This window comes from Pezoporus wallicus, unplaced genomic scaffold, assembly GCF_028554395.1.
Source record: "Pezoporus wallicus isolate ANWC-B61680 ecotype Strahan unplaced genomic scaffold, APGP_CSIRO_Pwel_v1 contig_642, whole genome shotgun sequence".
Classification (NCBI taxonomy): Eukaryota; Metazoa; Chordata; class Aves; order Psittaciformes; family Psittacidae; genus Pezoporus; species Pezoporus wallicus.
The window spans coordinates 499,142-608,392 of NW_026637470.1; the positions used below are offsets into that span (position 1 = coordinate 499,142).

Genomic DNA, 109,251 nt, shown 5'->3' on the forward strand with positions numbered 1-109,251 from the left:
ACCATCAATGCAGACAGGTCATTAGTTAACAGTATCTATCTTTACCTATGGATAGAATTCTGACACTTATTAAGTGATAGAGAGCAGCAAGAATTTTTGCATCTAGATATCTTAAATGGTTCTAGTCTAACTGGCAGTCTAACAAACACCACTTTGCTGATATCAGCTCAGCTGTGACGTAAGCAGAGTTCTATTGCGAACTTACAAATGACAGGTAAGTACAGTGAGCAGATTTCTATTTCAGACCCATTAAAATTCTGGAAGTTGTGTTGTTAAATAAAACCAGCAAAATGGATATGAAAAGCAATTCTTTACAACTTTAAATATTACAATGAACAAAGGGAAACTAAAACAAGCCTACTTGAAGTTTCCTTGAAAAAACAGCCATATCACCTTCTTAAAATTCTTTAATACATACAACATGGTCTAGCTCAATATTGCAAATACCCCAACATGCATAACTAAACAGCCTTCTATGGAGGAAAGTGCAGTATAAAAGACAAAGAAGAGATGATGACATAATATTAGTTCAAACTAAAGATTACCAGAGCCTTACAATTCTAGTTACCTCCATGGTCAAGTTAACAGGTTTTTACTGTACATAACCTTGTTTCTCTTAAAAGACAGTTGTGTGATCCGTGGCAATCACTAGCCACTTAACAGTCCATTTAGACAAGAGAACAGACAAACAGTCCTTTAGGAACACACTGCAAAAAAGCAAAGCTGTTGTCCAAGACACTGCTTTGAATAGGCAGCCTGAGCACAACTTGCAGGCAGGGTGAGGAGGAACTCCCCAAGACTTTAGTGCAAGTACAGTATCTGGAAAAATAAACGGGAGCTGTGAGATTCTGGCACAAGGAATGCTGGAAGCCCGAGAGAATGCTCATTAGCAGTAGTCTCAAAAGGTTTGAAATATGCAAACACAAAAACTGCTTCCTGTCCAGTAAAGCTAGACTTTCATACATCTTCATATGTGTCATATATGAACAGGACAGTGCCAGAGAAATGTTTTCCTCATCTCCACCCCCTTCTGAACAAGCCAATCATTTCAAAGAGCAAGAATGCTAAAGGTATAAGGTATATCCTGAGATGCTATAACAGCTATATATCTAGAGAAGACAAGAAGAATCAGGTGCAAAGCCACATTTAAGAGTATGTGTAAAATCTGTCCTATTGTCATAACATAAAAAATGTGTTTGACCAAGTGGACTTATTCTTTATGGTCTTCACGCTAGAAGTACAGGCTTCACGCTGTACCTCTCAACAAGCAGCTGAATGTTGTACCAATTCATACGTAGTATCCTGAGTCGCACCACTTGCAAATTACTTCGAAGGAAAAGAGTACTTAGGAATTTGTCAGAGACCTGATTAGATGGTGAAATGAATCAGTGTTCATTAGCGCAATAGACTTTGATCAGTTTAAAAATGGCTTGTTTGAACATTTGAAATCATTAGCAAAGTGCAAATGGGAGTGAAATAATACAGTGTTGAGAGCAGTTAGATCAGAGTTCATTTTGTAGTGTCTATTGTTTTTATCTGGTTTAGAAACATTGTAATACTTGCATAATACATGTGACACCCATCCTCCTTGAACATTATAATAGATGTATTCTCATATACATGAAAGAAGCAGTAAAAATAGTATTTGCTCATAACTTGATTCTTTCTCTGAGAGAAAGCTGAAGACTGTGGTGGATCAAACACTTATTCTGCTTTCCAAGCTCTTTAGACATTTTCCAAAGATCTACTAAAGCAATCAATGCGAATGGAAATGAAACTTTAAGACCTAGATCTGCAAGATAATTAGATTGAATTGGCTTAGAAAAAATCCAACTACAGATATCAAAGAGAATGCAACTTCCTTGCAAAATACCATTAACCTGGAAATTATGTATCTCCAGTTTGACCCAAGATTTACAGTGTTACTTTAAAAATAAAGTAAAATAAACATGCTCCAGAGAGAGTCTATTCAAAAAAATACAGTGATCAGAGTCCCAGAGTTCTCCATTATTTATCAAATTAATTTCATATTTTCCACGTGAAGATCTGATGGTTTCCTCCCTGCCTTTTTCCCAGCAGTCCTTCCTCCTTCTCCAATAACAAAAATTTAATGCTCCCTCATATCACTTTGCAGTAAAGCACAGTTGGGAAATATAGCTGTTTTAATGGTAGCCTGTAGAAAACTAAACACATTGACTGTAGTGGTCTGAAAACGAAGATACATAGGTCAAGAAGTGACCTACTGACAGACAACAGGGCTTTCAAATTTTCATTGTTTCACATGGTTTCATATCTTCTTTCATTAAAGTAGAACGTATTAAGGGCCTGATCTAAGCCATTTCAAACTCAACAGCAGTCTTTCCGTCACTATTAGTAAGCTTTGGATCAGACACCTAAGCAAGCAATTTTATACACATGAAATAAAAAGGGTCATTTAGAAACCGGTAGTAGGACTGCCTCCATGTGATTTATGTGTAGAAACAGAAAAACCCATATGGAAACAGAACAGTAAATGGGGAGGTGGTTTAGGTTTTTCCTAATGGCTGTGTTCACAATGAGTCATTTCTAATACACAACATTTACCATTAGATGGACTATTTCAGTATTTCAAGTAGTTTTCCTCACAGTACCTGCATGACTAATTTTGTCTTCATTATATACAAAAATCTGAAGCATTTAAATATGCTCATTAACAGAAATTCTGTAACAGAAAGTTACTAAGCCAAAGTTCATACAACTGACTTGTTCTCCCCACCTCTTAAGTCTCTTGCTTATTCAGGCACTGCTGTGATTTTTCTCTCTGTACCATTCCTAGTTTAAGAGCCATAGCTGCCTTCAAGGAAGCATCGGGAGTTCAGGCCAGTGACACCAGCATGTTCTACAGTGGCTCTGGATGCGGATTCAACCCAAATCTGAAAATAATTGCCTGTTACTCAAAGTCCTATTCCAGCTTGCACAAGCAGGTTTTGTTGTTTCTAGGGCAGCACTGACATGGGAATCTGCTTTGGCAAGTTAACCAGAGCATTTGTAGCAGCTCTGCTAACAGGTCAGAGGAAAGCAACATACACACAGTAACTCTTGCTATTTAATGTTGCAAAAGCTCGTCATCTGCAGATAATTTGTGCCTTTTACTGAAGCTAAATCCTTAGAACAAACATATTAGCTATATACAAAATCAGTTTCAAATAAATGATGACTTCTGCCCCAATGCCAGGTTTTCACTCAGGAGCTTAGATTTTTGTCAGGCAAATAAAAAACTGCTGTTCCCCTCATTAGCACTCTACAGCTATCATACTTCTTTATAACTTCTCATTCAGATCCTAAAAAAAAACTCAGTTTGCTTAAGCATGTGATTGTGCAGGACTAAATCCCTGAACTTTTACTAAGCTTTGTTCATTCTGCTTTTCCAAACAGATATCGTATGACCCACACAGCACAGTATTTGTCATATGTTTTGTAAAGCACAGAGTACACCAAAAATCAGTAAAAGTAGTAATAAAAGGCTAAGACAGAACCAAGCTAATCAGAAAAAAAAGAATTCTTCCTTCATCATCAGTATTTCCTTTTTTTTTCTTTATTAGTATTAATTTTTGTTATTGGTTTTCCCTCCTGGATGACATGGCAACATGGAGAGCAGAGCAAAGCAAGGCAATCAGCTCATGAGCTCTCCCTGGTACCTATGAGGCCAATGAGAAGAACAAGATTAAGTAGAATCACCCCAGAACATTTCAACCCTGTGCAAAATACAGAATTGTATAAATTTAAATTTTTCTGTAGAAAATTGACTACTTTCAAAAAGTAACAAGAATCTCATTTTTCTTCTGCAGATGGCCAGATGGAAAAGAAACCAACAAGCTTTCAAATGCAACTTGTCCATCCTAAATAGTTTCATTGTTTTGAGAAAGGCTTTTAAATGTTATTTTACTTTAAATGATCAGTTCTTCAAGAATGTCAAGCCACTTAGAACAGAACAGTAAAAGGAAAAAAAAAAAAAAAGAAAAAAGAAACTATTTTTGCCCTTGTTGGAATATGGGTAATAAATAAAAGCCAACAGCAGTGAAACCTAGATCTCAGAGAGAGTTAAATAGACAGAAGGTCTCAGAGAGCTTTACTAACAGATGTGGATAGTATATTATACCATTGTTATCAGGCAAAACTATTCTCTTGGATGTAAATTAATGTGTTAGTATCAATACTTAGGGATTTGAATAACAAAACAGATTCCAATTACCAGCACATTTTTATACCTGGCGAGGACTGAGTCTCTTGTATCAGGATACATTCTGCAGAATATTAGCTACTTAGGAGTGATTTTCCTGTTCATCAGCCTCAACAGCTTGCAGAACAGAGGGGCAGGAGAAGGAGAAGCTGGCAATGGTGTTTCTGATGGGCCCCTAACTGAGTCTTCATGTAGGCTTCCAACACTAGCCACCCACCAGAGGTAAAAGACATGCAAAATCAGGGCAGGCCTTACAACAGTCAATTCAAAATATCTCTAGGGCAGGTCTAAATATACAGTGCAGAGCTAAGGGCTATGACATGTACACAAGTTGCAAGAAGCCTCATCCAGTCAGAGAGAAGGAAACAAAATGCTTCCTCACCTCACCTGCTACAGCCTCCCAGCTTGTTTGTGTTCTCAAGTGTGAGCCTCCTGTGCACCTTGGCAATGATATCTTCTCACATTTGGGCAAGGACCCCTACCCTTTATATCCCAAGCTGCTCCACAAAGCTTCCTTGTGCTAGATCCTCCTGCAAACCAAGACAGGAGGCTCCTCAGTAGAACAAGGAGTTTTCCCTCCACATTTACAGCAAGAAACAGGAAACATGCATAATTGGTTAATTTATACGCTGCATTGAATGTTGGTTTATGTTCTGACATTAAAGGATATAAGAATAGTTTAAAACCTGGAAGGCAAATTCACTGTTGGTGCAAACAGCTGACTTCAGTGACATTCAGCTTGTTTATGCAAGCAGCAAATTTGGCCTGTGTGTACTTTTTGCTCAATGCTTCTGTCAGACAATGCAGAACAAACAATACTTGGCTTCATCTCACTCTGGGCAGATCGACTATTTGCACCCAGGACTTTTTTCTTTGCCTGTCAGTTTGAATTTTCCCTCAGCCCAGGCTTTGATGTACCTTTATAACAGCTGCAAAACACATTTCATGCCAAGGAGCAATTTGCAGGCACAGCACTAGACATTTCAGAGCATTGCTAGTTATTCATACAGCATTTTTTTGGCAGCTTCTCGAAATATAATACCATGAAACTGCCGTCTCTCACAGTAAAAAGTATTTTCATGCATTTGTCTTTTCTGTGAAAATAATTTATAATTTTTTGCCACAACAGAGAACTTATCCTAACAACAAAGAAATTTTGAAGCCAGTAGTTTGCTTTTAATAGTGTTAATTCTAACACAGGCTTAATGAAAGCTATCTTGACATGTGTACAAATCATGTCTTGCAGGTAACAGAAAGGAAATAACAAAATAAATATATAAATAAATGAAAACTTACATCCTCACTGCATGCTTCAGCTGACCTACCTTCCCCCAGGGAAAGAATGCAATGCCTGTACATCATATGTATGCTGTGAAAGCAAAGGATGTTCTTTCTGTTCCTGCTTTTTTTTCTACAAATTGTACAGATAACTGCTTTTAGTTTGGATAATTCTATGTAAGAAAAAGGTTACTGTTAAGCAGGTGTAGGTCATATGTACTTCATTTACTTGAAACTCCTAAAACCAGGCTAGGAAGGTTCTGAACTTTGTAATCTAAGCATGGTTTCACCATCAAGATATGGTAATTTCTTTTCTTTTTTTTTTTTTAAACATGCCTTGCGCTCATGCTTTAGTAACTGTGGCATTACCAGCAAAACCCAAAGCTGTTCGTAGTAGCTTTCCTCCATGAAAAAAGCTTCCATCACAGACTAGGTCATGGATTATGACAACTAAACTAAGATACAAATGTATGTCCTATAAAGCTGTGCACAGTTTCATCACAGAATTTAAATTCCACTGATATTCAGCTACTAGTAAACCATTTCTGCAGGCCAACAGCCACAGGGAACCATGTCTATCTTCCCTCAGTTCAGCAGGTACATCACTGCTTTCTTATTTCACATCACAGGCAATTTTAGCCATTCCCTGAGCTACCTCTTCAATGTAGAAATCAGACTCCCAAATCTCATGTTCTGGATGACATCCATCTCTATTCACCAAACACTCCTGATTTCATTCACCTTATCAAAACCTCATTTCATCAGACTTAGATGCATCTTGATATTCTGGCTTTTAGAAAAAACACTGGGGGCTGAGCTGGAGGTAATTCCAGGAGAAATTCTTGAGAAGAGTTATCTGCAGCAAGTTTCAGCTCACCAACACATGTCCCCTCTGTTCTGAAAGGCAGGTAAGCCCTGCCTGTCCAAAAACGGATGTCCTTCTCCCACCTGCTCCAGCCCCAGAATCTCTTTGGGAGGCAGGGAAAAGGATAACTGCTGCCAGTTCACCACTCTCTTCCTGCCTCCTCATGCACAATCCCCAGCTGCCAAGTAATTTGATATTCAGTTGGCAGCAAGCATCTTGTTCTCTCAGAGAAAGTAAACTAATTGCCTTCATTATTACTGCTGTTTCTCATCCCTTTTGTGCTTTGTGCCACTTGGCTCTTTTGATCATTCATCTTAAATATACACAGACTTCAATCCATTTAGATTTATCAGTGTTGTATTCTGCAGATTATTACTCTTTCAAGAAAGGAAGTTTTCTTATAGTTTAATAGTGTTTGGATAAGTAAGGAGTCAGTGCCTTCCTGTCGTGGTTTAAAACCAGTCAGGTAACTCGTTTACTCACTCCCCCTCTTCTTGCCCTTCCCCTACTCCCAGAGGGACAGAGAGAATTGAAAAGAACGCAACTCCCACGGGTTGAGATAAGAACAGTTTAGTAACTAAGGTATAACACAAATCACTGTTGCTACAACCAATAATAATAATGATAAAGGAAATAACAAGGGAAGAGAATACAACACCTCACCACCCGCCAACTGATAACTTGCCCCCCTCAGCCTGACCAAGCACCGACCCATACCTCCTCCAACCCTGCAGTCCCCAGCCCTTCTGGGTAACTCTCCGTTACACCCTGGGCATGACATGCTGTGGTATGGAATACCTCTTTGGTCAGTTTGGGTCAGGTGTCCTGTCTCTGCTTCCTCCCAGCTTCCCCACCTCCCTGGCAGAGCATGAGGCTCACAAAGTCCTTGGTCAGACTAAAACATCAGTGTTATCAGCTTTGTTCCCAGGCCAAAATCCAAAACACAGCACTGCACCAGCTACCAAGAAGGAGAAAAATGACTGCTACTGCTGAACCCAGGACACTTCCTTTGCACCTTATTTACTTTTCCCCCTCCTCCACACATCAGTTAATAAAAATATATGAATGCAAAGTGTATGGAAATCTTACAAGAACAACTGCAGAAACATACAGAGAAGTTAAACACCATCACCTAGAAAATCAATAGCCAAGTCAGAAAAACTTCCTATCTCTTGATCTAAATCACAGACAGTCTCAAAAAAGTACTTTATTTCTAACATCAGCGTGGTTTCACTTCTGACATATTACTCATTTCAGTTGCTTGTAATACTTTCAGCAGTGGGAAAGGGAAAAAAAAAATAAATGTGATAAGCTTTCCTTTGTTTTCCTGGTTTAAACTAAAAAGAACGATCCAGCATCATCCCTAAAAACTACATTTAAAAATTTAAGTTGATTAAAAAAGGACAGATCGAACAGAGAGCAGAAAGTGTGGATGTTTTTTGTTTGAAAAGCGACAATTTTTATTAAAAACAGAAAAAATATCTCTACAATTATTTCTCAACTAACTTGCTAAAGATAAATAAATATAAAATATGAATATAAGACTCCAATTTGGTGTATAGAATAATAACTACATAAGGACAATAGTCAAATCCTAAAGATTCAGTTTTCAGGATCTTCTAAAACTGAAAACTTTACTTAGAAATTCTTTTGCCTATTTGTTAAAAGATACATATATCCAAAATGATCAGAGCAGATAGAATAACTAGGTAGCCTTCGAGTTGTCATTTAAGAGACCCAGATAACAAAAAATACAGCCAGCAAGGCAGCTGGATACACAATTTATTTACAGTCTTTTTTCTCATATTAAAGACTATTTCTCTGTCACAGCAGCAGCATTCATTATATTTGGAGCAGTGAAACAATGAAAATATCATCATGCTGTGATTGACCTGGGGGATGCTGGCATTAGGGCATGAGGGTTCTTTCAGTCAGAGGAAGATTGCGGCTCATTCCTCCAGTGACCCCCACCCAGAAACAGCTCTGCAGCTGAGAGCTCCTGCACTTGTGTTATATGTATCAGTCTATCTTGTCAAGCTTAGATATCCTAAAATACGGTAAGCAAATTCAAAATGAGCAGTCAGTCATCCATATCGAATTCCATTCTGGTTTGTAAAAAAATGTGGCTTTTATAAAAAATTACAATTAAATCACTTTGTGTTGAAAATGTTATTCAGAGATGCCGTAGGAACAAAACCAGCAGCATAATTCAATTTGTTTTCTCACTACAGATACACTGTTGATCAGTATTTCTTAAATCAAGGTCTTTTACCCTTGTGTCTTGTAAAAGACAGAGGACATTTCTCTAACCTCATTAAGTCCATAACAAAGACCAGAAGGAATACTGTCTTCAGTTTTCAAAAGATGACATATGGTGTGTTCCACAGGATTGTCAGAACTAATCTCTGAAATCTTCACCTTAAATTGGCTGACAACTGTGTTAAGCTAAATTTAGTTTTGTATTAACCCTTAGGAACACAAGCACTTTCCAAATTGCCAGCAAATAGTAAAACTAGCAACCTTTGCAATTCCATTTTGCTGTTCAACTGAAATCCTGAAGGCAATACATGTGTGTCAACCTTCAGAATATCCAGTAGGAGAGATACTAAGACAGAAACACAGAGTAACATGTAGAAAAAATTAAAGGGCAAAATAAGATTGCAATTCAAGTACAAAGCTATAGAGCTAATTTCCCAAGCCCTAGTTCATGGCTGCAGTCTTACCATTGAAGGAAGTATTTCCTAAATGTTTGCTAGATCCCCTATAGTATTAGCATCACCCAGTTTGAAAAACTCTGAAAACTACCATTTTCACATTCACAGAAAACCATTCGCAAAGGCACTCCAGTTTTGTGGCTTGATGAAAGCTCTTTTGGTTAGAGCCCAGAAATATATTCATTCCAACACTTCATTCATGTATGTCAAGAAATTGATGAAACTCGGGAGACCTCTGCCTCATTAGAGGATCAAATAGCTATTGTCTTGAGCAAGGACCTTAAAGAGTGGTGCCTAAAGGCATTAAGAAACTTTTTTTTGATAGCCACCCCCACACACTAGATCTGTAAGTAGATAAAACATCATTTTGTGCTTCACAGATTTTATGAGGAAGGCTGATTAAATGCTAAGATACTCAGTTATTACAGCCAGCAATCATGTAGACAGAACAGGACTTCAGTAAAAGGAAAGCTTTTCCATGAAGTGGGGAGTCACCAGGTAAAACTTTTCCTTCCATCATTTCAGATGGTCACTTCCAACTTTGCTGAAGGTTGTTTCTAGCATTACTCTGTACAGCATGTAAGGCTATCCAGAAAGATCAATAAGATCAGTGAACACTAGCAAAATCATTTTAACAACACATCCAGACTTATATTTCTCAAAAACTAGACAATGTAGGCATTCTTTGGCTTAGCAGCAAAGAAAAGGAAAGCTTACATCTCTAGAAATCATTTCCCTTTGATCATTTCTTGATCAGACACAACAGCTTCCTTCAAAGTTATCTGAAGAAGCAGCCTTAACCCTTCCTAGATCTTCTTCATGCTAAGGCATGTAACACTGTTCTAAGGACAGGTATTTTTCTCATACAACATTTGACTAGAAGAAAAGCCCTTTTTGGAAGTGAGGAATATCTGTTGTTCCCAAGATATTTTTGTCCCCTCAGCGGTAAGTTAGAGATTCCTATACATGGGTAGGTGTCCTTGTCCATGGCAGGGGGGTTGGAACTAGATGATCTAAAGGTCCTTTCCAGCCCTAACTATTCTATGATTCTATGACTCTATCATCTCTAACCCTAGCTCCTCACAGCTTCTTCCTAGCTGTATTTCGATAAACAGCTACAACCCATACATATTTTTGATTTGCCTGTTATCGCGTTTGACTGTAGTGTTAAAAATCACAGCTCATCTGGATGTTGCTTTTTTCTTTATCTGACTACTGTTCGTAACAAGAATTTACTTCTGCATTCTCCCCAAGCTGTGAATGTGGTTATTCAGTCATGATATGTGAAGATAATTTCAGAGATCATCTCAGATCCAACAAAGCATAGGCAAGAATTACAGCCATTCTTTTCATGAACAAAAAAATAAAACCTCTTCAGCTGATGTTGTTCAGGCAATATCAGCTTACACAGTCTTTAGGAGACGTTGCTTGGATTCTCTGTGAATAAAGAATCTTCACAGCCAGAGACTCTCTGTCATGCACCAAAAATGAAGCTTGCAAGTGCTCTAGGCAAAGAGGAGAAAACAAAGAAATCATTCAAATCCCTTTTATATCACATACACATAACAAGCAAGTAAAGGAGCAAAATTAATACCAGTATAAACCCTTCATCTGGCAGCTCATCACCTCCATTGGAACTGCTAAAGAAAAGACTTTGTGTCAGATTCATATTGATCGCAGATGTACATCAGTTAACCATTTTCCCCTCACAAAGATTCTCGCCATGAAACTGCAAGCATCTTTGTGATATGAAAGTTATTGCTCAACAACAGTCCTGAAAATTAGGCCACTAACTCCATTGTGCTGCGGCTTATATTCAAAACTTGCTGCATTCAAAGGATTTAATAATGTCTGTCTACTGTTCAAAATTATACCCATTGGTTTTAGGGTGGTTTTTGCAGCTGTACAGTCATAAGAGGATAGGTACGTCTAGATCTTTGTATTTTAGTTATTCCCTGAAAATTAACAGTGACCTTTTGCAGTAAGCTAGTGTAAGTTCAGTATCTATAGACTTTCTTTTGGAGCTCTGCAGAGACATTCTCAAAAGAAATACAGACATTACTGCTGAAATTCACATCATCAGAATACATGAAGTGTTACACACGAGAATACTGTAAGGTTGCAAGATCAGACAGGCACAGTTGGCCTATAATTAATATCATCGCACTGACAAGCATATGCATGTGCACATAGTGAAAATTATATGCATGCTTTTATCTTGCATAATATTAATTTACAACTAAAGTAATATGTACTATAAATCTCTCCTGCAATAAATGGTTTCCAATCATACTTCATATACAGTAAAAGCTTATGCATGTGCCAAAGCATCTATAAGTACTCTTACACTAAGACAACACTACAAAACTGTAAGCAAAGCATTTGGGAGCCTGCAGGCGCTAGGCTCTCAAACATCTTTGAATCCAAGCTTGTTTTACACCATCTATATTGGCAAAAGCATTTTGCTTCAAACCAAAGTCTTGACCTTTCCAGTGCAACAAAACTTTCTACTGTAAATTGCCATTTCCAAATGTCCTTCCTGTAGCAGGTTGATAGAAAGATATTCCAGTTCATTTTCAAGTGAAATACAAACCTGTTTTCCTAGGCAAACATCAAGGGTAGGGGAAATGGTTGCTGCTGACCTCCAGTAATGTCTACTATGTCTATGATAATGTTTACTATGTGAAGCTACATAGCTGGCCAGGGTCTAGATGTCCCAAGGCATGTTCAGGACAGCCTCCAAAAAGTGCAAAGAACACTGTCCCAGCAGCATAAGTAGTCCATAGCTTCCATAATCTTTCCTGCTGGTTCCAGTGGTCCAATTGGCTTTACAGTACAAGTCTTCTGGTCACACTCTGGTAGGCTCACACTCCCAATATATATCCAGCTCTGTCCCTTTAGGAAGGGATGCAGTTCTCTAAAACAGCAGTACACTCTTTTACAAACATGTAACTGCTGGAAACAGAGGCAGGCCAGCTCAGGTACACTCTTGTCCCTTCCTCACCACATTTCCACACTTTGGTGTTTTAGCAAAAGGTTAATCCTCGTGACCATAACATACAGAATTCCTGATGACTGCAGAAGAACAGAACACCACAGGCACGTGCCACCTTCTCATGATTTTTGATTCAGGAAAAGTTTAACTAAATCCTATCATTTAAATAATCATGACATTAACATGAACACTTGCCACCACTATTTGGCTTACTCATTTTGTATACCCATCAGGTCCATTTAACTTACAGCATCTCTGAGATGAGGATTAATTATTGCTTTGTGTTTGCACTCCAACATGATTGAGCCCTGCTTACAAGCATTTAAGGTAATTGCATACTTGTATAAATTGACACAGAGACAATTCAGGCACAACTACTTCAGTGCATGTTACTCACTTTGTTGTTATTTGGAAAACAAATAGCATTGAGGACAATAGAAATTAGTAACATACTTTTTTTTTTTTTTTTAAAGTCCCTGTCTAAAAACTTCAGGACCCAGGATCAGATTTTCATGCCTAAGAAGTCTGTCTTTCTCTGAGCCAACTCTCTAGTGAAGGTACAAAACAATTAAATGAACTCATGAAGCAGCCATCCTTGAATCTCTGGTTGAAGACAAAATTCCATGTAATTTTTATTATTCATTTTCCATTATTTGGAGTTGAATTAATAACATTTGTAAGATGTAAGTATTATTGAGTCTAGACTAAAGCTACACCTTATTTGACCTCAAGCATCACAAACGCAATCAAGTCCCTAATGTTTTTCTTGGGAGCAGATTTTTGCATGGAGAATGAATGTGAGTAGTTCCAGTTTCACCCAGCACTCCATATAAATGACACAAGATTTCTAAAAAGTTTATGATAAAAATATTTCAGCTTTCATGCATCAGTGTTTCAAATCCATTTCTAGTAGCATCACAACTCATTATTTGTTGTGCTCTTCAGACTATGAAGAGATGCGCTTAGTTTTGGATTTTTCTAAAGCAAGAACCTTAGGAAAAGCGTATCTTTTGATCTATATAAATATAAAACTATGCAAAATGATGATGAGACAGTAAAGGTTATACAGATTATTAAATTAACCTGCCTCAACTGCCCATAAGGAAGGAAAATTCGGCTATCAAAATCAGCTGTAATTGTTTAATATGGAGGAAAACCAACAATTCAGAATTGATCATGTAACTCATTGTGTTAGTGTTAATGTGCAGTACCTACATGAGATATACCTATAGAGCCCATTTTGAAGATCTAAAAATCTACTTTTTGTAGCAACTGTTTAGAGAGATGGAATTTAAACTATACCTTAGCATCTTAGAAATGCCAGCTCAGAATTTGAACAGCTTAATATATTATTGTACTAAACACCCCAGTATTTTCAGAGAACAGGAGTTTGTTTACTTTTCTGAGATGTTATAGATTAAGACATTAAAATTCCAAGGGAAAGCATAACTTTGCCCCTCATGTGCATTACTAACATCATCATATGACAGGTCTTGAGCACATTACACGTTTTTCTGCCAGCTTAATTTCCAGGTTATGAATCTTTTCATAGAATTTAGTTAACTCTGGGAATAATTCTATAATGACTAGCACAAATGTGACAGATAAGAGGCAGCGAAGGGAGATGCACCATACGCCAGCCCTCTATCCCTACCACTCATGAGTGCTGTTTGCCCATGATACCCTCACAGGCAGAGGAAATACTGCTCACAGGCAGAGGAAATGAAAAAGTTGAATTTAAGCTGAAGGGAAGAACAAAGTACAATACGCCTGCAGCACACAACTCTTTTAATATCACTACCCCCAGGCCAGCAATGTTGGGGAACATTGCCACAGGCAGTGTTTAATGCCATCTTTAATATGGTTAGCATAAGCTTTTTCTTTGCCTTTTCTTCATCTTCTTTTTTTTTTATTATTATTTTTAATTGGCTATATGGAGTGAGGATTTTTATGTTTTTATTTTTTTTTTTTAAATTAACAGTAATGGAGCACAGTCTCCAGAATTCCAAAGAGTCTTTCCAAACAACAAGGAGTAGTTGCAGGGACAGCCTCTGAGCCTTTCTAACTCAGTGAAATCAGGTAACTTGGGTGTCTTTTCTGTGTAGATGACCTGTATAGTCTCTCCAAGGACATTCACCTCCCTTTGGGTATAAGTTGTCGCCCAGGCTGCACACACATCCCTGCGCTGTGTGACCGACCATGTGTGCTGCTTCAGGAGTTTCATTTGAGACACACAGACCCATAAAAAACAGTTAACTGTGCCACGTAGGCTGCTTTTGGGACTTACACAAAGCTGACTTCAATCCCCCCACTACTACCTTCCCCATTCCAGCAACCAGCAATGTAAAAGAAGAAAACCCCTGACCTACAAAACAAAAAAACAAAATAGCCAATCTGGGTCTACATAAAAACAAGCAGAGACTCATTACCAGAAATAGAGGAGTCCGAGACAAGTTCAGCCATCTTAAATATTAGGAAAGAGAGACTTCTTTGCTGACTAAAATCTTTCCATTTGAACTACTAGGAATAAGTATTGCGTTTTAAAAACCTGTTCAGACTAAGGGCATCAGAATTAGTTCTGTAATCAGATCTTGAAAAGTTTGAGGGAATTTTCTACATCGGTTCAAGGGCTAACATAAGCTTCTTCATGTAAAACATCAGGTGCTCACCTGTATTACTCAGTAGTCATTAGAAATACTAAAAAACTACTGAAGTACATGCAAACTACTGTTGAGCTGCACCAAGAGAAGCTTAAAAACCTATTTCAACATGTGATGGAGAGTTTTGGCATATTGAGCAAACTTTAAAAATCCCATTTTTATGCTGTTTAGAAGAAAAACCCACAAATTGCTCCCTGCAGCCAGAAAGTCTGCTCTGATTAAGTGGCCAAGCGTGATTTAAGACAGAATAGTCTTTTCTTCCATGTAACTTGCTGTTTTCTCTCCATTCTCCCTATACCCCAAAAGTTCATTTTTAACTGAATCAAGAGACATAGCTTTCCCTTGAACTGACTTTTGAACTCTCACTACAATTCTGTTAAATAAAACTGCGAGCACAAATGCCTCCCTCATGAGGAAAAATCTGTTCTGAGTAGTAAAACTTCAGAACTGTTTGGTTTTCAGGTAGTAGCTTCACTTGAATTGCCTGTTAAAAAAAAAAAAAAAAAAGAAAGAGAAACTTCCATACCTCCTGAAAATCTGGTTTCTAAACGGATCCCATCTGTTCAAAGATTTCCAATCCCCTATCGACACAATAATCCTCCTCTTATTTTTAACATGATCCTTCGTTTTCCAACATGTGCCACCTATCCCATCGCAACCTTGCTGGTTTTGATCATTAATAATGCCCTAGTGTTAATCATTCTCCAAAAACAGATTAATAATGCATCTGCATTGCTTTTGAAATAGAAAGTCGGAGCTTGATTAGCTATAATGTGATACTCCTCTCCCAAAATCCTGGTACCTTACTGGGTCTAGACTGAGTTAAATGATCCCTTACATCAGTCAAGGAATCACAGTTAGTTAGCACTTTTAAAGCAAATCTCTTGACGCTTCTCCTTAAAAGGATAAGAGTATACCAGCTACACCCTACGACTCTGTTCTTTATTCATCCCCCTCCCAAAAAATCTGGTTTTCTCAGCTTTACCTTCCTTTAAAGAGTTGTAAATTGATACTGTGTCCCTATAATATGGAACAAATCCTATTCTCATTCCACTTTAAAACTGTCCCTTAAAATGCAAGTAGCATGCAAAACACAGCCACCTGCTCTCTTTTCTGCAGATAGAGAAAAACACTTCAGGCCAAAAATACACTGCCAAATCAGACATTCAGGGTTTGGGCAATATCTCCTTTGTATGGGGGAAGGACAGGCAACATTAGCAGAACAAGTGATTCTCAGGAGTGCTTTAAATGAAGAAAAGGCTTGCCAGATTGCCAGTGGCTGCAGGAGCAAGACCAGACCCTCTCCTCCTTTGAAATATAAGGAGAGTTAATGTCACATAAACATCACATTTTGAAGGCAAGGCTATAAGGTAACTTTAGGTAGAGGCACATTTTAGGTAATCCAACAATGATGAAAAGTTGTAATTAATAACTAAGCAATATTCCAGCATGTAAACTCCCACTGAAACACCTTCAATTATAAAAGATTTATCTTTAGTAACCCCCATTAATACATGAAGGTTCTGCATTTACTTCATCTCCAGTATTTTCTGTATTGTAATACTCCCTTTTAATAACTGGATTTGAGATGCAGCATAGACTGCATAATATTTTGAGAACTACTCCACTTTATTTTTTCCACCTGCCAGCTGGTAATAGCACTTTTTTCAAAGGCTCTTTGTACGTCTAAACTCATCAGAACTACAAATCATTATATTTCATGTCCTCAAGTATTCTTATGCAATTACAGATTTCTCACACCTCTCCTCTGCAGGTCACAACCATTCCCTAAAATGGCCTGTGCTTCTGCTAAAATGTTTTTCATGGAAAAAAGGCTCAAATTGAGAATAAAAAACCTCTGAAAACTGACTTCTCTCTTTTGATTAAAAGGTAAAATATTTGAGCAAATACTTTTTACTGGACTTGAAGAGAGCAGACTTTGGCCTCTTCTGGAGCCTGGTCAGTAAGGTCCCATGGGATAAATCTCTAGAGGGCCGGGGGGGGGGGTGCCAAGAATGCTAGTTGATATTCAGAGATCACATGCCTCAAGCTCAGGAATTTTGTGTCCTGATATGAAAGAAATGGGGCAGGAAAGCCAGGAGGCCTCCATAGATGGATAAGGAGCTGATTAGAAAATTCAGAAGGAAAAAGGAAGCTTATAGAAGGTCGAAGTGAGGACAGGTGGCCTCAGAAGAATACAGGGATGTTGTTTGGGAAGCTAGTGATCAGACCTGGAAAGCTAAGGCTCAGATAGAACTGAGTCTGGCCAGGGATGTCAAGGGTAACAGGAAAAGCTTCTATAGGTATGTCACAAACAAAAAGCAGACTAGAGATAATGTGGGCCCTCTCTGGAAGGAAACAGGAGAACTGGCTACCCTGGATTTGGAGAAGGCTGAGGTTCTCAATGACTTATTTGCCTCAGTCTTCACCAGCAATTGCTCTGACCACACCACCCAAGTCTTGGAAGGTAGATGCAGGGACTGCGAGAATGAAGACATTAGACCCAAGCCAGAGAATCTGGCTTGAGACCATCTTAAGAACCTGAACTTGCAGAAGTCCACGGTACCTGACGAAATCCATCCACAGGTCCTGAAGGAGCTGGCAAATGAAGTTGCTAAGCCACTGTCCATCATATTCGAAAAATCATGGCAGTCAGGTGAAGTTCCCGATGACTGGAAAAAGGGAACTATAACCCCCATTTTCAGGAAGGGGAAAATGGAAGACCCAGGGAACTTGGTCTGACAGCCAACATGGCGTCATTAAAGGGAAATCTGGTAGGCTTCTATGACAGGGCTACAGAACTGATGCAGAACTGCAGAACTACAGCAGTTGACGTCATCTACCTAGACTTGTGTAAAGCATTCAACGCTGTCCCACACAACATCCTTGTCTCTAAATTGGAGATATATCAATTTGATAGGTGGACCACTCAGTGGATAAAGAACTGGCTGGGTGGCCACCCCTCTGCTCTGCTTTCGTAAGACCTCAGAGTACTGTGCACAGTTGTGATGTTCTCAACATGAAAAGGACATGAAACTGTTGGAACAAGTCCAGAGAAGGGCCACGAGGATGATCAGGGGGCTGGAGCACCTCTCGTATGAAGGCAGGCTGAGAAAGTTGGGGCTGTTCAGCCTGGAGAAGAGAAGGCTGCATGGAGACCTCGTAGCAGCCTTCCAGTATCTGAAGGCAGGCTATAGGGATCCCTGACTCTTCATCAGAGACTATAGAGATAGGATAAGGGGTAATGGTTCAAACTTCAACAGGGGAAGTTTAGATTGTATATAAGGAAGAAGTTCTTTACTGTGAGGGTGGTGAGGTGCTCAAATGGGTTGCCTGAAGAAGTGGTAAATGCTCCATCCCTGGCAGTGTTCAAGGCCAGGTTGGACACAGCCTTGAGCAACATGGTTTAGTGTGAGGTGTCCAGGCCCATGGCAGGGGGTTGGAACTAGATGATCTTTAAGTTCTTTTCTAACCCAAACCATTTTATGATTCTATGAAGTTGTCCACAGTTTTTCTCAGTGAAACTACAGCAGCCCCACCAGGCAGCTGGTGTTAGTACCAGGCTTTCCCTTGGTGGGCTCTACAGCAGCAAAGCAGCTCACCAGGCACAAGCACAAGCACAGTGCTTTCAAGAGGTAAAGAAATAGTTTCAATCACCATGTCTGAATAATAAAACACTGAGACAATATAGCTGAAAGAAAGCAAGTGGAAGATTGATACAGAGCAAGGTCAAAGCACATAAACTGATATTCCCAAGAGAAGCAAAGACAGTTTTTCTTAATGTCATGTTAATAAGGGTGGACCAGATATTGATAGTTTACAGCTCATATAAGTAAAATCGTGAGCAATACTTGGTAAAGTGGTGAGTGCAAGGATTTCACTTATGCTTTTTCTGGGATAAAACACAAAGTCAAAAACCTTTTGTAAGACAGCTTCATTAACATTAAAAAGATGTAAAAGTATGACATTCTTCTAGTACAGAGAACAGCTACAAAGGTAGTAACCCTCACCTCCTGAACATCACTTTATGTTCCTTGGTAGCAAAGCCCTGTGGAGAACACATTAAACAATATTATCATAGGCTTCCCACTTCACAGAGAACAGAATCTCCTCATAGTGACTAGCACAAGCTAGAAGAAAAATGATGTTGCAAAAGGTGACCTCTGAATAGTTTTACAGGCAAGTGATAATATAAACCTATTCTCCCAAAATAGAACAGCACAAGAATTGCAGTTACGAGCTAAAGAAGATTAGTTCAAGTCTCCTATAGCAAGGAGAAAGCATTTTGTTTAAATTTAAGAAGCTACAAATTAAGAAATATGATTACATTAAGCAGAATTCAGTTTTGTATGACCTTTCTCATTGACAACAGGGTATGAGTAATCTATAGAAACACTGGTTTTGTCACATCAAGCAGTGCATAGCAACATTAATGCTGAAGACCTTCAAGACTGCCTAATGATAAACGGTTACATTGCCGTAGCACTAGTCAGCATGCAGAGTGTCAAAATCCCATGAGTCAAAATATTCCCAAAATATATATCACCGATTACAGTTTTGTAAAGAAAACAGACTTCTTACAAACAAATTGAGCAATTGAAGGCAGTCTTTAAGCTTCTTTTTTTGGTAATCAGGTTGATTTATTTTTTTTTAAAGCAGTAGGAGTACAAATTCATACCACTTTTAGTCAATAAAATCCTGGTTTTATAGTCTATCGCAATGCTGAACTTACAGGCTTTGGAATTTATACGTAAATAAAGCTGAAGCTCAAAAATAGGCAAAGCATTCTTGAAGTCCTGTTTAAGAATTTTTAAGAGTTTGTGAGCCAAGCTGACCAGCAGTTTCTTCACAGATTCAAATATTTATATTTTCCTGAAGATTTTCCACCAAAAATGTTAGTTACTTATTTAAACTTCCTTTTACATTTCAGATTAAAAACAACCCTCAAAAACGAGGTTTTCCTAGCATGTCATTTTTTTTCTACAACAAAAGAGCTTTGTTAAGGGATGTTGGGAGCAGCAGCCACCTCCAGCAACTCCCACCCAGACCCTCCCAGTGGAGCCCAGCCTGATGCCAGGGTCTCTGCCCAGGCTGAGAGACATGGTTGCTCCTTTGATGCCGCCAGATTCAACGTGCACCAAACTGCACACGTGTGACCCCAAATTCACACACAGGCACACGAGCATACACATACAGAGGGCACAAATAAGACCAGTCACACAAACTGCCACAAGCAAGGCACTGCCTTCACAGTGCCCACTTATTGGACTCATGTAACACAAGCCCAGACAGCCAAGTCCCATCATCCTATTCAGCTGTGAAGGCACACACACACACAGCACCCTCTAGGTTCACAGGGACACTTGTGGAACCCCTGAGCACTGGCACAGCTCCTCTGTCCTTTCCACACCCCAGCCCCTCTCACCTGTCCCTCAGGTCCCCTGTTGCTAGGTGGTCCCGTTTCGTGTTTGCTGGTGAGTACACTCACACACCCCAGGGTGCAGGGAGACACACTCACCAGAGCCAGGCATACGGGCTGTGGCCCCCAGCCCCTCACTCACCCCACACCATTCCCCCCCAGGGGCTGGGGCTGAGGCCTCGCCTGCTCAGGGAATGGCACAGAGACCTCAATGGCTCCAGTAACTGCCTCCACAGGCCACGGGTGTCCACAGCCCTGGCATGACTCCAGCTGCTGGCACCAGATCCATTCACATCAGCACCTAGTCCTTGCAGCACTCACACACAGCGAGATTACACAGAGAGGTCATTAAAAAAGGATCTAATTGGAAGATCAGACTGTGGCGATCAGGCGCAGGGCTCAGTCAGACAGGCATACTGACTAGCTCCATTTTACAGGTAACGAGCCCCTTCCGTGCCCTTTTCTGTCTACTCCCACTTTGTTCCTCCCTGATCCCCTTGCCTTGCACATTCCTCCATCAGCTTGTGCAGTATCAGCAACCCACTGCAACCTCCTGGACCCTCAGGTTAACAACTGTATCAGCTGCAGTCCCAGTTATTTCCTGATAATCCATTAGGTTTTGTTTCTTGTCTCTGTCCCAGTATGTTTGTCTGTCAGGTCTGTGTCTGTATTTTCATTATTGCTTCCCCCTTCTCCTTTCCATCACATCTGACATCTTACAAAAAATAAACATTCCCACATTCCCACAGCCTTTATCAGTTAGTGTGACATACCCCCATGTACTCCCATATACCCTTACAAACTTCTGATTGAAGTGAAATCAAGTAAAAAATGCACTTCAAAAGTCTCCATGGATAAATTGCCATGGGAGTCTTTCACCTTCTATTCTTGATTCTGGTGTGTTCAGGCAAGGACTATATTCATACTCATGTACGTAATTTGTACTCCCTGCATTTACAAAGAAGCTCCACTTCACTTCAAAGAATCCTTCTGAAAGGAAAGCTATACTCAGTATAAGTAAAGGGTGCTTTCAATTCTACTGCAATAAGCCAGTATTAGAGAGAGGGAAAAAATAAAAGAGCCTAGATAGTCCACAAACCAAAGGCAAGCATCTGAAAGAAAGCTTATTATTTCTTTCCGTCTTGTTCCAGTAGTTATGTGCTCAAAACCTGCACAACAGCAATCGGCTACAAAATTTAGAACAGATAGCAAGCACAGCAAGGAGTTTTCATTTTTATTTAAATAGTTTTCATTTAGGAATAGCAATAACATACTGGCCAAGGGTGGCCAGGAAGTGTTACGACACAGGCAATGAAAACACATACTAAACAGAAGCATTGGCATCATTAAAGTGGAGAAAGAGGAAAAACATTACATCTTTGGAATTCTCTACTCTCCTCCACAGCTCCAGAAAGATTTCTGGACTTCAAATGTCTGATCTCCCTAAAAGACTAATTTAATTCTCCCTCATGAAAGCATTTATCATCTGGGTTTTGGTTCTTATTTTTTCATAATCTGAAGTTCAGAAACACTGTCAGGAGGACGCAAGAGATTATGCTTAAAATACTACACTGGGTAATAAAGAAATTAAACCCAATGCTCCAAACCAAAGTTACTGAATTAGAGGATTGAGGGTGGAGCTTTTGTCAGTGTAAATCTAGGGTAACCATCTAACCATCAGATGAGCTCAATCCTTCTAGGCTCATACAAGGCACCTGGGAGATAGAACCCACACTTGCTCAGCATACACATTTTAGCCTAAAAGAAATGTTTCCTTACAAGTGAATCTGAAGTGCTTCAGCTCCCTGTTTAACATGCATTTTCTGTTAGAATTTAATTTCTCTGTCTGCAAAGAATTTGACATAACACTGTTGGAAAGATTAACTCTTCCCCCAAACTCAACCCCTCCTAGGAAACTAAACGTAGGTTGCACCTTCCCAAAAAGTTGCTCCAAGTATCAGCATTTTATAGCAATTATACTTCACAAAACATTCTTTAGCTTCTAATTGAGTCAGGCAGGTTTTATGAAGAAAGGTTTCCTTCTCCCCCCCCCCCCCCCCCCCCCCCAAAACACAGCTTATAAATTCTACCTGCTTACTGATAAATTTGACACTATTGGAAAAATAAGGCTGCTGATTTAGGAAACAAGAATTATTCACACTGGGGAGAAATACATCATTAACCATTTTTTGTTTCTTAATCTGTTCTTCATGCGCTGTAGATAGAACAATTCTGCCATCTAGAGTAAAATCCAGGACCAAGATAAAAAGATTCTGGTGAATATGCACTATTTTTTTGACTAATTTGAAATGGAAAAAAACCCTTCATGATTAAATGCAAATATTGTGGGTTTATTCATGTTTTTTTTTAAATCATGCTACAAAATATTTGGTAGGCTATGTTGCTTGCTATCAAAATCAGCAGCATTACCAGGGAACTAGGTGGAACACATGATAAATAGAGTTGAGATCATTTACATTTTTATTGGCCTTTTCATTATACACATCTCCAAATATTTCTACAACTCCACAAGGCAGACATCCATTTCCCTATACAGAATGCGATAGAATTCCTTTAACAAGGTTTTAAATCAGGAATTGGTCTATTTGGTCAAATCAGGAAATCGTCATCCAATTTAACAGAAAAATTGTTCTAGTTCATATACATATATATGTATCACATTTCCAAATATTTTTGAGGCCAAAAACTGCTTCTACTTGATATGTAAAACCCTGTCCTCTAGCTGGGAGGAGAAGTGAGCTAATGGCAAGGCAAAGCAATTCCTTACAGAGTTGATGATCTTCAGCTTAACTTATGTAGGAGCTAGGATTTTAGCATCTTATTAGTATGAATTCATGCATCTATCTCCAGTTCTCCAGCTCACAAGGGTGAAGAACTGATGTCTCCTTGGATATGAACCTCTGGTTTTAAAGACGGAGATAAATTTAAAGCAATAAATCATCCTATTCTGAGGGCTGAAAGGACATATGCTGAGCTCTTCTATAAGCAGTTATGTCAAAGTACCAAATAGCACACAATTTTTCCTCTAGTGACTGAAATACATTTGTCATCATGGTAGATGGAGATTCACTTCCAACTAAACAGACTAAAAATATCATTTTCTTCCTCTAGGTTCTCTCTCAGACAGAGGAGAACATCCTATGCAAGGGTGTGCAAGATTAATCCCCCAGCTCACCGAGCACTATTTTAAAAGGCAGGGACAAGAATTCCCTGCAGAGGCAGATTCTGAATGTAACATCCAGATCACAAAATCTCTAAAATGTTTGTTCTAGAAGCCAGGAGGTCTGCCAGATAAGTACCTGGCTTTTTCACAGGTCTTTTCCTTAAACACCTGCTATTCCTGGAGCCTAGATATTGAGATAGCTGGACCTTGGCATAACCCATCATGACCATCCTCATGTGGCAAGTTTTTGTGATAGGAAAAGTACCAAGAATGAGCTGTTGCTGGAACTAAAAATAGCTTGTGCTTATTGGCAATAATATGTTGCACCGGATGCACATAGCACACTTCATCTAAGGATCTAAGTGTTTTGCAAACATTAATTAAGCTCTGCACTGCTGTTATGATTCACAGAATGCCATTATCACACCCAAGGGATGCAGGAAAGAAAGCCATTGAAGCTAAGTACAGGGAAGCAAGCCCTTGAAAGCACAATGACTCTAGATCCATTTCAGATCACATCAATCTATATATATATATATCCTAGGATAAAGAAAGTAAAGTCAAGGATTACTCAGAACAGAGAATTTTATTCTTACATGATTTATAAGTCATAGGTACTTTAAAAAAAGTACTGGTTTCTTCTGACCATTCTTTTTCTTGTCACTCGTGGGATTACATATTATTAGCATTTCCCAGCTGTATCATTATTTCTGTTTATTCTGCTCTTACTAACCCGGAGTACAGTCACCTTTCTTTTCAAATCTGCTAGTCTTGACCTACTTCCCGTCATTTGTCCTGCAAGTATCACATTTCCTCCAAACATCCTATCCTTCACATTCTTCCACTTGACATTCCCCCCCAGAAGCCAGAGAACACTTTCCTCTCTCAACCTTTACCACATTTCTCAGTTCTGCACTGCCCATTTCCGACTCCCTGGGGAGCAAATTGCTTTCAATTGCTAGGAACAGGAAGTAAATAGACACATATCTCAGGAGCAGAGTGCAGCAGCCATTAGTTGTTCCCCACTACTTCCTTTTCTCATCTCCATTAAAGCAGAAACACACTGAAGGATGCATTTTCAGAGCTTCAATAACTGGCACCTTTTGTGCTGCGATAGCTCTTCACAGTATCAGCCATGATATCAACAGGAAGCCAGCCTGACTGAGCACCTCTCTGGAATGCCTGTGGACAAACAGCATGCAGAACAGACATTAGGACTGCATGCAGGGCTATGATCTCTTTGGGACCATGGAAACATGGTGGGACAGCTCTCACAACAGCTGCTGTAATGGGTGGATACAGGACATGATGGTGAGGAGGGAGAGTTGCCCTTGATGTGAGAGCACTGCAGGCATGTGTGGAGCTCTGCCTGGAGATGGGTGATGAACCACCTTCTGTGGGTCAGAATCACTGGGCAGATCAAAGAAGGTAATGCTGTAGTGAATGCCTGCTACCAACCAGCCGAAAATACTGGATTTTTGTGGCTTTCTTCAGGCAACTGAAGAAGCCTCACCTGCACAGACCCTTGTCCTCATGCAGACTTTGACCACCCCAGTATCTGCTAGAAGGATAACACAGCAGAGCACAAGCAATTGAGGATGCTTCAGGAGTGTGTTAACGACGACTTTCTGATACCAGTGATCAAGCAGCCAACAAGGGCAGACGCTCTGCTGGACTCTGACTTACAACAAAAGAAGGTCAGAGGTGTTGTGATTTAAGTCCCACAGGCAGTTCAGCCCCATGCAGCTACTCACTCACACTCCCCCTTAGAGGGATGAGGGAGAGAGTTAGGAGGTCAAGTGATATTTAAAAAAAAGAAACATTTAAAACTTGTAGTTTGAGATACAGACACCTTAAGAAAGTGTAGGAAAAGAGGGTGAGAAAAAAAAAAAAAGTAAAAATACACAAAAGCAATGGCTTACCACCAGCCAACTGATACTCAGGTAGTCCCCAAGCAATAACCATCCCTGGGAAACTCCTCCCCAGTTTTATTGCCGAGAACAGTGTCATATGGTATGGAATATCCCTTTGGTCAGTTGAGGTCAGCTGTCCCAGCTGTATCCTTTCCCAGCTACAAGCTACTCTGTAGAGGGGAGAACAGAGAAATAGAGATCTTGATGCTGTGCTAACACTGTTTAGCAACAGCAAAAATATTGGTGCGTCATCAGCATTTGGTAACAAATCCAAAACACAGCCCCATACAGGCTGCTATAAAGAAAATTAATTCCACCCCAGCCAGACACAGTATAGGGGGTATGAAGGCTGGGGACAGTGTTGGCTGCAGCAGCCATGAGGTATGTAGTTCAGGATCCAGAGAGGCGGCAACAGGAAATAGCAGGATCCTGAACTCCAAAAAAGCTGAGTTTGCCCTGTTCAGGGTCCTGCTTGGAGAGGTGATATGGAGTATGGTGCTGGAGAAAAGAGTGGCTCAGGACAGCAGATAGCAAATGTTGCATCTTCCAGAAGGCCAACTGACCTCACCTCAAACCCTGGAAAAATGATGGAGCAAATAATCCTGGAAGACATTTCCAGGCTCAAGAGGGACAGGGAGGTGTTGAGTCAGCATGAACTTACAAAGCAGGAATCATGCCTGTGTAGCCTAAAAGCCTTCCACAATAAAGTGATGAACTCAGTGGATGAGGAGAGAGCAGTGGGTATGGTTTATCTTGACATTAGCAAGGCTTTTGACAGTGTCCCACATCTTTCCTATAGATATGCCTTCAAAATTAAGTGGACAAAGCAGATTAAAAACTGGCTGAACTGCCAGGCTCAAATTGGCCATTGTGATCAGCAGCAGAAGGCCTCGCCAAATGCCAGTCACTAATGTTGTATCCCTCTTCATTAATGAACTGGAAGGTAGGACAGAGCACACCAACAGCAGGTCGGCAGATAACTGATGAGGAGAAGTGGCTGACAGACCAGATGAGTGTGCTGCCATTCCAAGGGACCTCAACAGCCTGCAGAAATGAGCCAACAGGTACCTCACAAAGTTCAGAAAAGAGGAATTCCAAATCTTTATCTTTGGGCAAAAAATCCCAACCACCACCACAGGCCTGGGGGCAACTGGAAAACAGCTCTGCAAAGAAAGACCAGATCCTGATGGACAATAAATTGGACATGAATCAGCACTGTACCCTTGAAACAAAGACCAACAGTCTTCCAGGATGCACTAGGAAGTGCCCTGAAAGCAGTCTAAGAGAGAGACGGACAAACTGGAGTAGTTTCAGGACAGGACCATGAAGATGATTGCAGGACAGGAACATCTGATAAGTGGCTCAGAGAGATGAGATTGTTTAGGTTGTAGAACAGAAAGTTCAAGGGGACCTTATCAATGTGTATCAATATCTAATGAGAGCAAGACTAAGCCAGACTCTTCACAGTGAAAGGACACAAAATAATGGCCATAAATTCAAATAGAAATTTCCATTAAAAAAAAAATTATGGTTTTTACTTTGAGGCTGTTCACACCCTGGTACAAGTTGCCCATAGATAGACTATGGAGTCTCCATCTGTGGAGGTATTCAAAACCTGCTGTAGATGACTATCATGATTTAAGTCCAGTCAGCAACTCAGCCACACAGCCCTTGCTCACTCCCCCCCTTCTTCCCCCCACATGATGGGGAGGAGAACTGAAAGAATGTAACTCCCATGGGTTGAGATAAGAACAGTTCAGTAACTAGGGTGTAACACAAACCACTACTGCTACCACCAATAATAATAATGATAAGGGAAATAACAAGGGGAAACAGTACATCCGCTCACCACCCGCCGACCGATATCCAGCCCGACTGAGCAATGACCTAGCCCTTCCAGGTATCTGCCCCCAGTTTATATAGTGGGCATGACGTGTTGCAGTATGGAATACCTCTGGCTAGTTTGGGTCAGGTGTCCTGTCTCTGCTTCCTCCCAGCTTCCCCTCCTCCCTGGCAGAACATGAGACTCACAAAGTCCTTGGTCAGAGTAAACATTACTAAGCAGCAACTAAAAACATAGGTGTTATCAGCACTGTTCCCAGGCTAAAAGTCAAAAACACAGCACTGCACAGGCTACTAAGAAGGAGAAAAATGACTGCTACTGCTGAACCCAGGACAGTGACCCTGCCTTCAGTAGGGGTGTTAGATTAGACAGTCTCTAGTGGTTTCCTCACATTCTAAAAGTTCCATGATCCTGTGATCCATGTTCTGGTGACTAAAAAAAAAGAAAAAGGAAACTGATTGTTCCCCAATATGTTTCAAAATTAATGTGTGGAAAGCCATCAGAGATTGCTAGATATTCTCAGGAAATACACAGTAACTGCAACCCACCAGAAGGTTAAGCCATCCGTCATCTCACCCAGAATAAGAATGCTTTTGAAACACGAGGTGGGCTAACTGAGCATGTTGAGTTGTGATGAAAATCAAGCTGCAAGCCTCTCTTTCGAGAAAGGAAACAACTCCAGAAACACATACTATGTTTTAGCAGAGTACATATGTTAATGTCTTCAGCTAGTGAGCAGCAATGATAGGATAAGCTTGAACATTCCTCACTCCTATTTGTGTGTACTCCGTTAATTTATAAAGGTTTTTAAAATAACTAGCAACACAGATGTGAAATACATATAAAGCACTATTGAAGTCTTTGTGGTGGTTCTGTACCACTTTACATTCGCAGTACATTTGTGTCTTTTCTTCCCCCCCCATCATGTCACTTTATGAAAGTCCCTGTTCAAAAGGAAGGAAGGTCAAACCTGCTTTTTCTATTATACTTTTCCTGGCTTTTCATTTTACTTGCCACTCACTTCCCTTCCCCCTCATCCCCCCAAAATTACTAGGTTAAAGCATCCTGAAACACAGAACAGAGTTCAAGGTAGCTTTGAAAATCAACACTTTCTTTTGCAAGAGAAAATGCTTAGCTCTCAGAAGAGCTTTATCCCTTAATCTAGTGAATAACTAATAATAACTTGAATTCAGAACAGTACTTTTGATTAACAGAAGCTTAACATTTATTCGACCCCTAGCAGGAAGCCAGTTACCACTGCCTTTATTTTACAGAACAATTGAACTGTCTAATTAAAAGTCACAAAGCAGGTAAGTGACAATAAGAACTAGATTTCAACTTCCCATCTGAAGCTTAACTAAATGTATTATGTTATCTCTTTGTATTAATTAAAGAGCCAAAGTTACTACTTTTGTTGATACTCAGCTTTGATAGGCCAGAAAACAGAAATCTTTCACTTCAAAGTGACAATAGAGAAAACAGCAGATTTTTTCACCTGAATGCTTCACTGCTTTAAGATGTTAGTGGGAATTTATGTGGACCCTTAGCCATATATTTATACCACATATAAACCCACATACACACTGCTGAAGTTAAGTCTGAAGCAGGTAATTTTCTTTTACAGAAGTTTTCTTCTGTTCCTGTCATTACTGTGAAGATGGCCATGATAGGCAGTAGCTGTTTCATTCAAACCGAACCTGACTGAGCTACACTAGGTTGGGTCCTACCAGGTAAGGCCCTCAAAACATACAAAGCACAGTGTGTAGCAGTCCAGGCAAAGTGATCAAACACTAACTTGGAGTGCACTGGGAAAGCTTAGCTGGGGCTTTATCTGGCTGCTGAAACAGAAAAGAACAAAGTCCTACTGGTTCATTAAAAGCAGTTTTGTGAGACCTGCAGTTTTGTAGAGTATTCCGGAGCAGCCATTACCACGTAAGATGAAAAGGGCTGTATAAAGAAAGTTTCATGAAGCAAACTTCTTCACTGTTGTGAGCAAGACATTACTGTTATGTTTTACTACTAAAAAAAAAAAAAAAAACAAAACAGAAATAAACCCACACTACCTCATTCTCACTAAGGACAGGTAAATGATTTGCATAGTGCAGAGTATATGTGATCATTATATGATATATTCTTATGCCATAAAGATGCAAAGTGCAGTCTCATACACAACAGTAATTTTCTATGTATTTCTACAGTCTAATTCTGCTGTGGAGGGACAGTGTAAATAAATATTAATTCATTAATTCAGTAATTAAGATTTTGATTACACTTCCAGCATGACTTAGCAAGAATTTGCTAATTTCAGCTGACCATATCATACTACCAGACATGGGGACAGAAGTGCAATAGGAACATTAGTAATAAGCTTATTAGAAGACAGTTTGGAAGAAATGCTCAGGGTAACTTGCATAAGCTATAATTTCAAGTTGGGAAGTTGATGGAGCACTAAAGTGTTTCAGGTTTATAGGATACTATTTTAAACCAGCTTAAAAACCACAGGTGTTGGTAAAAATCTTTTTGGTGTCCATACCACTAAACTACAAAAATGCAAGCTTCCAATTATAGATTCACAATCCTGAAAAGTAATACCAGTGTAATCTTTGAATTCATACCTTTCTTTGATTCTCTTTCACCCAAATTCTTCATTGCTCCAACTACACTCTACAGCAGAGTACTGCTCAAAGCAGGTGTCCTTTTTCTGCTACAGTCCTGTCTCTTAGTGCAAGGAAAAGCACTCCCTGGTAGGGCACACAGATGTCCCTAAAGTCTTCAATAGGCAAACTATGAGTGTAATATATCATGAAAACTGAACTATAACAGTGATTCACCAGTGTAAGACTCTCAAGAAAAAAAAAAAAAGAAGAAACAGCTAGTGTTTTCACAGGGTTCAGGCTGCATTTAAAGTGAGGGAACTATTTGTTTAATTCCCAAGTCTGTCTGTGCAAATGAATGTTTGATTTCTCCCAGAGAGGCCATACAGAAAGAAAAACATCTTTTTCACAAACAGCTAAGAAATTGAGCCGCCTGCCTATTTTATATAATTCTTTGTAGAGAAGTCATCCTCTAATGTGCATACTAATTTTCCCTTGTGAAAAGGAGCAGCAGTAATAACCAACAAGTTGAACATTAGCATATTTGCAACCTGTCAAATCAAAATGTGTGAATTACAGTGCTGACTTCTCCATTGATGTTAAATTCTGAACATATGCCATCTTATACAGTGCTTGGAGATGAAGAACATCTTTAAAGGGATGGAAAACATACACCCCCTTCTCCCTCCGGAACAAAAGAAGAAAATTAATGTTTGGTTGTAATGCAACAAAAACAACCACAGCTCTTTGATAATAGGTTTGTCTGAGCTCCCCTGGAAAATAGGACACTTGAGAATTCTTAACTACAGGAGATACAAATCCAAGATAGCCAAGGAAGGCTGAATTATTTCCATTCAGTCTGGAAATAATACAATCTCAGAACAATTGGTTCTGCAGGAATACTGGACAGTCTGGGAGAAACCAAAAAGACAAAATCATCTGAATCAAAATACATCACCTCTACCTACACATGCGTATGGCAGGTAAGCATGGGGTAAATATTCCTCTCAAGTTTGGCAATGGATATACCTAAAGAGAATATTGAGAAAGGAATGAAGGAGTACCTGTTATTGGGGATCATACACTTAATTTCAATAGCTCTAGATAAAACAAGGGGTAAATAAGCAGAACTGTATTCTCAGCTATAAACTCTGGAGCAAGGCATGGCAAAGTATATGGTCTTTAGCTGCCTTTAGAGAAAGTGACAGCAGTAGTTCCTGCCTTCATGCAGCTCTCCCTCACAGGACTCCTGCAGGACCTTTAAATTACAGGATCTCCAGATAATTCTCAAATTATTACCAATACCATTAATGAGGGCTCTGAAGAGCAGAGTCTCTTCAGACATGTGGAAGAGCCTGGCTTGGTTTTCTTTTTTCGCTTGCTCTACTGCCAAAGAGTACACTATATCTCTCAATATGATTGACTCAAAAAGATCAAGAAAAGCTCTTGTAAGAGCATCACAGTAACTAATTATTACCTTGCACAACTGGCCGTACTTTAAATGTCTTTATCACTATTCTCTGCACACACAATCCTGACATCATGCATGTTCAAGTTGATTAGCAGCTTGACACCAAACTCTACACCAGGCTGCCAAGTCTCTTTCCCGAGTTCTAAATTACACCTAAAGTACTCTAAAGAAAGTTGACATTTCTAACATGCATTTATCAAACTCTTCTATGCTTTATTATACAAATTCCATCTTTACCATCTTTAATGAAATTAAAGACCAATAAATCTAACAAGGTGTCTTCACAATTCCCATCAGCTCATGCAAGCATATTACTCCCTTTAGTTTCTTAGCTTGACTGCTTTGTCATGAGCACCTTCTTTTACAGCCCTTTGAAAGAGAAACTACTGTTTTCCTTTATCCATAGTACTTTGGGATATTGAAGGACAAAGTAATACTAATTTTTTCTTTTCAAGAAAATAATCAGATTCAAGACTGCAGTAACTAGAGCTCCTTCAAGGCTTTTTCTTAATATTTACATGATTTAGACAGAAAAAGCTTCAATATTTTGGTGAATGAGAATTTCCTCTACTCCCTGCAGAGCCTCAACTAGTTTACTTGTCTATGGCACCCTAATATTAGCAATGGCACTGAGTAGCTACAGTCGTTGCCTCAGACACCTGATGCCTAGCAATGCCCAGACCTTAAGGAATGAAGTATTCCAGGCTTGATTAATAAATTTAAAAAAAATCTCCAATAACAAACTTTAAACTTGCCAAAAATAAAACCTAGGTTTGCGTGTAACATGAGGAGATACATTGACAACAGCAAAGCAGTATCCCAGGCCTGATTTAGATAATGGAGACTGCATAAGTACACTTAAGGGCTGCTCTGCACAGCAGCCTTTTCTTTGCATTACACAAGGCAAAAAGTCAGATTTACTACAAAATATAACTTCCTGTTGAGCAGACATTGGGAGTGATGGGTCGAGCAGCGTATCAAAAGAAATTATGATCACCAATATACGTTATATTCAGCTCTTTTACACTAGAAAACATGTCTTAAAAGACTGCATTCTTTTATTTGAATTTTCTCAACAGGGTTTTGGGCTTGGGTTGTTTGGTTTTTTTACTTCTACATATTAAATTTGGAGGATTTGCTGTTTACAAATCTGAAGACATACATCGAAGCTGAAACTACAGTTAAAGCACCCCTTTGGCTGAACAATTCAGCAATGCCTAGACGCATGAATGCAAAGTCTTTTTAAACTATCATGGACTTCATCAGAAAAAGTCCACATTCAGAAGCACTTCACTTGTTAGATACTGGCAATACATTAACTTTTATCAACTTTCACCAAAACTCAAGTGTTTTTTTTCTATGTCTCTGATGCTTCTTCTATCCTGAACAGAAATTAATCGAAATCTCCGACACTTATTCAGACTGTTATATGCTCTAACTAGGCAACAGCATACTAAAATGAAAATACTTTAAACACCACAGGTTCTGGTCATTGTTGTTTTGGTTTTTTTTTTCTTGTAGAGATTTAGTATAGTCATCTATCTTGGAGCATTCCTAGCAGATGACATTCTATCTCCAAAGGCATATCCAAAGTCATTTCTGATGGTTTATCCTTCTCAAACTATTTTATCTAAAATTGCTACAAAAGATTAATACATTCTCTAAGCTGAGCAGAAAGTGGAAAAGTGGAATGGATTCCCCCCTTTCCATACACACACCAGCAGTATTTTAATTCACACTCCTCTTTAGGATTTTATCTCTACACCTTTAAAACAGAGGAGGTATTTTCAGGAGCTGGGGGGGGGGGGGGAGTAGGCACTTCAGTAATTACATAGTCTGTGTTCAAACTTCCCTCTCATATGCCTCATCTTTATAATCAATCCATCATTCCTCCACAATTCTGCATTTCAGAGCACAGACAAATAATGGTAGACTCTTTCTCCTGTGCCCCTGTCCGCAGCCTCTTTCTTCACCCACACATGTATTCACATGCCTTCACCCACGTGCTGTAATTGTGACTTCCAATTTCTGAAATATTTTCCTATTGTTTAGCCTCATCTTTATAAAACCAATGATAAAAACTGGAGGATAAGTGGCTTTGCAAGATGTGAGCAGTATACAGAACAAATAGAAAATTAAGCATAAAGTTCAGAAATTACTTCCAGAATATTATCAGCCACTAGCTGACAGATAAGGCCTTTTAGAACAGACAAACCCCAGCCTTCAGAACTTAACTAGTTAACTTCCTCTTGGAAACACTGGGGAAAAAGTGATATTTTTAAATACAGAAGTAGAAGAGACACAGGACTGAAAAAGACAAGTATTGCAGCATTAAGTTGACAGGGAGCTCAGCTAGACATTACTTTGAATACAGATAAATTGCTTGATAAAGAAATATTTTCTGCTGTATAGCTGCATTAGCAGATACTTAGCACATCCTTACAAGGCAGTCAAAAGGAAGGGAGACCTCTAGGAAAACTGACCCAGAACCAGTTTAATCAACAGCACTCTATCCCTAGGAAGAGCTCAACACCCAAAGGACAAGATATTACCTGTTCCATTTCAACCCTAATCCACACTCTTTCACAGACTGCAAAAGCAGGATGCCACAGAATTCCACATGCAATGTCATTGCCCAGTGGAACTGGTGAAACTATCAATTTAAAAGCCTAAATTTGGCAGGGAGAGGAAATGAACTTTAATTCAATAGTAATCAAAAGCAGCTCATCTAGAAGAAAAAATACTTCAGTGACTGAATACCAGCTTGCTGACGTTAATTAACCAAAGCTCAGTAATATCCTATGGGATCAGAATGCTTTGTGTTCCACTTACTTGGGTGCTCAGTCTTGAGTAAAGACATTTCTTATAAACTATGCTATAATAGCTCAATCTAAACTTGCAGGAGAAATTAATAGTAGGTCTCCAACAGGAAGGTATTTAGCTCTCTGAATAAGCAGAGCTAATTTAGGCTTTGCCAGCCTATATACTTTTTTCCATTGACAAACAGTTAACACTCTTCAATCAAGAACACTAACAACAATTTCAAGGGAAACCAATGACCAACTCACACCAAGTTATTGCTTCTGAAGAGGGCTGTATTAGACAACTACAACTGAAAATAATTTATATACAGATTCAATTCCCCATACCCTATTTTTATCTAGGAGAAACTTATTTTGCACTCTAAGTTCTCTAAACATAAATCACATTGATCCCATGGTCCACACTTGCAGTGTCACTCCTTTATCTCACCGCAATCTTGTCATCCCTGCATAGGTTCAACTTTTGGTTACAAGATAAGCCCTTTTTAAAAAGCTCTTCCTGATGTATACCTAATGCTTCTTCCTTCTCAGAGTTAATTTATTTTTTTTTTAGCGAGCCCCAGGTTCTCAAACTAATTGTCATACTCAAAATCACAAGGCTATGCATTAATCCAACAGTCATTTGGAACAGCTTTTCACCTTGCTTGAAAGAAAACCCACAAAATCCCATATCCTGAAAATATGAAGCAACTTAAGCTCAGACAGGTTATTTCAAGCAAAAACAGTAAGACTTGGGATTTCCAAGCCTAACTGTAGCACCCTAGCTGACAAACAAAACTGTCTCTACATGTGCCTTCCCAGTAATATTGCTGTCAAGTTTCAATAATGTCATAAATAAATATTGGAAAGAATCCTAAGCAGAACAAAGAAAATTTATCTCATGATTTCTTTGGTTTTAGTAAGTAACAATCAAAGTTTACATACTCTTAGAACACTCTAAGATCAGGTAACATTACATAACATTTTCATTAACACAGTTTCACTTTTCAAAACAGAAGTCAGATTTATTAAACATTAAGTGTAACAACACATCAGAAATCAATGTCCACTTATAAAATAAAGCAAAGTAACATGAATAAACACAGGAAAATACTGTCTCAGACTCTCCAAGCAGGACATTTCTCAAGACTCACAGGAAAAAAAAAAGTATTTTTAAATGCAAACAGATTCAATTCCCAAAACCTCTTTTTTTCCAGTTGTAAAGCAATATATAGCTAATGGGAGGTAAACTAGAAAGGGGAATGAAATGCATCATGCTGTACGACAAAGAAATACTCCAACTGCATTTTGTGTACAGCATTAACAACATGCAGTAGATGAGGTTAAAAGCAAGTACAGCGTGTATATATTATAGAGACAGAAAATAGTCAGTCTGAGGGCTTTGTTTCTTGTTTTAGTTCAACTAATGAAAACAAACAGAAGCTAAGAGCAATTAGAGGAAGAGCAGAATCTGCATGAAGGAGGACATCTCTTCCCAGAACAGTAAAGCATCTTAAGATAGATGTAAATTGTGCACATATTTACTTGTCTTGGTCCTCTTCTTGATATGTCATTGAAACATACCTAGATCCCATGACGGGTTTTATGCAAGTATCTACATTTTTGTACAGCTGTAATTAAAGAAAACAATGCAAGTCATTCAAATTCTGCTAATCTTTTAAGTCAGGCATTAATATGCTGAACACTCACTACAAAAAGTTATTTAAATTAAAAATAAAAACAGGGCAAGGCATCTCCCAAACAGCCTTGCTGAAATGTAGGGTATTTTAATTCTTTTTGTTGCTTGGAGGAGAGCAATGTGAAAACACACATGCTACCCAATTAATTTCATTAAGAACTATTTAAATGATTCTTTCAGACAAAAAGCTGGGATCCTTGTTGGTTCTACTCAGGTCAGAGCCTGGCACATTTCTCTTGCCAGTCCTTTTTTTTTAATTTTTTTTTTTTTTACAGAAATGTTGTTGGTTTTTTATTACTTTTTTCTTTTTTTTTTTTTAAACAAACCCTCAAGATCTCCTATAGCTTTTGTTAGCTATCAAAAAGCAAGCAAGCACAACGCACATGCAAGTTATTAGAATTATATAGCCAAATGTAATTAATTACAAGGTTCCAAGCAAGAAGTACATCTACATTCCATGGGGAGACTTGGTCTTGCTGGGAGAAGGATATGAAAGCTGATAAAGAACACAGGTTACCTGGCTTACTTCAAGTTCTCTGCCTTCCATCTGAAAACTTCCAGGAACCCACTCTACCACCAAACAAGCCAATAAGCCAGTACAAATATTTAATATTTTAATTTCAGTAAGAACGGAACTAATGGTTGACAACTGAAGACTGACTTTCATAGGGCTTGACATACTGACCTTAAACTAATTCAAGTCTGAAAATAATTGTGCAGCATCAAGATACAAATAAAGAACAAAGGAGAATTTAAGAAGGGTAACTTTAGCACTCACACAAAAATTGCATCAATCAGTGCTCTACCTAGTGCAACTGAAGTACAGCAGTGTTTCTCAAGACTAGAGCATGGTTGGATACTGTAAAAAGCATCTACCATTTTACATTAGTAATTCTTTGCTAAAAAAAAAAAAGGCTACTGTACTCTAGACATGAACATAAATCAACTATCAGTACCTATTTTTTAACAGTAGAAGGATCACAAAGAACTGAATTGGATTGAATTAAAATAAAAGGAATGTAAAGAAGAAAGTCTTAATTCAGATGTCCTTACCACATATTAAACCAAAACTGACATTGCGACACACTACTAAAATCATTATCTGAAACTGCTCTGAGGTCTGGCAATCACGTAACTTTGTGCTATAACTACCGAATTTAATGCGGGGTCAAAAATGTAGTAAAAATATGAAGGTAACACTCTGCAAAGCACATCTAAAAAAGAAAGGTTGTTTTGTTTGGGGGTTGGTTTGTTTTTTTCTCTTGGATTAAGAGTTACTGATCTGAAAACTCTGAGATTAAATGTATCTCTCATCTCCAGCTACGTAAGTCATGAGAATTCCTTAGTCTTCTGACTCAGGAACAGACAAAAAAAACCTCTGAACTCCTTTTCATCAACTGCAAAGAGCAAGGGAAATTTCCTTTTACCCTGCTCAAATGTGCTTTCCTTAACATCTAAGCATAAATTAGTTCTCCTGCTCTAATTTCAGTGAAGCATTATATACACAGAACACACAATTTTGTAAACTTGAGATTCAAAGTTGTAGAGAAAAAAAGGTAAAGCAAATCAATGTTATTTTGAAAGACTGAAGTGGACTGTTTAAGCACAGCCATCTTGCCTAAGTAATGTCAAATGCAAGAGCAACTGGGAACAACAGTTTAAAGGTTAGTATTGTTACAATTTATATGAATCAGTGCATTTTGTTTATGCAAGAGAAAAGTAAGTGGAGGTTCAGATCAGCATCATCACTAAAGAGCTGGAAGGGAAAACTACCTGCTGAAAATGTGTATGACATTGTTGAACTGCTACTGAAGCCTCAAAGAATGGTTTCCTAAACATTTATATGCTGTCAAGCAGTCAAACTCTACTGGTAAAAGCCTTTCTTTGGTTACTAGTTATAGCAACATCTGTGTTTAGGTCACTAGTAGAAAAGTTTATCAGCACTTGGAATCAAACAGCCTTACTAGGCTTAAACATTGTTCAGTGCAACATCCAGGATTAAAATGCCTACAGCAATTCAGAGCAAGCAGTGTTTCAAACATGAGATAGTAATGCATCACTTTAGTCAGTGCAACCAGAATAGATTAGAAAACTGTGCTCAACCTATTTAACATATTGTACAAGCAGATAAGCAAATGCTAAAGACTTCTGACAACCAAGTGCTCTATTTGGCTTTAAAGCAAACAAAAGTATTCAGTTTATTTACCTTCTTCTCCCTTGCTTGTAAGTAAATGCATACATTGTAAAAATAAGGTAGTAATCCCTCTCCAGCAATGTATCTTGGAAACGGAAAGAAACTATCCTGAAGTTCTAAAAGCTGGTGGTATAAGAAATGCTAACTAGAGCTCATCTCCCTCTTCTGCATGCTGGTCTTCCATACATTGGAAAGAAAAAAGGAAAAATCTTGGAAGCCCCAATTTCTAATTAATTTTATCTTGTAGGCTTTCGATCAGCCATAAATTAATGGCTAACTCAAGCTGGCATCCATAAATACACTAAGAAAACCTCAAGTCAAGCATCCTTGCCTTCACTATCTTCAAGGCTTCCAAATGAGGAACTGCATTCTTACTATAACATTATTATGTTGACTATGATGGAGAAATCCATCCCTCTTTCAGCAAACTGCCCACCAAAAAGTGGATGGTAATCTGCTACCTAGGTACCAGTGAAGTGAGGAAAGAAAAGTTGACATATGCCTGGAACTACCAATGTGCAGTTTTAAATTCCATCACTGAAAAGGGAAAAAGAATCAACTGGTTTAATCTCCAAGTCCGTAAGCTGATCAAATGCATTCCCAATGGCAACCAGAAATGCCTTTCCTGAAATTTTTACTTTATGAGGAAAAAAAAAGTGCCACACAGCTTTTGTAAGAACTGGGGAAAGGTCTGGGTTTATTCAGTTTTGGAAGAATTGGTGTCATCTTTATATAGAACCACATACTTGATACTTCTTCCTTTTACAGGTTAAACAACGACCTCTTCACAGAGAAACCTTTTAGGCAGTTTCCACAGAGGGGCTGCTGTCCTGACAAAGTACTGAAAAAAAAAAAAATATTTAAGCAAGCAAAGATCCTCATCTTCTGACATATACTGGAGAATTTAAAATAGAATATGCATTTTAGCTATACAAGCTCAAAAAAAAAGTCCTCAGCTATTCAAAGCTGATGACACTAGATGATTGTCTGGAATGACTGACACGTCTTACAGAAATCCTACTGGTCAGAATGCTGGCTGGACTGTCTGCCAGCCAGTTCAAGTTACACCATTAAGCAACTGGGGAAAAACAGAAGACCTTTTGAAGCACATCCTTTCACTTCTGAGATGTTGACGTACCAGGTACCTCAAAATTAACACTGGATTTGATGTTTGCCACTAAGGACCTACCCGAGTCAGTGCTCTCAACATACCTTAGCAAAAGGATGCTAGCAGCTTGAAGATCAGCATTTCTACAGAAGCCACAATAAGAACAATGCAAGTCACTTAAATTGTGGACAAATTTAGGTGTCAAGATGTGCAAAGGGTCTATTAAAATAATAAAAACAATCCCAAATCTATTAACTTAAAATTACAGTTTGTGCACCAACATACAATATTCACCACTTCTGATCATAGTAACTTAAGCTATTAGTTCTATAATATTTATTAAGAAGCAGCTATAAGTTACAGAACAGCTGGGGATAAACAGAGTTGTTTTTTTTTTCCAGAAGATAGTTAAATTACTTAACACTTAAACTCACAGCCAATGAAGAGTCCAACACCTTCTCTGTATCATTTTTTGGTACGCTTACTACAGAAAGCTGAATTTGTCTGTTTTGGCTCCTCAGCATTTAAGCTTGACTGACTTTGACATCAGGATTAAGAAGTGCTGTCCTCCCACTCCTCAGTACCAGATATCCTTTTCTCATGTGTAAATATACACTCTTCAGTTTCATCTTTTCTGATAACAACAGAGGCAGTGTTCCTCAAAATTCACACGGCAAGATTTACCATCCAACCCCAGATCTTACTTTAAACTCAAGTTTTTGCTATAGCCTTCTCAGACGCAGACATCAAAGTTGAACACTTTTCTGGTAGTAGTCTTCTCCATGCTGTTTAGGAGGTAAAATAAGTTCTCTACTTTTCTGTATTGTTTCCCTTTGTCCTTCAAGTACACCATAAGGCCTGTACAGCTCTGAAGACTGAACACTGTGATGGTTGTCTGGCACAAGTCTTTCTGCACTGCTGTTTTGGGCTTTTTTCATCTACCATGTACGGAGTGTACAAACTTTGAGACAACTGTTACCTTGTGATGATTTTTTTGCAGCTATAGCTGTTCAATCTGATGTTTTATATTATAATGGAACAATATCCCATTTCTATTTGTCCTTTCCTAACTTTACCAAACAGCTGATTCCTCCTACGCATTTCTGTATAGATGACATACAACCATTTCTAAACAGTAAAACTATGGATTCTTTCTGTTCTGTTAAGGAACTGATGAATGTACCAGGACTTTTAAGGTATTTGCACACATGAGGCCTCCATCCCATTTTCTAACTCTTCTAGCCATTTCACTAGCTGCAGTAAATGCATCTGTTAACATCACCACCACTTCTTGAGGACAGAACTAATACATCAGTTATGTACAGTGGAACCTAAGTAGAATATGACATCACTTGACTCCAATTAGCTACAGGTTTTGAAAGCTCCTTACTAGAAAAAGAAACAGGCAGTCAGTGAATTAATTCTTTCATACAGTACAGCATGTACATATTGGCAAGAAGAGAGCCCCTAATCACAGGTCCCTGGCAGTGGCACCTATTATTGTGGAAGAGCTGAAACCATTTAGCCATCACTAGGTAAATTGTTTGTGTTCACTAGAGCAAGAAGTATTTCTTTGGAATGTACCTCAAAAGAAATTTATGCTCGGTATTAATATTTTCAAACAGACTCAATAAAGGCACTGGTACTCAAGCAGTACATTTGTTGTCTCCAACTGTTAAAAAAAATGATTCTGAATAAGAAGCTACTGTTGCTCTAAGAAGGCTTCCTTATTACCTCCTAGTAATTTCTTCTCTCCCTATAAAAGCTTAACATAAAAATTGCTTTTATCTGAAGCGTGTCAAGCCTCACCTATATATCTAAAATTATGAGTTAGTGTAACAGTATGCATTATAAAATTATACCATTTACTTCAGACATGTCTGAACAGCTGAATCTTCAAACTATACAAAAATAAAGTGTATGAAATCTTACAAAAGGAGGACATTAAGACATTAATAGCTAATCCAAAAAAAAATAACACCTTACACACAGCAGAAAGCATAAGCAATGTAGCCTGCAACAGCTTTCAATTAGCAGGACCTCTGAAACAAGTATCACCTTAAATTGGAACATTCCCAAACACAACGTTTCCAATTTATTATCTTTGCCACAATACAAACTTTTACAAACCAAATGTCCGTTGTCTGTCAGTCTGTAAACAAAAGCTACTATCCCCCCTCCTCATTTGAAGAGGGTAAATATTTTCAGTCCTCAGTCAAGATTCATATCCATCACTTGCATAAGGAATCAAGAGCCTCTTCTCTTGTTAAATTACCTATTTTTTTTTTGTCGTACAGCCTGCAGTGAAGCAAAAATCACAGTGAAAGTCCTGGGAAAAGCATGATCTTTACAGCAGGACTTGAACCATTCTAATAATAAATGCATCTAACAAAGCTTCCCATAATAAAAGCATGGCATTTCCATTTCCAGAAATCAAATCAATTAGAAATCCTAAATTCTACTTAAAAACCCCAAAAGATCTAAAAGTGAAAAGATTCATCTTCTCAGACAAATACAAGTCTTTGAGTTTCACTTGTAGAGAGACTTTTCCAGTCTGTAAAACAGTAGTGCAATTCCATTAGTTCTACTTTTTATTTTTTTCTTAAAGTCCAGTAGATAAATGTCGTAGCTCTACAGAACAACAGGAAGATGCTCCAGTAAACAAGAACTTTGGGAAGCCCAGGAAGGCTTACTAGTCCATTAAAGCTTAGGAAAAAAAAAAAAAAAAGAACCCTAACAAAACAAACACTAAGAAAGACAAACTAAAAGAAAACAAAAAAAATAAATAGGCAGAAATGAATGTAAACTGTCTGAACTTTTTAATGATTTCTCATTGACAGCTGGCATGACCTTTGACAGTACAGTGAAGTTAAATATAGTTGACCTACAGAGCATTCCATTAGGGCATCCAGTTTGGAATGCTCAAATGGAATCACATTCCTAAAGATTTAAAAAATAGTTCTTATAACACTACTACGGGCTTCTGCCCACCTCACTTACACTTCTTCTTAAAGAGGCTTTTTATTTTTGATGGCTTTTTGGTTTTTTCACCATTTTGGTAGAGGTCCTGTGGGATGCTACTTATCCTGGGGACAGAAGCAGCTTCATGGCTGGGTTTAGTATCACTGCTGGCTGAAGAACAAGAGGTGTGACGAGGCTTTGGGATAGGGATCCCAATTGAAAGCTGGTTCATGCTGCAGGACTTCTCCAGAATTCCATTATAAACTTTGCTTGCAGGACTAAAGATCATGCTCTTAGTTTCTGCCATGCCTACACAGTCAGGAGAGCCCCTAGAAATATCTGCAGTTAGAGAAGAGGAGTCTCCTGTAGATGATTCCTCCAGGGAGCATTCTTCTGGGGATACTTTCTGAGAAGAAAGCACCTGGTACATCTCAAGAGTTGCTGGAGGAGACTGCTTCCTTCCAGTGGACGAATTTAACGAGTCACATTCCGAACCTGTTTCCTGTACTTCCCTGAATCAGAGCAAAGAGAGGAGAAAACACAATTGAAACTACTAATTCCTTTCTACAGTTAAAAAAGGAAATTAATTTAGAATCAATAACATTAGCCTAAAAGCACCACCCACACTTTTCCTTAGTTAATTAACAAAAACCATTTAGTTAAACAGTTTATGTCACAACTTGCATTACATCATTTCATTATCTAAACTTAAGATAATTAATTCTGCAATCTCATTTTTGTGGACAGCAGCATCTACCCAGAATCAGACATTTGTGTTTCAGTTCAAAGAACAAAAACTATCTTTCTGGCATGTGAAGTCAGAAAAGTTATAAAATGAAAGGAGGAGATTTAAGCCTATCATATATAAAAAGTTTCTTCAGGACAAGTGTCCCTACCTTTCAACAAGCTCATTTGCTCCTTCCAAAAGGAATTTAACCTTTTCCTATGAGGCCATGTAACAAGAGTAGGTACACGCTCAACATGCTGTAAGAATTGTGTTACCATCCATCTTCTCTTCGCCCAGTAGCTGACATTGCTTTTGATCCTAGTTTCAGATGTAAAAGCCAGTAACATATTGTAATGGAGAATCAGGGTTAGTTCAGTGCACCCTGGACTGTAACATTACTTAACTGTATATGACATGCTAGCTATTTACATACACACACCAGACAAGAACTCTCTCTGTTCCATGTGGACTATATTAATCTATATTACCCTACAGATTAACTTTTTGCTTGGTTCAACCCCTAATTCTAAACTGTTACTCTCAAATAATCCTATCAGATTTCCAAGTGCTATTTGCTAATCTCCATACCATTGTTTATCAGCAGAGAAGTAAATGGCTTCCTCCTCATCTTCAGTTCGATAAATTGCTGGGCAGCTTGACACAGAAAGGATGTCAGGGTCAGGGGAGTGCAAAGCATGCTGAGACTGTGGAGATGATGACACAACATTGCGTCTTGATCGACACAAGCTACTGCTTCTTGCCAGTGTGCCCGGAGGTTTTACAATGGACCCTGAGGCAAAGAAAAAGCAAACCAAAACCCTCCAAGTGACATTAAAGAAAGACTGGCATTACCTTATACATTCTACAGTTAGATGAAGCTCTAACTAAGATGCAACTGCAGCAGTCTGTGCGTGCCAAATGTTACTCTGACCATGTGCACTGAAGCTCTGGCTCACTACGATCTCTTGAGAACAAAGAAAAATTCTACTAAAACTTCCAACCCTTTATAAGCTAAAAATAGCAGTGCTGAAATTAGTATACTACACAATATCCTGTATTTTACTCATGTGGCAATTTGGAGCTTAAAAGAGTATCTAAAGGTTTTGCAATGTAGATACACTTAACCAAACAGCCATGAAATAGGCTGCTTTAGTTGAAAGTTATATTAAACGCAGAAGATCAGTTTCATTCATGTAACATCATATAAAATATAGAACTCAACCTCATTTTTAGCTCAAGATTTTCCTTTTTGGTAACACTTTTTTTTGCCAGGCTAACTACGAATTTCTGGAAACAAAAATACTAAGAATGGGTGGAAACAGCAACTCAAGACTTATCAGGGAAGTTTCTAACAGGAAGTGATAAACTAAAATGTTCTTAATCCAATTCCTCGAAAATATTATTAGGCAGCAAAACTTCTATGGAAATAAATATACAGACCTGTTTTCAGGCTAGCTGTTATGAGCCTCAGGACTTCTCATATCCCTCCTCAAACTGTCCCACAGAATGCATTACTGCTTAGGTAAGACAGACCTACCCTGATGTTCAAAATGTTTACCAAACACTAAAAAAAAAACTGAAAAGGTTATTTTTGTAGACAAGGATATCTAGCCTGACAAATTCATTTTTTTCTGAGATGCCAGTTTAGCATCAGGTAGATTACAGTTCCCTTCCTGGAATCTCAGAAAAGGTCGGGCTGTCATTCTGGATTAGTGCAGGGAATCAGAACTTTCACAAAACAGCTACTAGCTGCACCTTCACCAACACTTAGATTTTGTTTCCACCCAGCTGAACAGAAAAGAAAGGTTTAAAACTCCCAACATGACAGTTGTCATGTAACTGAAACTTCTGATTTTATTCTGATGTACTCCATTACTGACCTAAAAAGCAGGAGTTCACAGATCAAAAATAAGATTTGGTCATCACAAAATTATTCCCCAAAAAGCAAATGTGAACTGAGATAAGAGAATAAGAACGCATTTAGAAAATTCATACTACATGTTGAGGTAAATCAGATGCCATCCTACTCACTTGTATAAAAAAAAGAACAAGATCATACCATCAGTGAATTTTGAAAGAAGTCATAAGCGTTTTGGTTCCTTGTAAGTGTATATACACGGAATTATGAAGGACTCAGCAATGAGAATTTAGCATCTAAAATTGTCTACTACAAATGAAATTCACTAGATTAAGAAATTAGCTGTATCCTAATCAGTCAGCAGAAAAGTGGAAGTTTCACTATCACCTTCATGTACGATTTTGTTCCACTCTTGTACATTATTTCTTTATTCCCTTTTGTTCTTCATCTCAGGACTGATTAATCTGCTGTATTACTTCACACCATTTAAACCATCATCCCAATTGCTGCAGCACAAAGAAGCCTTTCTGGTAGACTTCCAATTTTGTCAATACTGAGATGAAATGACACTGGGGCAAGATAACAAGCCCAGATTAGGGTTTAGGTTTAGGTCCAGGTCCAGAGATTGAAACAGCTGTGTTCATAGCTGATCCGTCTGCATGCTGCATTTTGCCTGAAGCCTCACGAGTGAGACAAGCCATTTTGCTTCTGTCCTTCCTCATGTGCATTTGTCATTTTTTGTCTAAAGGATAGGAATAACTTACCAAACTAACCTACAATAATTTGACTCCTGTGGTTGCAACCACAGATCATTCAATTTTAAGTAGTGCTGTAGGGAGAGTAATGAACTTTTCATTGTAGCCTGTAGAAAGTTTGTTACATTCAGAAGAAAAACCATGTGCTCCAAGCACAAAAATTAAGCCAGCAAAGTGGCAATCATTCTCCTTATGCTATTTTAAAATGTAGTTCTAATTTCTTCTGAGAATCACAGCCCTGGAAGAAAAATGTACACGCATGACAAAGTTTTCTTCCCTACCCATTCCTCAGCTTGATATTGCTTGTTTAAATAGCTACATGGGAGCTCATCTTTTTGATTTGCCTCTAGAGTCCAATTAATCAAAACTTCCATTAAACAGGCTCTTGTATTGATGTAACAGCTCAAGATACAAGGGTGGTCTGAATCCCCAGTGTATATCCTTGGATCATAGTTTAACCAAAGCTGGATTTCCCTCTCTCCAGTACTTGGCCTCTCTGCTGTGCACTCAAACAACCCACTGTATCCAAACACAAGTATTCTGCCTGAAAGCTTCCTTTATATAACAAGAAGATTTTGTTCCAGCTACTAAAGAATGTTTTAAAAGCTATGTAGCACGCAGCCTTTCTAGGGTGTGATCTTCATGGTAGCTCAAGGGACCCTAGACAAACTACATCCTTTCCGTACGAAAGGATAAGTGTGCTAACAGAAATTTAGCATTACTTATAAATTTTTGTCTAAGCAGCAATCCAAGCATGACAAGCAGACTTTCAAAACCTTAACTGGATTTGCCCCTCACTTCCCCACTGAAACAGAAAAAGACTTTCTTCATGTTATCTTTATTGCAAAGCCCAGTTTTCAGCTCATTTAAGTCCCAAAAGATGCATCTGAAATGCTAGATAGAATTTTGGTTCTTTTGGCTTTAATCCAATCCTGTTTGATTTCAGCACTCTTCTCCCACCCCACTTCAAAATCCCATGCCTCCACAACTTTTCCCCTTTATTTTTACCAAGCTCAGCACTTACCATAAAAGTGTGAAACTATCGGAGGAGTATCTTCATCTAAGTCATCAACTCCCCCTGCGATTGGGTAAGGAGGAATGGAAACTCGAGGCATAACTACCCAGCTGTGATCAGAGTAGAGAGAAGAGGTCAAGCTTGGTAGCCCGGAATTGTGTGCTATTTGAAAACCACAAATCTTCTCAATCTGTTGCCATCGATAAAGACGCTCTCGTAAACATGTTGTTAATTCAGAGAGTGCTTTCCTGAAGAAAAGTACACATTAAAGTTACATACACTGCTCTTAAAGATAAAGCAAAGCAACACAAGTACAGCCATTCCAGCATACCAGAAGAGCCAATTAGGATTGTCCAAATATTCACACTAACATCTTTTAAACTGATTTACTTAAAAGTGCAAAACCACTTAGACAATAAATTCTGTAACTCCCCAAAAATTCCATTGTTATAGGAATAACCACAAAAGAATATGCATCCTGGTAATACTCTTACTTTGCTTCAAGAATTTTATGGTCCACCTCATCCAGGGAGGAGCTATGTGCAACATGTAATGTTCCAAATACAGTGCTTCTCTTCTTTTTTATCTTTTCTGCCTGAAAAGCAAGATGAAATGCAATATTGACAGTTCGCAAACAACAACTCAGAGGAGAAAAAAGTATCAAACGTTTATCTGAATAATTTGTATTTACCATCTCATATCTAGCAACAGATCAAGAAAAATCTTTAGCTAGGACTTATTACCTCATCTTTGGCAATTGCTAATTGCATTTCTGCATGCTGTCTTTTGATATTGTAATATTGTACTTCAACTTCATGTGTTAACTGAAGCCACTTCTGCAATGCTTCTGGAACAGACCAATTACTTCTCAGCTCAAACTCCTTCTCAGCCTTTTTTAAAGCCATGCGAACCTAACAATCAAGAAGAAATAAAAGTGTCATTAGAACTGACAACAGAAGAAAGTGAAATATAAGCACCTTTATACCCATGGCAACATACTAAGGCTTTACAGAGCTTTTGTGTGTGCCAATTGCTGTCAAGAAGGCGGATCTGGCATTTCTGAAATGCAGCGTATGAATTTCCATATACTCCATTATACATAAGTATACTATTATATACTCCCTAATTTGAATCTTAAATATTTTTATAAGACAGCATTTTTATTCAGTGCAATAAATCCAACCTATTGCTACTCAGAGGAGTGAGACAAAGGTATCATCACTTATCTGTTAACAAGACAGAGAAAAAAGCTTTTATACATATGTATTTTGTTCCACGAATTCAAGAATATTATGATAAGCTAATGTACAAAGTGTATGTCTTTTTAGGGTTTAAGGATTATTTTACTAGATAACAGCATGACTGATATTTCCATTCAAATCTAGCATGAGACAAATGCTGCTTTAAACATTCCTAAGGACCTATTAAAGCCAGGACCAATTTAAAGTCAACACTAAGATTATAAACATTTTGCAGATACCTGTACTAGCTCTTCCTCTGCATATTTGAGCCTGCTGAGCTCACATTCAGCTCCCTCCCTCAACTCCCTTAGGCGATGAGCTTCCCGTTTTGCATCATTGATCTCATCCATCATTTTGCGCTCCAGATTTTGCTTTTCCACAGCAACATTTCTATTCTCCTCTTGTGCTTTCTCAAGCCTTCACAATTGAAGAAAAAATAGGAGAAAATACACAGCATATTTGTTAAAAGTTGCAGTTCTCAGAAGAAAATGTCTCCAACAACAAGACAAGAGGCAACAGGCACAAATCAAAATACAAGAAGTCTGAACATCGGGAAGGACTTTTTCATCATAGGTGTGACTGAGCATTGGCAACAGGTTGCCCAGGGAGGTGGTATAGTCTCCATCCTTGGGCATGTTCAAAAGCTGCCTGGACATGGTCCTGTGCAACCTGTTCTACATGATCCTGCTTGAGCAGGTAGGGCTGGACAAGATGACCTCCAGAAGTCCCTTCCATCCTCAACCAGTCCGTGATAAAGACTGTGCAAGCTTCATGAATCAACAGCAATTATATCAACCAATGTGACATCCATCTCAGACAAAACATTCATCTTCGAAGTGAGCCTTCATTAAAGGTTTAATAAAATAAAAAGTCTCCATAGACAACTGAGTTACAGGTGCACCACAGACAACTATCAGCTTTCACACACAAATATGCAATAGAAAGCAGAAAGTAATCAGTCCAGGTCTGCTTCAATCTTAAGAGCTTAAAAACAGGATAGATATTCTTATTTTCCATGTATCTAAGCATTCCAAAGTAAACTATAACTATACAAAAATAACAGTACATACTTCTAAACCTGCAGGTTAAAAAACCCCTATTCTCTACCTTCATATGGCCTACTAAAATATTCAGGAGGAATTCCTACGCAAAACTCCATCACCACTGAAATCACAATTTCCATGCAAAATGAAGATGAATAAGGCAGCTGAACGCAAGTAATTTATGACTGTAAAGGATCTGTATTTGTATTTAGCCTCAAAACAAAACAAACATTAACTTTTTTTAGTTTTTATACCTTTCCTGCAAGTCAAGAAGACTTTGTTCTGCTGTTTGAAGGCTTTCTAAATCCTTCATCATTTTTGTGATATGTTCTCTTGAAGTCCTGCTCTGTGTAAATGCAAACCAGCAGCCTCCAAAACCAATAACTATAGAAACTGTTAATATAAAATCCTTCATCCAGTTGTGAGGGGGACCTGCACAGAAAACAACACGATTATTAGCTAATTCACTGATACAGACAACAGACTATGGACTTCCCCTCTGCCCCCTCCCCAAGCCTAAAAGGTGACAAAACCTGATACTAAACAAAATTCCATCTCCTTTATCTCAAGCCATCTCCAACCTTTCAAATGGATTCCAGAGCATTTTCCATACAGCATAATCAACTCTGCTCTAATACAATCTACTTAATCTATATAGCTCAGATCTGGTCTGACTTTCAAACTCATTCACTACTCTCTAAACTGACAACCAAACTCTGGAAAGACCTCCTAGTTCAGGAATATCCAACATGCACAGTACCAGTAACTGCGTACTAGCCAGCATGCACACCACTGGTGATGTGGTATGGAAATGTCTGGATATGCTAAGAATGGATCAGACGTGAAAATGCTGCATTAAATTTAACTGCACTTACACTCAAGTCTGCACAAAAGACACTAGCATTGGATTTGCACTACCATCTACTTTCTTAATTCCTTGGGGAAGGTCATCCCCTCTCACTTCAGCATCCCAGCTTACACTGTCCAAGCTAATACAGAAGGGAATGCTACATTAGCTGCAAGTGTAATTTAAACATCAAAAGACTTTTAGAGTACACTTCTTGTGACACAAAGCCAACATCGATCTGCCAATTGGCATTATACTAAAATTTCTACATAATCTCATACAGAAATGAATCTTTGTCCTGATCCCAGCATCCTGATCATCTTTTTTAATTCACTGCCCAGTTCCACAAGGCATGCCAAGTAACCTGTCCGTACATTCACAAAACAGACAAGCCGTCCTACCTATCAAGTGTCACTGAAAATTCTATCTGTTGAATTCTTACAAACAAGAGATAAGACAAAAAAAAAAAATTAAAAAAAATACTAACGGGTGAGAGGTCCAAATAAAACAACATCCAATGCTTTAAGCTGAAGCTTCTGTCTATGGCTCCGGTCAATTATTTTCAAGTGAGAGATCATGAAAGCATGTTCATTTACTGCTATCCTGTTAATGATAAGACACAATGTTACCTATTCCAGAAGCTATAGTCAAAACCAGTCTATGGAAAGAAATACATCAATAGCATTTCCCACAGTTATATAGGTTGTAGTTCTGAGTGAGAGATACAATACAATGACAACAGTGCTATTAAAAAAGCATATCAGCATATGGCAAAGGAAGAACAATAAATCATTTCCCTATTTCTTTCTTTCTGTAATAAGCATAAAACAAATCCATCTAGCATAGTTAGAGGTAATGGCATATTTGAAGACTTGTGACAACTCTCTAAAGTACACAAAATACTGAAATTTAGTAGTTATGCTCAAAAAAGGGGGTTCTACGGGTAGTTTGAGGTATAACTGTACAACAGACTGGAAATTGTTCAAAAGCAAGTTCACTACTGTACAGAATTGTGTCCATCGATAAAAGCTTCAACAGCAAGAAACAAAGCAAAAAACAAAAGAAGCAGCATTTATATTTTGAGTTATTTTGGCAGGGAAAAAAAAAAAAGAAAGCAGCCAGCTTTTAAAAGCTGCAAGGATGCTACTCTCCCCTTGCATTTGACTGTATCTTGTTTGAATTTAGGCTTGCATAGCCGTTCCCACATAAAGACTAAAGCAGCAACCTACAGGGAATTAGTTGAAACTAATGCAGAAGAAACATTCACCTGGGAAGTGTTGTTCCATTGACATTGCTGTCTCTAAAATTCTTTTCATACTGGGGCAGTTCAACAAATTCTGACAGCCACTGAAGAGTGTCCTCTTGAGTCCAGTTATGAACTGGAAGAAAAAGTCAGATTAATTACCTTTAATTTTTGTGAAAAATCAACACCAAGGCACAAGACAAACAGTAGAAAAGCAGGTTACAATAAGCAAGAGAGTTTAGCCAAATATAACTGCAGAAAAATTAGTATTCACATTCACCAAGGTGTTTCTGGCATTTTGCCTTTTTCATTATATGCTTCTCAGAGGAAGCTTAGGCAAGCTATAAACAAAAAAAAGCACAGAACGAATAGAAACATTTCTTTATTAAAAATTCCACACAATCATTTAATATTTTGCTTTAGTTTAAATCAGGACAGCATCTTGTGACTTTTATCTGCTTAAACTGATCTCAGCCCCAATCCTTTTGTCCATGTTACCCCTGCAGAACTAAACACATGTCAGTAGGTGCTGTAGCCATTTGAGGCAATGTATCAAGATCTTTCCCAGGATGACGGCTGAAGAACTTGTTTTCATAAAAATCTCCATAGAGGCTCATGCCTACTAACCACAAAATGGGAGCAGACAAGAGGAAGAGGGAAGATTGAAAGAAAATACTGAGACACAGAAGAAATTTAAGAGGAAAACAGTTAAATCTCTCAAATATGCCCAGAACAGCTGCACTACATACAATAACATCCCACTAAGAAAAAATATTTACGCATTTATAGAATAATCAAAAGTTTTCCTGTATAACAGCAACAGTTAACATAAGCTTTCATAGCTACAGAAATATTACACACACAGAAACACCAACCACCACCATGAAAACATTTTTGGTCCTTACAGGCCAGCTGCTACAGCTTACAGCTGCACACTGACAAAGCTGAAGGGAAGTTCTTCACTCCATTTACAAAGTCTGCAAAAGTTTGTCTGCACATGAAAGAAACCGACAGCCTCCTTCTGCACAGATGTGTCTTTGCATGAACAAATACACTTATTTAATCTTCCCCCACTCCCCCAGCTATTTCCATATGACAATGTTGAGCAGGTATTTCTTGAGAAACCTTACCACAAGGACACATTCTTAGTGGTGAATTTTGACAATGACCCTTTAGAAAGAGTTGCTGAAAGTCTGACAGGTAAGCTGCAGGCAATGGAAAAATTTATGCATTTAAATTCATATTTCAGTTTGCACTGAAATAAGGACTTGTAGGTCTCTTGTCTACACTAGCGTAGCTGAAAAAAATTAAACTTAAACACTTCAAATTTTCATCATTCCTGGTAACAGACGATAGAACACATTTCACAGAGCCATTAATAGATTTAAAAAAAAATAAATAATAAATTCACAGTACAAAGCACATGTATTCTATCTGTATGAACAGCTACGTCTACTTCCTGGAATGCTGCCCCATTTCCTCCTCTTCTTTTGAGCCACAAACTGTTTTCCAGGTATTGATCTTGCAACAGACTTATTTTTGTCATATTACTTTAAGCTTTGATGCAAAATGTCTGGGGTATGTTTGTAAGCAGATCATTTTCACGTTACAGAGATTCTTAACTGTTTTGTGAATAGGAAGCAATCAGATTTACAAGTCATTCTAAGCATCTCAAAATAGTGGTAAGATCAGGCAGAAAGATATCACCGTAATCACCTTGCCTGCATTCCAGAAATAGGTTCATATACTGATCCAAAGCAAAAGCATTGTTTTGATGTGACATTAGGGGAAAAAAAAAACAAAACCACCAAAACAAAAACAAACAAACAACTCTTAAAATAGCTACTATACACTACAGATGTTATCACTGACAGTGCAGAACACCAGATTTCAGAAGCCACACAACTACAGAGTTTATAAATTGAGGGGGAAGGGAAAAGGAAGAAAAAAAGTATTGAGAAGTGTCAGTTTGGCTGCTAAAAGTATTTGGTTGTCACTCTGTCAGAACTTACTTTCTTATCATTCAGTAGTAATTATAAACATATAACCATGTAAGAAATGAGGTACATACTGAAGCTGTTTACCATAGGGCCAATCACGTCTGTTCTACTGCTTAACTGCTTAGACTTGTGTGATATTTTCTTTACAGAATATCAAAGAAATCTCCCCAGACAAACTATTTGTATTTAGGAAAAAGCACTTTACTATTCATTATATTCCACTGTATCAGATGCCTCCTTTAGTACAGACACTGCAAAAAAAGGAGCAACTAAAGTCTATCACAAACTAGAATCGGAACTTTTGGTATATGCTTTGTCCTCTTAAATGGCCACTCACCATTTAAGTGAAGCATAATCAATACAGTCAACTCTTCTTCTGGGATTTCAGTCTGAATCTCTGGCCATGCACATATTTCACTAGAAATTCAGATTTACCATGTAAAATAATTTTACATTAGCAGAATTCCAGTGTCAGTGCCCACAAACCCCCAACTTTTCCAGCTCAAACTGAACACTAAGCTACCATGCTCTCCCTTCCCTACAGCACCACAGTAGAGCACTGGGAGATTGATGTACATCAGTGAAAACATTCAGAATGGTTTTGGGTTGTTTTTTTGTTAATATCTTCTATATGCTATTTATTGGTAAGAAGTATTGCTTGACAATAAGACTGAAGACAGCATACGTGTTTATTCTACAACAGTACTGAGAAGCAAACCAGTCTTTCTTCAGTAGAAGCCTACTGAAACATGACAAAAGTGACACACACCAGGTGTACTGAAAAGTGAGCAGGCCAGCTGAAATTCACCTCAATCAGCACTGACAATTAGAATGTGCCAGCTCCTACTAATTAGCTGAGGTTGTAACTTTTCCTTATTTTAATCACCAGAAAATAACACAGTGCTTCAGTGGAGTAGCAACTGACAGTTACAGTAACTTAAAGCATATAGCATTAGACAGCAATCATAACATCCTTTCCTCTCACACCTGTTTTGTAAATAGGTATCTTGGAAGAGAGGATGTCAGCAACATGCCTTGGGCAGTTGAGTGTAGAAGCCACAGTGTTTACACCCTGGTGCAGCACTCAGTATCTACACTCGCATAAACTGTTTTCTATTTCAGATTACAACTTTAGATTGAGTTTAATTTGGTTGGTTTTGTTTTACTTTGGTGGGGATTTTTTTTTTTTTTGTTTGGGTTTTTGTTTTGTCTGGTTCATTGGTTTGGTTTTTAACTGCTCTAACAACACGTCTGAAGGTGAAGACAGCAAAAGTAGCTTCAAACTTGCCCTACATGAATTCTGCTCCCTGCTAATCCATGTTAATGACCAACTAGATGATCAGGCTATATTTTTTTCATGTTAAATTTATCATACAGCACAGTGCTTCAGGGCAGGCAGTCATGAAGAAAAACAAGGCTACAATGTCAGCCTCAGTACTCCTATGGGCCTCCTACTCCCTTCAGAAATCAAATTACATTCAATAAGTATTTCACAGCAAGAAGTGGATGACAGCCATCTATTAAGCTTAAAGTTGAGAACAGGTTGACCAGGCAACACAGAAAAACATGAGCTTGTTCTATATCAAGCACACAGAGGGATTCAAAAGTTAGTTCTGTTTATGCAGGACTTCAGCAGCAACATCAGCATGAAATATGCTGCCACCAGTAGGTTTCTAAACAGCACAAAAAAGTAAGAGAGGTGTGGCCCTAACTATCTTTTCAACAGTTGAACATTACAACTCCTGTAGAAGAGCCTGTCATCAGTACTGCGCTGGCCCTCCTTGGAACAGCACACAGCATTATGTAATTCACCCTTAGCCAAGCCCTGCTTGCATGCATTTCCAGTCTCCAGATATATACTCCAGATATATACAAGCATATACTGACATTTACATTCAAAGAGCAGACATGGAATAATAGAAGTCAGAGGACAGCTACACTACTTTCCTAGTCATTCCTCTATACAGAACTCTCTGTACATTATGAGACTAAAAAATTTCAGTGGTCATGGAAATCACAAGTAACATGAGCTAGCTTAAATTGACAACCTTGCGTTGTACTGAAGGACCAATTCAAATTGTGTGGAAATACAATAGGCTAGATGCTGATTTAAGCTATGATGCAATTCCTTCCATGCAAATAAAACCAATAGCAGCCTTGAAATTCCTTTAATTTGCATCAATACAGACTATGCCTTAATTCTGCAGCAAATGGGGATTAACAAAAACCTGCCCAGTGCCAGAAATATTAAAACACTGGGTTTTCTTATTTATTTTATTAGATAATTTTTAGAGCTTTGAATGGAGCCAATTCTCAGGGTTCTATTCAGTGCATGATTTTCAAGCAGTTACTCAAAAATAATCTGTTTTCCTTAATCCAAAAAAAGCAACACCAAACAGCAATAGCAAACTTGCTATACCATAAACGGTATTTTCATTTTCTATCTTCAAATCTTACCTGCCTCACATCACCAATATCTTAAACAGCAAGCAACTTTAAGCAATTTGCCAAATACTTAAGACAAACATCTACATAAAGCTATATGGAAAAGAATTGACAAATCTGCTCTGCATAAACTAAGCAGCAATAGATCCAGAAGGTGCTTCTGCATAAGCACTAATGCTCACTGTCCAGGGTACTATTTATAGCTTGTAATTCTCACAACAGATACCTCAACAGACTACTTAAAGTTTCAAATTACTGATACCATCATTTACACTACCTTCCACCCTCTTGTTTAGTGCTGTCAAATTACACTGGTACCATAAACTAGCAGCACTTAAACTAACAAACCAAAATCCCTAAAAACAGCTAGAAAGGAAAACCAGAATTTTCCATGTTACTTAATATTAAATGAAAGTAGTTTAATATTTGAGGGGCTTCATGCTTTCTAACATCCACCAGGTCACTGTTAGCACTGCTTGGTAGTCTAAGAGCCTCCCTGTGGTGCAACTTCAGTTTCCTCAACAGCATGTACAATAAGGCCATTATAAGCAGGCACAGTAAGACCAGACATTCCTCTCAAAATTTTGTGCGTCTTATTACTCACACTGCTCACTACATTCAAGAAACCTGGAACAAAGACATACACAGTAGACAAATTAGATACTTCTGATATTGTTATAGCCTACATTTTTGAAGAGTTACTCTAAGTTAGACAAACAATTGTAGGGAAATAATTTTCTCTGATAATTTAGTTGCAATACTTTAATTGAGCAAGATCTTCAGTAAGTATCTGCAGAATATTTGAAGAGACAAGGATAGAAATCACTTTAAATTTTAGATATTTACTACAGAGTGAATACTTAACCAATGAATTGCCTCAGACTGCATTTAAATGACTTCCTATATAGGATGAACCAGTGCAATATTCCTAGTTTCCTTTCTCCTTGGTTCCTACTTTTAGCTGTTTGACTAATACCAGATCTCTATATGCTACAATAAATTCTGGACCCCTGGAAGTTTCTTTTTAGTAGCCACATCATGGACCCTATTTGGCAGTGAACAGTGTACTGCTCATTTACTAATGTCCTTTGATATTTGGAATATTTGGCTGTATTTACATTTTTTCATTCAAATCTAATGGGGAGGGATGGTGGTGTTGGGTTATCAGTCCATTTTCCTATATTTCAAGTTTGAAAATATTTCCCAAAATGCTTTGCATAAGAATTCTAATTCTCTGTAGCCCAAAGAACAGTTACATCTAAATCAAAACACACTGGACTTTCCACTTGATACAATATATCTTTGATGTTTTAAAATAGCTTGACTCCCAACCCTAAGGCTTACTAAATTAAAAATGTGTTCATATGGAATTTAGTGCTTGCAACAGTCACCTTCATAAATTACAACCTGGTACAGATGAGGGTGTAAGCTAGCTTAGTTTACTTACAGTACACACAGCACATCAAGAAAAAAAAATAATACTAGATGGACTGAATGAGTTTTTAAGTCAGGTTTACATAGATCTATAAGTAACAGTACCAAAACAGATTCATGAAGATGCTTTAAAAAGGTCATCCATTTACTATTCTAAACTACCTGGTGGAAAAATTATTGAATTATGTCTATTTCAATAACCACCAAATTCTTCAGCTATTCTTTACCTACCTTCAGATGTCTTCCAACGTTTCCACAGATCCTCAATGGTGATATGCTTGTCTTCTCTGTGCAGGTGACTATGTTTATTAGAGGCATCCTTGTATTGCATATCTTCTCTTAGAAACTGAAGGAAAAGGAAAACGTCTTCAATGACAAAACAAAAGAACTACAAGGAAATCGGGCAGAGCAGAATCTTTAGGAGCTCTTCCCCATGCAAGCAACACACAATTCACATAAGTTGACCACATCAAAGACTCAGAAAGCAAGTTAAACACCCTTACAGGGATTCATTTTCACAATGATTAAATCCTAGTATACTAGTAATTGCTAGTTTTTCTAAGTTCAACATTATTAGTATGCCTTACATTTACAGTGATTACAAGAATGCACCACACAAGTCATACTACATACTTCTCTATTCTCAACATATTTAACCAGCTTCACCTACTTGAAGATCATTTAAGATCTGAAAATGTACCAGTCCTTTATAAAGGAGTAATACTTGAACCCTTCTATATCAGATAAAGCAACTGCTTGAGGTATGAAAGAAAAGTGGTGACTAAATATAAACAGTCTTTTGATTAGACAACAAAAATTTCACTTCTGTCTCATCAAATTAAAAAACAGAAGTCCATCTTAGGGCAAATTTTCTTCTTGCTAACCATCCCTCAGTGGTTACACTCCTAGTATAGAAGCATTAAACAGAGCTGTTTCATTCTCAGTAATTAATAGGAAGCCTATGTCAAAATACCACTTTTTGCCTTTCAGTAAAAGAAAAGGAAAATAAGATGACAAAAAGGAATAGCCTGGAATCTCGTCATACATAGCAGTGTTGTATCAGTATTTCACAAGTCACTACAAACAGGATCTCCAAATACATCCAAGGGAAAAAAAAAAAAAAGCATTGAACTGTAAAAAGCCCATTTTGCTTTTATTTCATGCAGGCCTAGAAAAGTTGGAATCCTGGTTAGCAAACCACCTCTCATTAATAGTGGAAAACTACCAGACATATCAGTCCCTAAAAGCACAGCCTGAGCCATGTCTGTGGGTGGAGATCTTAGTATTAGTACCAGAAAGCTAACATGGGAGCTAAGTCACCTTCCATAGCAGATTGCTTGCTTTCTTCACTTCCTGAAGATTAAAGCTGCTCAGACAGGAACAGCTATAGGCAGTCATGACACTAAATCAAAAACCAGCTTTTCATGTGGCTGGTCATATGCCATCATCACCACTTCAAGCAGACGTGAAGAAGAAAGCCAAACTAGTGATGCACTGCAGAAGAACCCCCCACTTAAAATTTAGCCTTGCTTTATCTGCAAAGTATCCTGTACAGACCCCATTTCTAACAAATCAAGAGACTTAGACACTCAAAAAACTGAAAAGCAGTCAATTGTAAACCATAATATTAACTCTTAATAAAAGGAGGCAGTGTACGTTAGCAGAAATATGCAAGAAAACACAAATTCCCCTTATTAAAAACTTGAATCATACTTGTAAGAAGGGAATCTAAACATACGGGAAGGGATTCAAGTTTCTCCTCTAACTGCTAGACTTGGGATAAAGTACTATTTGCCTTCCCTAATCCAGTCAAAGTCCTGTGTGTCTTTTGGTTTCAGGTTGAATGCAAGCCCTCTCTCATTCATCTATCACTTCAAAACTTGTCAGACATTACCTTTCTAAAGCCTTCTGATTCCTAAAATAGTTCCATTTAACCCATACAAATTGCATGGCACTTTTAACTCCTCTTCCCTACATATATGAGAGAGGCATAAATACAGGTATTTATAGATACACAGAGATATATATATAAATGAGAAATACAGGAGCAATTTATGAAATATATGAAAACAAATGAAAATAGCAGCCTGTTAGAGCAATTACAGAACTTCTGAGACACCATGGACCAGCAACTGCAAAAAAGTACAATAGGCACAGAAAAGGACTGGCTGCTGTAGCTATATGCAAATGTAAAAATACCTCTTGCATATTCCACCATACAAGTATGAACTCCAAGGACTTCCCCAATTAGTACAGCTACCATGAAGCTCACAATTTCCATAGCTAACATGCAATCAAAGCTGGATTACCTTATTGGTTCCCACTTCATTTTTATTAAAGGCTAAATTGAAGAAAAGGAACTAAACAATAGGGAAACAATCATCTTATTCACCAATGTCTCTAAAACTTTCCAGATTCAAGTACAGTCTCACAGCTGGACCAGCAGGAAAGAACTGATGTCTGCCCACCTCAACTTTTCCCTTCACACTGCAAGTACCTACTGTCAACTACCATCCCCTGCACACCTTTTGGGAACAATGTACTAAAACAGTAAAAAATACATTACAGTGCCCTCCCTGTAAAAGCTATCTTACTTCATATGGGGGTTAAGGTACATGTTAACACTTCAGCTTTCTAGTGACTGATGATGCACTGCCCTTGGAGACTTCAAATATCAGGTGTGGACATTTGTTTTAAAAACAAATGTTGTAGGCAATCAAGTTTCTGAAGAGGAACAGCATGAGATATATACTACACTTCAAAGGTCTTAGCAGATTTTGCACCTCCTCTGCTAATAGTCACTTCAGATCAGTTTTGTTATTAAGAAATAAACTTGCTTCTATCTTTACTGCTAGTTATCATAAAAAGTTGTAAAATACTTCAGGACAGGAACATGTGAACAGCTGCAGGTGCTGTCAAGTAAAATCTGAATTGCTGTTAACAATACTACATACAGGAATAAAGAAGATTCCAACTGATATACTAAAAAAACTTCAAGATGTTACAACTCACGCCAAAGCACTAAAAGGTACTACGAGAAAGCATTCTGGTTTTCAAAATGGGACAGGAATGGGTTACCTTGGCAGCCAGATAAGAAATACAGTTTGTGGAAAACCTGCAGCATTTCATGTCATTCTGCTACAGAGCCCGCAGAGGGAGCAAGAGTTAACGTATGAATTCATAGTCTCAAAACAGGGCTAGAGCACAACCTGCTACAGGGTCAGGAAGGGGGGAATGAAAATCCCACTTTCAAATTTCATCACAAATACAGAAACAAATCCAAGTTCAAAACACAAGACTTCCTGGGAGAATAGGACAACAGTGGAAAAGATCTGGTTTATACTGACAGGCTACTCAGAATATTTGACTAAGTTCCTTTTCTAAAAAGGAGCTGTCAAGACACAAACTTATAAGCAGCTTGCATTTAGTAATCAGTATGCAGCTGCTCCTCAGGGGGAGAGATTATGCACTTGTGAGAATTTCTTCAAGAAAAGAAAGAAGCTCCTTTTCTGCTCAATGCTACCCATATTGCTCCCAGATCCTGTGAGAATAATCACAATAATTTTCTCAGTGATATTCTCTAATACCAGAGAGTCACAACGGTAGTTACAGTGTGCACAGCTGGAAACAGGACATCATGTTTCAAAGAATGAATGCATTTACTAATGACATGAAACATCACTCTTCTGTTTAAAAGATCTTTGTTTCATAACTGGCCTAATATGGAAGTGCTCCTCTAAGAAAAGGAATTGTGTCCTAAATTGAAGAAAGCCATAAAAAAGAGGACTTTTCTGTTCCTTGTCATGGCAGCTAATCTCTCTTCTGTTGCCCTGTTCATTAAGTATACAAAGAAAAGGTTAGAAAAATAACTTTAAATGGGCAGGTTAAAAGAACTAACATCTAAAAAAAAAAAACAAACAAAACAAAAAAAAAAACCCCACACAAACATTTAAGAATTATCTTAGCCAACATAATTACTCAAGAGGGAGAGAGCCATTTAAGACTACAAAGTTGAAACAAGAAAGCAGCAGGTAAGATACCTAAAAACAGTGTGGAAAAAAAAAGTAATTTATCAAAATAGTTACTTCAAAAAAACTAAAGCGTAAAAAAACCCCATCACACCTAGGCTCAAAACCAGAGCTTTGATTCCAGAAGTACCATTACAACCATGCTTCTACAAAGATCCACATCCCAAAGCCTGAGGTTCAGCAGTGTAATAGGTAGAGAGGAAACTTGCTCCCCCCTGGAAGGAACAAAACTTGTGGAGTCCTGGGAAAGAGTTACAAAGTCAGGTAGCTACACAACCACCTTTCTTCCTCTTCAGTAAGCTTTTAGTACCATAACATTCACCAAAATCCAGTCAACTCATAACCAAAAACTAACCTGAACTAAGAGCCACCAAAATAAGAAAAATAATACATTCCAATACCAGTTTGACATGAAGAGTATTAAGGTGACATGCAACAACACAATAAGTTCACGTATGTTAAAATACAGAAGTTGCAGGAGATGCCTGGTCCTTGAAGAGCAAATGAATAATTGCATTCTTCTGCAATTGCCAGTGGAAAAGTAAAAGTAACTACACTCACTAATTGCAGAAGGAAGCACTCATGCGATGTTTACGTTCTGTTCTGTGTGAAAGCTCAAGTTCATGAATTTCAGTTGCATCAATTTAACATAGACTCTTTAACTGAAAGTTCACTTTAAGAACAATTAGTAAAATCTCCTGGCTAAGTATCACTGTCTTCCTTGAGCATCTATACCTTAAACAGTGTTGTGTCCTTCAGTTTTATTCCTTTAAAGGAAAACCTGCAAAAGTTACAACTTCTGTTTTCCTGTAATCCTACTTTCAGGTACAGCCAGTCGCTGTTAGCCTCTTAATACATTCCCTCTCATCTTCTGCTACCAGACTCATTGCTGCTATCACAATGTCACACTTATTGGCAAGTATGCTTCTAAAAGGCAATATATAATGATTCAGGTATGACAGCATTCTCAACTACTTACTCTTTAGAAATGGCTTCTAACAATGTTACACAGTAAAATAAGTAAATGTATTTAAGCATAATAAAAACGTCACTAGAAAAAGTTAGGACATGGTGTTACCATGTTGACAAATATTACAAAGTGTTACTAAGTACATTTTAAGTAATCTACAAATTCTGTTTAAAAAAAAAAATTGCCACTCAAAACAAAATTGTAGCTATTCTATTGCAAAGTAACCTTCACAATCTCTTCAAAGAATTTCTAAGAGGTCATTTCATTGTAGCTAGGACTAAACACCTGCAGTGTTACACAAATAGGTACAGACAGCTACATATTAGCTTAAGTACCTCCAAGGAGACAAAGGCGTGAAGCAGGTCTGATCCAAATAGCACTGCAACAAGTTTCTATGCAACGGTATCCATGATAACACACGCTGCCTCTCTACAGGACACCTTAGCACAGGCATAGCCACAGACTAACACGATCATAATGTTTTGCAGACAAAATCTGGCTCTGAAAAAATCCAGAATGTGCAGACATGCTCAGAGTTGCTTACAAAACTTCAGAAGACAGCCTGAGTTATAAAATCCACTGAAAAAAAAAACAAAAACAAAACAACAACAAACAACATAAACCAAAGAACAACCAACCAAGCAAAAAAAAAAAAAAAGGCAAAAAAAAACCCCAAACACCCTCTACTAACAGATCTACAACCAACTAAGGGAATCAATGTAAGCCAACAGCTCTTGGGGGAAAAAGGATGTGCTACCCTGGTTAGGAAGCTAATACACCAAGGAGCCACCCCAGTTTAAGGCAAAACAGGTGTGTTCAGTTTCCGAACCACTGCAGCCGGTATTTCTCTACATGCAGAACTTTGCCTAATCCGCTGACACTGAAGTATCAGCTAGTTTACACAAATACGAACATCAGTTTAAGGACCTTTATTATATAAATAAGGACAAAACCAGTATACCAAGGCAACTTCACAGGACATTTAACACTTGCTGAGTGTATATCTGCAGACAAAATAAAGCAAGAGCTCAGTCTACAGCAATGCTTCTCCCAGCTGAACTTAAAACACTCTGCTTAATCTTCTGCTAAAATCTCTGCTCCCTCCAACACATAACAATCAAAAGGAAGAGAAATTCTGCACATAAATTTGCTGCTGTTCAAGAACACAGGACTATTCACTTAAGTCAGAGTTAATATTAAAATTCTGAAAGTGTTTTTTGACCTCACACTTCATGCTCCTAATACCCAAAAAATACATACTTAAAATGGGGGTATCACACTGTTCTGGTATCCAGTTCTTTGGAATTTCCTGTCACAGAATTTCTTGCCATTGTACCCACAGTATTTAGCACTCATACTGTCCAGAACAGGTTACTGAAATGAATGGGTCTCTGGTCCAAACTAGTAAATCATGTATTATTCAATTTTTATATCTCTCAAGGAATTAAAGAACAAAGATCCATAAACTTCTTTACCAACTCATCTTTACACAAATTGAATAGGCAGGTCTGTTTCAGCAGTAATTCAGAAAATTATTTTTCAATGAGAAGATACATGTTAAATTTTATTTCTCCAGATTTTCCTAAAGTAGAAATTCTAATGTATGATATTTTAATTTAGCAAGCTTCTAAAATAGATTGTAATGTACAGACACATGTACCATTTTAATTCCTAACAGAAAGGAAGCATAAACAACCAAGAGTGGGACTAGCAAACTGATTATGTAATAAAAGCATGAAGTGGTTCTCCTTTATAATAAAACCTTTAATCACAAAATAGCACTAATGGGAATATATATTGGAACACAGATTTCTGAACTCACCCCCTTCTATAAATTATTTATTGTGAACCAAGTAATTTATACTTGACCTCTGTATCTTTCCCACTTCAATTTCCTTTTGGATTCTTCCTTTGACTTTTTTCTCTTCAGACTCCACCTCTTCATCCCCTCTTAAAAAACACAGCATACTCTTCAAGATATTATGTTTGTTCCAAGTCTCTTGGATTATTTGCATCAACAAAAGATTTACAGAGGCCATCCATTCAGGAGACTGTCACTTCAGAGGAAGATCATGGGCTGTCAAAAACTCTGCCTCTATCAAACATACTGTAGCCAAAGTGCTAACAGATTATACTAGCTACTTTTTCTGCTTTAATCTCTGTATAGAAGACAATCACACTCCCTGGTTTAGACCAGTAAAACTAGGTTCTTTTCAATTCTTACCCCAAGACAACATTTTAAGTCAGGCACTTTTTTGCATGACCTCTGAGGTTCCAGCTTCTTTGTACTGTTAAAAGCTATACTTTGACTGTTTCATGTTTTCAATATTGCAGTTTCTTCCTCTTCACACAGTTTTGTGTTTGGGGGGTTTTGGGGTGGCTCTGTGTGTGGTTTGGTGCGTTGGGGTTTTTTGTTAAGTCACTATGCAAGTACACTCAAAAAGCATAAAACAAAATATTAACATATTAAGTGATCTATCCACGCAAAGCTGTAGATTTATGCCATTAGCTCTGTGTCCTGCAAGAGGCTAATGAGGAAACGCACTCGAGCCAGAAACAGCCAGCTGATGTACTGGTAAAGAAGATCTCTACTGGTGCTGCCAGGAAAAAGCAGTGGATCATAGTAGTAGGGGACTCTACTTTGAAAGGGACAGAAGCACTTGTCTGACAGCCTGACTCGGACTCAAGTGAGGAGTGTTGCCTACTGGGGGCACAGATCAGGGATGTTGCAAAGAGGCTGCCTGCTCTGGCAAGTCCCACGGACTATTACCCACTCCTGGTGATACATGTGGGTGCTAGGGACATAGATAGTAGTAGCCTGGGGAACATAAAGAAAGACTACAGAGCCTTGGGGAGGTGGTTAGGGGCTCTGGAGCTCAGATAGTCTTTTTGTCAATTCTCCTGGATACAGGGGAGAACCTAAAAAAAGCTAGGAGGATTAGCCAGGTTAATAAATGGTTAAAAGGGTGGTGTCATAGTCAAGGGTTTGGGTGTCTTGAACACAAGACCCAAGTTTGTAGGCCAGGTCTAGTGGGGGCTGGTGGAGCTGCTCTAAGGAAGGGAAAGAGCAGTTTTGGTAGGAGGCTTGCCAGACTGGTCAAGGAGGCTTTAAACTAGATGTGCTGAGGGAGGGGTGCATCATTCCATCCCAACACACCCAGTCAGTTGCCAGCACCTACAATAAATGCTCGGAGAAATGTAGATACATTCCAGCCGCTCCAGCCAATGAGACGGCTTCAGCTGGTGCTCGGCTCAGATGCCTCTGCACAAATGCCCATAGCATGGGGAACAAACAAGAGGAATTAGAGATGTGTGCATGTCTACGGGGGTATGATACAATAGGCATCACAGAAACATGGTGGGATGGCTCCTATGACTGGAGTGTTGGAATGGAAGGTTACAGGCTCTTTAGAAAAGACAGGCCTGGCAGGTGGGGAGGGGGAGTTGCCCTTTGTGTTAGGGATAGGCTGGAGAGTATGGAGCTCTGTCTGGGGACAGGTGAGCAGTCCACAGAGAGTTTGTGGGTCAGGGTTAAAGGGAGAACAGCGATGGGAGACATTACTGTGGGGATCTGTTACAGATCGCCTTATCAAGAGAACCTGTGGATGAAGCACTCTATAGACAGATAGGAAAAGCCTCACACTCACAGGCCCTTGTTCTCATGGGTGACTTCAACCACCCTGACATCTGTTGGAACGATGTTACAGCCCGGCACAAGCAATCCAGGAGGTTCCTCGATTGTGTGGAAGACAACTTCCTGCTGCAAGTAATAGAGGAGCTGACAAGGAGAGGTGCCATGCTTGACCTCGTGCTCACCAACAGGGAAGGGCTCGTTGGAAATGTGACTCTCCAGGGCAGCCTTGGATGCAGCGATCACGAGACGCTCGAATTTGAGATCCTCAGGACAGTGAGAAGAGCGTGCAGCAAGCTCACTGCCCTGGACTTCAAAAGAGCAGACTTTGGCCTCTTCAAGAACCTACTTAGTAAGGTTCCATGGGATACAGCCCTAGAGGGCAGGGGGGGCCAAGACTCTTGGTTGATATTCAAGGATCACCTGCTACAAGCTCAGGAGTGTCGCATCCCAACTAGAAGGAAGTGCAGCAGGAGGGCCAGGAGACCTCCTTGGATGGATAAGGAGCTGCTGAGGAAAATTCAAATGAAAATGAAAAAAGAGGCTTATAAAAGGTGGAAGCAAGGACAGGCAGCCTGGGAAAAGTACAGGGATGTTGTCTGGGAAGCTAGGGACCAGGTTAGGGAAGCCAAGGCCCAGTTAGAATTAAACTTGGCTAGGGATGTTAAGGATAACATGTGTGCAGTTCTGGTGTCCTCAACATAAAAAGGACATGGAACTGTTGGAACAAATCCAGAGAAGGACCACGAGGATGATCAGGGGACTGGAGCACCTCCCGTATGAAGACAGGCTGAGGAAGTTGGAGCTGTTCAGCCTGGAGAAGAGAAGGCTGCGTGGAGACCTCAGAGCAGCCTTCCAGTATCTGAAGGGGGCCTATAGGGATGCTGGGGAGGGACCCTTCATTATGGACTGTAGTGAGAGGACAAGGGGCAACGGGTTAAAACTTAAGCAGGGGAAGTTTAGATTGGATATAAGGAGGAAATTCTTTCCTGTTACGGTGGTGAGGCACTGGAATAGGTTGCCCAGGGAGGTTGTGAATGCTCCGTCCCTGGCAGTGTTCAAGACCAGATTTGATGAAGACTTGGGTGAGATGGTTTAGTGTGAGGTGTCCCTGCCCATGGCAGGGGGGTTGGAACTAGATGATCTTAAGGTCCTTTCCAACCCTAACCATTCTATGATTCTATGACATTAAACACACAGTAAGATGATTAGTATTTCAAAACATAAACTTACTCTATTTGTAAAGTGAGATTCCTTGAGAAAATTGCTTTATGTAGTATCTACATATAAAAGCTCTTTGGAAATAGGAAAAACCTATGTAAATAGTGAACATATGATAAGCCTTACTGCTTGTGCCTCTTCGTCATTAAAACGAATCATGTACACATGGTGGAACAGATGCCTCCTGAGGCAGATAGCCTCCCACAACACATGACTAAAACCTCAGTAATGTGTCCTCCCTTTCAGTTACCCTTTTACAGCCTAACTCTAAACAAGTTTAATCAATTGCAATCTTTTGTATGCTAAGAAGTAACAACAGAAGATAGATTTGATAGAAAAATTTATATTAGCCTGCCCTAAGAAAATCAGGGCTAGTACTAGAAAGTTACATGAATCCTGACCTGAACGGAAAAAAAAAAATATGAGTAGTAATGTCAAAATGCACTTTTCCCCCAAGTATTTTGTAATAATTAGAATTAGGAAAGTATCTTCTAGTGATTTTGAAAGTTCAGGGTTTTTTTATCACTATAAATATCTTAAGTTATACCATCAAGTCTAACTCAGGTAAGAGACTAAATAATAAGGAAAAAGCATATCTAACCAGTCCATGCTCAAACTAGAACCCCTCTATCTTCCTTAGAAGACTTTCACAAATCCCTTATGTGTTTCAATGGCTAATAGATCCCGTGTTAAAAATTCAGATCAAGTTTCCCCACATCAATTTCATCAAGGTCAAATACAAGCTTCTTTCCAGTCCACACAAGGTACATCCAACAGGCTTCTAGTATAATACAATTTTTGAGGAAATAAGTTTCTAGTAACAGGTAAAATTTTCTTATATTCTAAAGAAACTCTTCCTCTATAGAATGCTTTTATGTAAGGATTCATTTTACAGAGGAAAAACAAACTACAACATAAAACAGGGCATGATGAGCATTAGGAAAAAGGGACTGCAGATGAAACGCAGCATCCCCCATGAACTGTTCTAATTTCAGTCATTTTAACAGATTTCAAGAGCAGCTTCTGATGCTGAGGTTTACCTTGACATTTCACTGGAACAAAGAGAAACTTAAGGTCAGATATAAAGATGGTCCACTTGAAACCAGGACAGATCATTTGATTATTAATAAAATTTTTCCAATGCATAGGTATTTCAGTGTTTTCTTTTAACTTTCTTAAATACAGCACAAGTCAAGAGAATCACATAGTGCTGAGAAACTCCTCAAGTAAGCTTACACTCCATCACTAATGTTTCAGTTTGCAGACTGGATTGTGCCTGTCCCAAACATTACTGGCTAACCAACCTTTCTGCAGTAACAGAGATAGTCTGCTTCTAGCATCTGAACTACCTCACACCATGACACTCGTTAAGGTACAGAGCAGATTTTTTCCCTCCAAAGTTACATTATTCTGGACCATTCTCTCCATTGTACCATATTCCTTCACAAAACTCCTAGCAACAAAGCATCAGTCACTGTTGATGCTGTTTGTACATAGTCACACAGAAAGGTAAATACCATCACATTAAACTTGACAGTGATAACTGACAACTTTTTCAGGGAGAACAGTCTTCCCAGAGATGTTACAAAAACGGGAAGAAAAATCAGCAGTAGATACTTCTCCCACTCACCTCCAGTGAAAATGGGCTTCAGAACCACATGGCAATACCCTCTTCACTCCCCTTCCTTTCTCAAGCCTGTACCTGACAACTGCCAGAAAGCAAAATAAGCAAGAACAATGAAACTACATAGATGTTTCAATTCCTACCCAGCAACTCTAAGAACCCCAGTGGTAAAGTTGAGACCTGCCTGTGATCAGCAGGTTCAGGGTGGTGACTCTACTCCTTGGCTCTTGTGAGACTACATCTGGAGTACTGCATACAGCCCCAACTTAAAAAGGACATGGACATGTTGCAGCAAGTCCAGAGGAGGGCCACAAAGATGATGAAGTGGCTGGAGCAGCTCCCCTATGAAGACAGGCAGAGAGAGCTGGGTTTGCTCAGCCTGGAGAAGGCAAGGCTCCGGTGAGACGTAAGAGCAGCCTCTCAGTACTTAAAGGGCACCTGCAAGAATACTGGAGAGGGACTTCTGACAAGGGTATATAGCAACAGGAGAAGGAGGAAGGGCTTTAAATTGAAAGAGGGTAGATTTAGATTAGGTATTAGGAAGAAATTCTTCACTACAAGATTGGTGAGGCACTGGAAGCAGCTGCCCAGAGAAGCTGTGCCTGCCCCATCCCTGGAAATGTTCAAGGCTGGGCTGGATGGGGCTTTCAGCAACCTGGTCTACTGTCAGGTATCCCTGCTCACAGCAGGGGTCTGGAACTAGATGATGATCTGCAAGGTCCCTTCCAACTCAAACCATTCCACGATTCTATGATAAGCACAAAGCCCTTTCCAGGACCATTAGAAGCCTGCCTACCAAACTCATTCAAGCAGTCACAAAAAACTTCAGGTAGGTCCATATAACCTTCCTTAGGAGGCACTTCCTACTTGCCCATAAAATGTAAGCAAAAACACATTAAAAAAAAAAAAACAAGCCACACCTTTCTTAACTGCTGCCTGTAACAGGTATTACTTTGCACCATGAAGTGCCAGGAACAGATCTAAAGTAAACAGCAAAGACCAACGATGACTTAAGCAGGAAAATCTTGGAGCAAACAAATTAAAATATGAGGTGGCAGATCACATCAACCTCACCGCAAGCTAAACCAACACCATTTGCCTGCCTCTTACACTAATCACAAAAATAACAGCTTTTATACATAGTTGTATGAAGTTTTCCTTTAGGCTAGAACAAGGGACAATAATATTCAGTTTCAGACAGTTCTAGAAGTTAGACTTTCCTTCTACATTTGGCTGTGGGAAGGTCTGAATTAAGAAAAACAGTAACAACTAAAGTGCTGGAACATGAGCAGCTATCTAAAACAGACAGACCTCATGTATGCATAAGTGAAGGCTTTTACTCCTACCTCATCACTTTCATCTACTTCAATACCACCATCTTTGTCATCATCCATTTGCTTATGGATCATGCGGAGAGCTTCTAGACTGAATCGGTCCTCCTCAGTAAAGCACGGTGGGCTGAGTGAACTGCAGGGATCTAAAGGGAGGGGGGGAGGAAAAAAAAAAACAAAACAAAAACCAGAAATATTATCTACTGTTGCACTAGAATATAAAGCTTCCAAGAAAAAGAATGGGCTTAAATTTCTGTATGTGTACATGTCCTTCACCTCACATAGCCGGGAGGTCATAGATACCAAATTCAGCTGTAAAATAATAATTCTTACCAAAAAAAGCGGGGGGTGGGGGGGTAGGGTTGGAGGGGAAAGGGTGTCAACTCTTTGTTAGGAGGGAAGCCCAAAGAACTAGCTAGAACAGATTGGCTCTTGGATATTTTTTTTTATCCCTGTAACTGCTATCTCTTCTATCATCCACCCTCAGTAATATATCACTGCAATAGCAAATAAAGTCACTGTGCTTTCCAACCTCCTTTCTGAAAGCCTGGGCTAAACAGACCAGAGGAGGGAAAAAAAGTGTCATTCTTATGATTATAGCTTCATAAACAGGTAACAAAGGAATGATAGCCATACTGTAGATCATATTCAAATTAGACAGTACTACTGGATGCAAAATATTCACAGTGGACTGCAAGAGAAACAAGCAAAGAAAGCTCAACTGGTAGCAAGTCATATTCTCAGCCACATATGTTCTGATTAAAAAACACTAGAATTACTGTGGAGCAGGTTTTTGGGTCAAAAATAGCACATTTTCATCTACATTCATCACCAAAGACTAATGATTTGCATGCACCTGATGGCTCTGCTTTCACCATGTCAGATTGTTATATCTCTGGTTTTTCCCTTCCACAAGGCACATGCCAAATGCTCCAAAAATTCTACAATGCATGATCAACCATTGTTAAAGATTGTCTTTCACAGACCTTGGCATTAACTAATAGCTATTTCATTAATTCTGATGTACTGAACACCATCAAAGAACAGAAGGTGGAAAAGGATACACAAATTAATTTTTGAAAGTTCAGCTTTAATAAGGTAGTGAATTCCCACTGCAATATACATTATAAAAATGCACTCACTAGTCCCATAAACTGGTCAACTCCAGTCACATCAATGCAAATACAAATTGAGGCAGCACAAGTAATTTTTGCTTCTTCTAGTCTACCAAAGGATTAAGATTAAATGTTACTACAGATTTTATTAAAGGCTCATTTATATAAGTAATGAAAGGGAAGCACATATAGAAATGGGTAAGATCAAGAGTTTGCACAGAAAAACAGATTTATTGGTTTAGTACTTCCATACCAATTTGCATTAGCATGATTCTGACTATTAGAAATTTCAAAACAATAAAAAGAAATGGAAGCTGGTAAGACTCAGCTTGCAGAAGGCTACAAAGCAGAAATATAAAGGTGGCAGCCACAGCATAGCTGCAATCTCTAACGCGTATTAACAGGATTGAACCCTACAGCTAGACATGAGTCAATGTACTCTCACTTTATACACCAGCTTTATTACACAGAAGTTAACAGTTATCTGTTATCTGTGTCCATGTATCAATTGAAAACACAAACAAAACCCAACCAAGAACCAACCACAAAAACAAACCAAATGCCTTACTGAAACCATCCCAGAATGGAGATGCTGAATTTAGTAATACTTCATAGAAAGCAGAAAAACAAATGACTAAACATTAAACAAGACCACTCTCAAACAATTCTCAGCTTTGGAACGAACAGAAGTAATGTGTCATGAAAAAGTAAAACTGAGTAATTTTATGTTAAAAAAAAAATAATCTTCTATTTGCCCATCATCACTTCATTAGAAAAGGTTTAATTTGTACAATACACAGCCTTCAGAATTTTGCCTTGCAATGAAAATATTACTATCATTGGGGGGGTTAAAGGACTTATCCTTGTAATACAGAGTATTTGTCATAGAAAGGCTTCCCATGCAATAGTATGACTCACCTCAAAATTCTGCTAATAGTTAAATTCCAATAGCCACAAAGAAGATGACATTATTTGAACACAAACATATTTCAGAACATTTTGTACTGCAAGATTAGTTCTATACTATGTTTTAAGTTAGAAGAAAGCATAATTGTCAGAACAGACGAACAGGTCCTCCAAACACACCCAACTTCATTTGTAGTTATTCCTAGACTTACAGAGAAAATGTCAGACCAAGTGTTCAGTTTGCAAGCACTCACTCAAATGCTTTTCTATTTTGTTCAGCTGAAAGCCCAGCTTTTCAATTAAAAGAAGTTCTCAGAGTACATTTTCTGAAAACTGAGGTTTTCAACTCTTTTCTCAATCAATTTCTTAATCGGAGTATTTACTTATCTTGAAGATGCCTTTTTTTGGTTATTTAAGAAGGAAGGCACTTTAAAGAGCTATGGCTCTTCTTGAGAGAAGTAAACAGGCTGCTTGTGCTTCAAATGTCCCATGTCCTGAGCTCCAGGAACACTTGATCTCTCTCTCGAGACAACAGAGTTCCAATTGCTCCTTTTGGAACTGAGAAACATGGAGCAGGACCACATCTCGGCTGTAATAAAAATTAACCCACTCTAAACAGAATCCAGATTTACCTTCAAGGTTATTTTCATATGGTAAAATTAAACATTCCTAGACTGACAACACCTGTCATCCCTTTATTCAGAAAACAATCTCACAACAATTTACAAAGCCACAACCTAAAGAATAAGTGAAAAACATTTCACAAGCATACCTATGAAGCCCTACCAATCCCAAAAACCTGACAAATTTAATGACCTGCAGCTTTAGAGAGGATTCTAGCGCACACAATTTTGCCTCACTTGCATGGCAGAAACAATTCAAATTAATACTACATGAAGCATGGCTAGAAACCTCCCAAACATCCTGTTAATTAAGATAACAGCCAAGAGGAAAAGTCTCGATATAGAACAAGCACCATAAACACAGGTCTGAGACCATGCAATAAATTATAAGACAAGTTGATAGTTTATTTTTCAATTTGAATCTATTGAAGGTGTTCTGGGATTCCAAACCTTCTATTGTACTGTAATGACAAACTATTTCACATCTGGACCAATTTCACTGTCCTAGTCTGGTATGTGTGGCATAATACACTCAGTCCAAAACCATCATCACAGGAAAGATCACAGGGATACCATGTTCATTCAGGGTTAAACTTGATATCTTAGAATCTAATCCTTCCTTTAACAAACAGCACAGAAGAATTAGCAAAGCAAACAAAAGAGATATAGGGTAGATGAGGTGGACAAGAGTCATACAAGCACACCATATGTCACTCTAGGCAGGAGTTATTTTACAGACCAGTTTTTCATGTTGCTCAGAAGCAAGTTTTCAGAAATTCTGGTCATGATATGGAGAGAATTTGCTACTAAACAAATTATATGTCAAATTTGTGGCCCAACAAATGCAGCGCAGGCTTTTGAACTGACCCTTCTACCTGCCTCAAGTAGCTCAGCAACTGATTCCTAGCTCTGAGGCAAGAGGAGAAAGTAGTCTTCACCAGTCCAAGGAGCTGCACAAGGCCACGGGTACAGACCAGTCTTACACAAGACAGTTTGATAGTAAACTGAGTACAGAGTTATCCAAGGGGGTATACAGGAAACTTTGTATTTGCAGATAAGGGGAAAGTAACACACTTTCCCCTCCCCCTTCTTTTTTCACTTCTGTTTTTCAATGAGGTTAGAATAAGGCAAGACTGCAAGAAAAACTTCAGTTTGAAACTCTCCTAAACGTTAGAATAATGGTTTTTTCATCCCATTTTCTAAAAGCGACAGGGGTTAACTTAAATTGACACTGTCAACACAAACCACTAAAGAAGATTAATTACATCCATATCTTCAAGCATTCAAGCATTTCAGCAAAGCCCTTGAAATTTTTTCAGGAATACACCATTAGAAACGGTCCCAAAGCAAAAGGATACATGCACCTTGCAGTCTTTATCTATCCTGCACTTACTTTTCCCTAAATTGTTGCAATCATAACAGACTTCAGAATGAAAGACTGGCAGACAAACAGCTAATAATCCTGTGGTCATCACGCACACACACCCTGTGGCATATGGACACTGGAGCATAGCAGCTTTGTGACAGAGGGACCCTAGCAAGTATTTGCACTTCCAATCTGGCCTCCAAAGCACTTGAGCCCTCAAGTCTTTTAAATGCCTCAAAGAGCCTTTCTAAGGAAGAATACAGGGTCACACAAAACCTTTATGATTTTCAAAGGTACCCGGAACCTGACACACACCTCCAAATTTAAGATTAAAATGCTTTTAAATTTCCCCATTAGTTCACTCAGAGCAACTTAGCGGTTGAGAGTTATTTGGATAGATTGGCTACTACGCATCATTTCTGCCCTGTGAGGATGTTCGGCATTCACAGAGGAGGAAGCACACTTTTTTATGCTAGCATATGGCAGTCCTATGAAAGTCTGCAGTGCTTCCGTGACAGCCTTTTTCTGATGTATTCAGGAGTGTACCATGTTCTTCTGGTTTTATGATTCCCTGTTCCTAAGAAGCCATCTGGGAGAAAGGGAAGCCTCACAGAAAAGGCAAGCGCTATACAAAGTCTCAGCTTCCTAAGTACATACACTCATCTTAAAATAACTGTTTCCCAAGAAGTAGGATTTCTTTGCATTTTCCAGAGCAAAGCAGGTGGTCACAATATCCCCAACCCCCCCAATGAATGGATTTTTACCTAACTAGAATTTCTATTTCATTACATTTCTTTTGTGCTTTAGCTCTACACTATACTTTAATACATTACAGTTTCTTCATCAATTTAATATATTCTTTTCAAGGCAAGACAAAAACCATAAAATAACAAAGTACAAATCTGGGTGTCAGGTACAGTAGGGATTACTCAGATTACTGAAAAACAAGTGTTTTCAAGAATTTCACCAGATCTTCAAAACAGCTATTCACAACAAAAGCAACAAACATGTTTCTTTTAGCTTAAATCTTAACATAAGGTGTCATTAAAGTCTTGAAGATGCTTGAAGACACAGCCTCAAAGTAAGCTTTGTTTAATCTTTCAATTAAAAGCTCCCAAAGCAAATCACTCCTACTCTTAATAATTAAACTACTCCATATGGCAAGTAGGCTGAGCAGGATATAACTGTTAACTTGACAATGTCACCTGTGACATTTATTTAAATGATTAGAGTGGAAAATAAAATTCATCACTGCAGCACATCTTTCCAATAAAAACATTAAAAAAAACTTTGACAAAAAGGGCAGAATATACTTATCTTTTAATCACAACATTGATTTACTTAAATGAGCTTCCTAAAGAGGAAAAATTGCTGTAATACTAATTACAGCAGGGAAATGGGTGCAACAGGAAAGGAGAATCAGGCCACTGTCGTCTCCAAGGAATTTTACAATGCAAAATTTCACATTAAGCTTTTCCACTACCCCATATTAGAAACTGAGACAATTTCTGAAATCATCTTTCTAAGCTCATGTAGCAACAGCAGATGAGACTCAGATAAAACTCCTGACTGCAAAGCCTGGTATCTGAAGCACTTGTTTCTGAGCATATGTGTAAGGCTTAGTGACTGGTAGCACTTCATTTAAAAAAAAAAAATTAATAAAACCAAAGATATTTGCAATTCAGCTCCATTGAAAGCTGCCATAATTCTTTTTAAATCCACTAAACATCCTTCAGTAAAAACAGATCATTTTGAACAGCCTTAAAATAATTCATTACCACTTCATTATATATATAAGCAATACTCCCCATGAGAAATCCAAACCTAGCTCTGTCGCTACTGAGAAATGTCCATTTAGTCTGCTACTTCAGTACCTTTTAATACATGCAAATCAATTATATTTTTAACACTGCATGGAAACTTGAAACTTGATCAGGCAAGCAAAGCTTTGATTTTTCCTTAAATCGCCATTAGCTCATCTCTGCTTTCTCCACACCCACAAAAAAGCTGTCTAATTCTGAACTTAAATTTCCTATTTTTATGCCCAGGAAAAAAGTGAAACCAATCTGATATTTAAAGCAAAAATTCAAACAATAATGCCATTAGTAAAATCACGTGTTAAAACAGTTTTTGATTAAGGCTTTTCTAATCTTTCCTAGATAAGAAGCATAAACTGCAGAACAGCAGGGACTGTTAACTTTCTGATCACCTGTTAAGACATTTTAAACATCACATACTATTTTAGAAAACTATTCAAGAACTTTGCAACAATAAAAATGGTTATTCAACAGAAAAGATACAAAATAAATTCTCTAGAGAGTTTTATGTCAAATCTAATTTTACTTTAACTTAACTGCAGTCAAAGCAACTATCCCAAATCAGCAATGCTTGTTTGAAAAGAAAGTTGCAATAAGGGGTTTGAATATATTAATCATGTCAAGGATTATACAGAGAAGACAGAATATCAGTATAAACACTTCATTTAGACTCTTAGGAAATTAATTATTAAATTACAACACTGTCTAATTCAACAAAAATCAGGAAGATGGTTTCATGGCTTTTCCATCTTCTTCCCACACCCTCCCTGAGCAATGATGTAGTTTGAAGGGAAGAGGAAGTTGGACAATTACTGTACATAATGGTCAAAGCAGACTGACTTAGAAGAGGAACTCCTGCCAACCCTGACAGAGCAGGATGAGTGGAAACCGGGAGATGCATTTTATATAAGCCGTGAAAAATTCACCTATTTTCCTACTTTCAGCCTTACATGTACTTTAATGGTACTTAATATAAAAACCCAAACACACATAGGAATGTTCAGTTAAAATGTAAAAAAAATAATAACAAAAAAGGATACCAGATATCTAATACCTGCTTGCAGTAGTAGGAAAATGTCTCACTTACTGATACAAAAAGACCAAGAAAGGAGATATTTAATGCAGTTTAAATCCAAGTACTCATCCATATATCTTGATTTTGCAGTAAAGACTATTTAATGCACCTTTAAAAACGTATTATGTACTCTTTGCACATTATCATAATTATTACCATTTAAAATTTTAATAACTCCAAGAAAAAACAAATTAACACAGGTTCAAAGATGATCTAAATTAGTAACTTCACCTGGAATAAAAACACACTCTTAACTCAGACAAAATGAACAAGACAGTCAATACTCTAAACACATGTTTAGAAGTTCCAGCTATCAAAGAAAGGACTATGAATTTGCTATTTGAGTTCATTTCTGAACAGAACATTGATTAAGCTGATGAAATAAACTGCAGATGCATATTCATATATATTCAGCAACTATTAATGCATATCACATCTAAGCACATAAACAACACATATCTAAGCTTCTAATACATTTTAGGTCTGACTAGTTACCTACCACTGTTCTAACAAGTTTCCCCATTTTCTAACAGCAGGAAGCTGGAAAAGATGCAGTATATCCCTGATCATATACTTTAGTCTGCCTAAGAATTTGTCAGCTCTTAAGGAAGAACAGCAGCATAGTATTTAAGCCACTTTCTTAACTTGGTCAGGAAATTAGAAAAACAATTTACAGGTGACCCTCAAATGGCTGACAATATGCCCACATGATTTCTGAAGCAAACTTCCTAGTAATGGTTTTCTAAATAAAACCAATAAAACCCCATCTTCTTGCTTAGAATTCTGTCCTTGTTAACACCTCTCCTGTATATTAATCTGGAACCCTCATATATAGCCTCCTAGTCAAAGTATAGGGTCAAAATTCAGCGTACCAATTTCTTTTGGGGTATGGCTCAAGAGCATAAGACACACTGAATTCCTTTCTGGAAGACACTAATCTGCAGACTACAACCATATTATGGCTGATAATGCAAAAGTCTACAAACTTTTTTCATGCTGAAATGTAGTTCACAGCTTCTTAGAATTAAAAAAAAGGGGGGGGGGGCTACTCTTGACCCTTGAAAAGCATTTTACCATCTTATGTAATCTGAAAAAAAGTTTAGTAAAGGCATCAGAAGTTTTACAGGTGTGGCTTTAAGATTAAAAAAAGCATCTTTTAAGACCTAAATCCTTACACTTTCAGACAAATAAACTACTAAAATTACAAATTAGGAGTGTACTAAAGTCTTTGTTTCCACAAACTCTTGATATATCTTTAAATTCATACTATTAATCACATCAATTTTTTTCTCTGATATATTTATTTTCATATGTGGTTCATAATCATATCCTATATCCATGAATCAGGCATGTAGCATGACATTGCTGACATTACTGAATTACTTCAGTCTTCTGGACCATCTGATCTAGTACGTATATTAACAACTGTTCTAACCAAGGAATCAAATTTAATCTTCTGTGAGCACCATCTGTAGGGTCATCAGCTCCTTCAGAGTTCCTGTAACAACATGTTGTCAGGATGTATTTATACTTCAGGAGAGCATATCAGAATTATACAACTGAAATCTAAAGTAAAAAGTTAACACTGTACTCACAATAAAGAAAGCTTAGCATCAGGGCACCTTTAAAAAAAAAATACACAATCTAGTTTAGATTCTAGCATTTGAGTATTAAATTGTCAGCCTATGTAACATTTATACTTTCAGAAATACAAAAGCACTGAGTACATAGATTCATTTATTTAATTAATAACACCATAATGAAACACTTCCTTTTAGTATCATTCAACATATCAGTAATTTTAAGGATGTAAATAAATATTAGTTTCTTTAAATAGTTCTATTTGTTTATGTGAGGATTTAGCAGTGCAGACTGCTGCCTAGTTAAGTACTACCCTGCTTCCAGGGTAGTACATGAACTACTTTGCACTCACATCCAACTCCAGATTGCACAACTGGCAGTTTTGCTCCTACTAATATGCTGCTAAATATTTTTCTCCTGATTAATTTCACCAAGTGATAAACTAGGATGACAAACTTACTGCTGGAGTCTCAGTTCACCTTGGCTTATTTGATGCAAATGAAATCTAAAGAGTTGGGGCTTTCAAAAAGAAAGCAGGTTTTCAGAATGTAAAAATGAACTGGTCACACTTATTTGGAATTAACATTATCATTATGCTATTGCTCAAAAGCACAGATAGTGCTCTTCACAATTATCAGGACGTCAGAATAACCGTAATTGCATATATCTTGGCTACATCTTGGTTGATACTGTTTTTATAAATATATTTCTAGGCCCATAAAAACAGTATCAAATGGTATAGTTTTCCAATATGCATTCTTTTGCTGTTAAAGCAGGCAATAAAATAAAAGCCAGACCCTACACAATGAGCGTGCACAAAGTCATGCACTGGAATCACAGAGGAGAAAAAGAGGAAACTCAATTCAATTAAACAAGAACTCCAGAACTCATATAACGTTAGGGAGATTTAGCTCAGATCAATTATGGTTTAAAAATAAATAAATTTAATTCGTACTGTGAGCACATGGTTTTTCCCATCCAAGAATTACATACAAGTTTAAGTAAGCAGTATTCAGCCTCTAGACAAAAGTCACACACAAAAGGAAACAGTAAGGTTCCTGAATATTCTGCATTTGCCTGAACAACGCACATTGCCAACTACTGCTTGTACAGCACTACTTGCACACCTACCCAACAACATGAGTATATTCAGGATGCAAGGAAGAGCCAAAGACTAATGCTAAAAGGATTCCCAATTGATTGTCCCTTCCTCTTCCGTTCCTGTCTCTGTACTATCCCCCTCCTTGTACCAACATAAGCACATTCGTGTAACCATGCTGCAGGAAGGCTCGGGTAACCGATCCTGCCTGAATTGGTTCTCTGTACACAAACACTTGTGACAGCAAAGGCACAGGGGGAGGAGGAAACACATGCAGCAGCAGTCAGAAACGCACTTTACAGCCAGTGCTGATGCTAACCCTTGGTGCTTATGTGCCCTATGTTATAACTGAATCTAATCAGCAACACAGTAGTGGCCAATAAACTGAAAAACTGAATTAATGCAGTGGAACAACATGTATGCTACATGAGCAGAAAACTCCAGCTCCATTTTATAACCTTGCTTTCTCAGCTAGGAGGCATAGGACAAGGTCATGTCCTAGACAACTTGTTGCAATTAACTGTCAAGTGCAAAAATTACCTATTTACCTGCAACAAGTTGACATCATGGCTGGACTTTAAATACAGCATTGAGCTCCCTACTTATGGAAATCTGTGGAGTTTTTTTTCAAGTAGATCTCACATGGGGGCTTACAGCACTGACATCTGTGCAGATTTTACTGCCATTCAATGTGCATATCTGTTCCTCATGTGAATAGCAGTGTTTATACGCATGTATACAAATGAACTTCTCCTTAGGAACACCTTAGCAAAATCTGGTTTTACCACCCCGCCAGTTCAAACGAATACATTGTATACGATGGAGAAAGGGAGTTTCAGCAGTACTTAATAAAGAGAACAGAGTGTAAAGAACTGGTATGCTGTACAAGCTCAGAGCTTGAAAATAGGGTGATAACCGTTCAGAAGAAAGAATTCATCACAAGTAGAAGAGGCGTTTGTTCAAGAATGAGGTTTTTTAAAGCCATGCTGCGTTGTATAACGTTCCTTTCCATCACGTAGTTCCGTAAGAAATACTTTCACTTTAGGAGACATTTTAGACACACAACATTATAAAGACAAAAACGCTAAAATTCTGTTTTACATGGCCATGTCTAGCTCTAAATAAATGACAACCTGCACTTTCAAGTGAGACACCTATTATGAAATTCTACCTCTGTGTCATGGCTAAAGCAAAGAAACTTTCTCACACTGTAAATTTTCTAAAGCTCCAATAAGATTCAGTGGTTTTTTTTTTCCACAGAAGCCTCACCTTTCTTTTCAGCAATTTAAAAATTGAGACATGATATTCTCCTGGCATGAATACATTAAAAAAAAAAGTTTTAATGGCTTACACAAGTTTAAAGCTAAAGATTCTGAAAAGGGTTATTTTTCATATGCAGAAGAATAGAAGAAAAGACAGGGTTGTTTCAAAACGTTTTCACTGTTTTTATAAGCAGAAAAAGTAATTTATGAAAAAGTGTTACATAAGTTACTGCACTACAACTGCAATCTTGATCAAAAATAAGATTCAAGATGCTGTTAGCTAAGTTGCAGTCACCAGCAGGGGGAAGGGAAAGTTAAGATTGCAGAAACAGCAGAAAAGGAGATGAGATAGTAAGACATTAGTTTTATTGAACTACTTATGGCAGTGTAACGAAAACACTTTACAAAAACCCTCAACATATTAGCGAAAAATAATTATTTGTAACCTTAGACTTATTTTGATTTGGAAATCTGCAGAAATTATTGCATATATGAAATGCACTAATACAGAGAAGCAACCAAAACCAGACAAACTGAAGTGAAATTAAGGAGATATGAAGAATTAATGCAAGCAACACCCTGAAAAGGTACTCAAATCTGCTCCAATAGAGCTCAGGTGTCAAACTGAAAGAAGTTCTACCTCAACAGGAAAAATATTGAGCTCAGAGTTCATTTCTGCAACTACTCGCAGAAGCACCTTACAGAAGGTGCAAACCCCGAAGCAAATTCATGGCTTAAAACAGAGCACACTAACAAGAAATCATTCCAGCCTCTTCTGAACAGCATCAGCTGTTCCATGTAACTGCAGACTAAACTTGAGCATTATGTATTGAAAGGTGGGCTTTAATGCAATTAACCAAAACCATTTCTCTAACACTTGCCAGGAATAGCTTACCTAGTAAGCAGAGTAAAGCTATTAGCATTTTTAAGTAACAGGATTTAAACACTCTCAAGCAGCAAACTGACATGTAAAAATCAATGTACCAAACATTATTTAATTTATTGGTGTTGACAACTGTAAGTTTCATGGCTTTTTTTTTAATGTACATGTTTTGAGAATTAAGGCAGCAGCAGCTAATGCAAATTACTGTAGGAAATTTAATCTGTGCACTGTACAAAAGCTCCTTTTTTCTTTTTTAGAAAAAAAAAGTGTCATTATTTCAACGTAAGTTTTAATAAACAAACTTAAACACTGGAGTTCTTTAAATTCCAATGTTTCATACAAGATCACATGGCTTTTGATTTACTGATCCCCTACAAAGGATTATCTGTTGGATAAAACCTGATTAATAGAATAGAATTCTCTTAGCTCAGCAATTCCAGTAAATATTACACCATTATTTTAAAGCCATAGACAATACAACAAGATTACTAGACTGAGGTAAAAATTAACAACTATTGCAAGTACAGAATGCCAAAAAATTACAGAAACTGTCAAATGAAAAAAAAAGAATTATATAACAGTTGATAGCCAACCACATTCTTTCAAATGACAACAGAATTCTGCAAATACCTGCAGACTATGAACAAAAAAAAAATCTGCATTACTAAAAATTGAATCCTATGTTGCTACCAAAGCACTGCCTTGAAAAGAATCATTCCTTTCATCACCATTTAAGTGTGCCTTTCTATGAAAGGTCAAATGAACAGAAGAAATTCAGAAACGTAGATCAGTGAACTGGCAAATGCAATACCCAGCTCCAGAACATGTATTTTCAAGTAATTTTACTCTAAACATTTGTTCAAAAAACAAGTTACAAGTAATTCTTGCCCATTTTATAGACTATGAAACATCATATATATGCTTAAAAAAAAAAAAAATCCTTAAATGAACACAAACACATCCCTTTCTTACCTGAAAGGGCTTTCTACCTGCAGGCCAATGTGAAAGGACACCAAAAACTTGAGACAGTAAAAGGGTAAAGGCTGACATAAAAAGGAGATAATCTTTTATGTGTTTAAACACCCACTTGCCCTTTTCAAATTAGATCAGAATTTTTCAGAATTGTATACTTCTATGAAAGCACAGAAAAGTATACTCATGAGAGCAAATACGTGTATACATAATCGCTGAAAAAAGATATCCAAAGTAACAAAAAACAAGCAACCAGATAAAATTACAATGAAGACATGCAGGATCTTGGCTGCAGTTTTTCATAGGGACATCTTGAAACAAATGGCCTCTGAAGACCTACCTTTTCTCACAATATATTTATTTTTAATCCCATAGAAATTACTACATAAATTACAATAATGTTCACATACCAATAATTGCTCACAGGCCCATTGACCTACTAAGAAAAACACCCACAGTGGCCTAGCGAAACCCAAAAGGGAGGAAGAATTTGAGAGCGGGTTTCAACCTTGTCCAAATTAAGCCCAATGGCAATTTAAAAATAACAAACTTGGGCAACAGTTTCCTGTTACATTTTCCTTCAAAAACACAGAGTCCAGAATTTGTCCAGTTACCCCCAGCACCTTGATCCAAACCTCCCAGTGCCACCCCAGCTCTGCCTGCACACTAGTCTGATTAATCAATTTCTGCATTCTAGAGAATTATCCACCCACATGAAGATGCAGCTGATAGAAGCCACGCCTTGGAGAGGTTTCAAACAGAAACAAGGAAATCAGGCCAAACATTCAGCCATGTCTGCTGCATCTTGTCTTCCTGTCACCTGTGACATTGCAAACTGACTCAAAAACCTCTCTTTTCACTAGCATCTTCCCTGTCCTGATCGAAGCTCCGCTGCCCAGCCATCTCAAGGTCCCTTACAGGACAATAAAGAGCAAACTGAAGCACAAGCTGAGCATCAGCTGAAGCTGCACCCTCTGTAGCATGTCATTAACTAATTAGGAAGACAACAGAAAGCTGATTTAATAAGTCAGTCTTGAGATTTTCTGTATGGGTCCAAATATTTAACTCAGCTTGCACACGCCTTAGGCAGGACTTGCAAAGCAATCACTTGTAGCACATCACTGAGCAGTTTACGATTAGAACCACCAGGCTGTGGTTTTGCATGCTCCATACACAGCCAGGAAAATAGCATGATTTGAACAAGTTGCAGAAATATTTAGTACATCAAAGTACATACATCCGTTTATCCCACCTAGAACTCCAATAAAATAGGTCACAATAAAACAAAAAACCAACCAAAACAAACAGAAGTAGGCATTCGGTTTCTCTATTTATTCTGTTTTTTCCAAGAAGCAACTGGATTTCATTTTCACACAATGAAAACATGCTTATATGTGGCTGGTTTTGATTTGTCTAGGGTTTTTTTCTTGCTGTTGTTGTGGGTTTGGGGTTTTGTTTGTTGATTTTTTTTTAAGATACTTTCTCTCTGTTAGGGAACTGAAGAGAGACGAGAAATGCAATGAAGAAGTAATACTCCTGTAATTACATACTGCATTGAAGATACTGTAAATCATTAGAATCTAAGCAACATTATTGAAGAAGATTCTTACATAAACATGCACAATGCATAAATTCACATAATATGTAATTAAAATTTTGCTTCTTAATAGGAGCTACTCCAAAGAAGGTAATAATATTCATCACTTGGTAGGTAAAACATTTTGTTAGCAGAAATCAAGAAAACTTTCCCTTGTTCATTTCAGTTTGGATCCACAGAAATGTTTGGTCACACAGAGCCACTGGGTTCCTGATCAAATAGCCTCAATTTCTTTGCTTTTTAACATAATAAATCCATCAAAGAAGGAAAAACTGCACTGCCCCTTAATGCCTTCCTTTTTACTTGCCCTACCAGAGTAACTTCAGTTTTCTCTTCCCTTATCAATACAGTAAATATTGCATAAATATGTTCCAGAAGAAAAACAGCGACATTCAATTCTATCTGGAAAACGTTGACTTGGTTTCCTGAAGGTAATCTAGTATTTTACCTGAAGACATATTCAACAGCCAGTAAATTGTACAAAATTCTTTTCATAAGCTGTTGTACTCAATAGAAGAGTTGGTATAGCATGTGAAACCAAACAAAAGACAACTTTTGAGAAACAGGATACAAACGCAGAAAAATACTGAACACAATATATGGGGCAAATTATTTATACTCAGAGGTTTACACCCAGGCAGCTGATACCCAAAACAAAAATTGAGACTTCCCTTTTTCTGCATCAGTGCTGAATAGCTACAAATTCAATTGCAGAAATTACATCAAGCATAACTATTCTTCCTTCATATGTAATCTTGCCGTTGACATAGTGTGTTAACAACAAATGCCATCTATGACAACTTGAAGAAAAATCCAAGCACGACCTATGGAGGGGGAGACGTGGAGAGGAAGGCACAGAAAAACTGACCATTGCTGATCTGCACAGTAGCTCACCTGAGGTTATTATACACATTGGAATGTTTTAGCAGATAATTTTTTACCAGAAAGTTTGCTAATTGGTGTTAACTCCATTATTTAATAAGCAGCTATTAAAAGTTACTAAACAGAGAAAGACAGAAGTAATTACACCTCCTCTGCTTGACTACTGTGTGCCGTTTTACTCATCTCCAAACAGAATGGGCACAATTCCAAAGAAAGGAAAGAGAGAGATTTATATGCAAAAGGCATTTGATAAAAAAAACAAAGTAGAGAAAAGTAAGTCATAATGACAGTATTTTTGCTTCTAGCTTAAAAAAAAAAAAAAGCCTTTACATGGTGTAAGACAGTTATGACAGTGAGTTCTACTGATCATCATGTCCAATGCACCAAACTTTTCCAAATGAGATTTACATGATGGAACATAAAGCCATGTTTGTATTAGGGAAGATAAAAATCAGGCAGTCCGGAACAAGTCTTCACACTTCAGGACATAAGGCAACTAGTAAATGTGTTTTGTTAGGAAGAGTTATACTGAATCAACTGTGCTTCAGCTATGCACTATACTTCTTGTGATATCTTTTTCTCAATCATAGGTGGGCAGTTATTCCAAGATATTAGATAGACTGCTTCTCCAATTTTGTAAGGTAACAGTTATGTTCTTAAACAAGGTTTTAACCAGTCACTTTTGGATCAGTGAGGGAGGGGAGAAGCACACAACAATATGCCTAAAAGCATATTCATGAATAGCAGCATCAGTTGGGGTCTAAGAGAGCCATGGTTCTGAATAGCATACTACAGTGATAACATGCTCTGTAGAAATGCAAGTTTGCTCTTTTATGAAGGCAGTAAAAATATTTACCAAGGTCACTTTGTTCCAAATACAACATTTCAGTGGTCTGTCAAGATCTACAATCACATCCAAAATTTTATTCCATTCATTATTTTTAAAAATTACATAACAGAATAATGTATGATACAGGTATACAATCCTCCTTGTCTCTTACCTAAGTCTTTGGAAAAAAACAAGTACTCATAAGTAAGGCTAAATTACTTACAGAAAAGTGAAAAAATAAACCCCTCGAGAATTTCCAGTGGCATAACTTTAGTACTACTCATTTGGGACAATTCCCATGCATACACTTACACAAATTCTGCTAAACCAAGTATTTTAAAAAGAAAACAAACCAATTACTAAACCCTACCCTAAAAATAAAAGGTGCTTTATCAGTGACTTAGCTAACGACTTCCAGTCATGGAACAGAAGAATGAAAAAAAAAAAAATGCCATGTGTGGAATAAAGAATGCACACTGTAACCTGCCAGGCACCCTCAGAGTGGAAAATTTCAGAATCACCAAATTTCTCAAACAAAAATAAACCACATAAAAGATGTGTCTTAATTTAGCATTTCTGGTTTGCTTTACGCTTGTTTCTTAAACAGTTATGACAAAATATTGTTTATGTACATGAACAAACACACCAAAAGAATGAGACACAAGGAATAATCCTAAGAAACATTTCCCAGCTCCCCCAGCTTGTTTACTGCTGGGGACTGTGTATGCAACCCTTTAAACCCTATACAAAACAAATCTGTCACCATTGCTATCCTAATGACTTGAATGTCTAAATGCCATCAATACCAAGGTATTTTTGGTATTTTTTCCCTAGACAGATCCAGTATTTTTACAATGCATTCTGCAGCATGCTCATTCTTTGCTACCCTCCCTTGACAGAGCTTCTCTCTGCCCCACCTCTCATTCCACTGTCAACTTTTATTTAGTTTCTCTCCCAAGTGCAGCCAGCATCCACCTTCTGTTGAACATTCATGAGGCCATACTGGCATCCCTCTCTTTAGTTTCTCTTACTTGCCCCTGATTTTCCCATTTCTTCTCTTCTTTATACAATCTGGTTGGGCAACAGTGACAGCTGGTTGGGACATTAAGCATTATGCCAAGCAAGTGGATGAACAGAATGGAGGAATTAATTTGGCACACCTTTTGCTGACAGATAACCCTGCTACTTTTAATTATGGATTATTTCATATTCAAGGAATATTCAGTTATGTATTAGAATCACTTTACACAAGGCCACAGGTCAGAGGACATATTAGCACTCCAATACCACATATAAGGGCCCTTCTGCATATATTGTGTGTTAGACTGAACACAAAAAACATTTCCAACATTAAGTCTTAGGTGAATCATAAACTCTGAATGCAATGATACAGACATTCATTAATTGTGCAGAAAATCAAAAATTCAGACGGTAATAAGGCCTTATCTAAATAGCTTTGCATAATATTTATTAAAAACAAACTCCAGATTTCTCAGGTATTCACCCCCTAATTGAACTGAACCACCCTATAAGCAACATAAAAGCAAAAGCTACACAGGGGTTTCTTGTTTGCTTGTGGTTTTTTTTGAACACATTCCTTAGGAAGTTCCACTGGACATTCACCTGAGGAGATAATTAACAGGTGTTAACAAAACTGAAGGTAATGTTGGATAGACATCCAAAGTCAAGAGTTCTGCCCAAGGATAAAATATATTAACTTAAATAATTATATGACAAAATAAGTCAATCTATACTAGACAAATCACTATTTTTAAGTATATTATTTAGTTATTAAAATATCTGCATATAAAGAGTTACCCTCCAGATTTCTAGAAGCCTTAATTACATGAAACATTCAGCTGTGCTTAAAAGTACAGGGCAGAACTTGGGCATAAATGTTGATTTGTTACAACTTGCTTTAGTCAGATGTAACATGTAAGAGCTGTCTGCAAACTTCAGGGTTAGTCCAAAAAGGGTATAGCAACTCAGACCCCTATCAGATGTTCTGAACTACTAATGAAAGATCCTCAGACACAGGACAACTGTAGTCTCCTAAGAAGCTGCAAATTATGCGTCACCAAACATTCTTGAAGATTTTGGGTTTTCTCTGTGTTTCTGTATTTTTCAAAGACAAGCCTATGCCATCAGAAAAACGACACTGCCCACAACTCTCATCCTTCCTACTGCAGAACATGTATGAATAGTAATGAACCATGAAGAGCAAATCCAATGCTATGGTAGCTTGCAAAGACAGAGTAGGCAGGCCAGGATTCTGCTTGTGACTAAACCAATCACAGTTGCATGATACTGTACAATTACAGGCGAGGATATCACAATTTTTAATTTAGCACAACATTCTGATATGAAGTACAAAGTGTTACTTGAAGTTCTCAGATGCAATTAGTGCAGAGGTGGAATTGTTCTTTCCTTTTTCCATAGCTGTGCTTTAGTCTTATCTACAGATCTAAAATATTTTAGAGTTTCAGAACGATATTAACTGATGGCAGTCTACTCTCTACTTCTGATTTATTCCTTATAAGCACAGGCAGATAGGTCTAAAACCAGCTGAGCACCTTATATTCAAAAATGAGCAAAGCACAGAAAGTCCTTCCATGACCCACACGGCATTTTCAGCTATGTGCTGTTGTAATCAGCATTTTACAAAACGCACACAATTCCTCCATAAAAAGCTTAGCAATACAAAATGGCTGCATTTAGCTTTTCAGTATTCCTTTCCACTCTGGAGAAAAAAAAAATATGTGATGAATCAAATGAGGTGAGAAGGCCTGTTAAGGAGGTTGGGGTACATAATCATAACATCCAAAACATGCTGGGGTGGAGGAGGCAAAGCAAGGCAAGGTAACAGCATGACTCAACAGATATTTAAAAGAATCTTACAAGATACATTTTGAAACATTACATAAAAAATAAATTAAAAAAAAACTTCCTAACATTGCTACCTAACCATTCCAATGAAGTCTTTAAAAGTTAAAAAGCTCAAGTGAATGCTACAATAGATCATCCTCTCTAGTAAAAAAGTAATCTACTAAGAAGTCTCAAACCTGAAAATATGGCTACCAAGGCTATCAAAGGTAGGAAGGAGTTAACACCACCTCTCCTCCCCTAAATAACATTAATTACAGCTTCCTAGGTAGTATTACTGATTGGCTGAAACCTAATTCTGCAAAATTTTAAAGCTAAATGACATAGAAAACAAATCTTAAGTGCACTTAAAAAGCACTGTGAACATAAACACCAAATTAATATCCAATCTGAGCAGTGATTCTATAGGGCTCATTCTATAGCACTCAAAAAAAAAAGGAAACACATTAAAAAAACATGGCAAAAATACACTTGACTCAAAAAGTATATCTGAAACTACATCTAGACTTTTTAAGTTAGTTTAAGTCTATATCTAAACACTCAACAGAAATCTAACTGACATAGTGAGTAGAGTGGGATCCACATCTCCAGACAGTGTTTCTACATCATGGTAAAAGAATTTTATTCTGTTATAGGAGCCCAGACTATCTCAAATGCTGACATCCCCAGAAATGTGAAATTAATCCCATCCTTAAAGCTGCTGATCAAATAACACCATGGGTATGCACTTGAACATGTCAGGGCCCTACAAACTCAGCAGTGTTAAAAAACAAATGAAAATAATGAATAGGTGAAGCAGGAAACTGTGCATAGTGATTGCTACCTAAGTATGGTTTTCCCTGACACATCCTGAAGTTTGCATGGTCTGAAGCACCAGCTCCCAAATGATGCTGCATTCTCAGAGTCCAGGATAACAACAATAGCCTTGGCATGAGCAACAGCCAAGCAGAAGGAAGCAGGCTCACTGCTGGAAAGCTCCAGCACAAGCAGCAACAGGTCCTACTGGGGCTGGCTGCTTCTCCCCACGCTGGGCCCTGCACCCCACCACTAGCCATCCCACATGCATTAACTGCTTCTCAGAGCAGCACTGCAGCCAGCAGCAAATCTTTCTGCCTGCCCTGCCAAATGCAAAATCTTTATTTGCCTATTTCCCCTGAAAGGACGACAACCAGACACAAGCTGGAGGATGCCTGAAAGTCATCTTTGGATGACGACACCGTAACAGAAATAAAACAGAATTTCTGATAGTAGAAATATTTAACCTACATTCAGATACCTAGGTATACCAAATCATCTTAGGAAAGAAATACTTGAGGTTGCTTTCATTACAACTAAACTTCTTATCCATTTCAATCAGTAAACAGAAAATTGCTAACATGCAATCAGTAAAATTCAGTGGGCTTGCCTGTTTAACAAACCACTTAGCTAAAACTTCCTATTTGAAGTATAGTCTGCGTTTAGCAGAAGTTTGAGGTAGGCCAAAGAGGAAGCCAGTTCCAAAATATTCTTAAGTGAGATATCCAAGACCATAAGGTGAGGCTATTTCACAAAACAAGTGACCATGTCAGAGCCAAAGGCTCATTATTCATGCAAATATAACAAGCTACTTAACTCTTGGACAAGATGCAGAGGAAAAGTACAGTATTTACCTTGCTCTAGCACTGAAAACTGCAATACTGTGAGAACTTCATTATTAGTGTTGGCACCTGTACTTGTCAACAGTACGAACATCACAATTCACCCTCTACTATATATCCAACTTACACTTATTTCACATACTAACATTAATATCCAGGAAGTATGCTCTCTACTCAGTTTCCAACAATCCTGGGGTTAAGTAAAATACTTACAAGAAATGCCTTACATGCATTAGATCCAAATAATACAGAACGCTCTATATTCAAGTTCTGATGCGAAATTTACTACCTAACCAACAAAAGGAGCTCTCTGTACAAATGACAGCCTGTGTGGTGATCCTGGGACATACGCTGTTTTCCACAGCAGTTTACAGCTGATGTTCCCAGTACTCAACTATATGCAGAAAGCAACAAAGAACTTCATATTTAAATATCTTCTCAAATTCTGAATGCAAAACTTTCCTTTGCCAAGGAAAACACAATCATAGCTCTGCCTTGATAGTGAAATACATGCTCCTTCCTGCTCCTAATAGGTCTCTTGATACACTTCCAATAAACAGACCAGAATTAAGGTTATCTTTTATGACCACTGAAAATACAGCATGGACTTGGAAAGCAAGCTGAACTTTGACTCCTTTGAATATCACACTTCTTACTTTTCATGCACAAAATATCCTTATTACTATTAGCAGTGTTTTGCTTCCACTTTCATTTTTATTGGGCACACACAAAAAAAAAATTTGTAAAAGGCAAACTGAACTAGACACATTCATGTAACTTTTCTGAAGTCACTTTTCAGAGCAGAACCCCTGGCAAGACCAGACAATTCCACTTAAAGTATTCACAGTCATAAGAGAAGCAGTGAAACAATCATTTTCATTCCAATAATGAAATCAATTCCTTAGAAACCTTTGGGGGGGGGGGGGGACACCAACAAGAGGTCACAAAGTCTGAAAAGTTATTTAAGGTTATCTTCAACATCCTGCAAATAAGACTGGCCTGGCAGCACCTACAGAGTGAAAAATCTGTCTTCCAAAGCAAATTGGGTTGACTGAGCCTCAGTGACAGGTTGATTGATCTTCCAAATTGTCACACTACTACCTAAAATGCTACAGCTGCCTAAAATCTCTACTTCACCCATAGTCAGATCTGAAGGTAAAAGACAAGATTGGTTCTCTAATCACAAACAGCAAGGTGCTAATGTAAACTTTAAGTAAGTTAACACTATTATAGTAATGAAAACTCAGTATCTTCAGTTGGTATGCTTAGTCCTCTGCCCACAGTCTTCTTTAATATTTCACAGACATAAAAAATGCAGTACCAGAACAAATTATCAGAATTAAAGTACTTATTAAAATCTTTGTGCTAAAACTTAAAGAAATATTTATTCAAATGAGTAATCAACTACTACGTTCATATTTAAAGAATAAAAGCAATAATTTGGGTAACAAAATAATGACTGTCTTGCTGTTTGGCTTCTGTAAGAAAGTTAATCTGCTGCTGACAGCATTTTGGGCATAGAAAACTGTAAGTGGTAAAAAAAAAAAAATAAAAGAAAAACATCATTGTAATTTTACTAACTTCTGGCAGAAACAAATTTCAGCCCTAGGATACCATTTAGGAGGCTGCCAACAATACAAATCAACAGAAGAAACAGTTCAAAAAAACAATTTATAAACTGAGTTAGTGCCACCTAAAATTTTGCCAGTCCTCAGTTGAAAACCTTCAACTAACACCTCCCAGAAACCATATAAATTATGACAGAGCTTACTGCAGCATTATAGCTTTCTCTGTTAAGCATTTTTACCTTATTCTTTCTATGAGAGCTGTCACTATAAACATTTGCATAAAAACAAAAATCAAATGCTAATGGAAAACAGCAGGTATTTTGCCAAACCGTCTTGTCTCAAGCAACACAAGTGTACCTTGCAGCATCACAGAAGGCTAGCAAAAACATATGAATTGGCTGCACTGACTCTAAGGCGTCCAGCTACTTCAACCTTGCACAGCGCTAGTTAGCACCAGATGGTGCCATACAAGGGATAATGGCAAGAATTTTTTTTCCCCCCATAACAACACACTCTTGGTCTGCAAGATTCCACTGCGATGCATTTCCTAGTTTAATTCTACCGGTTTACACAGGTGTGCTCTTCCCTTCCCCCAGGAAAACGGGAAGCAGGGGGCAGAGGCGAGCTAGTATCTACTTTTAAACCTTCTTCTGACTTTCAATAAATGGCCCCAGGTCTCATAGCATGAAAATAACTACCAGTGTTTCTACAGTTGCCTCTTTTATAATTAATACTCACAATTTCACAGAGGTCTACTGCATACTTACTATCACCTCCAAAGACCTGAAACCCACCTGGCTGCCACAGTGCTCTTCCATTCCTCCCTCCCTCTGCCTCCTTGGCTTTCCTTGTTTCCACCCCCAGGTTCATTTGATCTTTGCTTAGTCAATTTCAGCAAGTTACCCCAGCAGATAATGAACCAAACAACTAAAATGCATGAGGCAGAAAACAGGATGAAGTCCTAAACCACAGCTGCTAACAGATATTGGATTTAGCTTCTGAAGAACTATTACCACAGGGCAGATCTTTTAAATCCAAGAAGTCCTAGTTTCTTTTCATGCACAAAAATGAATATACAAAAACACTGGCAAGGTTTATTCAAACCTTTTCTAGTTTTACATATCCTTTCAAGGGACAGCAATTAGTATACTACTTCCCTTTCTTCATAATCTGTAGTATTTCTTCCTGACCAACAACCAGGCTTCTTCCAAAGAAAAATCCACTCCCAAAAATCTCAAATACAACAGCTTATCAGAACTCAAATTATTTTGTTAAATCCATCCCAAGTATACACTTAACGATATGAAAGCACTGAATAAGTTCCCTCCTCCTTTCTCTCCCCACACTACTTTTTGCGCTTCAACACTACCATCTCATCACCTTGTCAAACAGTATTATGAAATACCATCTGAGATCTCTGCAGACAACAGCAGTTTATGTTAAGTTCCCCTCCATCATCCCACTATACATCAAATTTCCACTCTCTTCTAAGCTGAAGAGTATAATGCTCCATTTGTAACTACCTAGTATCATGAAGATGCATCCTTTTCCTTCCCATCAGGATAATATTTTACCTGTGATTGCTTATCCATCTTACGCAAGAAAATGGCAATTTCTGTGGACCTGATCACAGCCAAGGTTGTGTACATTTCATTGAAATGAGGAAGTCTTACCACTCGTCAACATCAAGAGAAATGAGAGCCTCCACTACTGTTCAAAGGATACTATAAACAGACATGAGGCAACATAAAACAAGTTTCTGAGTGCTTTTGTGACAAAAAAAGAAACACACCACAGACACCTATTTCTTAGGAAGGATGTTTACTTAATAAAGAAAACAAACCAGTTTTACTTAGATTCCTTTATAACAAAGTTTAAAAGTAGTCAACTGGGTGCATTTAGAGCTCAGATAGGTGCTTGCTTGACTTTTTTTTTTTTCTTCAAACAGCTACAGCTGAGTCAGAATGGGATGTGTCTTCATTATCTTGTATTAATAAAAAACACATTTCATCAGGTTTGCTTTATACAAATTCAAGACCAGGTTGGATGAGGCCTTGGGTGATATGGTTTAGCGTGAGGTGTCCCTGCCCATGGCAGAGGGGTTGGAACTAGATGATCTTAATGCCCTTTCCAACCCTAACTATTCTATGATTCTATTCTAAGTAAATATTTACGCCAGGCAAGTGATTTTAGTTTTGAGACATGAACTCTCTCTTACAATAAATCAACTGCCAAAAACCAAATTAACTCCTGAAGCAAAGTTTTCACTCCAAAATTCACTCCTAAATTAGTATAATTTACAATAACTAATCTGTTTAAGAAACCCTACTAAAATCTTGGCTCTACTGCTAATCTAAAAGTTACCCTCTACAAATTTTATGGACTCCTGAAGTATTTCCTTACCAGTTTTGAATGTCATTTTTTAACTGCACAGTTTGTGATACCTGCGTAAAACACTTGTTTTTGCGAATAGCTAAATCTCCCTTACCCACCTTCCTCAATCACTATTTACTTGGTATGCATGGGCTTTTACTGCAATAGTTAATACTACCTTCCTCCAACGCTGTTATCTTCTCACAGATGCCCTTACAGAGCACTGCACTGAACTTAAGGACCTGACCCTGCTGAAAAACAAAAACAAAAAATAATAAAAATAAAAAATAATAAAAATAAAAATTAAAAAAAACCTACCAATTTTGAGTTCAATCAGTTCCCCCAAATTAACTCACGTCCAGCCACTATAACGTTAAGGTAGCAGCTGGAACACACAGAATAGGCAGGGAGGGAGAGAAAGCAACAAGCACAAAGGAAGAGCCACCCCTTGCTGCAGGACAGTTTAAACCAATAATAAAGCAACACCCTTCAAAAACTGCAGAGCTACAGGTCTCATACCACTGCCTACAACACAACCACAGTAAGACCAATTATCAGGAGCGCAGTTTCATATGACTAAAAGCAAAATACTAATTTATTTAAAATGCAGTCTTAAAATGAAATCCCAGTGAATTCATAATATAGGTTTATACACTGATGTCAATGCAATCCATCACATTGTCTCTTATCTCTACTGTAGCCTGACATTACTGCACTGCTTCCAAAGTAACTCCAATAGCCTCTATGGCTCTGACAGCAGTATTTCAGTAAATACATTCAGGGAAAATGAACCAGGTAGGAGAGAAGAGATAAAGGCAGCCATGTTCCAAGGAAGTACTGGCAAAGTTAAGTCTTTTAAAGAAAAATTAAAAATATATCCTGGGGAAGACAGAGCTGTCTTGATGCATTTCATTTGCAACTAAAAATCACAAGTAGAAGAGGATATAAATATATTTTCCCTTCCTGCCACATCATGGTATAAGTACTGGAGCTGTATGATATTATATAGTCTCATTTTCAAATTTAGCAAAACAGTAAACAATACTTAGCAATAAAAAAGTAACTGGATTTTCACTTCCAAATAATTTTTAAGTCTTTAGATAATGAAAATAACCTAAGCCAACAGTATTTTTCATATAGGTATATTACATTACAGCAAGAAGCTACCTAATACAACAATTTAGAATTAAAACTACAGTAGGAGGCCTCTACTCAGAATAATTAACTTTGGTATTTATTTCAAAATCATCACAGACTACATGGTTTGAGTGGTTTTGTTTATTTGTTTACATTATAATATTTCTTGCTTGTTGCTCTTGAAATAGTGGGTAGCATATCAAATTGAGGAAAAACTAATCAAGCTTGTTATATCCAGAATAGAGAGAAACAACGTAAGACTTACTCTATTTGCTTTGGATCTAGGCATACAAACAGAAAATTCACCTGCTTACTGCATCTAGTGAGGGTAGGAGGGAGGAATGCTTTTCAAATAAGAGCCTATGGTTGGGACAAATGAAAAATTCAGCAGATTGATAAAAGTCATGTCGTTAATTCCTCAGCAAAGCTCACCGAGCCTAGAGAAGTTATTTACTATTAAGAATAACATAACATTTTTCTGAAGATTTCCTTTCTAAGTGACACATTAAACTCTGAATTTTAACTAATTGAGTTCATACTATCACCTGACAGAACTGAGAAAAATTATTCCTTTAGCTATGTAACATTACCACATGTGCATAATAATTACATACAACTAACCCCTTGCTTTATTCTAAGCCACAGAGTGAGAAGGAGCATTCATACCACATCTTCACGTATGGAAAGCTTCTCATTTTAAAGAGAGACTACAGAACATGGAAATCCAAAATGTCTTCATCAAATTTTTAGTCAACAAAATCTTGTCTAAATTATTACTCTACCACAAGGTTTGTTTGCTTTTAAACACAGCTTTAAACAGGTTCTAATTAACTACTGTTTACTGCTAATCTGTTTTAGAAACTGAGCAGAGGACAGTTTCTTACAAATGAACAATAACCACAGAAATAAAGTATAACAACCACCAAAAAAAAAAAGACAAAAAAAAACAGGTATTAAAATTTTAACTGGCTAGAGTACTAGCAGGCTGGGCTGCTGACAAGTCTTCAATTGCTTCCTGATTCAGAAGGTAGGAAATAGAAAGCCCTGCCTGGAGAAAAAGGATCAAAGTTGTCCCTACATTCCTATAAATTCTGAGCTACAGCAAATGCTAAAGCTGCACGTAATTCAAGTAGTCTCAGCAACCACTCCAATTTACAAAAGTTTGTTGCGCTGCTTGTGGTTTGCAATACAAGCTGAAATAGTCAGTGATGAGTTCCCTCCCACCTCTGATTCAGGAATCACCAGAGAAGCAAGAGTCACCTGCAATAGCATAACACTATCTGCATGGAGACAAAATATTCTCCTGATATCTTTGCTAGGGACCACAGAAATGAGATTTAAAAGGTCAGTGGTTCTCACCTGCCAATTAAATCTCTGCTGACTCCAATGTGACAACAATTCTGTACATTGAGTGCTGTTAACTCAAATTCTTAACTGTTCTGACAACCACACCATCTTCAATTTCCAAGTCAGATTCTAGTTAAAACTCTGGAGAACTTTTCATTATACAGATTTAAGGATTCATCTAAGAGGTCTCTGAAAAATACCATGCTTTTTGGATTGGAAGGAAAAAGGAGCAAAGTCCAAAAAAGGGTAGGGGAAGGTTAAAGATACAGTAACAAACTTAAGAGAGTTCAAAGTGCCTGAAGAAATCAAGTAAACAAATGCAAATTTTATGGCACACAGACAATCATCACATTCTGTTTATGCTGATTTTAATTTTTAACAACACATTATCATTTTATTCACCCCTCTCCCCCTTTCAGATATGCAAAGACAGTTTCCATAGTAACAGGAAAGACTTAGTAGTATCCAAAGGCAGAATTGCACTAACATGTTATTACATAACATGAAACTCATCTTGGTTTGTAAAATGTTTATATGCTTTTTTTTTAGGACAAGATACATAATGGTTATTTACTCTTAACACATACCATATTTGTTCAGATTATCATCTCAAATTCCTAAATTTCAAAGAGCCAGTTTCACAGCTAGGACTGTGTAACAGACTAATCCCAATGAAGTCTTCTCATACATCAGGATTTCTGCATTAAATTAGAGTCAACTCTTATGTAAAATAATACACTTTCAACTTCTTAGGTTTTGACAATGCATTAAAAAAAATAATAGAAAACTAGTAATTTTCCTAGCTTTCTCCCCCAGTGCTGAGGACATATATTAAATATAAAGAGAGCATACAAGTTACAACACACAAGCTAAAAATCAACTAAAAGGATATAAATTGCTTTCTTTATGCAAATTAAAAAAAATAAAAGGGGGGGGCAAGAAAACTACATTTTCAGGCATTTTTGACAGGGATGCTGTCATCATGGAAGATCTTTTCAACTGCCTCTGTCACTGGCTCCAGTTCTCCGACAAATACATGGCAGCTCAACCCAGTTATGATACACCAGTATCACTGAGGTTAGTTAGAATAAAATGAGTCATGACCAAGGTGCGTAGGACCAGCTAGCCAGAATCTGGTAGGAGGTCCCCAGAAAAGCAGAGCTGTCTTCAGAAAGCTTATAGCTGAAGAGGCAACACAAAAACTGCTGATTAAGGATGATGTTGAGTCAAAAAAAACAACTCAGGGAAGGCCACTGAGGGGTTTTAAGAAAGAGTCTGCTACAGACTACTACTGTAAGACAAGAAAAAGAAAGTATCAGCTAAATAGCCTGGCTAATTCCCAACAGTAAGACAAAAGAAATCTTCAGAAGAGGTAAAGCTGACAAGTCAAAAAGCTCACAGGACACCAGGTGCAAAACACACTAACAGAAGCACTGAAGAGTTACAATTAAAACACTGGAAGGCTGTAGAGCAAAAATACTCAGCTATGGCCAAAGGAAGTTACAAGTGCTTGAGGTCTTACCCCTGAATGGGAGCTACATAAAGACCAAGATTTTTCCTGATTGATTGGGTTTTAATATTTGTTTCATAAAACTCTTCAAATCCAGCCAATTACAGCTTTTTTTTTTTAGCTGTATCTAGTAGTTATGGCAATTCAACAGCTTCTGATTGAGCTATAAAAAACAAGAAACCTTGCTGCACAAGGATTTTTTTTGCTGGATGGCTCCTATTATCACTAAAAATAAAGAATATGCTAAGAAATTAAAAACCTAATGAAAGTGAGAACAGAGCAAAAACTAATTAGATTCCAGGGACAGACCACTGCATTGAGATGCTAGCAGAAAGTAAATGACAGCTTGAAGTAGCCATTAATGGAGAAAGGACTTAAAACTTCTGTCTTCCCAACAGAAATAGTAAGCCCAGATCATGAAAGAGCTTAAGTAGAAACAAAGCAAGCAGTGGAATTAAAAAAAAAAAGCCTGCAATGCTGTTTTCAGCACTAAAGAAATCCACTAGCCTTGAAAAGCAGTTTGCTAGGGAAGCGACAGTAACCTCACAGCTCACAATCTTTTAAGAGCATTGCATGCCAAAATAATTATGCAAAGATTATTCTGCTATGTGACCAAAATCACTGCACTCTTTATACACTACAGGGGATAGAACATGGCCAGATGGCTACTTAGTTCACTATATATGAAGTCTCATATACAACCACTAACTTCTAAATGGATTACTCAAACCCAAAAAGGTCACAACTGTAGTTTTCAGTCACTTAAGAGATGCAATTCTAGGGACAACTATGTTAAAACCACATTTCTTCCCCAATGCTGACCCCACCTGCAGAGTCCCATCCTCCCTCTTTGCAGTGGTGCTAGTGCTGAAAGCATGTCAGGAAAGATTCTGATTTTGAAAAAAAAAAAAATCCATACTGTTTTCTGTTTCCCATGTTTCTTTTCATGTTCCTGTAAGCTAAAGCAACATACAGGGCTCACCACAGCACTGAGGGCAAGCAGGGTACAAAGTAGAAAGAGCAGGAACTCCCTCCCTCCTCGTAGGTTGGAAGTACTGAGATGGGCACGCCTACTACTAGCTCCCCTGTGCTAACAATACTGCTCACATGGCCAGCTGGGGTTAACCCCAAAGAAGAAAGCTACTTTTTAACAGCCACCCACGTTAGAATGCCTTAAACCAGTTGCACAGCTGCAGATAAAAATACATGTTTTCTTGAAACCATCACCTCTCAAATGCCAAAGTCCAATTAATTTGAAGAGCTCAGAGTGTTAGGATGATGGGTAAGCTCTGGAATGGAAACTCATTTAAAAATTAAGAATTAGTTTAAAAATTTAAAAATTATGAATTACTATTTCCTGAATAGTAATTCAGGAAAAGGTTGCATTGTGCTGTCCATTGCTTCTTCAGTAAATTCAGTGTAGTGAATTTAAATGCTCTAGCCCAATATTATAAGCCATTATTTGAGATATTTATTAGCCAAATACAGGTTCAGGTTCACTCTCTCACCTGAAAGGCAGCCAAATTAATCCATGATCATGAACTAAATTTAGACTTTTAAACAAAAATCCTCAATTATCCAGGATTACAAAGCAATTTAATTAAAAGTCAATGAATAAACTAATGTGAAAACCCAGTGTTATCTTAAGGCTCAGAACAGAAGGTTCCTTAAAACTTTCTACCAAATTAAGATGGGAAGGAGCAGAGCCAGTATGAACAGAAAATAGCTTCCTGGTTTTCTACCCTCTGAAAACAGTTTTGTTGATCTGATTTTCATCACTGCAACTAAATACACTCAGCATAGTGTCAGATGTTACATATACAGCTCTCATTTATAAATTACAATAGCACATTAACAAACAACATCAGTAATGATAATCTAGATAAACCATTAAGAAAATCCATGAATATCTGATGAAATATGGCAGAAATAGAATTTCAGGCTCTTTAGGAAAGAGCTAAAATTCATTGCACATCCTTTTTCTGTCAAGTGTCTAGATTACCTTTGCCAGTTTCTCTAACCCAGTAAGGGGAACTTGCTGAACAACCTACGTAATTTGACTGTTATAGGTGAAAACTTTCCAGCCTATATTTAACCTAAATCTCACCTACTACAATTTACTTCCTCTTAGCGTACATCTTAACCACAGATCAAATGGATAAAGTTTTTTTTTTTAAATTAAAATCAATATGCTTCTGTGAACCATTTCTCACGTACACAGCCCTCCCACAGCCTTTTCCACTCCCCCCCCCCCCCCAAAAAAAATCAATACCTTTTTTTTTTATCAGTCATAGGTTCTGAGCCTCTCAATCCACACTGGTACTTTCCTCTCTAATTTCTGGATTGTTTAATACTCAAGACTAGACACAAAAGTGCAATCAAAAAGAAAAAAAGTAAAAGCCTTTTGTAATTTAAACTGGATCAGTATATCAAAGGATAGCACTTCTGCCAGCAGCATAAAGTTGCTTAGCCACATCAACTTTTGACTTAGCCTCCTGGATTATTCCCTGCAGCTGTGCTGCCCATACACCTCTACTTGAGCATCTGATTGCCTCTTCCCAGAGCAGCATTATATACTCAGCAGCTTTTTATCTTCTGGATTGTACTTCTCAAACCTAGCAAAATGACTGAATTGAAAGTTTATTTCATTCCTCTCCAGATGAGTATTGGCAATCCTTCCTAACTCAACTGCAGATCTGCAAGTTTTATCTTTTAAGGAAAGAATGATAGATAATATCACTAAAATAACCCCATGCATGTCATCTGGTTTTCTCCCAACCTTCAAGGGTTCTTCCAGCTTTGCAAAGGGTAACTTACAAGATCAACTGAAACACGACATTTATCCAGCAGATGAACACAGAACTATGTTAAAAATCTCCTAAAAAGTTGATCCTAAAATGGCTTTTAACCATACATATTTTCCACACCAAACTATCCTGTAACACAATAAATCCACCTATAACATGTTATATTTCTCAAATAAACGTATTTCTTCACCAGGTTCACTGCTGGGGGGGAAGGTGGGAAGGACAGTACAATAGCTGACAAACATCTCTGTACTTTTACAGTCTATAAAATATAAATAAATAAAAATAAACCACTTTTTTTTTCCATACAGACTGACACATCAGAACTGATTAAGTGTGGAACGTAGACAGCATCAGCACTATACATAGCAAGAACTGTTTAATACCACCTACAACTAGATTAATTATGGTCTTGGGGAAAAAAAAAAAAGCGCTGTTCCAATACAGCATTTTCACAACACCCCTGGGAAGCTTGACTGCTGCTTCAGACTGCGGATGTTCCAACTTCCTTAGTTTTATACGGCAAGCCAAAAGATTAGACAATTTAGATTGCAGAAATGCTGTCCGCAAACAAGATCGCCAGCTAACATAGCCTTGCACCTCCTTTCAGAAACACCACTGAAGTTTCGTTAATTGAAACTCGTCTTTTTAAGTGTTACATGAAAGAAGAAACCCATGCACATTTCACCCACTAAAATCCAGTAATTTTAGCTCAGTCGACACTATTCCAAACATCATCATCAGGTTTTCTCTGATAAGAAATGAAGGGTACTTTGATTCTGAAGGGGTTTGTTTCTTTCTTCCAAGTTCCATACTGTCCAATTAGAGAGCTTTCTGAAAAGCACATTATGAGACATGACAAACTTCTAAATGCTTTTGACTATTTCCTGAGATAAAAAATAAACATTTTCTTAAGTGAAGATTCTAGAGATCATAAAGCTTCCTACTATTCATTACAAGATACATTCAGAATGCTTACAAGCAATTCAGAGCCGTCAAAACTGGCTGAAATTAGACTATTTTAAACGTTTCAGTGCCACGGCTGTTTTTAACTGCAGACGTTACCATTTGCCGTTAAATACGGCAGAATGAACATGCTCCTGGAGGAATTAAAGTGACGGAAAAAAAAGCTTTCCACGCTTCTGAGAACTAACCCCCTCCGAGAGCACCGGATAAACACCTCGGGCTCCGCAGCACGGGGGCTCGGGGACAACCAGCTGCGGCTGGTCACCTCGCCTCTCGTAGCCTCCTCTCCGGGGCCGCAGCCGCGCCCTCCCCACACGGAGGGTGTCCGGCACCCCTCCTGGCAGCGGCCCGCGGGTGCCGGGGCCGGCCCGGTGGCTCGGGGCCGTGGCTGGCGGCGCCCGAGACACCCGGGCTGCACCGCGGGAGCCGACACGGAAGCGGCGCCTCCAGATCCCAACAATATCGCTATTCAACAGGATCCTGCACACATCCTGCGGCGGGCTCCGTCCCGGGGAGGGGCCAGCTGGGGCAGTACCGCAGTGCCGCAGCCGGACCTCCTGCGAACCGGACCGGCGCCCTCTGCAGAGCAGGGAGAAGAGAAAAGGAGCGAGGCGGCTCAGAGCACCGCAGGGCCCCGGCAGGAAGGCGTCAGTCTGCCCGTTCGTGTCTGCCCATGCCGCCCCCATCAGCGGGATGCTCCCCCCACCACCACCCCGCCGGTAGCACGCGCGGGAGCCGTTACCTGTCACAACCGCCGCCGTCTCCACCCCAGAGGAGGTGGCACCTACTCGTCCTCCTCGCCGGCCACCGCCGCCGTCCGCAGCCTCCAGCGCGCACCCCCCGCTGGCGGCAGCGGCGGGCAGGAGCAGCCCCAGCAGAAGCAAGCAGGTAGGCACCGGGATGGCCGCTGGCCGCCCACCGGGCGCTCGGACACCGCTCATCAGTACTGCCGCTACAGTGAGGCGAAGCGAAGCTGAGGGAGGGAGGGAGGGAGGGAGGAAGGAAGGAAGGGGCTGGAGCTCCGCCGCTACAACGCTGCCCGCTCTGGCAACACAAACCCGCCTTAGCGCTTGCCCCACGCTACTTCCGGCGGCCGCCGCCGAGCCGCCCCAGTGACACGTCACCGCGCGGTGACGTCACCAGGAGGGGCGGGGCGAGCCCAGGGGGCATCGGACCAGGGCGGGAAGCTGTGGTTGGTGACTTCGCTGCTGTGAGGGGACGGAGTGGGGTGTGTGTCCTGCCCGATGGTTCGGTTCCCCCAGCAGTCCTTAACCGGGTCCCTGAATGGGCTGCCCCTGATCGAGACTGGTTTGGGAAGATTCAACATCCCATAACAAGACACGTTAGCTGTGGGCGTCCTGGGAGTTTTAAATGCCCTTGTGACAGCAGTGCGAGTGGTGCGGTCACCTGAGGAGAGCCGGATAAAGGGGGAGATGTATGAGAGAAGTTTGAGTTCTGCTACAGCCCTGTCAAAACAAACACGGAAAATACGGTGTTTTAAATCTGATCCCATACAACTGAAATCAGGAAAACCCTAGCAGAGATTGAACCCTGATTTCATTGTGCTTAAGACTTTGGCAAAAATTCCTCCAAAAATGCTTTTCCTTGAGATGTTTCCATGGGATAAAATGGTAATGAATGGCAATAAAATCTATTTTGGGCTTTATCGTTTCTCAGTCTTCAGGATTTTCAATCGTTCTGTTTAGAGACATTTAATGAGAATAAAAGCCTTTAAACACCAAATTCAATATAGTATCTCACATACACAATATGTGAGAAAATCATGCAGTATGGCTGGTAAAGCAATATAAACATTGTATTTAGTATTAACTGTTGCAGTCACCTGAGAGATACCAGAAGTGTTATGAAAGGGTCTTGAGAAACGCCTTTGGCTGCTTTGCAGACCCTGCAGGAAGCGGGAAGGTAAACCAGAGTGGCACAAGCTGCTTTTGCAGGGCAGCAGAGTCCACAAAGCTAACTGTGAAGCGGTTGTAGTACAATGAAACAAAGCAGGAAATAATTTCTCTGGCAACACAGTTAATGTGCATTGTCCACCCCAGCTGTATTTTTAATGGGAGAGGGAGCAACATGCAACAGGCAAAACACTGTAAATTAGCCATATGGCAAACAAAGATTGGGAAAATGTGTCTAAACCTGATGAATTCTCTTTGAACTGTGAAGTCTGTGCATAACCTTATCATTGCTGTTGCTGAATACAACAGCCTTTAAAGACCAATGATATCTGACCAGATCTTGTACAAAGAGAACAATGGCATGCCTGCATCTTATGAAAAAGCTTGTTCAGCATTGTTTAACCTCAGGGAGGAAAACTGGAGCAGAATAAATTCCCCAAACAGAAACAAAGAAAACAGCTGTTAATTTAATTAATTAGTTAATTTTAAAACACAAAGGGAGAGTTATTCATAAAGTGAGTACAAAACCAGCAGGTTTTCTGGATGTGTGTGAACTATTTTAACTGACAGCCACTGGAGTCAAAGGCATCCCATGGAGAAATGCCCGATATCAGAATAGCTAAGAGATGGGAATGCTGACAGAGTACACTTGGATGAAAATGATATAGGCCTGAAGTAGAAAATGATCCTTGTTAAAAATCCCTTACAAAGTGGGTTCATTTTCACCTCTTGCTTTCAAATACAAGTCCCCAGATTGGGAAGCATGGAAAAAATTTTTTTCAAGCAATGCTTGTATCCTGGAGTTGGGGGATGGTCGTTGCCGGTCAGGGCACCTTTGCTCATAGTGAGAAGCATATTGAATGGGAACACTTTGTGATGCACTGCCACTTCACATCATGCAAACTCAGCTGTGTAAGCTCAGAATCAAAGTAGGTACCTACCCTGGGCTGCAGCCTAACCCACCAACCCACAGAAACCAAAATTACTTGTGGTTTTAATAGGAGGAGCCAAATATTACAGAGTGCCCTGCAAGGCCTGAGCACAGAATGCTAGAAAAATCTATGATCTCTAGAGTTCATCTATTCAACCCTGAGCAACACCACTCATAAACTCATTGCTGGTTTCATTTTGGACTGTTGACTATTACATTTTCAATAGAATGGTTCACACTCTTTTCCACCCACCTTGTCCACTTACTCAGTCCCTAATGGACTACAAAGATGCTATGGATACCTAGCAAAAGTCTTTCTAAAATTAATGTGTGCTGCGGCTATCACCTCATCTCATCACAGAAGACAATAGTGTTGGTAGAACAGTGATGTTTTTTTCTGAATCAGCTTCTTGTCCTTCATCACCCCAGAAATGGCTTACAGAAAGGTTTGCTTCACAATCTTCTCAGAGAGAGAGACTGGGTAAGGATGACTATCTTGTAGTTTCCTGCACTTTGCTTTGATGGTGGATGGGACATTTGCTTTTTTCCAGTAACTGGAAATCCCACATGATTGCCACAGCCTTCAAAGGTGCTAGGAAGCAGCACAGTGACATCAGCCAGCCTCCCACCACCTTTACAAGCATCTTCTGCCCAACCCTAAGGACTTGTAAACACCTAATTTGGTAAAGTGGCCTTAATTCAACCTTCCTCTACAACTGGTATTAGTCTCCTCCTCCAAACTTTGCCAGTAGGCATAGAGAGCTCTGTGAGGACCAAGGGCTGGGCTGACCTTGCTAGTAAAGAACAAGGGAAGGAGGGCTTTGAGTACCTCAGCCTTTTCCCTGTCCTTCATCACTAGGTCACCTACGCCATTCAGTAGCAGCAAACCTGTGGTTCTTAGGGTTAGTATGCTTGTAATTAAAATTATTTAGATTGTTTTCTCTACCTCAAGGTGTAAACAGCTGTAACAGGAACGTTGCGATTGGTGTGGAGCATGAATGAATATCTGGGTCTGGATCACTGAACACTTTGTGTGCTCTACACACCTACAAAAGGGCTCTGGCTCATAGTTCATAGACTATTCCAATGGCTAATTAGCAGGTCATCAGGACCCCAGCATACCCTTGTGCACTTTCACAAGACACCTAGAGGTGGAGAAAAAGAGCAGTGAAGAAATCCCCATGATTCACAGAGGTGGGACAGGATGGAGACACTGATCACTGTCAGCTACTCAAGGCTACAGAGACATAAAAAGATCCAAAACCTGTGTGTGGTTGCCAGCCTCAGAAGAACCTGGGATACAAGAGGAGGACTTCACAGGTGGTGTCACTTTCCCTCCATGTAATTGCAGTGGATGCTGGACATAACATCTGGACATGGGCATTGCAGTATATATGCATGGGCATATATTTTTATCTTTGCAGAGCGCAAACTGGTCTCAAGGCCTAGAGTTCAGCCATTTCTTATTTTCAGTCATGAGTCCTGCACTCAGTATTAATGGACACATACATTCTTGGTCAAATTTTCTGAGTGTACTTTGCTGTACGGATAACCCAAGCTGCTTTTTTGAGTCCCGTCCTCCATCCTTCCATTGATCTTCACAGCAGAAAGCTATTTTTTTTTTATCTGGTGTGTATTTTACTGCTTTGAGTTGTCATTTCTGACAGCAGTTCCATCATTCACCAAGCCTTGTGCACACTGGTATATCTAAACAGATAAATGGAGAAGAAATAATCTTCAGAGTTGTTTAATGCCCACAGTTCTTTCCAATATGTACATTTGGCCAGTCCTAAAAAACTCTGGAAGCAGGTTTGAACAGTAGAATAAAGGATAAATTAATATTTTTACTGCTATTTCTTGCTATTAGAGTTTCCCCAAACTACAAGCTGGGAATGCTTTAGGTAAATGTGAGAACTCAAGAGGAAAAATACTAACCAAGCAAAGAAACAGATAAGAGACTAACCTGGTGAGCAAAACAGAACCAAAGCACAAGCTGAGAAAATGCTGAGAGGTCACATTACAGAAAAGAAGACATAGAAATAATAAGCAAAAGCTCAGGTAGAAACTGATACAATCAAATTTATTTCTTAAAAAAAAAACCAAAACAATGCAAATACAAACTGGCAGGAAGTTAATGTAAATTCACATAAGTGATGACCACCAGATTACTGGTAAATTGTCCAAAAAGCATTTGATTCTGTGAAAAGAAACAATCACTTTGAACAGGCTTGAAAGTAAAATTCAAATGTCTTATCTTGATTTGGGAAATTACTCATATCGGCACCCATATGAAAAAAAAAAAATGTACTAATTACAACCTTCTGGTTCTCTGATTTCATGTGCTTATACAATCTCAAATGAAGGTGGAATTCTATACGCTTCATATTTGCCAAGATTAGTTTAGGAACCCCTTCTCAGTTGTTTTTGAGTTACTGAAGTTTATGGTTTGAGGAGGGAAAATAGTTAGCATTTTAAGTGGTCTTGTATTCCCAGCTAAAAATGGACTAAAAAGCTACGGGCCATAGATGTTATCTCAGTCCAGTAATTAAATTGAAACTGAGAGAATGGAAGTGAATTAAACATTTTCCTTACCTGATGGGAGTATTAGTCTTTATGATCTTCTTATCAATGACCAACAGTCTTGGTATGGCTCAGATGAGCAAATTGCCTGGTAATATGGTGAAATGCTACTAAAATGACAAAGTCTCTTTCAACCGGTGAGAAAGAGCAGTCATTAACTGCAAACTAGAGTTGTAGATCTGCAAAGAGCTTGCTGATTATGTCTCCTAATTTTAGATATTTTATTTTCAATCAGTATTGTCACTGCAAAGATTATTTTTTCTTAACACTTAACAAGTAAAGTACAAATATTTAAAAAAGTCTTGAAAAATACGGAATGGTCAGCGAATGTTCATTGCAGCTGAATCTCTTATTCATGTAGAAGCTTTGCTTGTCCCTTTTTTCAGTATGTTGAGTTCGTTATGGGAACAAGGTTGCCATTCCAGCTAGATGATGTTGGCTAGGCAGACTGTGGTTGCATTTTGTTTATGTCAAAAATAAACAAAGACTCAATATGTTTACACAAGACCTGGAGGCGCATTGAGAGATACCAAACCTGAAGGAAAACAATGGCAGAATGAATGAATAAAACATTTCAGGCACCAGCACCTTGATTTCTGGAATCTTCAGTAGGAGCCAAACAGTTGCCAGGACACCATCTTACAAGTGATGGAGGAGCAGGGATCTTGCTATCTGACTAGATTTTTTTTTTTGGTAGATGTAAGTACTCAAGAGGAAAAACAGATTACAACAGCAGTTAGATTACAACCCAGTGATGGGTTGGTTTATGTTTTCACAGGTAAAGGATGTTGGAGAGCAACACAAGAACAGTTGTGGAAATTAATTCATTACAGATTAAGGTGATTAGAATTGTATTAAAAACTGCCAGGGGACAGTCTTGGAGATCATGATGTGACTGAGCCCCCTCTCCTCACCTGATCTACTCAGAGCATTCCTCACTGTCACTTTTTTTACCGAAATTGATTACCGTATTGTAAAAAGCCAGAGTGGCTTTGAATGTGGCAATTTTGCTTCCCCAGTAAAGTAATGATTATTACATTTGTAGTTCAAACTGTCTTTACATGATTGATGTAACCATTCTTGATGCTTAATGAACAGCAATATTGTACAACCAATCCATGCATTACAAATAATTTGCTTGCCATCTTTCTGTTTCCGTTTTCAAGCAATGTGAAAATTCAACACATTTCAACACAGAAGTGAAAGCTACAGAGATGACTTACTGAAAAAGGCTATCTCAGAGGAAAGGGAGTACAGATAATTTCATTGCCATATGACAAAAACTAATCCAATGTGTACATAATCTTTCTTTCACCTTCTCTGAATCTCAGTAAATAAATGCAGCCTTACCTAGAGCAGAGACAGTCAGTGCTTTGTGTCTGCTTATTCCCTCCCTTCCTGCTAGACAAGAAACAAAGAAAAAAACTACAATCAGGTGATGAGACTCACTACTGCACATGACTAGCTTCTATCTTACAACAAGCATGCTGACCATTTGAAAAAAATAGAATAAAAGTAACAATTAAAAACCCTATCATTTAGACATAATAACTCAGCACATACTTGTGATCGCAGCAAGCATCAAAGACTGCCTCCTGGGCCATGTTTGGGTATGTTTTCACTGTGAGAAAAACATTCCTAATTGCTTGTGACAGGAACTGTCAGGATGGAATCTGCCTATTCAGACTGGTTGAGGTGTTTTGGGGGATCAGTTGTAATCATTTCAGTGGCTATATGGTAAATGGTTGCATTAAAATTAACGTAAGTAGTAACTTCCAGAATGTTGGGTTTTTTTTCTAAATAAGGAGCTAAATCCCTGTTAGCTGGTAATGTATAGAGCTGTTCTTTGTCTGAATGAGCATGCTCAAAGAAATTTATTATTTCTAATGGAAATCATTTGCTCCTCTAAATATTTGGGATAAGAATGAGAAATAGTTAGGACCTTATGAAGAAGCAAGAAGGAAGTGGCCAGAGCTTTTACTTCAAATGTGGTTCTGGTAGTTTTAACAGCTGTTAAATAAAAAACGGAATGAACAATCACACAGAGCAATCACTCAATCAGAGGGCAGAGATTGAGTGAGTGGGAGATCACATTCTCATGATCTCTGCCTAACAGACAGTAATAAAAAGTCTACTGAATGTGTGTATCAGGTAAATACAATTCTATTGTCAGGTGGTTTGTGGTAGGATGAAATGGCTGCTCTGGGGTCAGAGCAAGCAGGCTGTTTCCTGGAATTTCTGTAGGCAAGTTGCACATCCTG

At 38.4% G+C, this 109,251-nt stretch overlaps 1 protein-coding gene across 4 annotated transcripts; it reads right to left on the reverse strand.

The window, feature by feature from the left end:
- Positions 1-41,753: 41,753 nt before the first annotated feature.
- On the reverse strand, positions 41,754-102,528 carry STIM2 (stromal interaction molecule 2). 4 transcript variants are annotated; one of them, XM_057405585.1, is made up of 13 exons: positions 102,309-102,528; positions 69,347-69,477; positions 56,758-56,872; positions 50,672-50,783; positions 49,892-50,007; positions 48,812-48,989; positions 47,754-47,931; positions 47,017-47,184; positions 46,768-46,868; positions 46,283-46,521; positions 43,234-43,435; positions 42,815-42,963; positions 42,252-42,430 (listed from the first exon to the last, which is right to left on the reverse strand). In XM_057405585.1, exons 1-13 carry the CDS (start codon positions 102,505-102,507, stop codon positions 42,393-42,395), a joined length of 1,926 nt encoding a protein of 641 aa, XP_057261568.1. In that variant the 5' UTR covers positions 102,508-102,528; the 3' UTR covers positions 42,252-42,392. The 4 variants fall into 4 exon arrangements, with proteins under 4 accessions (XP_057261566.1, XP_057261570.1, XP_057261569.1 ...); XM_057405583.1 differs by lacking the exon at positions 42,815-42,963 and having other exon boundaries at positions 41,754-42,430; XM_057405587.1 differs by lacking the exons at positions 42,815-42,963; positions 69,347-69,477 and having other exon boundaries at positions 41,754-42,430; positions 102,309-102,434.
- Positions 102,529-109,251: the final 6,723 nt, after the last annotated feature.

What these genes read in the sequence shown, in the direction of transcription:
- STIM2 (XM_057405583.1), bottom strand. Translation starts at nt 102,507, where the DNA reads ATGAGCGGTGTCCGAGCGCCCGGTGGGCGGCCAGCGGCCATCCCGGTG. An exon ending in GACGGCGGCGGTTGTGACAG is followed by an intron (nt 69,478 to 102,308) that starts GTAACGGCTCCC and finishes CCCTCCCTTTAG; the next exon opens with ATCCCTGCAGTTCACTCAGC. An exon ending in GATAGTTTCACACTTTTATG is followed by an intron (nt 43,436 to 46,282) that starts GTAAGTGCTGAG and finishes TCTTTGCCTCAG; the next exon opens with GGTCCATTGTAAAACCTCCG.